At 46.1% G+C, this 144,179-nt stretch overlaps 1 long non-coding RNA gene across 1 annotated transcript; it reads right to left on the reverse strand.

The window, feature by feature from the left end:
• Positions 1-33,692: 33,692 nt before the first annotated feature.
• LOC137525564 (uncharacterized) lies at positions 33,693-110,533 on the reverse strand. Its single transcript, XR_011022938.1, has 2 exons — positions 110,436-110,533; positions 33,693-34,051 (listed from the first exon to the last, which is right to left on the reverse strand). It is a non-coding gene; the product is annotated as an uncharacterized lncRNA (long non-coding RNA).
• Positions 110,534-144,179: the final 33,646 nt, after the last annotated feature.

Consider the following 144,179-nt stretch of genomic DNA (forward strand, 5'->3'; position numbering starts at 1 on the left):
TAAGAAGCTGGCAGGGAAATATAGGGAAGAGGAGGAATAGATTATAGATAAAAAGAACCCACAGCATGCAATTCTTTGGCACCGACTACAAAAGGGCCAGTGTTTCCTTAAAGTGGACCCAAATTAAAAATACAAGATTTCAGAAATAAAATCTATTTTCTAAATTATAATACTAAATAGCAGCCTTTTTTCAGTTGCATGATGACAAACATAAAATATTTTACATTTATTGGATGAACCCCTCCCTTCCTTTCAAATTGCCGGGATTTTTCCGGCAAACTGGTGGAGTAGATGGTGTCCGGCAATGGAGGAATTGCTAATGGCTGCCCCCAGTATAACCCTAGTTATGAAAAGAGAAGGGTGAAAAGCATGCACTGAAATGCTCATAGGTTTGAAGGAATGTTTATTTATCTTTGTATGTGTCAGAGTGGTGCAACTAAATATTTTTAATTAAAAAAATGTTTGGTTTGGTTCCGCGTTAAGTATGTGATAACTCCAAATCATAACAGCAGAAAAAGTTTTGAAAGTTTTGAATGCAGGATTAGCATCTTTATCACTTAATACACTCAGACCAGTTGCTGTTGAAATTTGATTTTTATGGTGACGATACCGCTTTAAGAAAGGGCCCCCCTGGGGCCACGAAACAGTTGTCAGCTAGCATTATAGACTAACTGATGGAAGAAAAGCAACGGTTTGATGCAACTGGTGTGCTAACCCGAATTGGACTTACTATATAGTCACATCTCCAGGTGGCCAATTTATTGTTCAGAATCTATATAGAAATGCAGTGGAATAAAATGCAGGAAAGTGAAAAAATAAATATGTAAGCATATACTGTATCATCATAATACATTTTCAATAAGGCATGAAAAAGCACAACAGGATAAAAATCCATACATCAAAAAAAACTAAGCCGATTGAGTCATCAATATGCTATCAGAGTGCTGTGTCCATTCATTTATATTGTTTTCTTTTTCTTCAGTCTAATAGAAGAGGCACATAAATATTATGCTACATGTTGGTATTTATACCGTAACTAGAAAGAAAAGTGGCATCAAATCTGTATTACTAGATTGTCTACTAAGTGTTCTTTTTATTACTTGTATTAGTCTTGTCTTGCCATGAGATAATAACACTTCTCCCTCTGCTTCTTGGCATTCAGAGCATGTAACATACTAGCAGAAAAGGAACAAGATGAAAAGGGGCCCAAGGCAAGGTACTAGCCTTTGCTTTCTCCTGTAGTCGTGTTGGTAAGTTGAGGTGTGAGAGAGTGGTCAGAGAAAGTGACAGCTGGGCCCCTTGATGCCCTCTAGACCCCAGGCAGTTACCTAGGTTGCCTTGTGGATGATCCTGCTATAGACATTAGGTAGTGTCTGTTCTAGGGCGATAGAGGAGGCCAATATTCTACAGGAGGAGGCTTGTACATTCTGCAAGGAGTAAGAAATCTTGAGATAGGTGCAAGAAACCTCAACAAAATGTACATGTGTGGAAGACAGGTGTAAAACATACATGGATGGAGCTACACTGGGGCACTGGCCTCCACTGGGAATTACTGCCCCCCCCCGAGTGTAAACCCCCCCCCCCCCCCCACACACACACACACACACACACTCTAACAAACAGCTGTTTCCAGGCACCACCACTGTACAGTGGACAAGGTAGGGTCTGTAAAAACTCTCCATGTCAGTGTGAGTCTATGTAGGTGTTAAGTAAAGAAAAGGTCTTATCTGTTTGCCATAAATACCTCACAATGCTTGCAAGATTCCTTGTTGTAATTAGAGATGGTCAGAAATGCCAATTTCCGATTCCGCGGTAAATCTGCATTCCGTCATTGCCAATTACCGATTCCGCTTTCCGCTACCAATTTCCCCATTCCAATGCGGAATTTCCGCCGGAAATCGCGGACATTCCACACGACTTTAACATCGATTTTCTCAAAAACGATAAGGTCTTTTTAAAAACTTTTTTTTGTGTTTGTGGTGTTTCTAGGACTTACGGGGGCTTTGCTATTAACTGCTAAAGTCGGCGGATTTTTACTGTAATGTAAAATGCAGAAAACAGGCAGATGCAGATTTTCTGCATTTTACATTACAGTAAAAATCCACCGACTTTAGCGGTTAATAGCAAAGCCCTCTTAAGTTCTAGAAACACCAAATTTTCAGGGTTTATTACACTGAATCTTGTGAACAAGATGCAAAAAAAGTTTTCCAAAAGACCTCATAGTTTTTGAGAAAATGGATATTAAATTCGGGTGGAATTTCCGTGATTTCCGGCGGTATTTTCCACGATTTCTGGCGGAAATCCGCCTACCGCCGATCGGAATTTCGGAAATTGCATTTTTTTGCGGAATCCGAATGCGCATCCCTTGTTGTAATGAATGTATCTGGATGACACATATATATCAAGCACAAAGGTGTGGTAGTGAAAAAGTACAGTTTACCTCAGCGCAATAGAATCAGTGTGGCTGGGCACTCAAAGCCCATAAATACTGCAGGCTCCAGACTGCAGGACTCCTCTGGTCATGTGATCACCCAACTTCCTACTTCCGCCGGCAGTGCGTTCCAGTGTGGTTCCAATGTTACTATCAAGACAGTGACAACCTGTAGTGCTTCCTGGCTATGGAACAAAAATAACACAATAGTGCACACTATAGGAAAAAACGGGCCACGCACGGAAGGGTCCACTTGCTGAAAATATTCTTGGTTTATTGCATATCATAAAAAGGTAGCATCCACATCCCGACTCGAGTTTCTTGAAAACTCCATAAAGACTCCATAAACAACACAATGGCCTTGATTCACTAAAGGGTGCTAAGTGTTAGCACGCCAGTGAAAAGGCACTTAGGACGCAAAAACGGCCGCTTCATGCACGAATATGCGCCCAAGCGGTTGCGCGCACAAAGGTTAGCGCTGCGCGGTGCGTGCGAAACGTCGCATCAATCACGCGCACCATACAGCACTAATTTTTGTGCGCGCAAACGTTTGGGCGCATATTAGCACGTGAAGCGGCCGTTTTCACGTCCTAAGTGCCTTTTCGTCGCATCAATCACGCGCACCATACAGCGCTAATTTTTGTGCGTGCAAACGTTTGGGCGCATATTAGCACGTGAAGCGGCCGTTTTCACGTCCTAAGTGCCTTTTCACTGGCGTGCTAACACTTAGCACCCTTTAGTGAATCGAGGCCATTGTGTTGTTTATGGAGTCTTATATTTAAAGGAGACCCAATCTCTTGCACAGCACACAATGAAAAATCTTTTTTCTATATACACTTGATGAAGAAATGCACTTTTCTGTGTTCTGTGTTTGTTTAGGCAGATATACCTGTCTAATTAGTTCTTATCAGCAACTGTTAATAGACGTAGGAGAGCTCTGCCTGGGCAGCTTTCCATAAGGAAAACACTGATGCTTAACCCTTTCTTTTCTTCTGCAGATGTGAAACCAGGGCATTGGGAGCAGAAATGCACTGTAAATACTGTAGATCTTGCTGTAATCCCCATGTCCTGCGGGCAGTTTGCCAACAAGAGTATCCACAGCGCTCTGCTCAGCAATGGCACGGCCAGTCTCCAGACTGCAGGACTCTTCCGGTCATGTGATTGCCTGAAAAGCTATTTTACACTGGAACGGTGCGACGTTTCGCGCACACCGGTGCGACGTTTCGGGTGCACCAACTTAGTAACAGCTTTGGACGTGCTATCTACTTAGTACCCTAGTTTGCACGTTCAAAGCTTTTAGGCGTGCTAACTGCGTTAGCACCCTTTTGTGAATCAAGCCCAATAGGTACAATGAATGGCTAAGGAGCTATGAGCCCCAGTGAAAGTTTAACATTGGACCCCCAAGCACTCTATACATAACAATTGGCATGGAGCACCAAAACCTGCCCAGGACAGCCGCAGTGCAGAGAGGTGTAAGCAGGGGAGGGGGGCAGTTTATTACCACTGTTTAAAGCACATAGAGGTGAACATTATGAGAATAGAACAAATTAAGAGCTAATACAGTGGTTTAACCCTTTAACAGCCAATTTATTTAGAGGCTTGCAAGCTCTCCAGGCTAATTTATTTTAACACCTTTTTTATTTGTTACATTTCCTTGCTTCTAATTAGTACTGCTCTAATGTGTATTGATGGCCACTTGTAACCAGGAGACTTTGTGAGATAATAACAGAGTACTTCTGCTTTCAGTTTTTTATATTTTCTGCTAGCAGAGAGACATCACAGGACGGCTGTCAGGGGCTGGAGGAAGAGGTAAGTGGATTTCTTTTTTTTTTTTCCTCGTAGCCTCCCTTTAAGTGAATGTTCAAAGCAGATTATAAGCAAGGAAAAAGTCTATTTGAAAATGCCTTGCAAAAACGCATTTCTATTGGAGGTTGTTTAGTGCCTTGTAAAATTCTTCTATAAGATTACCGGTAGTAGTTAGGAAGGAAGGTAATGGCTCCCTGATTGCAGCTTTGTGCTAATGCATCATAAGAAAATAGAGTTGTTTCTACAAGTCTAAAGGGCACTAAAGCATTTCAGGACCTGCGGCAAAGTTATCGAGGAGTTCTATCGGGGTCATAAGAGCAGCCAACTGTCAGCTCTTCTTTTAAAAATGTTTCTCATGTTAAATTGAAATAAAAATTCAAACAATTTTGTTTACATTTTCCGTTTTAAATATTTAGATTCTGTAAAATTTTTAATTTCCACATTTCCGTAGTTACTGCAGCGGTCTCGGAAATCGGAATTTGGTGGCAATAGCGCAACTCAGAAATTGTAGCCCTGTCTGTCACAGAGCTCGAAGGCATTGGACCAATCACAGGCTGCAGAATGTTACCTTGGCAATCAGAATACTGCAGAAATTTTAAACCAATCACAAGACTCGGTAAAACTCGGTAGTATCCAAGTCTTGTGATTGATCTAAAATGTCTATAGTAATAAGATATCTGCAATAAACTACCGGATTCTCTGATTGGTCTGAATTGCATTTCCGCATCGAAATTCAGAAATCGGTAATGCAAGTGCGGTAGGCAGACTTTCGTGGAAATAGCGGAAATTTTCACCGACTTTAATATCAATTTTCTCAAACTACATGGTCTTTTTGAAAAAAAATATTTCCCTCTTGTTCCTACTTTTCTGCTTAAAGGGACTCCGAGCTCTACTTAAAAAGTAAAATAGTACTCACCGGGGGCTTTCTTTAGTCCAGCGCTGGTCCGGAGGTCCCACGACGGCGTCCTGGCTCCTCTCCTAGGCCCCGCTCCAGAATGGCTGGACGGCGGCAGCCCGGGCGACATTCGGCTGAGTGTCGGGCTCCTTCTTCCGCGTATGATGCGGCTGACGTCACACGCCGGCCGCCTCACGTCATCACGGCGGCCGGCGTGGCAGTACGGCGCATGCGCGCTTTAATCCCGCATGCGCCGTACTGCCACGCCGTGATGACGCGAGGCGGCCGGCGTGTGACGTCAGCCGCGTCATACACGGAAGAAGGAGCCCGACACTCAGCCGAGTGTCGCCCGGGCTGCCGCCATCCAGCCATTCTGGAGCTGGGCCTAGGAGAGGAGCCAGGACGCCGTCGTGGGACCTCTCGACCAGCGCTGGACTAAAGAAAGCCCCCGGTGAGTACTATTTTACTTTTTAAGTAGAGCTCGGAGTCCCTTTAACATTCCCTGAAAATGTAGTATTTCTAGCACCTATAAGGGATTTGCTATTAACCTCTAAATTCGACATCATACCGCATAACGGTTCCGATGCGGATTTTTGAGATAATTTCTGCAGATTTTTAACATTGATTTTCTCAAAAACTACAAAGTCTTTTTGAAATATTTTTTTTCCTCTTGTTTCCACTTTTCTGCTTAACACACCTTGAAAATGTGGTGTTTGCTATTAACCACCAAACCACCAAACCACCAAAGTTGGCTGCTGTTGACTGTAATGTAAAATGCAGAAAATTTGCATTACCGATATGCGGTATTATGCCGACTTTAGAGGTTAATAGCAAAGCCTCCATATAAGCTAGAAACACAACATTTTCAGAGAATGTTAAGGCAGACAAATGAAAACAAGAGGAAAAAATATTTCAAAAAGACTTTGTAGTTTTTGAGAAAATTGATGTTAAATTCGGCAGAAATTACAGCGAAAAATCCACATTGGAACCGCTATGCGGTATGACACCAGCTTTAGAGGTTAATAGCAAAGCCCCCATAGGTGCTAGAAACACCAAATTTTCAGGGACTGTTAAAGAGACTCTGTAACATCAAAAACATCCCCTGGGGGGTACTCACCTCGGGTGGGGGAAGCCTCGGGATCCTAATGAGGCTTCCCACGCTGTCCTCGGTCCCAAGGGGGTGTTGCTGCAGCCCTCCGAACAGCCGGCGACAGACCCGACTGTAAATTCAATACTTACTTTTGCTGGCTCCAGCGGGGGCGCTGTGGCTGCTTTCGGCTCCAAAGTAGATGGAAATACCCGATCTCAGTGGGGTCTGCTCTACTAGTAGAGCAGACCTGACGCCGATCGGGTATTTCCGCCTACTTCGGAACCGACAGCCGTCAGAGCGCCTGCGCAGGAGCCGGGAAGGTAAATATTGACGTCATCTTGCACGGAGGGCTGCAGCGAGACCCCTGAGGGATGGAGGAAGGCGTGGGAAGCCTCATTAGGATCCGGAGGCTTCCCCCACCCGAGGTGAGTACCCCCCAGGGGAAGTTTTGACGTTACAGATTCTCTTTAAGCAGACAAGTGGGAGCAAGATGAACAAAAATATTTGAAAAAGACCATTTGTAGTTTTTGAGAAAATCAATGTTAAAGTCAGCGGAAATTACCGCAAAAATCCACAATCGGAATGCGCAAATCGTTAGCAGAAAGCGTAATCGGTAGCAGTAATTGGCAATGTCGGAATGTGGATTTTTGGTGAAAACGGAAATTGGCATTTCCGATCATCCAAGCACAGGACTCAGAAATACTTGATAGCATTGAACCAATCAGAGAACCAATCAGAGAATGTGGAGGTTTACCTCGGAATATGGAAAAATTCTGCAGCCAGTGATTGGTCCAATGCTGCCGACTCTGAAGTATTTGGCTAATCAGAGAATTAGGTACTGTCAGTGGCATACCTAGGGAATTTGATACTCGGTGCTGATTATTTACAGACGACCCCCCCCCCCCCAAAAAAAAAATAAACAACCAATTTTTGTGATGGGAGGGTCGACGGGTTGGGGCGCCGAGCTTGTTGCTGCAAATTTTGGGGGAAAAAGAATCATCAGGATGTGGACGGAGCTAACCATTATGAAATTCTGTACTGTATACAGTGCTGCAGAAAATGTCAGTGCTATATAAATACACAATAATAATATGGTAGCACATTAGATTATGACTATGGTATGATTAGATTGTGAGCTACTCTGAGGACAGTGAGAAAAGTGGGACATACAAAATAAGGGGATGCATAGGAGGAGGGGGGATAAAGAGGCAGAGGCACTAAATAGAGAGCCTGGTGGCACATGCTGTTAAAAGAAGCCACTAAAATCTGAAAGGAGGAAAGGGTTTTGGGAAAGACAACAGGGTGGGACAGGGAGCTGGGAAAAGAGATATGAATACCTACAATTAAGGTAATCTACTGTAAATTGCCTGGAGCTGTCAGCACCTGTATCACAGGCTTCTGCAACAGCAGACTGCCCTGCATTATTGATTAATTACTCTGATGAGGATAAATAATCAATAGTCTAGGGCGCTCTGGTATTTCAGCAGCCAGTGCACATGGCTACTTATGACATGCAACTTCTGAAGCACTAATCACATTCTGCCACCTCTCTCTGATAATGTCCCAGCTGCAGCACAGCAATCATTCTCTCTACTCACCCTGCTGCTCTGCAGATTCACTCACTGCAGGCTGTGTGAAGAGCAAGGAGACACATTGCCCACGGGACATGAAGGGGGAGGGTTACTACATTTAGTTCAGGAAGAAGTATAGAACCCTGCACTGCCTGCTGCTATTTTCCAGAATGTTGCCTAAACAATGAAAAAAGATCCCTAGGTGGAAGAACACAGTGACTGAGCACCCAGTGTGGCACCCCTAGCCATGGCTACACCCAGTGCTGTGAGAACCTGCAGCCTTATGGTGGGTACGCCACTGGGTAGTGTATCAAGGAATCAAGGATCTCCGCACAATAGCAAACATCCGCAAAATATAACAGATTCTGCGAAACAACTTTATGAACAAAAATGAAAAAAAATGTATTTCCGCGGTAATTGCCATTTTCGGCAATCAGAATTGCCACTCAATTGGCAATCGCAATTTCCATACATCCCGTTTTATAAGTGACAAAAGCCAGTCTACAAGACGATGCCAAGACTTTCTACATTGGATAAATTATACAAGGGTAAGTGTCACAAAACTAAAAACAAAACAATGGTCTGATCCTGGGAACTGTTTATACTGGAGGAAAGTCAGGTGTTTAAGGGAGATTTAATAAAGGGGTGGAATAAGATTAGCCAAAAGGAAGGAGAATGTTATTAAAGAGGGATTGTCAGCCACAAAATCAAATTACATTTAAACACTGCACTGTGTTTATAATGCTGCCAGGAATCTCACCCTGCGTTGCAAGCACTCCAATCTATTCAGAAATATCTCTGCTGTAATAAATCTTATCTGCCTGCCTGGCTCTATTGTGTCACCGTCGTCGCCGAAGTCAGAGAGAGAGAGAAACTTGTGATCACCGCTCCCACATCCCTGCTTCTCACTGATTGGCTGAGAGAGCCGTTCAGTGTTACAGACTGAGGCTGAAATGTGATCCTCTGTTCACCGTGTTTACAAACAAGCCAGAATGACTCAGCAGATTGGAGGAGAAAAGAAAAAATAACTTGAGGGAAGAAATTACATCAGGATTTAGCCTCAAACTGTGGTAAAAAGACATGGCCCCTGCCAGGAACAGAATTCTCTTCATTTACTATATAGAATTCACCGAAATCAAAACGTGGACAGTACAATACATCTGTTTTGTAAGTAGATCAAGTATTTATCTACTTATATATGTGTTTTTTTCCTGGCATAGTATGGCTGACCCTGCTGCTTTAAGGGGCTCATTAAAAGTACCTATTTATCCATCAGGTACGTCGATTATCGCAATGTTGAACGCTGTTACCGCTGCACACTTGATCGAGCATTTGCGATTGAGATTTTCCAGCATGTCTGATTCATCCTTTCATCCACTTTTAGCAAGAAATCGATTGTGTCAATAGGCATGTGTGTATCAAGAAGGAGCTTCTGTCTGTAACTAACTTCCTAGAAAAAGCACTACAACGCGATTAGCAGTGACGCGGGAAATGTAATTAGACAATGTTTGCAAGTGTATTGCTTGCTGCCTCCCATCAGTGAACTTCTCGAGGTATTTGCATGTCTTTGATATTTCCCAACAACTAGGAATTGCGCTCCAGGCAAACACTTCCCTTTCATCTCCGAGTGAGTTTTGCTTTTTGATAATGCACACAAGGCTGTAAACACATCCTGAGATGACGATTCCGCTGCAGATTTCTAAACTTTTTGGGGGGCACAGAGGATATAAGAGGTCGGCACTGCAGCTGGGTCTACACAGAATGTGTGGGGCCAGCAGGGTCTTGGCAGGACTGGTCTGTGGTCTTGATCAGCGTGCTCAGACAGGCTTAGTCATTTACTGGATGTGAGGAAAATGGAATATGAAGTCGGCACTGCTGGAAACTGCATATTTATTCCACAGGTAGAAAAAAATTTTTCATCACGTGCAAATAATAGAAGGTACACATACCATGTATTGAAGGCTGTGAGCTGGTGGTGGGTGCTGGGTGCAGATTTAGCCTAACGGCCGTTTCGCGCTTTCTATGCGCTTCTACGGAGGCTGTATGTGCGGGGCAGGCTTGTCGGGTAGAAATAACCCTTCGTATAGATGGGCGGCGGACATCCGCCTGCCGGAGCGCCCCTCACGTTCCCTCTAAGCCAATTGCGTACTGGAGCGCATCTGCGCTTCAGATCAGGCTTTAGGGAGGGGGTGAAACCATTCACTACGGATGCCGAGGAAAGCCACACTTTATTAGGTAGCTGCCTTTACTAAATGCTCACGGCATCATATATGCGGTTTAGCGCCATCTAGTGGCTAAAGGCCAAACTGTAGTGCAAAATGTAAATAAATGTGAAAAGTGCATTGTGCATGTAGGTCACTACATAAAAATACTGTAGCAAGGTAAGTGTATAGATAAACTACTCAAAAATTGATCAAATTGTGTGCTTATGGGAACAAAGACACACATAACTAGAAGAGTGTCTGTGAACTAAGTGTTAAATTGGGGAAATGGGTGGCCATATCTTTAAAATTTATACATGTTGGAGTGACTGGAATTGTCAAAATTGTGAAGTTAAAAATTAGCTCATTTAGAATGAGTATAAAAAGAGAGGGGAAACTAGGGGAATGGCAAGGAGGGAAGTTGTTATCTGTCATTTTAATAACATATATATTGGAGTAAAGTAGAGGTAGGGAGAAGATATATGTATTAAAAGCTAATGTGTTATAAATAGGGAGGTTTATATAGTACTCTACCTATGCACACTGAAATTGGTGTGGATACTACAATTAAGGGTCTAGAAAGCATGCAAAGTCAGTATATTCATTAAGGCCCAGAGGACCCATGGCATCAGTTCTCAGTATAAGCAATACTTCCTCTCTTTTGAGCTTTTTCTCTCGGTCTCCACCTCTTCTCAGAGGGGGGATTTGAATAATTCCTGCAAAAGTCATTACTGAGGGGTCTCCATTGTGGGCTTCTCTTATATGTTCAATCAATCTTGGAGATCCATGGCCTGATTTTTTTGAGTTAAAATGTTCTCTAAACCGCCTATTGATTGATCTTGTTGTTTCTCCCACGTAAAAGCGACCACACGGGCACCATATGGCGTACACGACGTACTCTGTTTGACACGTAAAAAACGCATTTACTTTGCGTCGCAAGGGTCCTAACTGGAAGTTGTTCCCGACGTTCATTTGGTTGCAAGAAATGCAATGACCACTATTGTGGTTCCCGTGTGGTCTATATTGTTCTAACCAATTGTTCCTTTGTGGGGTTCTGATTCTGAATTCGCTTTTGCTTACTAGTGAGCCTATCGTGGGAGCTCGCCTGAAAGAGAAAAGGGGGCCTTCTATTACCAGAGGCTTCAAAATGGGGTCTCTTAACAAAATATCCCAGTTTTTGATCACGGTTGATTTAATCTGATCCGTCATTGCTGTGAAGTCAAAGGACATTGGTACTTTTTTTGATACATCTGAGGTTCTCTTCTTAGTATTGTTTAGTAGGGGTTTCCTTTCCTGGGAGTTTACTTTCCTAAAGGCCTGTTGTATTAGTTCTGTTTTATAGCCTCTTGCTAAAAGTCTCTTGCCCAGCTCCTCAGACTGTCGACGAAAATCGACGTCTAGCGCGTTGTTACGGCGTAGTCTGAGGAATTGGGCGTAAGGAAGGGTGCGGGTGACATGTTCTGGATGGAAGCTAGTATTATGGAGTAGGGCATTGGATGCCGTAACTTTCCGGAATCCCATCGGTATCAGTTTGTCTTCTTTTATGACCAACTCCAAGTCTAGGAAAGCCAACCTATCCTGTGCTATACTGGCTGTAAATGCCATGTTAACTTCATTGTCATTAATATAATGCATAAAGTCATTAAAGGTAGCATAAGTCCCAGACCAAAAAACCAGCACATCGTCCACATATCTGGACCACGCCCCAAGTTGATCCCTGAAGGGATTGCACGGGGAGTGGATAAAATCCTCCTCCCACCATGCAAGGAACAAATTCGCATATGTACAGGAGACAGCTGTCCCCATGGCGGTCCCTGAGGTCTGCCAGTACCATTTCCCGTCGAAGACAAAAGAGTTATGTGTCAACACAAACTCTAGACTGTCGCAAATGAAGTTTTTGAAACTTTCATCTTTGTCTGTGCGATCCAAAAAAGTTCTGATTGTTACGAGACCAAGATTGTGAGGAATTCTGCTATACAAACTTTCAACATCAATCGTCGCTAAGAGATTACCTTCATGCCACTGATAGTCTTCTATCCCCCTTAGGACATCTACAGTGTCTGCCAAGTGGGATGGGACTTGCTCGAGTAGTGGTCTTAGGACGTGGTCCAGATACCTGGACAACCTCTCCGTAATCGACCCCATCCCGGAAAAGATGGGGCGACCCGGAGGGTTGGTCTGGGACTTATGCACCTTCGGTATGTGATACCAAATGGGCTTAATGGGGTGACTAGGTAGCAGATCGCTAGCCAGTTTAGGTGTAAGAACCCCTAGTTCAGTCCCTCTACGTAATAGAGATCTCAATAAGTTTTGGTAGCGAATAGTGGGGTCTCCAGGCAAACGTTGGTAGATTGTGGTGTCCTGTAGTTGTCTTAGTGCTTCATTCTGATACTGTTCCGAGGATAACACCACGATTGCTCCTCCCTTGTCTGCTCGGCGTACTTGTAGGTCTGTGCGGTTCTGCAGCCGTTTAAGGGCTCGTGCTTCCCTAGCAGAGAGATTGCTGCCTGCTTTAGGGTATATTTGTGCCTTAAGATCCCTCTCTATGACCTTGTGAAAGATGTCTAGACTGGATCCTGGCTGTACATGAAAGGGGGCTGTAGATTTGCAGAGTATGAAACTTGCTCCAGTTTTCTGTTCTCCCTCAGTTGTCTGTAACTCTAGTTCCCTCAGAATGTCAAGGTTTTGCTGGTCCTGGGTGGTCCATTCAATTTTAGGGCTGAAACCCAGAGGGCCTACTTTGGCATTGCCCCAACACATGTTTTTTGGTTGATTGAAAGCGTTGTCCTTTTTCAGAAAATGTAATTTAATGTTAAGGCGTCGGATATTTTTATAAAGATCAACTCTAAATTTAGCGAAGTCAAAGTATGTAGAGAGACTATAATTGAGGCCTTTTTGTAAAAGTTCTTTTACCCCGTCGGGAAGTGTCACATCAGATAGATTCAAGATCTCTAGGGGTTCACTATCAGTGGTTGTGGATAGGTCTAGTTCCTTCTCCTTTTCGGATTCTTGGGGTATTTCCTGTCTTCCCACTGCAAGTGTCGTCCCTTTCTCTTTTGCCTTGGATTTCCCTCTCCCCCTCCTTGTGCTCCGCCTAAAGGGTGGGATCGTTGATCTGAGCCTGATCTTCCAGATGGATTTTCCGGGTTCACGTTATCGTTTTTCTTTTTCTCCTCCTCACTGGAGTCCGTGTCTGTTGTCCAATGTCCTTTCCCCTTTCTTGGGGTTCTTGGTTTACCGGCTCTTTGCCAGGAGAAGTATTTTTTCTGCCGAAAGTCGTCTTTGTCTCTCTGGAATTTGCGCAGTTTGCGCTCCTTAATCGTATCTTGTACCACAGTTAACTTGCAATCAATTCTTTTCAGTGTCTTCAAATATCGAGACCGCTCCACTAGTTCCTGATACCGGAGTTTCGTGGTTTCAATCTCTTTTAGTGTTTTAGTATGTTCCTGGATAGTGCGTTCAAGCACAATATCTTGTAGCTTCACTGCTAGCTCCAGATAGGCTGTCTTCCATTTATTAACAAACACCTCATCATCCCGATATTCCGATGGCTCTACATATCTCCTAAAGCCTCTGGCTGTAATCTTTTCATCTTTATATTGTTGTAAAGTTGTTAATGTCCAAAACAACTTAACCTCCTTATCACTCAGCCTCTCTAAGGTGGTTTCAGCTACCCTAGCACCCACTGTCTTGCTCGACGTACTGGATACTGCTTGATTCTTGAAGAAATCCTTAATGTCACTTCTGCCGTTTGCCACTGCTGCTCCCTCCAATTCGTTTCCACTGTCTGTGGTGTCCTCCCCAGATTCAGTGTAAATATCACCATTGGAAGCTGCAGATGTAGTCATGCTGCGTGCTCTGACTTAAAAGGATACAAAGTGTTTTGGGGGGCACAGAGGATATAAGAAGAGGTCGGCACTGCAGCTGGGTCTACACAGAATGTGTGGGGCCAGCAGGGTCTTGGCAGGACTGGTCTGTGGTCTTGATCAGCGTGCTCAGACAGGCTTAGTCATTTACTGGATGTGAGGAAAAAGGAATATGAAGTCGGCACTGCTGGAAACTGCATATTTATTTCAGGGATCAACTTGGGGCGTGGTCCAGATATGTGGACGATGTGCTGGTTTTTTGGTCTGGGACTTATGCTACCTTTAATGACTTTATGCATTATATTAATGACAATGAAGTTAACATGGCATTTACAGCCAGTATAGCACAGGATAGGTTGGCTTTCCTAGACTTGGAGTTGGTCATAAAAGAAGACAAACTGATACCGATGGGATTCCGGAAAGTTACGGCATCCAATGCCCTACTCCATAATACTAGCTTCCATCCAGAACATGTCACCCGCACCCTTCCTTACGCCCAATTCCTCAGACTACGCCGTAACAACGCGCTAGACGTCGATTTTCGTCGACAGTCTGAGGAGCTGGGCAAGAGACTTTTAGCAAGAGGCTATAAAACAGAATTAATACAACAGGCCTTTAGGAAAGTAAACTCCCAGGAAAGGAAACCCCTACTAAACAATACTAAGAAGAGAACCTCAGATGTATCACAAAAAGTACCAATGTCCTTTGACTTCACAGCAATGACGGATCAGATTAAATCAACCGTGATCAAAAACTGGGATATTTTGTTAAGAGACCCCATTTTGAAGCCTCTGGTAATAGAAGGCCCCCTTTTCTCTTTCAGGCGAGCTCCCACGATAGGCTCACTAGTAAGCAAAAGCGAATTCAGAACCCCACAAAGGAACAATTGGTTAGAACAATATAGACCACACGGGAACCACAAATGTGGTCATTGCATTTCTTGCAACCAAATGAACGTCGGGAACAACTTCCAGTTAGGACCCTTGCGACGCAAAGTAAATGCGTTTTTTACGTGTCAAACAGAGTACGTCGTGTACGCCATATGGTGCCCGTGTGGTCGCTTTTACGTGGGAGAAACAACAAGATCAATCAATAGGCGGTTTAGAGAACATTTTAACTCAATAAAATCAGGCCATGGATCTCCAAGATTGATTGAACATATAAGAGAAGCCCACAATGGAGACCCCTCAGTAATGACTTTTGCAGGAATTATTCAAATCCCCCCTCTGAGAAGAGGTGGAGACCGAGAGAAAAAGCTCAAAAGAGAGGAAGTATTGCTTATACTGAGAACTGATGCCATGGGTCCTCTGGGCCTTAATGAATATACTGACTTTGCATGCTTCCTAGACCCTTAATTGTAGTATCCACACCAATTTCAGTGTGCATAGGTAGAGTACTATATATAAACCTCCCTATTTATAACACATTAGCTTTTAATACATATATCTTCTCCCTACCTCTACTTTACTCCAATATATATGTTATTAAAATGACAGATAACAACTTCCCTCCTTGCCATTCCCCTAGTTTCCCCTCTCTTTTTATACTCATTCTAAATGAGCTAATTTTTAACTTCACAATTTTGACAATTCCAGTCACTCCAACATGTATAAATTTTAAAGATATGGCCACCCATTTCTCCAATTTAACACTTAGTTCACAGACACTCTTCTAGTTATGTGTGTCTTTGTTCCCATAAGCACACAATTTGATCAATTTTTGAGTAGTTTATCTATACACTTACCTCGCTACAGTATTTTTATGTAGTGACCTACATGCACAATGCACTTTTCACATTTATTTACATTTTGCACTACAGTTTGGCCTTTAGCCACTAGATGGCGTTAAACCGCATATATGATGCCGTGAGCATTTAGTAAAGGCAGCTACCTAATAAAGTGTGGCTTTCCTCGGCATCCGTAGTGAATGGTTTCACCCCCTCCCTAAAGCCTGATCTGAAGCGCAGATGCGCTCCAGTACGCAATTGGCTTAGAGGGAACGTGAGGGGCGGCTCCGGCAGGCGGATGTCCGCCGCCCATCTACACGAAGGGTTATTTCTACCCGACAAGCCTGCCCCGCACATACAGCCTCCGTAGAAGCGCATAGAAAGCGCGAAACGGCCGTAAGGCTAAATCTGCACCCAGCACCCACCACCAGCTCACAGCCTTCAATACATGGTATGTGTACCTTCTATTATTTGCACGTGATGAAAATTTTTTCTACCTGTGGAATAAATATGCAGTTTCCAGCAGTGCCGACTTCATATTCCTTTTTCCTCACATCCAGATTTCTAAACTTCTTGTAGAATGTTAATAAAGCGCAATATTTACTCATAAGAAGGCTGCTGAGATTCCTGAGAAATAGTTCTGATCATCTCATCTTTACCAGTAACAAGAAACCACCTTAAAATGCACCTGTACCACCACAGTGACCAAGGAAGTGACCAGGAAGTGACCAAGGAAGTTGCCAGGAAGTGACCAAGGGGAAAGCGGTGCCCAGGGTATGGTAAAAATTAGTTAAAATCAGTTAAAAAGAAAAGGATGAGGTGGCTTACCTCAAATTAAGACAATATAATACTATTAATTACTTAATGTGCACTGGCAACATGTTTCATTGGAGTGTGCCCATTTCCTAAGGCCAAATAAAAGTGCCTAGAAAGTGGTGAGAGCCAAATTTAGAGGCGTCTAAATATGGCTCTTAGCACTTTCTAGGCACTTTTATTTGGCCTGAGGAAGTGGGCGCAGTCCCATGAAATGCATTGTCAGTGCATATTAAAAGTCATTAAAGGGGAACTTCAGCCTAAACAAACACTGTCATTAAGTTACATTAGTTATGTTAATTAAAATAGATAGGTAATATAATCTCTTACCCACTCTGTTTTAAAAGAGCAGGCAAATGTTTGTGATTTCATGGGGCGGCCATCTTTTTCATGGGGCAGCCATCTTTTTGGTTGAAAGGAGGAGACAGGGAGCATGAGACACAGTTCCAACTGTCCTGTGTCCTGATCACCCCTCCCAGCTGTGCGTGTTAGGCTTCAAATATCAAATTCAAAGGAAAAAAAAAAAACTGCAGAAGGAGAACAACATCAGAAATCCCATCATGCTTTGCACAGCATCAGGGGAAAAATGACCGGGCAGTTTTCTTCTGTGCAGCTAAAAATGAGTCTTGGGTAAGAAAAACAAAGTTCTGATGCTGTGAAACTGGTAAAGAAACACCAAGCCTTTTCAGTGCTGCTGAGTAGATTTTTAGTCTGGAGGTTCACTTTAATCATATGATTGTGTGTGTTTACATTTGAGGTAAGCCACCTCATTCTTTTTTTTATAACTGGTTTTAACTCAGTTTTACCATACCCTGGGCACTGCCCTTGTGCCATTTACGCTCCTTTGGAGAGGTATACTGCCTGGACCTTACATGCCTTATCCACCTCTAAGCCCATCTGGTTGTTTTTACACCAAGGGCTTGATTCACAAAGCCGTGCAAACTGTTTAGCACGGGTGTGCTAAACAGTTAGCACGTGAAGAGCCGATTGCGGACTTTTGCGCGCGCAATTTGCCGCGAACGGCACTTCAGGTGCTAACTGTTTAGCACACCCGTGCTAAACAGTTTGTACGGCTTTGTGAATCAAGCCCCAAGAGTGCGACCATACACAGCTTGCCTGGACACTTGAATGGAATTGGCTTTATAGATCTTCACCTGCCTACAGCGGTTGGTTGCCCTTCTGCAACCTTCCTTTGTGATTACACATTTTATTTTTTTTGCCTTCCTTTACATGCTGTGACTTACTGCACCATCGGGGCTCCCGTTATCTCAGTGTTTGTTTTTCCCTTTCAGGGGGTTGTGTGTGCCTCCTTCTGTCCCACTTTGTGCCTCATGAAAGTGGAGCCCTGCCTATGTGTATTTTCTGGTGAAACACTGCCGCATTGAGTATTTTCTGGTGAAATCCTGCCACATTGAGTATTTTCTGGTGAAACACTGCCCGCATGGTGTATTTTCTGGTGAAACGCTGCAGCTTTGTGTATTTTCTGGTGAAACGCTGCTGCATTGTGTATTTTCTGGTGAAACGCTGCCACAATAAGTGTAATTTCTGGTGAAACACTGCCTCATTACGATTATTTTCTGGTGAAAGGCTGCTGCAATACGATTATTTTCTGATGAAACGCTTCCGCAATACGTGTATTTTCTGGTGAAATGCTGCCGCAATACATGTATTTTCTGGTAAAACGCTGCCGCATTACCATTATTTTTGGGTGAAACACTGCCGCATTACAATTATTTTCATGGGGGGGGCACAGGTTTTCTCGCCTGGAGTGATAAAATGACTAGAGGCACCCCTGCTCCAGAGGGATGTACACTTCTGTTCCAGCATTTGATTTCTCTTAGCAGAAATCTGTTCTAAAATTGCAAAAGTTGACCCTACTGCTGCCCAGATAATTCTATACTTAGTTATTTAGAAGACTATTTTACTTGTATTGCTGCATAGGATTATCTAGACTGTTGTGGGTTGTTGGATCTTGTTGTTCTGCCTAGGAGCATGCAGAGAGGACACTACTTATGTAGAGAGTTGGTGAATCCTGTAAATAAACCTAGTTTCAGGTATCCTGCATCCGTGACTGAACACAACAGCCACGAGTCATCATGCCTGCAGTCAAAAATGTACTACTACTCCTAATTATGCTTCCAATCAATAATAATCTTCACACAAGAGGTGCTACACCCATCCTGAAACTCATTCAGCTGCTCCTTGTTGAACTTTGCCTGAGGAATCGGGCAACAGATCTGCAAAATGCGTTGCAGTAAGAAATAAATGTTGAATACGTTTACATCATCCTTACTGTACACAGTAGAGAGGAATGGCAGTGCATCTAAACCAAACTGCACACGACTGATTATCTGCTTAGAGCTGTAGGACCTCTTAACCAGCCTGGCGGTATGGACGAGCTCAGCTCGTCCATCACCGCCGGAGGCTGCCGCTCAGGCCCTGCTGGGCCGATTTTCTTCAAATAAAGAGCAGCACACGCAGCCGGCACTTTGCCAGCCGCGTGTGCTGCCTGATCGCCGCCACTCTGCGGCGATCCGCCGCGAGCAGCGGCGAAAGAGGGTCCCCCCAGCCGCCTGAGCCCAGCGTAGCCGGAACAAAAAGTTCCGGCCAGCGCTAAGGGCTGGATCGGAGGCGGCTGACGTCAGGACGTCGACTGACGTCCATGACGTCACTCCGCTCGTCGCTATGGCGACGATCTAAGCAAAACAAGGAAGGCCGCTCATTGCGGCCTTCCTTGTTTATTCTGGGCGCCGGAGGCGATCGGAAGAACGCCTCCGGAGCGCCCTCTAGTGGGCTTTCATGCAGCCAACTTTCAGTTGGCTGCATGAAATAGTTTTTTTTTTTATTAAAAAAAACCCTCCCGCAGCCTCCCTGGCGATCTTATCAGAACGCCAGGGTGGTTAAAGGATACATGCGCATTTTTAAAAAATTTTTTTTTATAAAAATCAGATTTACTTACCTGGGGCTTCTTCCAGTCCCTGGAAGCCTACGTGTCCCTCGACGCAGCTCTGCTTCCTGCCGGTCTCCAAGGGTCCCCTCCGTAGCAGCCACCGACCTGGCATGCAAGAGGATGCTGACCTGCTCAGGTCGGTGACTGCTATGGAGGGGACTCTGGGAGACTGGCTTGGAGTGGAGCTGCAGCAATGGGCACAAAGGCTTTCAGAGGCTGGAGGAAGCCCCAGGTAAGTAACTTTGATTTTTATTTTTTAATTCACTAATGTATCCTTAAAAATACTTTTGTTACAGCTGAGACAGGGGCTAAACATAATGGAGGATGTTTGCTTCCAAAACAATTTGCATGCAAAGGTATCTTTAAGAGGACTTGCAGCTGTATGCAGATAGTGTCAGTCAGGTGCAGCTTGGTTTCGATACTCTGCCATTCCTCTCCACTTTATACAAAACTGTAAGTTCTGTCTTTCAATTGTGTAAAAAACCTGTGTAACCGCCAAAATAAGGTTCCCAAATATTATTGCAGATTTGCCTTCTGAAAAATGGCCACAAGATGGCAGCACTGAGTATCTAGGCCTATGGAACCCAATAGGCGCATGGGAGGGAGAGTAAGTCGCAAGGCTGTTGCTAAGTGATCCAATATGCAAATTAGGGGAATTTGCTGGAACTTTCCAGAAACCCCACGTGGCCAGTCAGGGAGCTACTGCACAGGCTTAAAGAGAACCAGAGATGAAGCAACCTCATGTATTTTACCTTATAAATCAGTGGGAACATGACAGTAAACACCTAATCTGCTCTTTGTTACATTGTTCTCTGTTTAATTTGCCTGTTATCACCTCTAAGATAAGAATCCCGACTAAGCAGTCGGTCTGGCTTTGCTACAGAATAATTATAGCTGAGACTGTGTTCTTTGCTGTCTTCAAGTCCAAGCCTGCCCCCTGCTGGCTTTGCTCAGGAATCATTATAGCTGAGTCATTATAGCAAAGCCAGAATCAATGCTCAGTCCGTGATTCTTATCTCAGCTAGATAACAGACACTTTTAGCAGTGAGGATGGAACAGAGAGCATGGTAAATGTTTTCTCTAATGTTCCCACTGATTTCTATGGTAAAATACACAAGGGTGCTTCGTCTCTGGTTCACTTTAAGGTGCGGAGAGACCAGGTGTAGCCGGAGGGAACAGGCTGAGACCGGAGAGAGCACGTCAGAGAGGAGAGAAAGAAGGACTTACTTACGCCAGGAGCTGGTGGTGCAGAGCGGGCAGGAGGTGACACAGAGAGGCCGTAGCAGTCGTCCGAACGGACAGTAGGAGGAGACCCGGCGGCCATAGAGAGACCAGCGCATACCAGTAAGGACCGCGGCAGCAGGTTGGACAGACAGGAGGCCAGAGGAGGTGGACCTTGCCCACACCCGAGCCATACCAGAGGCCACAGACAGATGAGTACAGGCCTGCGGGCCAACCCTAAGCCACCTAGTGTGTTTCAAAGTGGTGTTACTAGAGACTGATAGTGTGAGAAAGCTTTCCACACACAGCGACATTGAACTTAGAGAAGATACTGTTGATGATAAGAAGTACATTGCATGTTCAGGCCTAGCTGCTGCTGATAGACAGTCGTAAGCCTCCCTGATAGACAGTCGTAAGCCTCCCTAAAGTACACACATCGCTGATGCAGCCCCCGCCAGCATTAAGGTCTGGTTGATAAAGAGACATTGCCCCTGTCAAGTCTGTTTCGAGTCAGGAGTTAAGTTACAAGTTACAAGTTCTTCGATTGATGTGTTCTGCAGAGTGAACAGGAGTGTGATATTTAAAGTGAACCTGTCAGCATTACAGTGGAAGAGTGGAGGAGGAGTCACATTGCATTTTATGATATTAAAGTGTGCTGCAGGAGCAACTAGGTGATGCCTGAGCAAGATACAGAGTTAAAAGATTTGGATTACAAGATTTGCATCAACTCTAATTCAGAGTTCATTCAGCTTTAACAAAGTGCACTTAAGCAGAGTCCTATTATAGTGGGAAGGTGTTGATGGTATAGAGGGGTGCATCGTCACTTTATATTTTATTTATCTTTATTTTACTTTAACGCTTTTTAGATTATTTGCTTTATCTTTTATTTTGTTTGTTGTTTTGGGAAGCCTAATATAGAGGGGAGGTATTTTGAGGAGAGTGTATTGAGTGCTACAAATACAACTTAAAGAGTATATAATGCTTAAAAACAAGAAGAGAATCGAGAGCCCAATATGGTGCAGTATTGTCAGGTAAAATGAAGAGTTCAATACAATTTTATGTATATATATATATATATATATATATATACTCACAAACACGGGTTACCCATAGGCAACCACTTTAAATGCAGGTGGGGAGCATTAGGACCTGACCCCACTCAGGTTAAGAAGTCGCTCTCTGTAGATAGTAGATGGGGATGCACCCCTCCACCCAGGGTGGACTAGAAGATCAGCAAAAACTCAGTATACAGAGGCGCCAGAGTAGAGTAAAACGTTTTAAAAACCGCTTAAAAGGAGAGGGGGATGTTAAGGTGCACTCACCTCCCTCTTACAAAAAAAGAAAACTCACTTGAGTCTCAATAAAACAGAATTGTCAAATAATTTATTCAACTCCACAAATGCAACGCGTTTCGCGGGCGTGACCCCGCTTCCTCAGGCAAAAATGGGAGCACAACTCAGTGGGTCAAGCAATAGGTTTGAGCAATAGGTTTGAGCGCCTCTGTCCAGAGCGCCTCTGTCCAGCACAGAGGCGCTCAAACCTATTGCTTGACCCACTGAGTTGTGCTCCCATTTTTGCCTGAGGAAGAGTATATAAGATCTTGGAGCAAGGTGAATGTCCTGATTGGACCAACCAATGAACAGTGATCTACTCAGTACCCTATTGCGAACTGTCACGAGTTTCCCCCAAGTTTTGCTGAGCAATAGAACTTTAACTTAGTTGCAAGAGACTGAGAACTGATCCGATACTGGACTGAATTGCTCAGTAGACCAGTCCTATCCCCAGCCCACGCCCAACATCGGCACTGTGAATTGTATATGCTGTAAAAATAAATCTTTGATCATTTCATCTGAGTCAGTGTCTGGTAGATTCCATTTAGCCGAGTGCCTGGTGATCTCGGATCAAATGGTTTACACCTGGATGTGTGTGCACGGTCCACGCTGCGTCTGCACCCCTTCCTCCATTTTGGTGGCTAGCTGCTGGGGTCCCTTACGGCGGGATGGCCTTGTCGTGGTGGAGGGGTCTCGTGCCAAATCCTTTGCATGCAAATTGTTTTGGAAGCCAACATTCTCCGTAAGGTGTTTAGGACTTGTCTCAGCTGTACCAAGCACAGTTGTATCTACGAGGCCTTGCAGCTCTATGCAGATAGTGTCAGTCAGGTGCAGCTTGGTTTACCTGCGCTGCCATTCCCCTGTACTTTGTAAAAAAAATTATGTTCTATCCTTCTATTATTATTATTATTATTATTATTATTATTATTATTGTTTCGTTTATTAGGTTTTAGTACTAAGCAAAAAAAACACTGCTTACAGTTTTGTATTAACCATAAATCTATTAAAACTGCTTTACTCATGCCAGCTTGTAATTTTGCCCACAACTTGTAATTAATGTCCTTTATTTAAAAAAAAATGTATTTTTCCCCAAAAACATCAACTGGTGGAATCTGAAAGAGATTGGAGTGCTGAGGTATTTACAGTTGCTACCGGCAGTGAAAGAATAACAGATATTTCTATAAATGTTAAAGCCAGTTGCTCTGACCAAGAGAGATGATTTTCCTCCTTGTAGCTTGTTCTCCCTTTCATCTCGGTGCTTTTGTTTCAGATCAGTGCTATTCCATTATCACAGTTGTGGAAATGTATCTACATACTTATTAAGTGTTCTAAGGGGTCAAGTCAACTGTCATTGCATGCGTCCGTGTCAGCACGCTCTATAGCAAGATAACCATTTACATCTGGACACGATCTGAACTTCAATTAAACGGGGGCGCGATCTAGGTCTCTCCAGCAGGACGTTGTTGGCAGTTTAATTATTGAGTTTTCCTGCCAAGGCTCCTTGTGGCAGGTGCTGCTAATGGTGACCACATCACATATTAAGTGGTGTGCGGAGTGTGAGCGTAGGTTCGATCAGATTGTCTATGGGGTTTAAATGCATCCTACATTCTGTTTGCAGAAAGGGAAAAGTGGGGGTGAGTAGAAATAAAAGTTTCTGAACTCATAACTTCACACTTCCTACCTTTCTGAGAAGAACAAGGAGACATTTCTGAGCTCAAACATGTTTGTGTCAAAGATGTGACACCCCCCCCCCCCCCCACCACCACATATCCACTTAGTAAGAAATGTTGTGCTAATGCATGTTTATTATCTGTATAATTATATGTATACTTATGCACAATATGTGATGCTGTTTGGCCCAAATTTTCTTAAAGTGTTTGTTTGATCCGCCTAGCTACACCTATTGTATTGCCTGATGAAGTGGGTTGATTCCCAAGAAACGCGTTGCAGATTTTTTGGGAGTTTTATGATTGAAGAACTTTTTTTGAATACAGACTATTTTAGTCTTTTCGGGGAGGTAAGCGCACTCCTACCTTGTGTTTTAAATTGTTCTTTAAATATTTTATTCTTTTCTGGTGTCTCTGTTTGATCTGCTTGGATCTAATCTCCCTAACTCCCAATACAGTGGTTGCCTTAGTGGTAGTAACCCAATTTGTGAGTAAACTTTTCAATTTACAAAAGATCTAATCCAGTATACTAACATACTACTACACTTTATCTGGCTCTCGATTTGTTTCTTTTGTATCCCTCAAGCCACTTTCAGGCAAGCTATGAATAACTTATGACCAAAACTCCAAAAGAAGTAGGACATATTACTCTACCAGCCAGTAAACTACAGTGAAGGATGCTCAGATTTAGGGCAAGGCTGTCTCTTCCTCCGGGGTCACAGAGTTAAGTGATGCAAAGGATGTGTCATCTACTGTATTTAATCTCCCAAGACTTTATTCTCTGCCCAAAGCAACCAGCAACTGGAGATACTTTAAAAAGAGGAAGACTTTGAAGCTACAGGAGAGATCCTATTGATTAATCTTGATTAAGGGCTCTTTGTTGCACGAAACGTGTTACCTTTTATGTGTGCCTGCTGCTTGCTGGTTGTTGAGGGTAGTACATAAAGATTTCACTTGGAGTTATGAGCCAGCACCTTCCTTTGAGTTATGATCAAAAAAATATATATTTTTGTCTCAAATCACACCAGTCCTTTCTTCCATTAGTGATTTGATGTCTTTCTTTTTTATTTGTAACATTTGGAAAGCTGCAAGGCAGTAAGTGTAAGTTACAGAGTGGATGTTACATTTTAAACAACATCACCAAAATTTTAATAGGTAAGTACATTTATTTACACAGATCTATGCGCCACACCCCATGACGATGCTAACCAGAAATTATGACAGAGAAAAGTTTGCTGATTTGTTCAATTCTTATCCCAACCTCTCTGGTTTCTGATAACTGTTGGTGAATGGGATCAGCTCTCATGTCACTCCGCAATAGCACAATGCAATAGAATAGGACTCAATAGTATAATACCCTCATTAACCATTTCAGCCCACGGGTTGTTTTCACTTTATGGATGAGAGGAAATTTCACATTTCAGGGCTCCTCCTTTTCATTCCTCAATAACTTTATCACTACTTAACAAATCGAAATAAACTAAACCTTGTTTTTTCCACCACCAATTAGGCTTTCATTAGGTGGTACATCATGCTAGAAATTATTTGAATCTAATTGCATTTTAATGGGAATAATAAGAAAAAAGGGGGGAAAAACAAATTTCTCAGATTTTGGCAATTATAGTTTTAAAATAAAACTTCTACTGTGGATAAAAGCCACATATTTTATTAGCCCATTTGTCCCAGTTATTGCAACGTTTAAATTATATCCCTAGTACAATGTATGGTGACAATATTTTATTTGGAAATAAAGGTGCATTTATTCAGTTTTACATCCATCACAATTTACAAACCCATAATTTAATAGTAATATACCCTCTTGACATAAATATTTCAAAAAAAATCACCTCTGATATATGATTATATAAGATGTCCTTCCACATTATTTCCTATTGTGTTCAATAATTACGCTAAATAGGAAGTATATGCTCTGAAGCAATCCCAACTAGTTTCGTTCTTCACAGACTTCCCATGGATGAAGAAACCAATCGGGTATTGCTGCAGAGCAGCAGGAGGGTGGTCAGGTCATGCACAGAATTCTGTGATGGGTGGAGATGATGCCCTGGTTTACTGAGCTATACGCCAAGTCTTCATAAACTTACATGCTTTTGTATTAACCTTAATTGAGCCTACCATTTTAAAAGCTGAGTGCTAAGTTTATAAGTTTTTATTGGAATACATATTTTAGTGAGAGTAACACAGAGGGATTCCATTCACCAGCAGCTATTAAGAGACCAGAGAGGCTGAAATAAGAACTGAGTGATTCATGACAGTTTGCTCAGTCATCATTTCTGGTGTGTGTGCACAGGCATGGGGGGTGCTGCTTCCTGGATCAAAAGACACAAAGAAGAAATATTGACTTTGATGAACAGAGGCGCCAGCAGAATAAAAACAATAATTAAATGTTTTAAAATAAGCTGGGGAGGCAGTGGTGGACTTACCTCCGAAAGCAGACTAGACTACTTGTCTGACATAAATAAACACTTTATTAGTACCCCAATAGATGCAACGTGTTTCGCAGGACCAAGCCCGCTTCATCAGGCAGTAAAACAGGGGACAAAACAGTAGCTCTCAGGTAGCACATATAGCGCCTCTAAAGAAGAAATATTGTGTTTTTTATTCAAGTGCCAGACTCTATTACAATACAGTATAATCTCCTTACAGCAAACTCTCATATAGTAAAAGTTTGGGTATAGTAAACTAAATATCCAGGCCAAGCACTATTATAAGTGTATGGGAGTAACTCCTGGTTTAGAAAGTAAACTACTTTGTCCAGTCCCTTGGCATTTACTATAAAGCATTCATGTCAAACTCCAGCCCGTGGGCCAAATCTGGCCCTCAGAGGCATTAAATGTGGCCCTCAAGTGGTTTCCCCACTTTGCATTATGTTTGGCCCACTCTAGACCACCAGAGAAGCTATATTGGGGGTGAAGCCCTAGATCACCAGGGAAGCCATAAGAGGGAGGTAGGGAGGAAGCACTAAACACTAGGGAACTATATAGGGGAGGGTGAGGGCCTCGTCTAGGCACCAGGGAACTGTATAGGGGAGCAGGGCCGTTTCTACCCCCGTGCGGGGCGTGCCGCCGCCCGGGGCGCTGTTAGGAGGGGGGCGCTATAATGGAGGGGGGAGCCGGAGCCGCGGGAGGGCAGCCCGACCTCTCCCTCCCTCTCCTCTCCCGGGCGCCCTCCGTGCTCCCCCCTCAGATGCAGAGCGAGCAGCCGGGAAGCGCTGTTTGCAACTCACCTGCCTGGCTCCAAGCGCTGCTCTCTCGCCGCTGGTCTGTCTCTTCTCTCTGCATACATGCTGATACACGCGGCTTCCGGCTAAACAGGGGGGCAGCTACCTAATCTAACCTACTCTGGGGGGCAGCTACCTAATCTAACCTACTCTGGGAGGCAGCTACCTAATCTAACCTACACTGGGGGGCAACTACCTAATCTAACCTACACTGGGGGGCAGCTACCTATCTGACCTTCACTGGGGGGCAGCTACCTATCTAACCTACACTGGGGGGCAGCTACCTATCTAACCTACACTGGGGGGCAGCTACCTATCTAACCTACACTGGGGGGCAGCTACCTATCTAACCTACACTGGGGGGGCAGCTACCTATCTAACCTACACTGGGGGGGGGCAGCTACCTAATCTAACCAACGCTGGGGGGGCACCTACCTAATCTAACCTACGCTGGGGGGGCACCTACCTAATCTAACCTAGGCTGGGGGGCAGCTACCTATCTAACCTACACTGGGGGGCAGCTGCCTAATCTAACCTACACTGGGGGGCAGCTACATAATATAACCTATACTGGGGGGCAGCTACCTATCTAACCTATACTGGGGGCACTTATTTAACCTGTATTGGGGGCACCTACCTAGCTAGCCTATACAGGTGGCCACTATACTGGCTACCTATATTGCAGGCACCTACCTAAATAACCTATACTGGGGGCACCTACCTATCTAAGCTATGCTGGGGGCAACTATTCTGGCTACCTATATTAGAGGCACCCACCTAGCTAACCTGTACTGGGGCACCTACCTATCTAACTTATACCGGGGGCGCCTGCCTAACTAACCTATACTGGGGGCAACTATACTGGCTACCTATACTGGAGGCACCTACCTGGCTAACCTATAGCGGGGGCAACCTATGCCTGGCTACCTATACTGGGGTACCTATTCTTGGCTACCTATACTGGGGGGACCTATACTAAGTGCAACTAGACCTGGCTAACCTATACTGCGGGCACCCATACCTTACTCGGGGGGGGGGGGCGCAATTTTTACACCCTTGCCCTGGGTGCATTTTAGCCTAGAAACTGCACTGTAGGGGAGGGAGGACCACTAGACACCAGGGAACTGTATAGGGGTTAGAGGGGGGCCATTGGATACCTGGGAACTTTATAAGGGAGGAAGGTGGCCAGTAGACATTGAGGTTGGCCTGCAACTAGGTCCCAGTGTATGATTTTGGCCCACTTTGTGTTTGAGTTTGACAGCCCTGCTATAAAGGAATTCTACTGTAATACTGATTAATTGGACTACTAGTGTTGTTTTCAGGTGCTGCTTGATTGACTGTTTTCTAAGCGCACCTGAAATTTTTGTGAATAAAAGATATTTTGGCTTTATTGAACTTGGTGATTAGGCTGAATACACACTATTATGTTCGGGAGTAGCAAAAAAAGATAAACAAACTGTCCATATGCTTTGTGAGGCTGAAAAACGATTGTAGACACACAACACACAGATAATATGGGGGGACATAAAAAGGTACCATTTACAAAGTACTTGGAAAAGCGCAAACTGCGTTTACCCTGGGCGCATATGCGGTTGAGTGGTTTTCTATTAAAGTGTCAGAATCTCATCAGTCTGTCTTCCCATTGCAGCATTGTTCTGATTAGCTCAGCATATCTCTCCAGAGGCGCACTTACTGTACAATAGGCAGAACAAGACTGATTGACGGCTCTGGCCTTTAAAATAGCTGAAAGTACAAATAATTGCTTAAGAAAAAAAAAACACATCCCTAATAGGTGTGTAGTAATGATGAACAGTTCCCTCCTAGGTAATTAAGAAACAAAGAGGGAAATACACAACTCAGCACTGTGTCATCCCACCACATGACAGGACAAGGGGGCACAGATGAGGACTTAGAGCCCTATCTATAGAGGTGCAGAAATAACCGCAGCTTTCTGCCAATCAGCTGATTGCCATGTCAACAGTCATCGTAAATGAATGCCTCTTTTATAAGGTTTAACCTTAACCCTTACTTCTCCAGATGAACCAACCCAGAAAAACAAGGGTTTAGATCAAGTAATGTTTTAAGTTGGCTCCTATAATGCTAACTAAAATCCCTAAGGCACTTTATTGACCCGAGGAAGCAGACAGAAACCCGAGAAACGCATATTTTTTAATTGTGTCTTTTTAAATTATGCTTGAATAAAACTTACCTGATCTAAACCCTTGTTTTTCTGTGTTGGTTCATCTGGAGAGGTAAGATACCTCATGCTTTTATTTATGTCTTTATAATGTATACTCTGAGAGATATTTATTTTTGGGCATCTCCACCCTTCTTTATTGGCCATTACGCCTTCTTTGGAGGTGTCCTTCCCACTAGTGTGGTGCCATCCACAGCTAGCAAGGACCCCAGAAGAGTGACCACCCAGCTCCGGCAGGACCTGGAGTACTGAGTGGGGACAGTGTTTTCTTCGTAGGCAATATACGGTGGTTGCAGGTTCTGCAACCCATCTTTGTGAGTATAACTATATTATAATATTGAGCGACTTTTATCCTACGATACTGCACCATTTGGCTCCGGATCTTTGTCACACGGGCTACCATGGTTCCCCCACAGTGAACATCCCTACTTCTATGTAATTAAAGGGGCACTATGGCGAAAAATTTAAAAATGTAAAATATGTGCAAACCTATTTAAATAAGAAGAAGTACGTTTTTTTCCATAGTAAAATGAATCATAAATTACTTTTCTCCTATGTTGCTGTCACTTACAGTAGTTTGTAGAAATCTGACAGAAGCGACAGGTTTTAGACTAGTCCATCTCTTCATAGGGGATACTCAGCAAGGCTTTTATTCTTTATAAAGATATTCCCTAAAATGGATTTAAACACTGATGCTGGCCAGCTTCCCTGCTCCCTACACAGTTTTTTGGCAGTTGGACAGAGCAACTGCCATTCAATAAGTGCTTTTGAAAATAAATAAATACCTGAGAATCCCCTATGAAGAGATGAACTAGTCCAAAACCTGTCACTTCTGTCAGATTTATACTACCTACTGTAAGTGACAGCAACATAGGAGAAAAGAAAGTTATGGCTCATTTTACTTTTGAAAAAATTTACTTATTTGTATATGTTTGAACATATTTAAAATTTAAAAATGTTTCGCCATAGTGCCCTTTTAAAAAATAGAACTAGTGGTTAGCTTGCCTTTCTTGAAAAAAAAGTAGCAGGTACGGCTTAATGGAATTTCATAAGATTTATGGCACACAAATAGGTTGTGTCAACACGTTTCATGAGTGTTCCCCGCTTCCTCGGGTCAATAAAACCACAAAATGCTCCCTGTGAGGTGCTCGAGTTAGATCACTGCTAGCATTTTGTGGTTTTATTGACCTGAGGAACTGGGGGAAAGGAATGAAATGTGTTGTGAAATCCTAAAAATAATTTTAAAGCACACACTCCTAAACTGAGAGAGATGTGAAAGCTGCTGACATATTTATTTCATTGTAAACAATGCAGATTGCCTGGCCTCTAATATTTTTTAGCCATAGACCCTAAGCAAGCATGCAGGTAAGGTGCTCTGACTGAAGTCTGACTAGATTTGTAGCATGCTTGTTTCAGGTGTGTTAATTAGACACTACTGCAGCCAAAGAGTTCAGCAGGCCTGCCAGGCAACTAGTATTGTGTAAAAGGAAATATATTGGCAGCCTCCAAGTGTCGGCATTGTTCCATTCCCCACCCCGGATGCCACAATCTGCTCCATGGTGTACACCACCACTGTCCCTCTTCCCTAATCCCCTCCCCGAAGCAATAGTATACAACACTCTGGTACAGGGCTCATCCCCTGTAGTGTCGGTTGCAGGATCCAGCTTGGTCCTGATGGTAACACAAGTAGAACTTGTATACCAATTTCATCTGACTTTATCTAACAAAACTGATAAGAAAAAGCAGGTACAACAGAGTCACTGGTAGTCACTGGTATCCGGCACCAGCGGATGCCGGATACATGTGCTTGAAAAAGTACAAACCTTCCCCATAAATACTTACCGAGCCTCCAGCGAAGGCTTGTAGCCTCCCTGCAGCTCCTGGCAGCTTTCCAGCGTTCTCCCTGCATGTAAGCCGGCGGCGGCGTGTCACCTGACCAGCATAGAGGACGTCAGAAAGCCACTAGGAGCTGCAGGGAGACTACATGACATCGCTGGAGGCTCGTTCAGTATTTTAATGCCTCCAAAACCCCTCAAAAAACAGTCTCCGTTATCCATCAGGCATACCGTTTAGTTGAGGCATGTCTCTTTGATCATGTTCCTGTGGCCATACATGAGTAGGAGTCTTTACGTACTGTGCATGCGCAGAATGCAGAACGCTCCAGGCCTTGGGCGCACGATCAAGGAGGTACGCCACTGGGCCAGCTCATGGGCAGTAGTCAGTGGCGTAGCTAAGGAGCTGTGGGCCCCGGTGCAAGCTTTACAATGCCAAAATCTGCCAAGGACAACCACAATGTCAGAAGCAGGGGTGCTCGCCAGTGATCTCGAATTCGAATTTACCCATGATCACGGGTAGTTTTTTATGAAGTTTTTTCCAGAAGTCGAATTAGAATATGATACCGATCACAAATTCGAATTCGATTGTATCCGAATTTTACGACATGTCACATGCAGGTAGAAGGCATATTGTTGTACTTGCACTCCAATTTTGGGTTCCCTACATCTCTGAAAATCAAAGTTACGGGGGTACAAAAGTGAAAAACCCCCATAGACTTTCATTGGGCTTCCTATTTCACTTTCCAAAATCTCACATTTTTCCATGGGGATGGGGAACAGTTTTTTAATGATTACTAATATTCGAAGAATATATAGAAATGATTATTACCAGCACAGGACCAATAGAGAGCTAATACTTCAGCTGAGGGAGGGCCCCTCTGGCCCAAGTTCCCCGATGCGGTCACAACCTCTGCACCCCCTATTGCCACGCCCCTTTCAGTAGTGCACAGTTTAGCTAGATAGAGCATTTACTGGGCTGCACAGCGGATCAAGCATGGGGACCAGGAGGACAGCGAGGGAACTTCAAGACTACGGGAGCTAAGAGAAGCCCCAGGTAAGTAAAGGACAACTCGGGTATACTTTAAAGGGGAACTGTAGTGAAAATAACATAATGAATAAAAATGCTTATTTTTACAATCTTCATTGATAGGCTATTTAGTCAGTGTTTGGCCATTGTTCAAATCTTTCCCCTCCATAATTTACATTCCGAAATGTATCACCGGTGGTGACATCTTTAGTTCTTTTGTTTTGCTGTACAACCGCTTGAATATGGAAATTCACACATTTTTTTCCTATATGGGTTGAGTCCTGAGGGAGGGCCCCTCTGGCCCAAGTTCCCCGATGCGGTCACAACCTCTGCACCCCCTATTGCCACGCCCCTTTCAGTAGTGCACAGTTTAGCTAGATTGAGCATTTACTGGACTGCACAGCGGATCAAGCATGGGGACCAGGAGGACAGCGAGGGAACTTCAAGACTACGGGAGCTAAGAGAAGCCCCAGGTAAGTAAAGGACAACTCGGGTATACTTTAAAGGGGAACTGTAGTGAAAATAACATAATGAATAAAAATGCTTATTTTTACAATCTTCATTGATAGGCTATTTAGTCAGTGTTTGGCCATTGTTCAAATCTTTCCCCTCCATAATTTACATTCCGAAATTTATCACTGGTGGTGACATCTTTAGTTCTTTTGATTTGCTGTACAACCGCTTGAATATGGAAATTCACACATTTTTTTCCTATATGGGTTGAGTCCAGATCGGTTGTATGTGTATGTGGCTTCCTATCCAGTCCAGAATCAGATTTAAGATACTGTGTCTGACCTACAAATCTGTCCTCAAAACCTACATTTCCGATCTTACCCAGAGGTACACACCTAACCGCTCACTCCGCTCTTCCAATGAACTTCGCCTGACCGCCCCCCGCATCACCCAGTCCCATGCACGCCTCCAGGACTTCTCAAGAGCTGCTCCAACATTATGGAACTCCCTACCTCCACCCATTTGGGCAGCCCCCTTCTTCAACATCTTCAAGAAGGCCCTCAAAACTCACCTTTTCACCCTGGCCTACTACCCCTCACAAGTGCTCTAAACCCGCAGCTGAACTCTGGTCCCCTACATTTCATGTACCTACCTCTCCCTCTAGATTGTAAGCCTTTGGGCAGGGTCCTCCTCCTTTTGTGTCCTACCTGATCATGCACCTCCATTACTGTGAACCCATGCAATGCATTTGAGTGAACCTAACTTGCCTAATCTCCATGCTCCATCCAGTGACTGACTAAGCATTACCTTGTACTATACTGTGCTGCGTGATCTGTTTTTTCTTGTATTCCAGTATTGTCATTTTGCTGTATGTCACCCCTAAATATTGTCTGTAACCTAAACTAATGTCCAGCTCTGCGTAATATGTTGGCACTTTATAAATACAATAAATAAATAAATATATACGTCTTTAGTTCTGCCAGCTAATCTCTATGGAATGTTCGTTACTGTGAGTTCTATGCACAGAGGGAGATGTTGCTTGTTTGGCAGTTGGAAATAGCCATTATTTCCCACAATGCAACAAGGTTTACAAACAGCAAACTGTCTGTACCATGGTCATGACATCACACTGTGGGAGGGGTTTCACCACAATATAAGCTGTGCAGACACCCCTGGTGATCTACTGGAGAAAAGGTCAAGATTTATTATGGGAAAGGGAGTATCAGCTACTGATTGGGATGAACTTTAATCCTTAGTTAGAGTTCCTCTTTAACTATGACAGGTTTCTGTGATCAAAGTTCATTTCTCAACTGCAGAAAACAGTCCATTTATGAAAAATATAGGGTTTGACTTCTACAGATCTTTCTACAACTATTGAAGCATTATACATTTTCTTCAGTTACAGAGATACAATAATGGATTCTTGAAACACAGAGGTCCAACGCCCTCTTTTATCAAATAATTGTCAGTCTCCAACCGTTCTCCGTATTTTAGTAAGCAATGCTGCACCTTCATCTGCCTTGTGGGATTTGATATTGTTCCAGCTTCCTGTGAAGAAACAAAAGACTTCAGTGCTCATTTCAGAGCCTGCAAGGAGCCGATCCCGATATATAGATCCTAATACTCTGTTTCCAGCTGGTTTCCGCGTCCAATCAATCCTTCCCATTCAGCACTTTGATGTATGAGATCTCTGTGTTGTTCTGCTACTCCTGAAGTTCTTCCTTCCAGGCATTCTGGCGTAGAAAAAAAAATATTAATTTTTAATCCAGGCAATAGGAAAAACAATTCAATCCCCAACTCAAAAGAAATTACTTTTTTCTTCTTCTTTTTCTTTTTTTTTCCAGCAAGAGGTGGAGGGAAATAGCTTTAGGTTCATTTGCAACTCTAGTCAAAACTTTGATTAGTTTTAAATGATTGGAAAAGTTTTGAACACAATAGAACAAGTTTACTAAGATTCATATGGGGAAAGCAGGGCCGAATTTATGCATTTTGTGTCCTAGGCCAAATATGTTGTTGCTCCCCTTTTATCTGTAGCAGCACCCCTCCCATTCCATGTGCAGCCCCCTCTTCCATGTGTATCATCCATGTACACCAGTCCCTTTCTTTCATGAACAGCTCCCTTGGGCATCAGCTTCCCTTTTCCATGTGTTACTCCACTTTTTTCAGCCTCTCCCATTTCAAATGTAGCAGCCCCTCTTTCAGGTTCAGGTGCCGCCTTGCACTGCAGCTGCCCAAGGCCCGGCCCTTTGTGGCCTTTCCATAAATCCAGCCCTGGGGGTGAGGGGTGTAACTATAACACAGGTCTCCCCTCCCACCATAGGAGGCCATTCCACCAGGGTCTGTGTAATGAGCACAGCCACCCCCATGGCTCCCTTCCATATCAAGAGTTACCAGCATGAACCCACCATAACAGTGTGGCCACCATGTCCCCCCATGATAAGTACAGGCACCATGCTGCCCTTCCCTCCGATAATAAGTATGACCCTCATGAATCCCTTATAACAGTGCAATCATGACTATATACCCACTTAACAGCACACAAAAAAATTAGTGAGATTTTCAAGATACTCATTTATGGAGAGGGGAGGCTCTGGATCCCATAGAGCCTTCCTGATCTTCGCTCTGTATCCTCGTTCCCCTTGCTGGAAGATCTGCACCTTTGGGACTCCTCCTCAGCAGTCTTCTGAAGTACTCGCACCCCAGAGTACTTCCAAAACTTGTATTGTGCAGCCGCCATCTTCAGAAGTACTCAGAGGCACAAGCAGGGCCGGGCCGAGGAATAGGCTGGAGAGGCTCCAGCCTCAGGGCGTAGTGTAGGAGGGGGCGCACAATTCATTCAGCTGTCATTCCTAATTGTGTTTGAAGCAAAAAGAAATAAGAAAAGGGGATACATGGCAGTGACTGCAAGCCAGATAACTAGATATTAAGGTGTTGGGGAGGATGTGGGCCCTGTGGCACCTCTTAGTCTAATAGCAATCAGTGTGTGATGGCTGGGGTGGCAGGGATGGAGGGGCGCACTTTGGTGTCTCAGCCTTGGGTGCTGGAGGACCTTGTCCCAGCTCTGGGCACAAGTACTTCTGAAAGCTGCCAGAGGAGGACCAAAGATGTATTCAATCAAGCCAGGTTGAAGAACCTCACAGAGGTCTGGGCTGGTACAACGGCACGGAACAAGGATCAGGAAGGTTCCGTGGCAACTCCTCTAACTCATTTTTTTTTTATCTCGCTTCAGTATTGCTTTCCCATTATAAGTACACTTGTCCTTGAAAGATGAACTTTAACCAAGGATTAAACTTCATTCAGATCAGTAGCTGATACCCTCTTTTCCCACAAGAAATCTTTAACTTAAAGATCATCAGGGGGGTTTATATGGCGGATATTGTGGTGAAACCCCTCCCGCAGTGTGATGTCATGACCTTGGTCCTGACAGTTTGCTGTCTGTGAACCTCATTGCATCGTGGGAAATAACAGCTTTTTCCAACTGCCAAGCATGCAGGATCTTTCTCTGTGCATAGAACTCTCAGTAACAAACACATTCCGTACAGAAGTCACCACCAGTGAAACATTTTAGAATGTAAATCAGGGAGAGAAAAGATTTTACAATGGGCAAACACTGAGTAAATAGTCTATAAATGAATATTGTAAAAAATAAGCAATTTTATTAATTATGTTATTTTCGTTACTGTTCCTCTTTAACTGGGGTTGGTGTATAGCCTAATCTTTAAATCTGTGTTCTGCTATAAATCATATGTGCTTGTTCACTGTAGCTTTTGTGTTCCCACTTGGCAGAGCGCACATGTGCCGCCTATCCAAACCTTAATGCATTGCCATTATTTCAAATTATACTGCCTGCATTATTTTCCCTCTTCATTATCAATGAATTACATTTTTGTCTTTCTATTTTCACCCCACGGATGTGTCACCGTCACTCTGGCAACCGCGTGACATTCACATAACGCAGCGTGTTTGCCTTTTTGTTTATTGCCTATAAACATGTTTGAACTTAGGTTTTTGGAATATGCAGATAAGAAAAGGCGGTTGTTGTTTTTTATGGCTTATGCATTCAGCAATAGATAGACTCCTAACAGCAGTGGAGGTTAATGTCCCCTACAGAGACATGTGTCAATGCAATTATGTCATCAGCTTTAAAAATGCTACAATCAGTATACAAATGCCACAAACATATTGTAGATTAACACAGCATAAGTGTTTTAGTATTTTCATGTTATTAAAAATTATCTTTCTGCTTCAGATTGATGCCAGCTGAGAATTCCCATAACTGACAGAAAGCTCAAACTCTGCATCTTTGCAACCATGGCAACAATAATGTGTTTGGAATACAGATTGCCCCGAAGCCAACTGAGAATAAAACAAATCATGATGTTTAGACATTAACCACTTGAGGACCGCGGTGTTAAACCCCCCTAGTGACCAGGCCATTTTTTACTAAATGGGCCACTGCAGCTTTAAGGCCTTGCTGCAGGGTCGCACCACTCAGCACACAAGTGATCCCCCCCCCCTCTTTCTCCCCACCAACAGAGCTCTCTGTTGGTGGGGTCTGAGCGCTCCCCACTGTTTATTTATTTTTAAATAAATATTTGATTAATTTTTATTTAATTTGCCTATCCTTTTCTTAATTTTTTAAATCCCCCTTTCCTTCCCTCCCCCCGTCAGCCAATCAGCATGATCGGCTGCCATAGGCTTCAGCCTGAGACAGCGGGTCACTTCCCGGCCTCTAGAGGGGACAGCCGTGTCACACGGCTGTCCCCAGTACAGGGCTGCCTTAGATCGCAGCACTGTACAGAGTTACTAGCCGGCGGTTTCACAGCAGAGCTCTGTCACCAGACCAAAGATCCTGCAAGCCCCATAGGAAACCATTCACGGCAATCGGCGTGGAGCGGTCCTGGGGCTGCCGCCACGTTCACGCCAATTGGCGTGGATCGGTCGGCAGGTAGTTACATGAGACCCCTGTCAAATGCGTGTACAGTTTCCTAGTTTTCTTTTCTGCCACTTCCCCAAATCAGTAAGAGCTTAGCAAAACTCTTCATAGTCAGAGGCTATCTGAATCAGCCCTTCCCCTCAGCTGTCCAAGATCTCTAGCTCCCCATTTCTATCGAATGCTATATGCAATAGTTCTACGTAAACTTTAAGGCTTTGTTTCCAGTTGGTCATAGGTAATAATTTGACATTCTAATTTAAAACATTCGTACATCCTATACCACCTTCACACAGACTGGGCAGTTAATTGACAGACACGCCGAGTTACCACTTCCTGATCAGGTGATCTGTCAGCTCAGCTACCTCACATAGCAGTTGGAGGGAACATTTGTATTTTCCACATTTTAATGAACTGATATTAGCGGTATCATCTAGGAACTATCCATTTCTGACACTATAGTCCCTTTCAATGCCTAAATCCTAAACAAGCCTCCCCCCCCCCCATTGATATCTAAACACTATCCCCCCTCCACACTCCTAACACTAAGCTCTCCACTATCTACATCTAACACCAAACTGCGCTCCGACACTACCCCAGTTAGCTAAACTCATTACCGGTCAGTGCACTCAGCTATATCTTAGCCGAGTGTCCGCGGCCAAAGCAACCTCTTGGCGGAACATAGCCGCAATTTAACAGTGGAGTCTATGGTGTTGCCTATTTCAACACCCCCCAGAACTCATTACACCAAATAGCACCAAGAAGTTTTAAATCAGGATGATACCATTTATTGGCTAACTTAAAGTTAAATAGAAAGTAAGCTTTCGGCAAATAAGTCTTTGTCGGACCAGTACCTGAATGTTAGCCGAAAACGTACTTTCTATTTACTTCTAAGCTGGCATCATCCTGATTTAAAAGGACTTTTACTGATGGCTAGCACGGTACAACACTCTACTGCTTCTACTAAATAGCAGCAAATTCTATTTTCAGCACCAGAGACAGCTCCGCACTGAATGTTAATACAGGATGTGTTGCCTTATGCAACTTCTAAGAAAAACTGGGGTGTAAAAAAGCCACTAATGATAATTGATGCAAGCTAGACTTACCAACTAACTGTAGTTAGGGTTGGTGCACACCAAGAGCGCTTCTGAGCGCTTTTAAAAACTCTAGCTCTTTGAATAGCACTTGGCTAATGTATTTGAATTGGAGCACACCAGATCAATGTGCTGTTCTCCCAAACGCAAATGCGGCATTTCTGCGCAATTCAGCCTCAGTGTTAACTATTGGAAAGTGGAAAATTTTTCTGAAAAGCACTAGATCAGAGCCATTTTCCAAGCATTTTTGTTACAGAAGCTATTCAGTTCCAGCACTACTGTAACAAAAAATAAAAAACGCTATACCAAAACACTCCAAAAATCGACAGGCATGATTAGAAAATCATTAGGATCGCTCCTAGAATCGCTCTGAAAAATCACTTCTAAAAGCGATGAGCGTTTGCGATTACGCTAGCGCTTTTTGGTGGGCACTGGCCCTTACTGAGATCTGCCAGTTGTGCTGAGCAAGTCATTCAGCTGCAAGAATTAGAAAATATAAGAAAAAAAAGTTGGCCAATACAACTAAACTGATATATCCACTAAATGCAAACACAGATAAGAAATGGAAACACGTTCTGAGTTTTGTGCATTCAGATTGGCAATAAATGGGCTATTTAGCTAACCATTTTTAGCTATAAAGGCATCAAGTGTGACTCAGGCATCATCAAATGTTGAGAAAATAAACAAAATAGTGTCTATTTGTGTCTATGCAAAAAAGAACACAAAAAGAGTGAAAAAGTAAAAAGTAAAGTAAACCCAATTGTAACGATTGTGGAACTTTCTCCGTGATCAGCGCACAACGCGTGCGCTGACACGGCGGAAATCCTCCACAAGCGTATATTTGCAGGCACCCAGCAAAAGGTGCTACGCACCTGTACAGGGAAATTCCTGTCGGCAGATGGCGCTGGGGAGTGCAGAGGAACCAATCCTCTGTACCTCCACAAATTCCAGACAGGAATTGTACGAAGCGCAGAACGCAATCGCAAGAAAGGCGATTGCGAATGAGAACGAGCAAAGGGACAGGTTGTATGTGTGTGCGCCAATCCAGTCGCCACCCCGCAACCGCGCACACACAACAGCAGATATGAAATAGGAACGCGATCGCGAGAGGTGCGATCGCCAGACGTGACACAAGGCAGATCAGAACAGAATACGAGGGTAGCAAAGGCACAGCAAATAATACAATGAGAAGATGCGGAAAATAACAAACGCTAGCTAACCGCGAACACCGCACTCATTCGCAACAGTGCACGCGGTTATGCGCGGTCTCCACGTGATAAGCACAATAGAGACAAGCACGCCTAACTAACCATCGACAGACAAACATGAAACAGAGGACGCGAACGCTTGCTTAACGGTTACCTCACTGAGCCTCCAGCAAGAGGTCGTAGCAGACAAGACAGACACACGAAAACAGGGACAAGCGAGAGATAGGATCCACAGCACTAGCGAAAAGTGGCTAGCGCGATCCAGGTACAGAGTAGCAGAACAGAAGGATCCACAGCACTAGCAAAAAGTGGCTAGCGCGATCCCAGGAGACAGAACAGAAGGATCCACAGCGCTAGCGAAAAGTGGCTAGCGCGATCACAGGAGACAGAACAGAAGGATCCACAGCGCTAGCGAAAAGTGGCTAGCGCGATCCAGAGAGGCAGAACAGAAGAGATAGCTGGTAGCAACCGCTGCACCAGCTATACTCCAAGAACAGAGATCAGAACGACTTCCTATCCACCACCGCTGGGACAGGACAATCGCAAAAGACAAACAAAACAGATAAACAATCCTAACTGCACTAGGGAAATCTGCCTAGCACAGTTTCCAGGAATTACTCTAAGCTGATCTTCAAACCAAGAGCATGGCTGACACCCCACCAGGAGTGTTACATAGGACGAAATCCTTATGACCAGCGAAGCATTGTGGGAAAGACATAGTACTTATAGTACACGCCTTCAATGAATGTGGCCAGGCAATTTGCATGACAACGTATGCAAATTCCTCTGCAAGCACAAGCTGCAAAACTGTCAGAAGCTCTTCTTTCCAGAGTCCTGCAGCATGCAGACCTACACAATGGTCACAAGGCTGCCTGCCTGCACAGGCAGCTGAGCAAATCATCACACCAATAGGGGGACCTGATGCAATTAATACTGTTGCTAGCAGTAACTTTTTGCTAGTTGCTAGTCAATGTTTGCCACTGTAAACTTTTATCTCAGTCTGATTTACTTTCTTTAATTTATCAAAGATGCCATCACCTTTACTACTGACAAGGTGCATCACTTTGGGATGTTTGTTGTTTCTTGTTAAGTGAGCTGGCATATCACATGATCTCCCACAGTTCTCTAGGGGAAAAGGCTGCATGATATATTTGCCTAGCCAGAACATGACATCTTGAGAGATATGGTTCCTGGGTAATGCGCAGATCAGCAGCAAACAGAAAACAAAAAAACACAAAGGGATGACCAGGAGGCGCCTGATTGGTGTATTATATAAAAGTTGCACTGGGAAAAATGAAGGTATATTAGGTACCCACAGAAATGGGGCGCTAACAAAGCAATCACCTTTAAGGCGTGTGGTCCTGACTCCTGACTCCCTGGGTATGGTAGTTGCTCTCCTAAAGATTGTTTTATAGTGACGAAAAACCTAAAACAACCTCCCACCAAGGGTGTGGTGATTAATATATAGTGGGGTAAGATGAGCTCAAAAGATAAGAAGATAATAAAACAACAGGTCTAAAAAAGGTAAATTGGGTGGCTTATCTCTCCTGAAAGATAAAGCCAACATTGTACTGGTCAATAGTGTATTAGCACAAAAGGTTAGACAACACATTTCGCAGGATGACCCCGCTTCCCCAGGTCAACCAATCAGAAAAGTACTAGACAGCTCAGGCAATCAGATAGGGGTGCCTCTATATCACACATTGCCCGGCCTTTTTGTGCTAATAAACTATTGTCCAAGACAGCATGGGGTTTATCTTTCCTAAGAGGTAAGCCAACCACGTTTCTCTCTTTTTAGGGCTGGTTCAGACGGGCGTTTTTGTGGCGTTTAACGCGGCGTTTCAGACGCAGCGTTTTTTGGGATCTACTGCCATCCCATGCAAGTGAATGGGAGCGTTTAGAGCTGGCTTTTGCAGGCTTTCATGAAAGCCTGGCGGTAGATCCCGGCGTTGCGTCTAGTCTCGAAAGCAACATGCTGCTTTCAGAGGCGGTAAACGCCAGGAAACAATAGCAGAGACCAGAACTGCTAGCCTTGAACGCTTCCCAAAAGCCTTCAAAAGCTAGCTTTTAAACGCTGGCATTTAAATGCTGGCGTTTGAACGCAATGCCAAGCAAAAGCTCAGCAGACGCCCGTGTGAACCAGCCCTTAAACTGTTTTTTTTTATTTCTTTATCTTTTGGGTGCTAAACATGGTTAAACACATACCAATATACAGCCATAAAGAGATATAAGATGCATTTCTTATGCTGAAACCAAGGTGATTAAAGATATACCGTATAACTGAATAATGTATTATATTCTACTACATGTCATTACAGTTCCTCTTTAAATACTACAGAAGCCAATAATCAGACTAAGCACTTTCACCAAATGCAATTAGAAAGTGTGGCGCCATCCAGATATATTTCCACAAGGCCAAGTGATAAAAAGCTTGCTTGCTGATTATACCAGAAGTTTTTAAGCCCCAATGATTTTATTTACTGCTTGAGCTATTGCTGTCAGATGTACTGTATAATGAGTTGTTTCACATCCAAAATGATCAAAGGCTTTATCGCCTGCTTTGCTCTGGCAATGAGACATGTTACTCAGTTCAGGATGGTGCCTTTTTGAACCAAATCAAGTTTATCCTTTTCTAACTAATTTTCTTTTAAATACATATTATTACAAATATTTTTGGTAAAAATTGTGTAGCTCCCCCCGCCCTCCTTTTTTTGTAAAGCTTTTGTTTTAACACTTTGTCCCCCATGTACACTGGTTCAGTGGGGTCAGAACAGATGTGGCTACAAGCATGGGTTACCGCCGCCTGAATAAGACCAGCCTGTATAGTGAGTCTGTGAGTATTATGGCATCCCCAAGCTTTTGTAAATCCATGCAGCCCCTGCAGAGTATAACCACAGTGGCGCATCCTCACCTCTCCAGCCGGAAAGTTTAAAGTCCTCTTTCTTGTGTCCTCTCCTGGCTTGTCTCATCACTGGTGCCCCCACATGTGCACCACTGGGTCATGGTGAGAAAGGGTGCCAGCAATGATACGAGGAGAGGACACAAGACGGATTCAGAGCTTGCTAGCTGGAGGGGTGAGGGCGCTCCACTGTAGTTATACTACGCAGGGGCAGCAGGGAATACCATAAGCTTGAGGGCGCCAGAGAGAAAGTGTGAAGGGGGGCAGTGCTGTTAGAACACTAGGGAGGGCGAGGCAGGGAGAGCAAATGTACTGTTGGAGGCTAACAATATTTTAAAGGGAAATTCTTCTTGTTACAATCCAGGTTGCTAAGCTTCAATGAGCTGTGTTTGGGCTGTAGTAGCCTCCTAACCCTGACCTATATTTTCCTACCCTTAATTCTGCAAACCATAATTCTCCTAAAGATAACAAAAATAAGAGATCCCTAGTTATTACACTGGTGGTCGCCACTGTGCTGGAGTCCCAAGGGAGCAGTGTTAGGTTTGGACGAGAGACAGATTGGTGGAAAATGCTCCCCTAGACACCCTCGCACCACAGACACACCAAGTTTAGAATATGTTTTATGAGGTTTTTGTCCTCTAAACCTAGGAGCGTTTTATATTCAGGTGAGTCTTATGAAGTGAAAAATATGGTAGCTTATTTGTATTGTATTAGCAATAATCCACTCCGATCCAATATGTCACAGTCATTGTAATCATCTGGGGTGGTCTTAATTGAAACGTAAAGTAATAGAAAAAGAAGCCAGTTTCACTTACCTGAGGCTTCTACCGGCCCCCTGCAACTGCCCTGTGCCCACGTTGTGACAAACTGATCCCCCAGTCCCCCGCCGCGACTCACTTTCGTTTCCGGCAACTCAGCAAGTCGATGGCCTTTGCGCCTGCGGGGCCCTAGTCATGCATGTCCTCAATCACTCTCCCATCGCCTGGAGCGTCCTGCATATACGCAGTATGAGGTTTTTATCTTTATTCCCACTATTCCACTGATACCATGTATGGGGGCTTTGCTATTAAAGTCAGCATGAAATTATGCGATTATGAGCAAAATCACGGTTCCTGATTATAAACGAAATTAATGAAATTATTTACGATTTTACACAAAATTTTGCATTACAATTTTGGATCTTAATTGCGAATTACGATGCAAAATTTGTGCTCATCACTAATCACAAAGGCAACAAATATCAGAATCATTTATTTCGCCAAGTACAAAGGGGGGGTTGTACCTGGAATTGTTTTTTGACTCATGCAGGTTCTGAAAGGATGGGGGGATAATGTGTGAAAGCCAAGAGCCGAGGTTTCCATACCCCGGCTCCACCAGTCAATCATATGTTATTCCTAGGAGACATCGAAGGGGGGGGGGGGGCAGAGGGAGGCAAAGGTTCAGCAGTGATGACCCAGTTCTTTATGAAAGAAACCTGCGGTGATGGCTGACGCTGCTGAGGATCCTGCTGCTGGCATCTGGCAGTGCTGGCCAAGATGTAATAATCAATAATAAAGAAAAATAGAGAGTAGTTACGGCAAATTACCCTTAAGCTTCTGGCACAGAACCTACCCAAACAGAACCTACCCAATTGGCCCAAGTGTCTTTACATTGAGCATCTAATATGAATGTTAGATGCAGAGACGAGCAACAAAATTGATACGTGAGATGGAAGGTCTCGCTTACCAAGAGAGGTTAGATAAACTGGGTTTATTTAGTCTAGAGAAAATACGCCTTAGAGGGGATCTAATTAACATGTATAAATACATCAGTGGCCAATATAAAAGCTTGGCGGATGAGCTTTTTGTCCCTAGGCCTTCTCAAAGGACGCATGGAGGAAAAACTTTTTAGCCATTTATTTAGGAAAGGGTTCTTTACAGTAAGAGTGATTAAGATGTGGAATGCATTGCCACAGGAAGTAGTTATGGCAAACTCTATACCTGCATTTAAAAGGGGCTTAGATGCTTTCCTTGTGTTGAAAGACATCCATGGCTACAATTATTAGGTAATGCCTAATGATGTTGATCCAGGGATTTTATCTGATTGCCATCTGGAGTCGGGAAGGATTTTTTTTCCCTTTTAGGGCTAATTGGACCATGCCTTGTAAGGGTTTTTTCGCCTTCCTCCGGATCAACAGGGATATGTGAGGGAGTAGGCTGGAGTTGTACTTTGTACTGGTTGAACTCGATGGACGTATGTCTTTTTTCAACCCAAATAACTTTTCAACTATGTAACTAGTAGACAAAGAGAGAAAGCATGCATAAGCTGCAACGGGGATGCCCAGTGCTCACTTACTGCAGTTGCAGACATACCTCCTCCATGCCTTCTGTGGTCACGCTTCCAGCTCTAGAGCAATGTGCACAAGAGGAGTGCACACTGCAGTGACCTGAAAGTACTTCTGGGGTCGTGACCATCTTTGCTAGAAAAATAAATTTTGAAAAAAGGATTTTACCAATGAAAATCACTGCAGGAAGCCACCAAAATGGCGCGGATGGTGTTCAGGAGACGTCAAGGATTCAGGTAGTATGTTTTTTAAATTGGGTAATTAACTCACAGGTTTGTTTTAAACAAAACCAGTTGCCTGGCATCCTGCTGATCTTTCATACATTAGTAGTGTTTGAATCACACACCTGAAACCAGCATGCAGTCAAACTTAAAGAGAACCCGAGGTGGACAGATAGAATGTTACACAACTGTTATCTAGCGCTCTGGTCGATATTATAGCACTTAACCCTCCATGTGGAGGTGAGCCATCTGTGATATCCACAATGGTATGCTATATCAAATTTTTACACAGGTGTCTGTTTATAAAAACAACCTTTATTATTGCACATACTGCATACAAAAACCCTCAACCCCCATTAAAATGGCCTAATTGGGTTGTATACTTTTGAAACCATACACGGCCAGCTGTGTCATTTACTCAGCCTCTTTCACACCACACTCAACCTGAAAGTTCGCACTACTCCCGGGAGCAATTTATTTTCTGCAGCTGCCAGTAGATTGCCCTTAGATATTGCAAAGTCTCAGTTTAAAGTGCAGTTCATTCCCACAGCATCAGCATAGTTACTATATATAAGCCTTAAATTCATTGGCTATGCAGTCACAGTTCCTTCAATAGGCCTCTCTCCATCTAGATATATATCACAGGAGTTTCCCAACTGCGCTGTCTGCCAAGTCCAAGGTTGCTTTGTGTCAGCTGATAAACGTATTGTGTTAGGTTTGCGGCACAGCACTATAGTTATGCCTGAGAGAGCTCTCACCACCTCCACGGGCTGCAACAATATTCCTCCGCCGGCTCTCCACCACGCTCGGCTTCTCCACCACGCTCGGCTTCTCCACCACGCTCGGCTTCTCCACCACGCTCGTCTTCTCCGCTGTATGTGTTTTAGCCGCGTCCCTGCCGCTCTCTCAGCCGCCTGAGCAGCGTATTGAGCTGTAGCTGCTGGTTGCTGGTATGTTCGCTCAGATGACGTCACCCTCTAGGCCACACCATTACTAGTATCGCCTACCCACTGGCCTTCCTCAGATGGTGAGGTAGGTGGCACTATTCCTCCTTGTCTTTAAATGTTTCCATTCTCGTTAACTATGCAAATTCCTCCCCCACTCACGTACCTCTGTCGGCAGAACGACTGCCCCGTGGGAAGGTCTGACGGACCCATTGTTTGTAACAATATGGCGTGTGTACGCACCTTTGAGGATCAAAGCCCTTTTTTCCCCTTCTTGACTGTGATCACCGTGATCACAATGAAATTGAAATTGGCTCCTATCCGGCACATGGAGTAAGCTGAAGCATTGGCAGCGATATTGGCATAGCGGTGATAGCGACCCTGAGAAGCCCACCTTCCTAGTTAAATTGGAATAGTTGTACTGAAGTATCCCTTACCCATTTCCACAAAGACTTGAAAGTATTTTGTATTCCAACGAAATTGCGCACCCACAGCACAGACCAATGGGAATCCTCCCTAGGGAGGACAAACCTGGAAAACTGGAGGCACTCTTAACCTTCCTGGCGGTAAGCCCGAGCTGAGCTCGGGCTATGCCGCGCAGGAGGATTTCTCAGGCCCTGCTGGGCCGATTTGCATAATTTTTTTTTTTTTGCAACACGCAGCTAGCACTTTGCTAGCTGCGTGTGCATTCCGATCGCCGCCGCTACCCGCAGATTAGCCGCCGATTGCCGCGACGCGCCGCCCCCCCCCCAGACCCCGTGCGCTGCCTGGCCAATTAGTGCCAGGCGGCGCTGAGGGGTGGATCGGGACTCCCTTGGACGTCACAACAACGATGACATCAGTGACGTCATGGCGATGGGGGAAGCCCTCCAGGAAATCCCGTTCTTTGAACCGGATTTCCTGATCAAAGATGGCCAGAGGCGATCGAAGCTGGTGGGGGGATGCCGCTGCACAGTGGCTATCATGTAGCGAGCCCTAGGCTCACTACATGATTTAACAAAAAAAAATAAAAAAAACACTGCTGCACTGCCCCCTGGCGGTTTCTAATAGACCGCCAGGAGGGTTAAAGATGCCCATATGAATACTGCATACTTTCCCACTTCTGGTCCACACTCCCCCCCCATTCCCTTAGATTGTAAGCTCCCAAGGGCAGGGCTCTCTGACCCTTTTTGTGTCTTGGAATGTGTTATTCATTTTGTATCTTGCAATGTGTTATACATTTTATTCATCATGTTACATTTCTCACTGTAATTGCAAATTCTGTTTTTTGTACCAGTGTTTGTATTATTATGTACCCCATGATTGTTTTTCTTACTTAGTACAGCGCCACGGAATATGTGGGACAGTTGTCTCGGTGTAGCTTGGTCTGTGCTTTTTGCTACTGCGCAAGTGCGCAGCACGGACCCAGCACAGACCCAGCCTCACACAGACAGGAGGACGGGCATGGGCGGGCGTGTGAGAGGGCGGCCGAGTGTGCACGTGCGGGTGCATGCAGTTGGTGTGCGCACGGTGGGTGCGCGCGTGCGCACCAACAGGCGGCAGTGGCGAATCACAGACCTAGAGCTCGTTTTTTAAACCGGCTTAGGTCTGCTAGTAACAAGCATAAAACTGACTTTTCCTCCTGCAAACCAGTGATCAATAGTCAGGGTGTTGGACAGAATGATATTGGGTGGGGGGTGGGGTTGTACAGTGGGCCTGGGATTCTGGTGAGTACAAATCTGACCCTGGCTGTGGTATCCCATAATGCATCACTCAAATATGAAAAAAACTGGGCATATGCTTCTTTTTATACTAATCTATCAATGCTGCACATGCTGCTTCTGGATTGCTCCAGACTGATCTATTTAAATAACTATCATACAGACTTTCTTGCAAGATTCAATATTGACTTTGAGTGAGGACCTTAGTTTGCCCACATTTAGTATGTGTGGAAGAGATTGCTTTACATCAATGACATCGTCATCTTTATGGTTTATCTTCAAGCACTAGCATGCACACTACAGTGTAGAACCAAACCCTTTTCATGATGTTAATATGGGGTAATGCGCATTTCCCACGTTGGCTTGCATCAGACTGCATACCAATAGTCTCTCAGTCTTTAACGCAATACTGACTTCACCCGCTGCAACAATTAGTTTGTGCAATTAACTTCACTAACCTTCATCTACTTCCTGTGAATATTGTATCCGGGGTTTACAGATGTATGGAATCTGCTCCATCTCAGGCTATTCTCAATTTCTCTCCACTCCTCCTCTCTCTGGGCTAGTGCATGCCAAAATCACAATAGCAATTGCTAGCAATTTGTGAGTGCGATTTGGTGAAGCGATTTTCAGAGCGATTTCTGAATGAATCGCTCAAAAAATGCTACATGCAGTATACTTGCGATTTTGAAAAAAAAATCACAACGTTGCTGTGGGAACACCCTTATAGGGTAACATTAGCCAAGCGCTTTTCAAATCACTGTTGATTTGAAAAACGCTCAGAAGCACTCTTGGTGTGCACCAGCCTCCTTCATTCACCTTTGTTTCCCTCTTCCCCTAGAGCTGGCTGTGTGTTCTTGTCATACAGGAAAGCTAAATAAAAGTGCAATCCTGGTGAGGCAAATTATTATTATTTAGTATTTATATAGCGCCGCCATCTTCCGCAGATGCATATATCCCTGCATCATATGGCTATTGCTTGCGCGATGTGACACTATGTGGCATATTCCACTGAATTGTCCAAACTAAGTCTATCTCCCGTTCCTCTCTCGGGGAATTGCTCCAGCGCTGTCCCCCATTCAAATTTGCTGCTACCAGAAGCCCTCAGAGACACTTGTGTCCTTGAGTACTTCCAAAGATAGGCAGCTCCGTAATACGCCAGCGCACTTTTGTGCATGGGCAGTATGGAGCCACCTGTATTCGGAAGCACTCGGGGACATAAGTACTTCTGGACCTTTCAGGAACCCCCCCCCCCCCCCCCCTTAAAAATCCTGTGTTTGCCCCTGTAACTGGTATCTATGATTCATTTCCCTGTATGCAGAGTAGAACCAGGTAGGAGTGTGTCAGAAATGCACCCTCAGCAGTGATGACTCTGAGTACAAATTTCGCATAGACGTAATTTTGCATTGAAATTCACCCATATGTAATAACTAATTTGTAAATTCAATTGATTGTGCATAATTTTGTGCCGACTTTAGCGGTGAATAGCTAAGCCCCCATACATGCAATTTCCACCAAAATTGCTACATATATTAAGGAGAATAGAGTGTACAAGTCAAAAAGACCTTGCAGTTTTTAGGAAAATCTATTTTAAAAATACGAGGTGTGTGGTTAAAAAAAAAAAACACAGTGTCACGCTCATTGCTGTCACTTACTGATCAGCTGTGTAGAGTGCAGTGGTTGGCAACGGGACATGTTCAGTTCAGGTGAAATATTTGAAATGTTGAAATTTTAGGTTACAACATTTTCAAAATGTAATAGATAAATTGGTAATGACAAGCATTTCTGGTCCCCGCAACAGCGGCTGTAAATACCACTTTTTAGGCAGGTAATCGCGGTGACTATACTACAGACCTTTATTTGAAGAAACCAGTGCTCTTCAATTTATTTATTAATGACCTAGTAGATGCAGTAGTGAGCAATGTTGCTATTTTTGCAGATGATACAAAATTGTGCAGAATCATCAACTCTCAGGAAGATAGTGTCATATTGCAACAGGATCTGGATAGGATGGCTATATGGGCACATACATGGCAGATGAAATTCAATGTTGACAAATGTAAAGTCATGCATTTTGGTCATACCAATGGTCTAGCACCATACAAAATAAATGGGATACAGTTGGGGACATCAAACTTGGAGAAGGACTTAGGAGTACTCATCGACAACAAGTTAAATAATCGTACTCAATGCCAAGCAGCTGCACCTAAAGCTAACAAAATTTTGGGATGCATTAAAAGGGAAATAAAAACTCGAGATGCTAGCATAATATTGCCCCTGTTTAACTCTCTAGTAAGGCCACATCTGGAATATGGAATTCAGTTCTGGGCACCACATTACAAAAAAGATATTGCAGTTTTAGAGCAGGTGCAGAGACGAGCAACAAAATTGATACGTGGGATGGAAGGTCTCACTTACCAAGAAAGGTTAGATAAACTGGGTTTATTTAGTCTAGAGAAAAGACGCCTTAGAGGAGATCTAATTAACATGTATAAATACATCAGAGGGCTATATAATAGCTTGGCGGATGAGCTTTTTGTCCCTAGGCATTCTCAAAGGACTAGAGGACATGATCTGCGCTTGGAGGAAAAACGTTTTAGCCATTTAATTAGGAAAGGGTTCTTTACCGTAAGAGTGATTACGATGTGGAATGCATTGCCACAGGAAGTCGTTATGGCAAATTCTATACCTGCATTTAAAGGGGGCTTAGATGCTTTCCTTGTATTGAAAGACATCCATGGCTACAATTACTAGGTAATGCCGAATGATGTTGATCCAGGGATTTTATCTGATTGCCATCTGGAGTCGGGAAGGAATTTTTCCCTTTTGGGGCTAATTGGACCATGCCTTGTAAGGGTTTTTTCGCCTTTCTCTGGATCAACAGGGATATGTGAGGGAGCAGGCTGGAGTTCTACTTTGTACTGGTTGAACTTGATGGACGTATGTCTCTTTTCAACCAAAATAACTATGTAACTATGTAAATATGAGATTTTTGGCATTTACGCATTAAAAAAAACTTCTGCATAACATTTGTGAATTTTGTGGTATATATTGCCCTTGATCAACCTCCACCATGCCACCATCCGTGTTTTGGTACACTCTGTACACCTTTTTTTAGAGAAATTGTAGCTTCAGAGATGCCATTAAGTTCCCCCTCCAGTAGTCAATGGGGTTTACGTGTGAACGATTGGTTTGAAAATGTTCATGCAATGTTTGAACAAGAAATCATGATGTTCGGCCATCCCTACTAATTGGCTACTTTACTACATCCGATCGACACTGTATGTAGCCGATTGGTTACTACTCCCGCATTATGTGCCCAACTACCTGGGCACCCGATTGTCAACAATTAGAGGCCTGCCAATCCGCTTGACCAAATAACCTTCTTGCTTCGCTCATTTTGGCTAAATCCATCTCTGGTGTACAGGGCCGGTGCTGCCATGAAGGCAAAGAAGGCAATTGCCACAGGGCCCCCTGCACCACCATACACCCCTTGGGTGGTCTCCCCTTGACTGTCCCTGGGCCCCTGCATGACGTGCAGCTGACTGGCTGCACTATAATAATATCGGCATTTGGATGCCCATGGTGCCCGATATATAGCAGGCGCCCAAATTTCCGCTCTAGCACCCAAATATCAATATTTTCTAGTGGAGCCTATGGCGCGCCCAATTAGTCCACTTGCCACATGTGTCATTTTTTACAGCTTTGCCTGTAGAGAGCCACCCTGCTGATTTCAGGAAGTGCTTTGGCTGATCTGGAACACACAGTTGAGGAAGCAACCTCTGACCTGGATGCAGCTCTCTACATACCGGTAGTAGTTACTGGGCATTGGAGTGGGCGAAGCAATGTACACTGAGTAATCCCTCCGGGGAAAGGGGGAGGCAGCCGGCTCGGGGCCCCGGTGGGTTACTTTGCTGGGGGAGGGTAGGGATGCTCCCAGATTATCTATGCCCGAGGACCCCGTGCCACTTAAACCAGCCCTGCTGGTGTAGTTTCACCATCCTTTTTTATATATATATATATATATATATATATATATATATATATATATATATATCCCCAATATATGAACCTTCGTACCTCTCCATGCTAGCCTACAGACAGCTATCATTTTACAGACATGCAGAACGATGCGTCCTTGCCACCATAGTAACAGTCCATTCAGGGGCGTAACTAGGCCCCACTGGGCACCCCTGCAGAATTTCAGAACGGGCGCCCCTCCCTGGGGCCCGCTCGGGGCCGTTTTGTGGGGGCTGGCATTTGTTACTGAGGAGCTGTTACGAGGTGTTGCCTAATACTGGGGGCTATCTTGGGAAGCTGTCTATTACTGAGATCTATTATAGAGGTCTGGTCTTTCCCCAGGAAAGCTGCCTAATTAGGTTATTTAGGAGAAGTCCTTGTTCAACTGTATAACTGACCTATTACACCATCTCACTCTTACCGGCCATGCCCCACTTTAAGTGGCTCGCTTGCTTCCACTTGGCACAGTAGGCACAGCTTCAGTGCTTTCCTTATGTGCTATTTTCCCTAGAACTCCTATTTTTCCTAGTGCACCACCAGTCACTCTCCCTTGTTGGATGATTGGACTGCAAGATGGAGGATGTGAAATTACTTCAAGAAGAGAAGGAGGAGAACGGTGGGTGAGAAGCAGGGCCAGTTCTAGACTTTTTTCCAATGCCTGAGGCAAACTTGTGAGGATGCGCCCCTCCTCCCCCCATTTGGAATGATTACACAGTAAATGGCAATTTGCACCGCCCATCATTTTATTAAAAAAAAAAAAATACCCTCAGTATAGGTAACCAGATATAGGTGCCCCCAGTATAGGTAATTAGGTATAGGTGCCCCCAGTATAGGTAGCCAAGCATAGGTGCACTTAGTATAGGTAGCCAGGTATAGGTGCCCTCAGTATAGATAGGCCAGGAATAGGTGCCCACAGTATAGGTAGCCAGGTATAGGTACCACCAGTATAGGCAGCCAGGTATAAGTGTCTTCAGTATAGGTAGCCTGGTATAGGTGTGGGTGGGCGGGCAGGTGGTCGAGCGACGAGGCAGGCGGTTGAGCAGGAGGGCGGGTGGGCCGGTGAGTGGACATGCGTGCCTGTGTGCAGGTGGAAGAATTGTGCCTGGTGCCGCCCCCAGCCGTAATGCCGCCTGAATGACACGCATCAAGTTGAAGTTAAGGTTAGGCATCAGGAAGGGTGGGGGACTACGCTGGGGGAGAGGGGGAGGACCGCAGTAAGATTAAGTATGAGGAAGGGGGTTTGTGCTGCGGGGGTGGTTAAGGTTAGACCTCAGGAAAGGGATTTGTGCCGGGGGGGAGGGTTAAGGTTAGGCATCAAGTGTGAAAATTTGAAAGCCGACCGTTTGGCTGCATTGGAAAACAAAAATACATGAAAATACACAGCACCCAGCTATCAGAGCAGATCTTACAGACAGGTTAAGCTTAGAAAGGGATCAGGAAGGAGCTCAGCCTCTGGTTAGCCAAAGCCGCGATCCCCGACGGTTTCACTTTAAGCAGCAGAAGAAGGGATAAGCCGTTAATAAGAAGAAATCTTGCCCAGAATTCAGATTTACTTTATCGCAGCTCCGCTCTCCATCACGGTACAGAGTGACAGTAATTCTTCCTGTCCATTCCTCACCTCCGCCCTGCACACCTCTGCCTCTCTGTTAATTAATGTGTTGATATTTATGTCAAAACGGTTCTGATGGGCTGTAATTACTTTCACCTCCCATGATCTGCGCTCTACTTGTGACTCCAAAATAAAGTAGCTGTTTATTAACGCTCGCGAGGGGAAGGAGGTCATCAGAGATAAATTGATTGTTTAATTGAGTATCTTTCCATTCTACATATTTTGCAAACACTGCTTTTGCAGTTAATTGTATGGATGCTTCAAGTGTACCTGTGAAGAAAAAAATGCAAAAGATACTCACCTCAGTAGAGGGAAGCCTCTGGATAATCAAGTGGCTTCCCACTTCCTCCTTGCCCCCACCGATCCAGCGATGGCAGTGGGGTAGCTAGGGTATTTGACACCCAGTGCGGATAATTTACCGACACCCCCTCCCCCCCAAAAAAAATGGGTGTGGCCATGACAACACATGGGTGGAGCTAACTGTAATGTAACTGTGTAACAGTAAGGCAGTGGGCTAATATAGGTAGCCAGAATAGTTGCCCCCAGCATGGGTTAGATAGGTAGGTGCCCCCAGTATAGGTTAGTTAGGTAGGTGCCTCCAATATAGGTAGCCAGTATTTGCCACCAGTATAGGCTAGCTAGGCACAAGCGTCGTGGGGGGGCAGGGAGTGCAACCCGCACCAGGTGGGGTGACCCCGGGCGTCCTGAGCACGGAGGGGGGGGGCGCTTTAATGGAGGGGGGAGTCAGCCGGAGGGCAGCCCAACCTCTCCCTCCCTTCCTCTTCCCGGGCCGCCCTCCGCGCTCCCCCCTTCGACTGCAGAGTTAGCGCAGGAAAGCGATGTAAATAGTCAGTAACTCAGCTCCCTGTCCCTGGTTCCAACCGCCGATCACTTGCCGCTGGTCTTCTCCTCTGCATAGACGCTTATACACACGCTGCTTCCTGTTTAGCAGGAAGCAGCGTGTGTATACCGCCACTATGCAGAGGAGGAGACCAGCGGCAAGTAATCAGCGATTGGAACCAGGGAGGTGAGTTACTGACTATTTACAGCGCTTCTCTGCAGTCGGAGGGGGGAGCGCGGAGGGCGGCCTGGGGAGAGGAAGAGAGGGAGAGCTCGGGCTACACTCCCCGTGGCTGACTCCCCCTCCATTACAGTGGCCCCCCTCCCTCAGTGCTCAGGGCAGCCGGGGTCACCCCACCTGGTGTGGGTCGCACTCCTCGCCCCACCCCACGACGCTTGTGAGTGCTGGGACCCTCTGTTTGTGTAGCCCCAACCTAAAATAACTGCTGCAGAACTCAGTGGCTGGAAAGACACTAAGCACAAATGCTAGCATTGCGGAAAATGCATGTGTTTTGCCACTAATGAAAGTTTATGGGCCATAGATAAGGCCCTAAGGCCCCGTTCACACTGGGGCTTTTTGCTAGCGATTCACACTTTGCTAATCACCAGCGATCAGCAAAGCCTTACTGCATGAGTAATCCTATGATCCACTTGTATTAGTTCAGAATAGCAAAAAAAGAGACACCAACGTTGCTGTGCCTCCTAATGTACAGAACCCAGTAGCACTAAATTCATCCTGCCAGTCCAATCCTTATTGTACATTAACCACTTGAGGACGGCAGTGTTAACCCCCCCTAAAGACCAGGTCCCTTTTCATGATATTGGCCACTGCAGCTTTAAGGCCAAGCTGCAGGGCCGTACAGCTCAGCACACAAGTGATTCCCCCCCCCCCTTTTCTCCCCTCTGTTGGTGGGGTCTGATCACTTCCGCACTGGCAGAGGGGACAGCTGTGTCACACGGCTGTCCCCAGTACAGTGCTGCTGCAGATCGCAGCGCTGTACAAAGTAATTAGATGGCGAAACCGCCGTCTAACCATCTCCCAAGCGGCCATTGCCGCTCGGAGACTGAAGGCGGAGCAGAGCTCCACCTTCCAAGCAGGAGATGCACGCGCAGCCTGCGCGCGATCTCCTGCTAGCCCCATAAACGGCCAGTCACACCAATTGGGTGGAGCGGTCCTGGGGCTGCCACACTGCTCACGCCAATTGGCGTGGAGCAGTCGGCAAGTAGTTAAGGTGGCACTGAAGCGAGTTTTAAAATAAAAAACAGATACTCACATCAGGAGAGGGAAGGCTCTGGGTCCTATAGAGCCTTTCTATTCTCCTCCCGGTCTCCACGTTCCCCTGAAGGCTCCCCCGTTAGCAGTCCACATCCAATTGGTCGTGGACTGCTCTTTTCCGGGTTGGGGAGCACTCAGACTTCAGAAAAACAGGCTGCTCTGTACTGCGCACGCGTGAGCGCCCTTTCGGTCTTCGTGAGCCCGAGTGCTTATGAAGATTGCTGAAGTCTTCCGCAGTGGGAGATTTGAACAGGGGGGGTGGGGGGAACGAGGAGACTGGCAGGAGAACGGGGAGGCTCTATAGGACCCAGAGCCTTCCCTCTCGTTAGGTGAGTATTTTTATTTTAATACTCACTTCAGACTCCCTTTCACCATTTCAGCCCGCAGGGATTTTTCACCTTATGCAACAGAGCAATTTCACCTCCCATTCATTCGCTAATAACGTTATCACTAATTATCACAGTAAATTGATCTATATCTTGTTTTTTCCACCACTAATTAGGCTTTCTTTAAGTGGTACATTTTGCTAAGAATTATTTTTTCCTAAATGCATTTTAACAGGAATATTAAGGAAAAAAATCATTATTTCTCAGTGTTCGACCATTACAGCTTTAAAATAATACATGCTACCATAATTAAACCCTATATATTTTATTTGCCCATTTTTCTCGGTTATGACACCATTTAAATTATGTCCCTATCACAATGTATGGCGCCAATATTTTATTTCGAAATAAAGGTGCATTTTTTTCAGTTTTACGTCCATCACTATTTACAGGCTTATAATTTAAAAAATGTTCGTAATATACGCTCTTCACATGCATATTTAAAAAGTTCAGACCCTTAAGTAACTATTTATCTTTTGTTAGTTTTTTTCTTTCAATTGTAATTTTTTTTTCCATTAAAAATGTTATTTGGGTAATTTTTGGTGTGGGAAATTAACAGTTAATTTTAAATGTAATAATGTGTGTTTATTATATTGAAAAATGTATGTAGATGTAGTTTTATAATTTGGCCAAAAGATGGCCACATTTAGATTTTTTGTTCGGTTCTTCTCGCTTCCAGGAAGAGCACTTTTTTTTCAGAAAGACCGCAGTCTCTGATAAGAGACCGTTGTTTTTTCTGCTGGGGACTTGGGAACCATGTTCCGTTCATTGATCTCCAGGCTACCGGGGGGCGGCACAGGGGCGCGCGAGTTCAGATTTCAGAACACATACTTACTTAAGGAGGGGGAAACCCTTGGATCCCAATGAGCTGTCCCTCAGGGGTTTAGCTAGACTTAATAAGGCCCCCTGCAAAAATGAGAGCATGTGGCCCCCTTGGTCCCGAACCCATCAGGAGCCCGCGAATGGCAGCAGAGAAATGTTTTGCTGTTAAGCAGCATCTGGAAGCAGGAAAAAATTACACATGCTCCTTCACACGGTTTTTGTAAGGGAATAGGGAGAATTTTTTTTGCTAATTGGCAGCACTTGTGGTTGGAGAGAAAAAGGAGGAAGAGCCCCCAAAGCCTCTGGGCCCCCCCCCCGAGATGGCAGGGGTTGCAGGGGTTATTGCTACACCAATGCGTCCCTTGGTGTCCTCTGCCACTGCCCAGAACCCTCCAGCTGATTGTTGTCGCAATCCTTTTTTGGCATAAGCGGGTGCCGTGCTACAACTGCACAAGCACAGCCACGCCCACGCAGTAGCATGGAGTCGCTCGTGTAAAAGTGGCTCTGGCTCACTGTGCAAACACAGCCATATTTGCACAAGCTCTGTACAGTCGTGTTCCTGCTTGTAGAGGAGCGCGACCCAGATCAAATCTTTTGAGCAAGAGTCTGCAAGAGTGGCAGCTGGGAAGCCTCATTAGGATCCCGAGCTCCAGCGTGGGTACACTTTAATTACAATACTTAATACAGAAGCAAGTTTTTAATTTCCCCTCGGTTCCACATGTTCTTAGGGAGTAAAATCACATTATCTTTTTCAAAAGAATTGGCTTGCCTTATTTTTAACCTAAGCTACAAAAAAAATGTTTAAAGTGTACCAGAGAGTAAACTAAAACGTTTTTATACATACCTGGGGCTTCCTCCAGTCCCATCCGCACGGATCGCTCCCACGCCGCTGTCCTCAGCCTCCTCCAGCTCCGGTATTGGGTAGCCACTGGAGAGATATGTAGAGAGCACACTTCTCTTGCGTCAGACTGGCCGCAACTGGCTGATGTTACGGGAACCAGTACCGGAGTTGCAGACAGCGGAGGACAGCGGCGTGGGAGCCATCCGTGCGGATGGGGCTGGAGGAAGCTCCAGATATGTAAAATTTTTATTTTATTTTATTGTCTTTGGTTTCCTTTAAGCACCCTGCAAGCAAAAAGTCACTGGAAATAATGCAAGAAAAGTTATATCAAAGTTAAGTTCACCGGGAAGAACTTGAGTGTTTTTTTAAGGCTTGGAAAGTGCAGAAAATATGTATTATGGATAAGGTGAGAAATAAGTTAGAAGAGTTTGCTCATAAGAGGGGGCTTTCTGAATCAACCCTTAGGTGAGATATTGTACACAACGTACTTCTGCCTTTCACTGATTTTCCATTTCTAGAATCTCTATTTGCTGAAATAGTATTCTGAAATGACAATATGATAGGAAAAAGAGATGCACAATCTTAGCCCTTAAACACCCGTATGCTTTCCATCTCATGAAAAAAAATCGTAATATATGTAAATGTTGATCCTTGGAAGCCAGAAACAGCGGCGTGTGAGAGCGACCACAGCTAGTCCTCCCGAAATGATAATCCACTTCCGTATCGGAGAGGGATTTAATTACTACATATATGGAATGCTCCAGATTTGAATTCTTAATCTGCTAATACAAAAAGGATTTGCCCTTTTCAGTAAGGTAAACATTGGAAGACAGGAAACTAGTATTGCTGTTGAATTTTCGGTTGGACTTAAAGGTGCACTATGGCGAAAATTATACAGCATCATTTTCTCCATAGCACTTGGGTTAAAAAAAAAAATAGCTCCTAACACCAAATCTGCTTTTGTACACAGCTGATCTGCGTCATTACATCAGCTCTTTCTGACGGTGTAGCGATGGGGGGAGGAGCTGGCTTTTATCTGCTCTCTTCTTACTGCTATCAGCCTTTCATGTCTCTGGCTTCTCATACACCGTCACCAGTGGCATAGGGGTGTCACTGTGGTGCTCAGCCACCGTGTTCTTCCATTTAGGCAACATTTGGGAAAATAGCAGCAGGCAGTGCAGGGGACTGTACTACTTCCTGCACTAGATGTATCACCACTCCCCCTTCCAATCCCATATGCAATGTGTCTCCTTGCTTGCTACACACAGCCTGCAGTGAGATAATGTGTAGAGCACCAGGGTGAGTAGAGAGAATGATTGCTGTGCTGCAGCTGGGACATTAGCGGGGAGAGGTGGCAGGATGTGTTTAGTGCTTTAGAAGTTGCCTGTCATTAGTAGCCATGTGCACTGGCTGCTGTAATACCGTAGTGCCCTGAAATATTGATTATTTATCCTGATCAGAGTAATTAATCAATAATGCTGTTGCCGAAGCCAGTGATAAAGGTGCTGACAACCAACTTCTGTAGTGAGCAGAGAAGCAAGAGCCAGGCAATTTAGATTAGCTTAATTGCAGGTAATCCTATCTCTTTTCTTTCCAGTTCCCCCTCCCACCCTGTTGTCTTCCCCATCACCCTTTCCTCTTTTCAGATTTTAGTGACTTCTTTTAACAGCATCGCCTGCCAAACAGCACTGGTAAGAGGTCTTCCTGACATTTCTCCTCTCCCACCAGGCTCTCTGTCTTGTGCCTCTACCTCTTTACCCCCCCCCCCCCCATGCATCCCACTGCTGCCGCGCACCTGATCGCGCAAGTAGGCCCAACATCTTGCAGCATGTGCGATCGACTTGTGCGACTAATTCCAGCCTGAAATTGGTCGCATTGTCAGTTGGGCACGCACTTGGCAGCACCGATTTTCATCTGATTCAATTATAATAATCAAATTGTATGATCGATCGGCCATCAAGTCGCCTGATTTATGCCTACAGTCAAGCTTTTCAGTTAATGTAGCTGCTAATTGATAAGTCTTCCTTTTCAGGCCAGCATTATCAGAGGAGTGTACTACACTGTGTAAACAAGGTAGAAAGGTTTTTCATATACTTTCCATTCCATGTTTACTCACTAATTACTTAATTACAAGTCTAGTCTATCTGTTAATTTGTCCTGAAGCCTGCAATGATATCAGTGAGGCCTCTTTCCATGGGCAGTTGAACTGTCTTCTCAGCAAGCAGTTACCAGGCAGCAGGGAGCAGTTACTAGGCAGCAATAAGCAGTTACCAGGCAGCAGTGAGCAGTTACTAGGAAGCAGTAAGCAGTTACTAGGCAGCAGTGAGCAGTTGCCAGGCAGCAGCAAGCAGTTGGAAGAGCTTGAGAGGCTTTTCCCTGCCTATCAACTGCTCATGAAAAATATGCCTTAAGGCCGCTTTTCCACGAACTGTTGAGCTGTGTGCTCAGCAAGCAGTTGCCAGGCAGCAGTGAGCAGTTACCAGGCAGCAGCAAGCAGTTGTGAGAGTTTGAGAGGCATTTCACTGCTTGTAAACAGTTCGTGGAAAAGAGGCCCTTACTTCAGTGTGGTGTGACTACCCATTCAAATCATATCAGACCGGTCGTAAGGTGGCCATAAATATAGTGATTTTGGCTAAGGATGTACCAAGAGACAGATCTCTTTCTGATCGAGTCTGATTGGAGAGATATCTGTTGGCCGCCATAAACTGCAGCCGACTTCTGATCAATTTCAGCACAAAATCTTATATGAAACGGCATTGTGATGTTGCCTCGCTGCCCCTGCCCAATGTCACCCTAATGTTTTATGTCCCTGTGCCTATGCAGTCTACCTGTCCACCATCCACACTGAATGGTGTCCTCATTGTACTTCTGCATTTGCGCCCCCACGCGGTTACTGGCATTATAGCACGTGGCACATTAAAGCACGTGGGGGGGCCTATGTGACGTGCTATTTTCTGGTAGTCATGTGAGCTCCAAATGCAGAAATAGGACACGGACACTCAGGGCGGATGGCGGACAGGAAAGATTAATTGCTCGTGCACTGGCGGGGGGGGGGGGGGGGGGCTTGGCACATAAAACATTAGGACAGCAGTCGGGGGTTTCCGTCGATCAGGGCTTGCTGTTGGCGGCACTGATTTTCGAAAAAAAAATGATCAAGTCGCCTGATATAGTGTTTCACTTTCATTTATTGATGTGTTTCATTTTTAAAAGGAAAAAAAATGTGATTTTGATTATCAAACACAGAACATTTATATCACGCTTTTCTCCTGGCAGACTCAAAGCGCCAGAGTTGCAGCCACTAGGACGCACTCTATAGGCAGTAGCAGTGTTAGGGAGTCTTGCCCAAGGTCTCCTACTGAATAGGTGCTGGCTTACTGAACAGGCAGAGCCGAGATTCGAACCCAGGTCTCCTGTGTCAAAGGCAGAGGCCTTAACCATTACACTATCTAGCCAAAAGTCTGGAGTTCCCTTTTAAAGTTAACAGATTAAACTTTGTTAAAGTAGTAAATCTGTAGCAGTTCTGTTGGTTTCCAGGCTGCTAGAGAAACAAGGGACTTGTAGGTCAACATTTCCGCATTGTTTTCTCCCAGCAGCGTGTTTATTATTCAATTTCCATTAGCTCTGGAACTGGAGTTATTGGCTCTTTGATTTGTCATGTGGTCTCCGCCCCCATGTTTGGCCGAAGTACCTCCAAGTATTTGTTGGCGGACTGTCCACATCCCCTGCCATCCCAGCTTCCCTCCATACGGAACATCACTCATGATAATCAGCAGCTGTCACTACGCCCCTCCTAAGCTCATCATCCTAAGTGTATTCCCTCAATAGTCCAACAGCATCTGTTGCTCAAATTAAAGGAGACCCGTTTTGCATATTTATTAATGCTAACGTAGGGGTCATCCTGTCAACATTTGCATTTGAAATACTGTGCTGGCTTCGGAAGGAAATGAGTGTAATGTGCTGTAGTGCAGTCATGAATATCACAGTAAAATAATGGGTATTATCAAACTGTCAAAAAGAACGCTCTGTTTGGCCCCACAGCCAAGGCTGGATTGGTGCCAGAGGCCATGTAACTACAGGCACTGAGCAGTCATGGCTGACCCCATATGTCACTTGTACTGTCACTTTGGGCCTAAGTCAAGGACAGCATAGGCACTAAGAAGATGACCTCTCTTTGCAGCAATAGATTGAAAACCGGACACAGAGGCATAGCAAGAGGGGGTGCAGAGGTTGCGACCACACAGAGGCCCCTTGGTCAGTGAGGCCCCCTAGGTGTCCTTCTTAATGCATCTTTTTAGCTTTTTATTGGTGCTATGCTGGTAATGAACACCTCTATGGGCTAGATTCACAAAAGGGTGCTAACTCAGTTAGCACGCCTAAAAGCTTTGGGCATGCTAACTAGGGTGCTAAGCACCACACCGCACTAAACTTTGCGTGCGCTAAAGTAGTGCGCGAAACTTTGCGCGTCCTAAAGGTCTTTAGGCGTGCTAAGGAGCTTTTAGGCGTGCTAAGTAAGTTAGCACCATTTTGTGAATCAAGCCCTATATGTGCATTGCATAGTAGTGATCTTTAACTAACTGTTTCCTAACTCTGATTACACCTCTTTGAATGTCCTTGGTAGATTTTGGGGCTTCATATCAATGTATTTATTTGTTGTATTTATAAAGAGCCAACATATTACGCAACGCTGGACATTAGTTAAGATTACAGACAATATTTAGGGGCGACATACAGCAATATGACAATACAGGAATACATGTAAACCAGATCACCAGGGCTGGATTTACCATAAGGCACTGTAGGCATGTGCCAATAGGCGCCTGATGATGAAAATGTGGCTCACTCCCCTCCTCTAGTGCCTTCCTCCCTCCTCCCTATGCAGATTCCTGATGAGAGTGTAAATGAGATGTTAGTCACCCAGCTCTTGGCATTTCACTGACTAGATCTCCCGTCAGTCAGGGGCACCTCCAGCTACTTAATACTGAGGTTCCTTTAGCTACCTAATACTTGTGGGCACCTCTAGCTACTTAATATTGAGGGTTCCTCTTGCTACCTAATATTAAGGGGCACCAGTAGCTACCTATGACAGGCAAGGGAAGTAAGGGAGAAGTGACAGATGGGACAGCCAGCACGCTTGCGGTGCAGTTCGGTGGGTGTTTGTAGGTTCATGGAGGGTGAAGTCTAAGGTGCCAGGAGATCTGTGCCTATAAATCTGGGACTGCAGATCACGCAGCACAGTATGAGAGATGGCCCAAACCTCCGATTTTAGGTTCGCGAACCTTCGCCAAACGTTCGATTTGCGCAAACTTTTGCGAACCACAATAGACTTCAATGGGGAGGCGAACTTTGAAAACTAGAAACACTTAGGCTGGCCACAAAAGTGATGGAAAAGATGTTTCAAGGGGTCTGACACCTGGAGGGGGGCATGGATAAGTGGGATAGACGCCAAAAGTCCCGGGGAAAAATCTGGATTTGACGCAAAGCAGCGTTTTAAGGGCAGAAATCACATTGAATGCTAAATTGCAGGCCTAAAGTGCTTTAAAACATCTTGCATGTGTATACATCAATCAGGGAGTGTAATTAGAGTACTGCTTCACACTGACACACCAAACTCACTGTGTAACACACCGCAAACAGTTGTTTGTGTTGTGACGGCCTTGCTGGACTGGTGCGCACCATGGCGAGATTGTTCTTCCTCAGTGATATCAGGTAATGTCTGACTGCCTGTCTCTTTCTCTACCTTTGTTAAAGCTTACATCTATTTTTTTTAAAATTACATTTTCTGCTGGCTGTTCAGTACCTGCAACGAGAATTTTATGGAGGGCAAGTCTGCCATTGTGAGTGACCACGGGTAATGGCCGTGGAATCAGGGTTCGATTCTGGTCCGGAGTGGGAGCCTGAGAACCGGTTACCACCACCGCACATCCAAGTAAGGACCCATTTGCTGTATAAGTAATGTACCTGCCCTGACCGTGCTTTGCAGACCAGGCATCTGTGGTCAGATGGACCCTTGACCCAACGCTGTGTGCCAGAGAGGACACCACTTGCCTTTAACGAGAATGTGTTATGGAGGGCAAGTCTGCCATTCATTCAACTGTGTGAAACTTTAGATAGTACTTTCTCAGTAGCATGGTGACCATGGGTAATGGCCGGGGAATCCTGGTTCGATTCTGGTCCAGAGTGGGAGCCTAAGAAATGGCTACCACCACCACACATCCAAGGAAGGCAGCAAGCAGGCATGCTGTGGGCAAAAGACAAGGAACGGCCAGCTTAAGAGGGACCTAGCTGACAACAGAGGGGTCGTGGAGGGTCACGAGGCTTTATTACAGGTTTGCTCTAATTGCCCTGCTCACTGTAAATGAAGGTGTTAAATAAAAATAAAGAGTTGTTTTCTTTCAAAAAGTTTGTTTACTTTTTAAATCAAAGTACTGTTGGCTGCAGCATTAAAAGGAAGAATTAAAGAGGAACTGTAGTGAAAATAATGTAATGAATAAAATTGCTTATTGTTTACAATATTCATTTACAGAGCATAAAGGCCTAGTGCACACCAAAACCCGCTAGCAGATCCGCAAAATGCTAGCAGATTTTGAAACGCTTTGAAACGTTTCAGCTAGCGTTTTGCGTTTTGTGTAGCGGTTTTGGTATAGTAGATTTCATGTATTGTTACAGTAAAGCTGTTACTGAACAGCTACTGTAACAAAAAACGCCTGGCAAACCGCTCTGAAGTGCCGTTTTTCAGAGCGGTTTGCGTTTTTCCTATACTTAACATTGAGGCAGAAACGCATCCGCAATCCAAAATCTGCAGCAGCCCGGGAGTATGCGTTTCTGCAAAACGCCTCCCGCTCTGGTGTGCACCAGCCCATTGACATACATTACCCTAGCGGATCCGCACCCGCAAGCAGATCGCAAACCGCAGCGGAAGCGCTCCGGTGTGCACTAGGCCTTAGTCAGTGTTTGCCCATTGTAAATTCTTTCCTCTCTCTGATTGACATTCTGATATTTATCATTGATGGTGACATCTTTAGTTCTGCCAGGTTATCTGTACTGTTTTGTTATCTGCTCGTTACTGAGAGTTCTATGCACAGAGGGAGATATTGCTTGCTTGACAGTTGGAAAAAAAGCCGTTTCCCACAATGCAATGAGGTTCACAGACAGCAAACTGTCAGGACCATGGTCATGACATCACACTGGGGAGGGGTTTCACCACAAAATCAGCCATGCAGATACCCCCTGATGACTCATTAAAAAAAAAAAGGTAAAGATTTTTTTGTGGGAAAGGGGTATCAGCTGCTGATTGGGATGAAGTTCGAACCTTGCGTCTTCTTTAACACACTGATATGCACTCCAGTATTGCAATCTACCTTCTTACTAAAAATTGAGTTGATTCTTAACTAATGTTTAAAGTGTAGCTGAGATGATTATACATACCTGGGGCTTCCTCCAGCCCCCTTCAGGCTGATTGGTCCCTTGCCGTCCTCCCAGGCCGCCTGGATCCTCTACTAGGCAGCCCAGTAAATCCACCAGTCAGGACCAGTCAACGCAGCCACTCACGTTTCCCCATCCCACTCCCGTGGCCGGGAATTTGCCAGGAGTGTTCTGCAACTGCACAGTAGTACTGCGCAGACACAGAATGCTCCCAGCGACGGAAGCACAGTCGGCAGCGCATGCGCGTTCCCCTCGACTGAAGGAATTACTGTGCTGCCTGGAATCCAGGAGGCCTGGGAGGATGGTGAGGGTCCGATCAGCCTAAAGGTTTCTCAGGTTTCCTTTAAAGAAAACCTGCAATGGAAAAAATGCCTTTAGGGGATACTTACCTCGGGAGGAGGGGAAACATCTGGATCCTAACGAGGCTTCCCCCGCCCTCCTCCGTTCCACCGTTGCCCTGCCAGGACCCCCGAACCACGGCGAGGTAAATATTTACCTACCGCGATCCTGTGCAGGCGCACTAGCCGCTCTTCCTTCATGTTAAGGCAGAAATTGCCAAATCCGATCAATCCACTCTACTGTGCAGGTGCTAGTCCTGTACAGTAGAGCGGATACCACAGGGCTCAGCTATTTCTACCTAGCCCGAATGAAGAGCTACTAGTGCGCCTGCGCAAAGCATCGCAAAGAGGTAAATAAATTAAATAAATCTCCTGCTTGTTGGGGGAGGTGTCGTGGGAGTCAGCACTGGATACCCCAAAGCTACAGGGGATGGGGAAGCCTCATTGGAACCCTGATGCTTCCCCCTCCCAAGGTTAGTACCCACTAAAGGAGTTTTTTTCACAGTACAGAGTCTCTTTAAAGGACTTCCGAGGCCAAATGTTCCCCAAAAAAATAAAAAAAGTTAGATACCTGCATAACTTTGGAGGACACGGAGGACGCTGTCCACGCCCTCCGTGCCGTTCCGCCGGGTCCTCGCCGCTCATAGCCCCCCCGAACGGCTTGCGACCCCACGGCCAGGGTCGGGCTCTCTTACCTGCATAAAGATGGCCGCGGCTGCGCACTCCGCATAGCCGGTTAGTGCGGCTGCACAGCTCTAGGGCCAACCTCCCGATCCACGCAACAGGCTGTTTCCTGTAGAGCCCGACCCTGGTCGTGGGGTCGCGAGCCGTTCGGGGGGGCTATGAGCGGCGCGAACCCGGCGGAATGGCACGGAGGGTGCGACGCGGACGGCGTCCTCCGTGTCCTCCAAAGTTATGCAGGTATCTAACTTTTTTATTTTTTGGGGGAACATTTGGCCTCTGAAGTCCTTTATGCATTTCCCCACTGGTCCTAAATTATTCTGGAAACATTACATGGTGAGCCCCTTGTAGTGGTAGTTAGGTACATCATTGGCTCAATGTGCTATAAAAGTAAAAAGTGTCAGTGACATAAATGTGTTAAAACAAGTAAATAAAACTATACATATACAAAGCAGATGCATAAATAAGCAATGTACTATTCAGCATATAAAGTATCCAGTGTAATTCCACTACCCATAAATCAAAGTCCTCTACAACTGACCTCTGGCGCTAGTGGCAGCAATTCTCATGACAACAGTTTACCAGCGGAGTTTGCCAAAAGCACTGAATGTATAATGCATCTTTATTAACCCCACACCTGTTTCTTCATCGCTCAGCAGACCCAAAGGATGCCTTTAATCACACAGACATGTTGACCAGAGGGACAGTGCCAGGCACAGCAGCAGCGCTTGGCAGTGCCCATCTCCCTGTGTGCATGCCATTTGGATGCTGAATCAGGCATTGGCCACACTACTCCTCTTCATAAATATTCACTGGCGCTTTGCAACCTGATTTATCCCCAGCGCCAAAAAGGCTGGACAGGCCGATCCGTTGTCTCCAGGTGACACCTGCTTCAATCATCCGGCTGGGTAATAAAACCTCTCTGGAGTGGGTGCCCTCGTTATTGCAATCAATCTATTGGCTTGTAAAACAAATTGGATGCTTTTCTTGCTGGCTTTTTTCTCCTGTGTTGTCGTCACTCCCAACAAGATGGATGAGTTTTAGATTGGAGTAAGTGATAGAGAGCGGTACAGAGGCCGGCCACCAGCAGGGACGAAGATATTCCGGTGACAGTTCATTATGTCCCTGTTATCTTACTCTCCCAGGAAGCTTAAAGGGTTACTTCAGTTTGGTGCAAAATCTTAATAAGGTTCCAAGTAATTTTTTAACTGAATGCAATTAAATGTTATCTTTCAACCGTAGTCTGCGGCTAACGTTTTTTAGGAAACTTTGGAAACAGTATGTGGCTTAGTGTTAAAGCGGAACTGAATTCAGAAGTCCTCTCTGCTCTAAAAGATACGCAACAGCATAATAACCTTTAAACAAAAACACTCCTTTGTCACAGCTGATACAAATCCTAAAATAAATCTGCACTGTTCCTACTTCCTGATTCATGGAGGCAGACATGGGCTTGATTCAGTAAACGGTGCTAACCCAGTTAGCACGCCTAAAGACTTTGGGCGTGATAACTAGGGTGCTAATTGGGTTAGCACCGATTACTAAATTCACAACGCGCGCAAAATCACGCATGCAAAACTTTGCGTGCGCACAGCACGGTGCACGCGAAACGTCGCATCGCAGTGCGATGAAAACGGTGCACCCGATGCGCCTATAAGGTCGTATTGGGTGCGACTTTAACATCGCATGGTGGCCGTTTTTGTCACACCGCGATGCGACTTTACGTGCGCACCTCGCTGTGCACGCGCAAAGTTTTGAACGCGGGACTTTGCGCGCGATGTGAATTGATCACGCCTAAACTAACTTTAGGCGTGATATAGGGCTTTTCACAGTCGTGCTAACACTTAGCACGGTTTACTGAATCGAGCCCATAGTGTTAACACTTGTATGGGCCCGTTTCCACTATCGCGAATCTGCATGCGATTCCTGCATGCAGATTCGCACAGCCAATACAAGTGGATGGGCCTGTTTCCACTTGTCAGTTTTCCTGAGCGTTTTTCTGTGCAGGATTTTTCTACACGGCAGAGCCCTCAGAATTCGCCTGCGTATGGAATGCATGCAAATCGCTGCTAATGTATTTAATAGGGAAATCGCCTGCGGCTTTGGTATGCGAATTTTCATGCAAATTCGCATGCGAATTCGCATGGAAATCGATGGAACTGCACACCGGCACTGCCATGGTTAAATTCGCATACAGCGTCATTCATGCGAATTTTCATGCGAATTCGAACAAAAATGTGCATACACCTGCATGCGAAATTCGCATCCGCATGCGAATTTTTACAGCGGCGATTCGCACCGCACAAGTGGAAACGGGCCCTATTACTAGCGAAAAAAGAGCGTGCGCCTTCTGTCTCAACTATTCGTTTATTGCAAGTTAATATTAGACATAGTGGTGGTGAGAGTTGACAATCATAAATTGCATACCTTGATTGTAGCTGTGCAGGCTGCTATCGGTGAAGGTGGGAGTGAGAGACAATAGCATTACCTCATGCGGTAATGCTGAAAACAGCAGACTTTACCGACCATTTAGCAAAATGTCAATTCATAAAGGCTGTTACCGCATGAAAAGCTGACATTACCGACCAGGGAGATAAATTACCGACTTGGCTGCAGTTACCGACAATACATTGTCAGCAAATGGCAATTCATAAAGCCTTCAACAAGCGGTAAGCCTGGCGGTAGTTACCGACACCTCTAGTGAGGCGATAACAAGTTACCGACAGCTCTGACAGCTCTGATGATTTGAATGCAAAAGTACAGAGAGCCGAAGTCTGTTTGATTCATCAGTGGAGAGAGCCAGAGAGCACTCTGTGTGAATCATTTGAGCAGGCAGGGAAAGACTGTGTGACTCATCTGTCTGAGTCATCAGTGGAAAGAGCCGTCTGTGTGAGTCATTTCTGCAGGCAGGGAAAGACTGTGACTCATCTGTCTGAGTCATCAGTGGGAGAGCCAGAGAGAGCCGTCTGTGTGATTCATTTCTGCAGGGCAAAGAGAGAATCGAGACACTGCTCTGCTCTACCGCTCAATGGGCTGCGGTAATTTACCGACCTCCAAGAGCAGCTGGGGAAATCTTTATGAATTAGCACACAGACCGAGTGCTGTATTTTCCCGACAAGATTTTTTTTATCGCACTGCTGTTTATGAATTGAGGCCAATGGAGGTGGGAGCACAGATCAGGGCCCAAGGAAAGGGGGGGGGGGGAGGAGTCAGCCCTCCTTACCTATGGCTGAGTCCCTATGTGCATGCTGCTCCCCCCTCCTTCACTGTAATCCTACAGCCTTCCAAATCACCTATACCTGGCTACCAATATTGGGGGTACCTATACCTGGCTACCTATACTGGGGCACCTATACCTGACTACCTATACTGGGGACAACTATACCTGGCTACCTATACTGGGGACAATTTTTCCTGGCTACCTATACTGGGAGCACCTATGCCTGGCTACCTATACTGGGGGCACCTATACCTGGCTACTTATACTGGGGGCACCTATGCCTGGCTACCTATACTGAGGGCACCTGTACCTGGCTACCTATACTGGGGGCACCTATACCTGGCTACTTATACTGGGGGCACCTATGCCTGGCTACCTATACTGAGGGCACCTGTACCTGGCTACCTATACTGGGGGGCTAAATACAACATCGCAAATAACATTCTGGAGCCCACTGGGATGGGGGGGTGCAGTTTTTACACCCTCCCCCTGGGAGCAATTTAGCCTAGAACAATGCACATTGCCTGGCTGTCCTGCGGATCCTATGCCTCTATCTGACTGAAGTCTGAGGGCTGGTTTACAATGTGAGTGATTGTGCTTAGTTTGCCAATCGCCAGATATGTCACCCTATGAGGGTGCTCTCACTGCAGCGATTACATTTTTAGAAAATTGAAGATGTTTTGCCTGTACAATTTTTAGAGCAATTTGTCTTAAAGGAATGTGCAAAAACACACATTACTTTACAAATTGTTTTGAAAATCGCTTTGCAAAATCACAGTCACTAATCGCTTAGCGAGTGCATTTTATAGTTGTTTTAGGTGTGTTTCAGACATTACTGCAGCCAAAGAGATCAGCAGGACACCCAGAGAACTGGTGTTGAATAAAAGGAAATAAATATGGCAGCCTCTATGTCCCTCTCAGTTCAGGGGTACTTTAAACACCTTAAAGAGAATCTGTAAGGAAAAAAAGTGCCCATCCTCTTCAGACTTGTGGACCCAGTGCTGGCAGTCCCTGAACAGCGTGCAGCACAAGCTTCCCTTTGGGCTCTTGCAGAAATAGCCGTGCCTGATCGGGTCCGCTATACTGTGCAGGCGACTCATGCCTGCGCTGTATAGCAGACCCGATCAGGCTTCTACCTATCACTACCTGCCTGCTCTACCACCTACCTATCACTACCTGCAGGACTGATTCAAGGGGCCCTGTAGCCCTGGGGCAAACTTCAGCATTGGGCCTCCCCTCCATTACCCCTCTGCTCCCCAGGGCCCTGCTGCAAGTAGAAGGAGGGAGACAGCCCGCTCACCCGCCGGGACTAAGGTAATTATGGCTGCTAATATACTTGCAGTAGGGCTCCGGGGAGCAGTGTGAGCGGGGGGGGGGGGGGGGGGAGAAAATATAGCAGGGTCGGCACTGCTGGGGCCCGGGGCAAATGCCCCCTTTTCCTCTATGGTAGCACCGTCCCTGACTACCTGCTGGCCACTACAATCTACCTATCACTACCTGCCAGCCACTGCAATCTACTCATCACTAACTGCTGGCCACTACAATCTACGTACCACTACCTGCTGGCCACTACAACCTACCTATCACTGCCTGCCGGCCACTACAACCTGCCTATCAACAAAAAATGCTCAAATCCGCAACCGGATGAATTCGGATAGTAGCTATTCAGATTTCATCCGGTTAAACTCAATTCACTTGTGCGGGGTGGGCAGCTGTGTTAATCTTACCTATCATGATGTCTTCTTCGTCCGTCCTTCAGCACCTCCCACGATGCGTTCCACGCCCGTCACCAGACTGAAAACAAGTGTTTTTAGTCACGTGACCGCCGCTTGGACCGCATCGTGGGAAGCGCCGAGGGACAGACGAAGAAGGCGTCATGAAAGGTAAGATTAACAGGATTAACACCGTCATGAAAGGTAAGATTAACACCCCGCACAGTTGAATTGAGTTTAACCGGATGAAATCCGAATAGCTACTATCCGGATTCATCCAGTTCCGGATTTGAGCATCTCTGCCTATCACTACCTGCCAGCTACTGCAATCTACCTATAACTACCTGCCGCCCATTACAATCTACCTATCACTTCCTGCCGGCCACTACAATCTACCTATCACTACCTGCTAACCACTGCAATCTGCCTATCACTAACTGATGACCACTTCAATCTACATATCACTACATGCTGGCCACTGCAATCTACCCATCACTACCTGCCGCCCACTGCAATCTACCTATCACTACCTGCTGGCCACAACAATCTACCCATCACTACCTGCCGCCAGTGTTGATCGGATACCTCATTATCCTATTCGAGTTTGGTCGAATTCGGATAGTAAACTATCCGAATTCACTCGAAGTTCGATATTCGAGTTAATCGAATATCCGATTCGAACTCGGCTATCCGACGTCACTATCCGAGTCAGTATTCGAGTAACATATTCGAGCTGGCCTTAAATAGCTTTTAAAACTTGTATTGGAGGTCAATGATGCATGAAACCACCTTTTTATGAAGAAAAACATCAAGTGATTATGTGGTGATGTAGTAGTTATAAAAAAAGGTATCAAAAATAGTAAATTAACTTCATGAAAAGTGTTTGCATGAGGTGTGGCATTACACCTGCTGCTGCTGCTGCTGTATTTCTTCCTGCTGTCTGTGTCTCCACTGCCAGGGAACACATTACAAGGTGCTGCTGCCCATACGCCACCAACTATTTACGCTCAAAAATAGCTGCATTATTTTGAAAAAAAAAAATTATTTTAGAGGTGTCCGGGTTGAAAACTGTGCTGTCCCAATTGTGTATTGGACACAATGTGGGCTTCACGACCGCTGTCTGAAACCTCATGGTGTGATGAGGATGACAGTGCTGTCCTCCTCATCCTCTGCCTCCTCCACCTCATCCTCTCTTCACCCCCGCACCACTCCAGCTGCGCTCTGCTGCTCCCCCTCATCAGCAGCAAGGTCAGGGACCTCCACCAACTTCAAGCCCTCCTCCTCAGAGGTGGCCTGTGAAGCTGCCTGCAGCTCCTGCTGGTCCAAGGCTGCTGCTCCCTCTTCCAGCAGTGCATACAGGGCCCTGTCCAGCACAGACACCATGGGGACCCACTCGCACACCATTGCATGGTCCCTGCTTACCATGTTGGTGGCCTGCAGAAAGGGTGCCAGCACTGAGCACACCTGCTGCATGTGCCCCCAGTCCTCCGTGGAGATGATGGACGGGAGGTTGGTGACGGCACGCCCAGTTGCAGTGATGGCGGCAACTGTTGCTCGTGCAACGTACTGGCTGACAGCCTGCCTCTGTTCAACCAGACGCTCCAACATCGCTAGGGTGGAGTTCCAGCGAGTTGGAACATCGATCATGAGCCGGTGCTGTGGCAGGTGCAGCTCCTTCTGCACCTCTTCCAGGCTCGCTACGGCTGCAGCCGAGTGCCGGAAATGACGCACAACCTTCCTTGCCGCCTCAAGGAGTCGGTCCATCCCCTGGTAGGTCCACAGGAACTTTTGGACTACCAGGTTAAGGACGTGCGCCAGGCAGGGGATGTGGGTCAGGTCTCCCCTGCTGATTGCAGCAACCAGGTTTGCCCCATTGTCGGACACCACCTCTCCGACTCTGAGGCCTCTGGGGGTCAGCCAATTCCTCTCCAGCTCTCGGAGTATGGCCAGGACATGGTCCGCCGTCATTTTTGTCTTCCCCAAGCTGACCAATTCCAGCAGCGCTTGGCAGTGGCGGGGCTTCATGCTGCTGCTGAGGCGGGGGGTTTGGGCTGGTGTGCCGGAGGATGGAAACGGATCAAAGGAACCTGCTGCAATTCCGCTGACCCTGCATGGTGGCACCACCCACTGCGTTGTTGCTGCTGCTGCTGCTCTGACAGTGCCCGATACTGCTCCCCCCTCCTCACCCCCTTCCACCAAGCTGACCCAATGCGTGGTGAAGGACAGATAGCGGCCTGTCCCAAACCGGCTGCTCCACGAGTCCATGGTGACGTGGACTCGTTGACCCACCGCGTGATCCAGCCCTCTCCCGACATTGGCCATCACAGAGCGGTGAAGTGCAGGGATGGCCGTGCGTGCAAAAAAATGTCGGCTGGGGATTGGCCAATCGGGGGCTGCACACATCAGGAGCGCACGCATGTCGCTCCCCTCCTGCACAAGGGAATAAGGCAGGAGTTGGGAGCACATGGCCCGTGCCAGCAAGCCATTCAGCTGACGCACGCGACGGCTGCTGGGAGGCAGAACCCTGACCACCCCCTGGAAGGTGTCGCTGAGCAGGGTCTGACGACGCCTTTTGCTGGCACGGGAATCACTGGAGGGAGCAGAGGAGGCCACTGAGGACTGGCTGCCAGAACAGGCCTCAGTGTCGGCGGCAGGAGTTGCAGAGGGAGGAGGAGCAGTGCGTTTCTGATGCACTCCTGCTGGTGCTGCTGGAGGAGGTGGAGGAGGGCGGGTGGCTGCTGCCGACGGCTTCGCAGTGGTGGCGGGTCTGCCACTGCCAGCTTCCTTCAACTTCATGAACTCCTCATGCTCATGAAAGTGTTTCCCTGCCAGATGGTTCACCAGAGAGGTGGTGCCGTACGCAGAGGGCTCCTTCCCTCTGCTGAGCTGCTGGCAGCACTGGTTGCAGGTGGCATACTTGCAATCCACATATGGCAGGGTGAAAAAATTCCAAATTGGGGAGGTGAAGTTACCCCTTCGGCTCGAAGGTGCTGCTGCCGCTGGTCTCCCTGTGGTGGTTGGGGGGGGGGGGTTCTTGGTGCGGCTGGTGGCACTGGCAGAACTCTCCGGATCAGCACGCTGTGTGGCCTGCATACCACGCACACTTCTGACCCTGCCTATGTCTGTGATGCTGATCCTTCTAGCAAGGCCCGCAGACGCATCCTCCTCCTCCTCCTCAGAGCTGATGACATCCCCAGGATCTGCCACCCAGTCTCTGTCCTTCACCCTGTCATCATCATCCTCCCCCTCCGCAAACATGTCCTGCTGGGATGACCCCACAAACTCCCCTTCTGCATGCATGGGCTGATGGACACTCACCACTGTCTGACTGTCCAAAGCATCATCCCCCAAAGTGCCCATCAGCATTTCTTCCTCCTCCAATTCTGCCGCAACAGCACTCCATACCCTCGCTGAGCTTGGGGATAAAAAGGTGCTGAGTGACAGAGTGCTGGTGTTGCCCACTGGGGCTGGAGAACTGCACTCCTCCTCCTCCTCCCCAGGCAGTGCTGGGCGGCTGCTGCTGCTTTTGCGAATAGGAGTGGTGGCGGGGGTGGAGGACTCGGTTCCAGAGCTAATGGTGGCCTGCTCATCCACCATCAGTTCCACCACAGAGTCTGCGTCCTTCTCCTCAATAGGACGGCTACGACCTGGCGGTGGGAGGAACATCTGCGCCACACGCTGCTGCTGTGTCTCTGCAGCGTGACTCCCAGCTGTTGGGCAGCCAAGGCGTCCACAGCCAGTGGCTAATGGCGGAATAGCCACTGGTGCAGAAGCAGAACTGCGCATGGTGGTGGTGGTGGCGCGGCTGCCACGACCTCCTCTCTTGCCGATGCCCTTGCTGCCCTTGCTGCCCCTGCCCAAACCGCGGCTGCCAGTGCCAGACATCGTATATTTTTAAGATTATACAAATGAAAAAAAAAAATTATGTATGTAAAGGCGGGTGGGACAAGTGGGGTACTTTAATGGGGTGGGACTGGTGGTGGTGGGTGTGTGAGGTGACGGACAGGTGTACTCTACAGCAGAGATCGGTGTAGCGCTAACGAGAGAGTGCGCAGTGCGCACACAAAGACCCTAGCTGACGCTGACTGACGGTGTCCCTATACACAGACTACAGTACAGTACAATTCAGCGAATACACAATACAAATAATATAAACAATAGGACGGGTGTAGCCCTAACGAGAGGGTGTGGACAGCGCAGACGTGCACTGCGCACACAAAGACCCTAGGTAACAATAAATGCACTACTTGCACAGACAAAAAGCACTGGAGCAGTCTCTCAGTACAGTCAGTCAGTAAGTCACAAGCAGGACGAGTGAGGCAACATGGCGCCCGCTATTTATAGAGGGGGGCTTGGCCAGGCTCCCCCTCTGTGATTGGCTGCAGTCAGAGGCCTGGAAGCCCTCTGATTCGCTTGTGAGGACTCGAGGTGACGTCACCCGCTGATGACGCTATCCGAGCTCCGTATTCGAGCTCGGATAGCTCAGATATCTCCGGATAGCTGATTGCTATCCAAATGCGCTCGGATAGCACAGCCCGAATAGCTAATACTATTCGAGCTCGGTATTCGAGCTCGAATAGTAAAAAAAGAGCTCCTAGCTCGGATGAGCATCACTGCCTGCCGCCCACTGCAATCTACCTATCACTACCTGCTGGCCACAACAATCTACCCATCACTACCTGCCGGCCCCAACAATCTACCCATCACTTCCTGCCAGTCATTACAACTTACCTATCACTACCTGCTGGCCACAACAATCTACCCATCATTACCTGCCGGCCACAACAATCTACCTATCACTACCTGTCAGCCACTACAATGTACCTATAACTACCTGCTGGCCACTACAATCTGCCTATCACTAACTGCTGGCCATTACAATCTACCTATCACTGCCTGCCAGCCACTACAATCTACACATCACTACCTCCCAGTCACTACAACTTACCCATCACTACCTTCCGGCCACTACAATCTACCTATCACTAACTACTGGCCACTACAATCTGCCTATCACTACCTGCTGGCCACTACAATCTGCCTATCACTGCCTGCCAGCCACTACAATCTACACATCACTACCTCCCAGTCACTACAACTTACCCATCACTACCTTCCGGCCACTACAATCTACCTATCGCTAACTCAGGGCAGGATTTACCATAAGGCTCTGTAGGCACGTGCCTACAGGCGCCTGATGATGGAAAGGCGGCTCAATTCCCTCCCCGAGCCCCTCCTTCCCTATGCAGAGTGCTGATGAGAGTGTAAATGAGAGGTTACTCACCCTGCTTTTGGCATTACACCGTCAAGATCTCCCTTTAGTCAGGGGCACCACTAGCTACTTAATACTGAGGTTCCTCTAGCTACCTAATACTTAGAGGTACCTCTAGCAACTTAATATTGAGGGTACTTCTGGCTACCTTATACTGATGGGCACCTGTAGCTACCTATGACGGGTAAGGGAGGTAAGGAAGAAGTGACTGCTGGGCCTGCCAGCACACTTGCGGTGCAGTTCGGTGGGGGTTTGCAGGTTCATGGAGGGCGAACTTCAAGGTGACAGGACATCTGTGCCTACAGGCTCCTGTGAGGTAAATCCGGGCCTGCGCTAACTACTGGCCACTACAATCTACCTATCACTACCTGCTGGCCACTACAATCTGCCTATCACTACCTGCTGGCCACTACAATCTGCCTATCACTGCCTGCCAGCCACTACAATCTACACATCACTACCTACCAGATACTACAATTTACCCATCACTACCTTCCGGCCACTACAATCTACCTATCGCTAACTACTGGCCACTACAATCTACCTATCACTGCCTGCCTGCCACTACAATCTACCCATCACTACCTGCCAGCCACAACAATCTGCCCATCACAACCAGCCAACCTCTACAATCTACCTATCACTACCTGCCAACCTCTACAATCTACCTATCACTAGAGATTGGCCCGAACGGTTCGCCTGCGAACTTATTTGCGCAAATGCGTATTTGTGTTCACGTGAAATTGCGAACACTTAACGAGTTCGACACGCCCCCATACTACATCATTGGGCTAAACTTGGACCCTCTACATCAGAGTCAACAGACACATGGCAGCCAATCAAGCTGCACTCCCTTCTGGAGCCCCCCCACCCTTTTTTTTTTGTAAAAGGCAGCAGCGTCGGCCATTTTCTCACTCTGTCTGCTGCTGCCATTAGTGAGACAAGGGAGAGGGGTTGCGGGAGAGATAGGGGAAGCTTAGTTAGGTCTTGTTAACTTGCTCCTTGCTGATATTTGTTGCTGAAAAGCACCACAAAACAGCTCTTTTGAGAGTTAATGTTCTTGTGATGTGTTTTTTTTTTGTGTTGCCCAGCCCACTGACACTGCATATAGAGCCCTGTCTGTCTCAGCTGGCCCTTGCTAATTGCTATACTGTGCCAGGCCCAGCACATTCAGTGCCTACATTTTCACTGTACCTGGGTGACTGCACATTGTATTATACCATCACCAGTCACTGCGTCCCTTTCACTGCCCCTGTGTGACTGCACATTGTATTATAGCGTAGCAAAAATTAGTTCGCACCCTTGTGGAGGCAATTTAAGTGTGCTAGGGTCAAAGAAAATGGTACTATATGTAAAGCAAAGAAACCCTGGAACAAGCACCACTCAATTAAGTGCAGTGCTATTGCACTCCACTTAATTACTGAACCCGGGTTCATATAAGATACGGGTCCTATTAAGAACCCGTATTCTTGCATATCATATATTGTGTGTCTTATATTAATTATTGAGCAACATGCATATAATTACTCAGTATGGAGATTTTTTTATGGGATGTTTTATTATGTGGTTTTATTAGCTGCTGGTAGTGTATCCCTGCCAATGTGTTGTACCGTAAGGTAGATCATTTGTAATAAAGATCTTTTATTTTTCACTATATATTATTGAGTGGTGCTTGTTCCAGGGTTTCTTTGCTTTGCACATTGTATTATACCACCACCAGTTACTGCATACCTTTTCACTGCACCTGTGTGACTGCACATTGTATTATACCACCAGCAGTTACTGCATACCTTTTCACTGCACCTGTGTGACTGGACATTGTATTGTACTACCAGCAGTCACTGCATACCTTTCACTGCACCTGTGTGACTACACATTGTATTATACCACCAGCAGTCACTGCATACCTTTCATTGCATCTGTGCAGGGCTGTATTTAGGGTTTGGGCTCCCCTAGGCACACCAAACCTACGGCGCCCCCTAGGAGAACATTAGCGGCGCGCGAAGCGCGCCGCGGCGAAAAATGGGCGTGGCCACAGAATGCAGTGGGCGTGTCCATAACACAGTGGGTGTGGCCAATTAAAATATCCTAGTAAGAGTGCAGCCCAAAGTCAGTGGGGCCATGGTTTCTCCCCGGGTATGAGTAAAGTGACCTTAAAAAAGCAAGTAGGAAATGTCCCCCCCCCCCCCCCCCCCCAAAAAAAACCCCACACATTAGCCAGTGTTCTCTCGCACAAAATAGTGGTAGGTATTAGAGTGTGAGCTCCCCTGAGAAAAGTCAGTAACATGACTGTTCTCTGCAAAGTGCTGCAGAAGATGCCAGTGCTATATAAATACATAATAATATGGTAGGACATTAGACTATGGGAGAATTAGATTGTAAGCTCCTCAGAGGATAGTCAGTGACATGACTACGTACTCCGTGAAGTACTGCTGAAGATGTAAGTACAATATAGTACAGTAGTATGGCAGCATGGTGGCGTAGTGGTTAGCACTCTCGCCTTGCAGCGCTGGGTTCCTGGTTTGATTCCTAGCAAGGTCAACATCTGCAAGGAGTTTGTATGTTCTCCCTTTGTCTGTGGGGGTTTCCTTAAGACACTCTGGTTTCCTCCCACATCCTAACAACATACGATACAGATAAGTATAATGTTAATTGGCTTCCCCTAAAAATTGGCCCTAGACTACGATACATACATAGACATATGACTATGGTAGGGATTAGATTGTGAGCCCCTCTGTGGGACAGTTATGTGACAAAACAATACATACTCTGTACAGCGCTGCGTAATATGTTGGCGCTATATAAATAATTAGTATAAGTACAGTAGCCAGGTCTATAGGTGTCCAAATGTAGACATAATATAGGTGTCCCCAGTATAGATATCCAGGTCTATAGGTATCCCCAGTTTAGGTAGTAGTCAGGGGCGTAACTAGAAATCACTGGGCCCCCTTGTGAGAATTTGGATGGGCCCCCCCCCATAGGTGCCAAATAATCATAATGTGGCAGTGTTTCACCATAAAATAATCGCAATGTGTGCAGCATTTTAGCAGAGAATAATTGCAATGTGGACAACATTTCACCAGAAAATAATCACAATGTGGGCAACATTTCACCAGAAAATAATCGCAATGAGTGCAACATTTAAGCAAAGAATAATCGCAATGTGGGCAACATTTCACCAGAAAATAATCGCAATGTGGGCAACATTTCACCAGAAAATAATCGCAATGTGGGCAACATTTCACCAGAAAATAATCGCAATGTGGGCAACATTTCACCAGAAAATAATCGCAATGTGGGCAACATTTCACCAGAAAATAATCGCAATGTGGGCAACATTTCACCAGAAAATAATCACAATGTGGGCAACAATTCAGCAAAGAATAATCGCAATGTGGGCAACATTTCAGCAGATAATAATTGCAATGTGGGCAACATTTCAGCAAAGAATAATTGCAATGTGGGCAACATTTCAGCAGAGAATAATTGCAATGTGGGCAACATTTCACCAGAAAATAATCACAACGTGGGCAGCATTTCAGCAGTAAATCACACAGTGGGCAGCATAACACCAGTGGCCTGGCTGAGCGGGTAGTGGGCTGGCTGGGTAGCTGGGTGAGCAAGCAGTGGGCAGGCTGAGTAATTAATTCAAGTATTTGTATAGCGCCTTTCTCCTGTCGGACTCAAAGCACTTGCGAGGCAGCCACTAGTGTGCACTCAGTAGGCAGTAGCAATGTTAAGGAGACTTGCCCAAGAAACTCCTTACTGAATAGGTGCTGGCTTACTGAACAGGCAGAGCCGAGATTTGAACCCAGGTCTCCTGTGTCAGAGGCAGAGCCCTTAACCATTACACTATCCAGCCACTGCCTGGCTAAGCGAGCGGGCAGTGGGCTGGGTACCAGGCTGGGCGAGTGGGCAGGCTGGGTGGCTGGGCGAGCGGGCAGTGGGTTGGCTGGGTACCTGGCTGGGAAAGCGGGCAGTGGACTGGCTTGGTACCTGGCTGGGCGAGCGGGCAGTGGGCTGGCTGGGAAAGCGGGCAGTGGGCTGGCTGGGAAAGCGGGCAGTGGGCTGGCTGGGAAAGCGGGCAGTGGGCTGGCTGGGAAAGCGGGCAGTGGGCTGGCTGGGAAAGCGGGCAGTGGGCTGGCTGGGAAAGCGGGCAGTGGGCTGGCTGGGAAAGCGGGCAGTGGGCTGGCTGGGAAAGCGGGCTGGCTGGGAAAGCGGGCAGTGGGCTGGCTGGGTACCTGGCTGGGCATGCGGGCTGGCTGGGTACCTGGCTGGGTATGCGGGCTGGCTGGGTACCTGGCTGGGTACCTGGCTGGGCAGCGGGCTGGCTGGGTACCTGGCTGGGCATGCGGGCTGGCTGGGTACCTGGCTGGGCATGCGGGCTGGCTGGGTACCTGGCTGGGCATGCAGGCTGGCTGGGTACCTGGCTGGGCATGCGGGCTGGCTGGGTACCTGGCTGGGCATGCGGGCTGGCTGGGTACCTGGCTGGGCATGCGGGCTGGCTGGGTACCTGGCTGGGCATGCGGGCTGGCTGGGTACCTGGCTGGGCATGCGGGCTGGCTGGGTACCTGGCTGGGCATGCGGGCTGGCTGGGTACCTGGCTGGGCAGTGGGCTGGCTGGGTACCTGGCTGGGCAGCGGGCTGGCTGGGTACCTGGCTGGGCATGCGAGCTGGCTGGGTACCTGGCTGGGCAGCGGGCTGGCTGGGTACCTGGCTGGGCAGCGGGCTGGCTGGGTACCTGGCTGGGCAGCGGGCTGGCTGGGTACCTGGCTGGGCATGCGGGCTGGCTGGGTACCTGGCTGGGCATGCGGGCTGGCTGGGTACCTGGCTGGGCATGCGGGCTGGCTGGGTACCTGGCTGGGCATGCGGGCTGGCTGGGTACCTGGCTGGGCATGCGGGCTGGCTGGGTACCTACCTGGCTGGGTGAGCTGGCTCCTGGCTGGGAAGCTGGGCTGCAGTTGCCAGCGCGTCCTTCACGCTTCTCCCGACTCGCTCCCGCCCTCCAGCAGAGTGGCAGACATGATCCTGAACTCTGCATGCTGCCTACTGGTCTAGTGACGTCACTAGACCAGGAGGCGGCATGCAGAGACCAGGATCATGTCCTGACTCCCGGCCGGCCGCTGCCACTGTGCTGGAGGGTGGGGGTGAGAGCTCCCCTCGTCATCTGTAGGTGCGCTCTCCGCCGCTCCCCCCGCACCCCCCCCCCCCCCCCCCCCCGCCCAACAAAAAAAAAAATAAAAAAAAAATTTAAGTTTCTGAATAAAAAAATTAAAATAAAAAATAAAAAAAAATATTGCACTATAGGTGGCCGCCCCCCCCGAGGACCCGCCCATGGCACCGGCCCACGGGTGCCTCTTAATAGATACGGCCCTGCATCTGTGTGGCTACACATTGTATTATACCAGCAGTCAGTGCATACCTTTTTCACTGCACCTGTGTGACTGCACATTGTATTATACCACCAGCAGTCACTGCATACCTTTCACTGCATTTGTGTGACTGCACATTGTATTATACCAGCAGTCAGTGCATACCTTTCACTGCATCTGTGTGACTGCACATTGTATTATAGCAGCAGTCAGTGCATACCTTTTCACTGCACCTGTGTGACTGCACATTCTCGTTAAAGGATTTCAAGTGTATTTGTCTCATCATTATTGAAAGAGTCTCGAAAGAGTCCTCCTGTATTGTTATTTTTTGTCACTACCTCCCTGAGTCAGGGCTTGCGTGCCGTGCCTGCTGTCTTCCTTGGATGTGTGGTGATAGCCATTTCTCAGGCTCCCACTCCGGACCGAAATTGAACCATGATTCCCAGCCCGTTACCTGTGGTCACCATGGTACTGAGAAAGTACCATGAACAGTTTATCACACAGTTGAATGAATGGCAGACTTGCCCTCCATAACAGATTCTCGTTGAAAGAACTGCACAGACAGCAGAAAAAGTAATTTAAAAAAATAGATGTAAGCTTTAACAATGGTAGAGAATAAACCATCGACAGTCTGTGCAGTGATGAACCCTTGGACTACTGGGCATGCAGACTTGACCTGTGGCCAGAGCTGTCACAATTTGCAATCCAACTTCTGGCTTGCCCTGCCTCAAGCGTCCTAGAATGGAACTTCAGCACAGCTGAAGGCATTGTCAGTGAGAAGAGAAGTTGCCTAGGTCAAAAAAGTGTTTAGTACCTCACCTTTATCAAAATGAATGAGGCATGGATCCCGGAGGGCTACTGCCTGCCCGAAGACTACGTCAGTCCCCACACACAGCATCTCTGCCTGCATACCGTGTGACTAGAGTTGAGCTGAAATTTTCGTAATTTCGCATTACTATAATTACGCATGCGAAATTTGCGATTACGATGCGAAATTAGCGTTGCGAAATTGCCATTAAAATCGTAATTGAAAATACCGTAAGCGTAATTTTCAACGCGAAATTTCGCGTTTCGTTCATGCCGTAATTTCGCATTAAACGCTACCGTAATTTCGCGTTAAACCGTAACGCTCCGTATAATATAAAAAAGCTGCCGACTTTAAGGGTTAATAGCAAAGCCCCCTTAAATGCTAAGAGCCTCAAATTTGGAGAATATATTAAGGGGATCCGTGGGAATAAGAGGAAAAATTTTTTTTTCAAAAAGACCTTATAGTTTTTGAGAAAATCGATTTTTAAGTTTCAAGGGCAAAAATGTCTTTTAAATGCGGAAAATGTCAGTTTTTTTTGCACAGGTAACAATAGTGTATTATTTTCATAGATTCCCCCAAGTGGGAAGAGTTTTACTTACTTCGTTCTGAGTGTGGGAAATATATAAAAAAAACGACGTGGGGTCCCCCCTCCCAGACCTCTTTAACCCCTTGTCCCCCATGCAGGCTGGGATAGCCAGAATGCGGAGCACCGGCCGCGTGGGGCTCCGCACCCTGACTATACCAGCCCGCATGGTCCATGGATTGGGGGGTCTCGGAAGGGGAGGGGCAGCCAAGCTTTCCCCTCCCCCTCCGAGCCCTTGTCCAATCCAAGGACAAGGGGCTCTTCTCCACCTCCGATGGGCGGTGGAGGTGGAGGCCGCGATTTCCTGGGTGGGGGGTTCATGGTGGAATCTGGGAGTCCCCTTTAAAAAGGGGTCCCCCAGATGCCCACCCCCCCTCCCAGGAGAAATGAGTATAGAGGTACTTGTACCCCTTACCCATTTCCTTTAAGAGTTAAAAGTAAATAAACACACAAACACATAGAAAAAGTATTTTAATTGAACAAAAAACATAACCACGAAAAAAGTCCTTTAATATTCTTAATTAACCATTAATACTTACCTGTCCCTTTAAATAAATGATCCCACGCAATATCCTCGGAAATGTTCTATCAGTTACAATGTAACAAAGTTGTTACAATGTAACAACTTTGTTACATTGTAACTACGCCGCACCCGACGTCACTCACCGCCGCCGCCGCCACCGCGTCTGTGCTGCAGGACCCGACAGAGCTCTGAGCTATAGCTCAGAGCTCTCGAAAGCATCTTTGTATTTGGGCTCCAAGGAGCCCCATTGGTCCTTAGCAGACCAATGGGGTTCCTTCTGATTTGAAGGAACCCCATTGGTCTGCTAAGGACCAATGGGGCTCCTTGGAGCCCAAATACAAAGATGCTTCTCAGAGCTCTGAGCTATATAGCTCAGAGCTCTGTCGGGTCCGTGCAGGACGCTAAGTCCCCGCTGGCTCCCGCTGTCCACCCCGCCTCTCCCACATGTCACCCACATGTCACCCACATGTGGGTGACATGTGGGTGACAGATGTGTGCAGGGTGGACAGCGGGAGCCGGCGGGGACTTAGCGTCCTACAAGGACGCGTAAGTGTATGCGGCGGGTGAGCGGCGAGTGACGTCGGGTGCGGCGTAGTTACAATGTAACAAAGTTGTTACATTGTAATAACTTTGTTACATTGTAACTGATAGAACATTTCCGAGGATATTGCGTGGGATCATTTATTTAAAGGGACAGGTAAGTATTAATGGTTAATTAAGAATATTAAAGGACTTTTTTCGTGGTTATGTTTTTTGTTCAATTAAAATACTTTTTCTATGTGTTTGTGTGTTTATTTACTTTTAACTCTTAAAGGAAATGGGTAAGGGGTACAAGTACCTCTATACTCATTTCTCCTGGGAGGGGGGGTGGGCATCTGGGGGACCCCTTTTTAAAGGGGACTCCCAGATTCCACCATGAACCCCCCACCCAGGAAATCGCGGCCTCCACCTCCACCGCCCATCGGAGGTGGAGAAGAGCCCCTTGTCCTTGGATTGGACAAGGGCTCGGAGGGGGAGGGGAAAGCTTGGCTGCCCCTCCCCTTCCGAGACCCCCCAATCCATGGACCATGCGGGCTGGTATAGTCAGGGTGCGGAGCCCCACGCGGCCGGTGCTCCGCATTCTGGCTATCCCAGCCTGCATGGGGGACAAGGGGTTAAAGAGATCTGGGAGGGGGGACCCCACGTCGTTTTTTTTTTATATTTCCCACACTCAGAACGAAGTAAGTAAAACTCTTCCCACTTGGGAGAATCTATGAAAATAATACACTATTGTTACCTGTGCAAAAAAAACTGACATTTTCCGCATTTAAAAGACATTTTTGCCCTTGAAACTTAAAAATCGATTTTCTCAAAAACTATAAGGTCTTTTTGAAAAAAAAAAATTTCCTCTTATTCCCACTGATCCCCTTAATATACCCTAGGAATTTGGTGTTCCTAAACTTTAAGCAGGCTTTGCTATTAACCGTTAAAGTCGGCGGGTTTTTAAATGTATACATTTTTACTTTGAAACTTTAACATCGATTTTCTCAAAAACTATAAGGTCTTTTTGAAAAAAAAAAAATTCCTCTTATTCCTCCTGATCTCCTTAATATATTCTCCAAATTTGAGGCTTTTAGCATTTAAGGGGGCTTTGCTATTAACCCTTAAAGTCGGCGGCTTTTTTATATTATACGGAGCGTTACGGTTTAACGCGAAATTACGGTAGCATTTAATGCGAAATTACGGCATGAACAAATAACCATTGTAATGCGAAAATTACGCGAAAATTACGCTTACGCGAAATTTCGTGAAATCCTTCTTCATTACGATTATGTACTTACGGCCATAATCGTAATTACACTAGTTACGCGAAATTTCGCGAAATCGTAATTAGGTCATTACGCTCATCTCTACGTGTGACTGCCTGCCCAAAGACTAAGTCAGTCCCCACACATCTCAATTCCCCTCTGTGATTGTTACCTTGCCGCGTTGAAGGGGCTTGCGTATCACCATGAAGCAATGACCTATATGGCGCACCCAAGAAAATAAGGTTGTTGCTTCATTGTGGGCAGACCAAATTCGATCAGCTGGACAGTCACTGTTGTTCTGTCATTGAGCTTCCTCAGCCTGACCATATGGGCTGGAAAGCCGCCATGGCCTGCACTCTCATCAATGTGCGCACCAGCACGGCCATCTGTTTGCGATGCGTTACACAGTGAGTTTGGTCTGTCAGTGTGAAGCAGTACACTACTTACACTACCTGATCCATGTATACACACGCAAGATGTTTTCAAGCACTTTAGGCCTCCAATTTAGGAATGCAATGTGATTTCTGCCTTTTAGGGATTATAACCCTGCTCTGCATCAAATCTGTAATTCTCCCAGGGACTTTTGGCATGTATTCCACTCCGCCATGCCCCCCTCCAGGTGTTAGACCCCTTGAAACATCTTTTCCATCACTTTTGTGGCCAGAAACAGTGTTTGTAGTTTTTCAAGTTCATCTGTACATTGAAGTCTATTGTGGTTCGCAAAGTTCGCCGGTTCGTGAACTTTTTCGCAAGTTCGCGTTCGCATCGGAGGTTTGGGCCATCTCTACCTATCACTACCTGCTGGCCCCTACAATCTGCCTTTCACTAATTGCTGGCTACTAAAACTTAAAGTTTTTATCTGAAAAAACAAAGACCGGCTATTAAAGTAAGGGTATACATTTTAAAGTTTTCAAAGCACAATTGAGCAGCAATAGCTGTACTTTGGTTCTAAAGGTAAAACAGGCTCATCATTTGAAGGCACTCTATTGCATATGGTGCTACATACTTATCAACAGAAGGTATTGCTGGTTCTGTCTGCAAACCTGAATAGCTGTCCAGAGATTCTCGTGATAGATTATATAAGATGAAAGATAAAAAGGAGTAGTTGCCAAGCCTAAAGCATGATACAACAACCTTCTATTACCCACTAAGGCTTTCCTGAGAGTATGTCAAGTGTTATCTAAGCACTGAGAAAGCCCACAGTCTATCATTTCCACAGCATTCTCTCAGACGATCAGTGGTGCTCAGCAGAGCTCGAATATTCGAGTAGCTCGAATATTCGAGCTCTTTTTCAGCTATTCGAGCTCGGTATTCGAGCTCCGAATAGCTGGAGCTATTCGAATGGGCTATCCGAGTACACTCGAATAGCCCATTCACTATTCGAGCTATTCGAGCAACCCGGCGCTATTCGAGCTCGGTACCGAGCTCGAATTGCGTCATAGCCCAGATTGATGTCCTTAGAGCCAATCAGAGGGCTCCCAGGCCCTCTGACGGCAGCCAATCACAGAGGGGGACCCTGGCCAGCCCCTACCCTATAAATAGCGGCCGCCATGTTAGGTTTTTCCATGCTTGCCTGAGACTTGTACAGAGAGAGAGTTGCTCCTTTGTGCTTTGGCTTAGCAAGTGCTCTATTGTGGTCATTTACCTAGCGTTTTTGCTCACCTACACCTGCCATATACACCTATATTGTTGTTAGTTAGATAGACATTGTATTTTAGTTAGTAGCTTGTGTGTTACATTAGAGACAGGCAGCTGCTGCAAGCTTACAGGTTTAGGCCTCAGGGGGGCCTTGCCTCTGTGGGCAGCTGTCCTCTGTTTATTTCTCTCATCTATACCAGTATTTCTGCTGTCCTTTACTAATAGTATTGTAGTTATACTGTACTAGGAGTAGGACACTCACTGACTGTCACTGTTTATAGGCTACTAGCTAGCTCCTGCGTGTGTGCACTCACTCACTGTCTGTGTGTACACACACTCTATTTCCTTCTGATTACTGATAGATTATTGTTAGTTAGTTGTACTTACTTACTACTTACTCTTACTGTACCCGTAGGGACACTCACTGTCACTGTTCATATAGGCTACTAGTAGTGTTGGGCGAATAGTGTTCGCCACTGTTCGGGTTCTGCAGAACATCACCCTGTTCGGGTGATGTTCGGGTTCGGCCGAACACCTGCTGGTGTTCGGCCAAACTGTTCGGCCATATGGCCGAACTAAGAGCGCATGGCCGAACGTTACCCGAACGTTCGGCTAGCGCTGTGATTGGCCGAACGGGTCACGTGTAGTGTTGGGCGAACATCTAGATGTTCGGCTTCGGGCCGAACATGGCCGAACTCCGAACATAATGGAAGTCAATGGGGACCCGAACTTTCGTGCTTTGTAAAGCCTCCTTACATGCTACATACCCCAAATTTACAGGGTATGTGCACCTTGGGAGTGGGTACAAGAGGGAAAAAAAATTAGCAAAAAGAGCTTATAGTTTTTGAGAAAATCGATTTTAAAGTTTCAAAGGGAAAACTGTCTTTTAAATGCGGGAAATGTCTGTTTTCTTTGCACAGGTAACATGCTTTTTGTCGGCATGCAGTCATAAATGTAATACATATAAGAGGTTCCAGGAAAAGGGACCGGTAACGCTAACCCAGCAGCAGCACACGTGATGGAACAAGAGGAGGGTGGCGCAGGAGGAGAAGGCCACGCTTTGAGACACAACAACCCAGGCCTTGCATGAGGACAAGAAGCGTGCGGATAGCAATTTGCATTTTGTCGCCATGCAGTCATAAATGTAATACAGATGAGAGGTTCAATAAACAGGGACCGGAAACGCTAACCCATCACAGATGTTCATTGTTCATGTTACTTGGTTGGGGTCCGGGAGTGTTGCGTAGTCGTTTCCAATCCAGGATTGATTCATTTTAATTTGAGTCAGACGGTCTGCATTTTCTGTGGAGAGGCGGATACGCCGCCGATCTGTGACGATGCCTCCGGCAGCACTGAAACAGCGTTCCGACATAACGCTGGCTGCCGGGCAAGCCAGCACCTCTATTGCGTACATTGCCAGTTTGTGCCAGGTGTCTAGCTTCGATACCCAATAGTTGAAGGGTGCAGATGGATTGTTCAACACAGCTACGCCATCTGACATGTAGTCCTTGACCATCTTCTCCAGGCGATCGGTGTTGGAGGTGGATCTGCACGCTTGCTGTTCTGTGTGCTGCTGCATGGGTGTCAGAAAATTTTCCCACTCCAAGGACACTGCCGATACCATTCCCTTTTGGGCACTAGCTGCGGCTTGTGTTGTTTGCTGCCCTCCTGGTCGTCCTGGGTTTTCGGAAGTCAGTCTGTCGGCGTACAACTGGCTAGAGGAGGGGGAGGATGTCAATCTCCTCTCTAAAGTCTCCACAAGGGCCTGCTGGTATTCTTCCATTTTGACCTGTCTGGCTCTTTCTTCAAGCAGTTTTGGAACATTGTGTTTGTACCGTGGATCCAGAAGGGTATAAACCCAGTAATTGGTGTTGTCCAGAATGCGCACAATGCGTGGGTCGCGTTCAATGCAGTCCTAGGCCGAAGAGGTCATAGCCTAGGGTCACAAAACCTGTTTATTGGGCAATTTCAATGGTGGCGAGTCTGACGTACATAAATCGCAGCAATGGCTGTTAGCAACGTCTGAATCTCACGAAATGTCTCATGCAGGTAGAAGACATATTGTTAGACTTGGGCTCCAAAGATGGGTTCCCTACATCTCTGCAAACCAGAGTTACAGGGCTCCAAATTTGGTAAAATCCCCCATAGGCTTTCATTGGGCCTCCTATTTACAGTTCCAAAATCTCACATCTTTTCAAAGGGCAATTACTCAGCAGTGGCAAATTTTCTAGCATTGTAGGGACCCTTAGGGGGAACATGACTGGTGAGTTTCGGGCCCCTAGGCCGAAGAGGTCATAGCCTAGGGTCACAAAAACCTGTTTATTGGGGCTATTTCAATGGTAGTGATGGTGACGTACATAAATCGCAGCAATGGCCGTTAGCAAAGTCTGAATCTCACGAAATGTCTCATGCAGGTAGAAGACATATTGTTAGACTTGGATTCCAAAGATGGGGTCCCTACATCTCTGCAAACCAGAGTTACAGGGGTCCAAAATTGGTAAAATCCCCCATAGGATTTCATTGCCTCCCTATTTCACTTTCCAAAATCTCACATCTTTTCAAAGGGCAATGGCTCAGCAGTACCAAATTTTCCAGCATTGTAGGGACCCTTAGGGGGAACATGACTGGTGAGTTTCGGGCCCCTAGGCCGAAGAGGTCATAGCCTAGGGTCACAAAAACCTGTTTATTTGGGCTATTTCAATGGTAGTGATGGTGGCGTACATAAATCTCAGCCATGGTCGTTAGCAACGTCTGAATCTCACGAAATGTCTCATGCAGGTAGAAGACATATTGTTAGACTTAGATTCCAAAGATGGGGTCCCTACATCTCTGCAAACCAGAATTACAGGGGTCCAAAATTGGTAAAATCCCCCATAGGCTTTCATTGGGCCTCCTATTTACCGTTCCAAAATCTCACACCATTTCAAAGGGCAATGGCTCAGCAGTGGCAAAACTCACCAGTCATGTTCCCCCTAAGGGTCCCTACAATGCTAGAAAATTTGGTACTGCTGAGCCATTGCCCTTTGAAAAGATGTGAGATTTTGGAAAGTGAAATAGGGAGCCAATGAAATCCTATGGGGGATTTTACCAATTTTGGACCCCTGTAACTCTGGTTTGCAGAGATGTAGGGACCCCATCTTTGGAATCCAAGTCTAACAATATGTCTTCTACCTGCATGAGACATTTCGTGAGATTCAGACTTTGCTAACGGCCATTGCTGCGATTTATGTACGTCACCATCACTACCATTGAAATAGCCCCAATAAACAGGTTTCTGTGACCCTAGGCTATGACCTCTTCGGCCTAGGGGCCCGAAACTCACCAGTCATGTTCCCCCTAAGGGTCCCTACAATGCTAGAAAATTTGGTACTGCTGAGCCATTGCCCTTTGAAAAGATGTGAGATTTTGTAAAGTGAAATAGGGAGCCAATGAAATCCTATGGGGGATTTTACCAATTTTGGACCCCTGTAACTCTGGTTTGCAGAGATGTAGGGACCCCATCTTTGGAATCCAAGTCTAACAATATGTCTTCTACCTGCATGAGACATTTCGTGAGATTCAGACTTTGCTAACGGCCATTGCTGCGATTTATGTACGTCACCATCACTACCATTGAAATAGCCCCAATAAACAGGTTTTTGTGACCCTAGGCTATGACCTCTTTGGCCTAGGGGCCCGAAACTCACCAGTCATGTTCCCCCTAAGGGTCCCTACAATGCTAGAAAATTTGGTACTGCTGAGCCATTGCCCTTTGAAAAGATGTGAGATTTTGGAAAGTGAAATAGGGAGCCAATGAAATCCTATGGGGGATTTTACCAATTTTGGACCCCTGTAACTCTGGTTTGCAGAGATGTAGGGACCCCATCTTTGGAATCCAAGTCTAACAATATGTCTTCTACCTGCATGAGACATTTCGTGAGATTCAGACTTTGCTAACGGCCATTGCTGCAATTTATGTACGTCACCATCACTACCATTGAAATAGCCCCAATAAACAGGTTTTTGTGACCCTAGGCTATGACCTCTTTGGCCTAGGGGCCCGAAACTCACCAGTCATGTTCCCCCTAAGGGTCCCTACAATGCTAGAAAATTTGCCACTGCTGAGTAATTGCCCTTTGAAAAGATGTGAGATTTTGGAACTGTAAATAGGAGGCCCAATGAAAGCCTATGGGGGATTTTACCAAATTTGGAGCCCTGTAACTCTGGTTTGCAGAGATGTAGGGAACCCATCTTTGGAGCCCAAGTCTAACAATATGTCTTCTACCTGCATGAGACATTTCGTGAGATTCAGACGTTGCTAACGGCCATTGCTGCGATTTATGTACGTCAGACTCGCCACCATTGAAATTGCCCAATAAACAGGTTTTGTGACCCTAGGCTATGACCTCTTCGGCCTAGGACTGCATTGAACGCGACCCACGCATTGTGCGCATTCTGGACAACACCAATTACTGGGTTTATACCCTTCTGGATCCACGGTACAAACACAATGTTCCAAAACTGCTTGAAGAAAGAGCCAGACAGGTCAAAATGGAAGAATACCAGCAGGCCCTTGTGGAGACTTTAGAGAGGAGATTGACATCCTCCCCCTTCTCTAGCCAGTTGTACGCCGACAGACTGACTTCCGAAAACCCAGGACGACCAGGAGGGCAGCAAACAACACAAGCCGCAGCTAGTGCCCAAAAGGGAATGGTATCGGCAGTGTCCTTGGAGTGGGAAAATTTTCTGACACCCATGCAGCAGCACACAGAACAGCAAGCGTGCAGATCCACCTCCAACACCGATCGCCTGGAGAAGATGGTCAAGGACTACATGTCAGATGGCGTAGCTGTGTTGAACAATCCATCTGCACCCTTCAACTATTGGGTATCGAAGCTAGACACCTGGCACAAACTGGCAATGTACGCAATAGAGGTGCTGGCTTGCCCGGCAGCCAGCGTTATGTCGGAACGCTGTTTCAGTGCTGCCGGAGGCATCGTCACAGATCGGCGGCGTATCCGCCTCTCCACAGAAAATGCAGACCGTCTGACTCAAATTAAAATGAATCAATCCTGGATTGGAAACGACTACGCAACACTCCCGGACCCCAACCAAGTAACATGAACAATAAACATCTGTGATGGGTTAGCGTTTCCGGTCCCTGTTTATTGAACCTCTCATCTGTATTACATTTATGACTGCATGGCGACAAAATGCAAATTGCTATCCGCACGCTTCTTGTCCTCATGCAAGGCCTGGGTTGTTGTGTCTCAAAGCGTGGCCTTCTCCTCCTGCGCCACCCTCCTCTTGTTCCATCACGTGTGCTGCTGCTGGGTTAGCGTTACCGGTCCCTTTTCCTGGAACCTCTTATATGTATTACATTTATGACTGCATGCCGACAAAAAGCATGTTACCTGTGCAAAGAAAACAGACATTTCCCGCATTTAAAAGACAGTTTTCCCTTTGAAACTTTAAAATCGATTTTCTCAAAAACTATAAGCTCTTTTTGCTAAATTTTTTTTTCCTCTTGTACCCACTCCCAAGGTGCACATACCCTGTAAATTTGGGGTATGTAGCATGTAAGGAGGCTTTACAAAGCACAAAAGTTCGGGTCCCCATTGACTTCCATTATGTTCGGAGTTCGGGTCGAACACCCGAACATCGCGGCCATGTTCGGCCTGTTCGGCCCGAACCCGAACATCTAGATGTTCGCCCAACACTAGCTACTAGCTCCTGCGTGTGCGCACTGCACTCACTGTCTGAGTGTACACACACAACACACACTCTATTTCCTTCTGATCGCTGATTGATTATCGTAATTAGTTAGTTGTACTTACTGTTACTACTTACTCTTACTGTACTAGGAGTCTAGGACACTCAGTCACTGTCCATAGGCTACTAGCTCCTGCGTGCGTGCACTCACTGTCTGAGTGTACACACACAACACACACTCTATTTCCTTCTGATCGCTGATTGATTATCGTAATTAGTTAGTTCTACTTACTTACTGTTACTACTTACTCTTACTGTACTAGGAGTCTAGGACACTCAGTTACTGTGTTCATAGGCTACTAGCTCCTGCGTGCGTGCACTCACTGTCTGAGTGTACACACACAACACACACTCTATTTCCTTCTGATCGCTGATTGATTATTGTAATTAGTTAGTTCTACTTACTGTTACTAATTACTCTTGCTGTACTAGGAGTCTAGGACACTCAGTCACTGTTCATAGGCTACTAGCTCCTGCGTGCGTGCACTCACTGTCTGAGTGTACACACACAACACACACTCTATTTCCTTCTGATCGCTGATTGATTATCGTAATTAGTTAGTTGTACTTACTGTTACTACTTACTCTTACTGTACTAGGAGTCTAGGACACTCAGTCACTGTCCATAGGCTACTAGCTCCTGCGTGCGTGCACTCACTGTCTGAGTGTACACACACCACCCACACTCTATTTCCTTCTGATCGCTGATTGATTATTGTAATTAGTTAGTTCTACTTACTGTTACTACTTACTCTTACTGTACTAGGAGTCTAGGACACTCAGTCACTGTGTTCATAGGCTACTAGCTCCTGCGTGCGTGCACTCACTGTCTGAGTGTACACACACCCACACTCCATTTCCTTCTGATCGCTGATTGATTATTGTAATTAGTTAGTTCTACTTACTGTTACTACTTACTCTTACTGTACTAGGAGTCTAGGACACTCAGTCACTGTGTTCATAGGCTACTAGCTCCTGCGTGCGTGCACTCACTGTCTGAGTGTACACACACCCACACTCCATTTCCTTCTGCTCGCTGATTGATTATCGTAATTAGTTAGTTCTACTTACTGTTACTACTTACTCTTACTGTACTAGGAGTCTAGGACACTCAGTCACTGTCCATAGGCTACTAGCTCCTGCGTGCGTGCACTCACTGTCTGAGTGTACACACACCACCCACACTCTATTTCCTTCTGATCGCTGATTGATTATTGTAATTAGTTAGTTCTACTTACTGTTACTACTTACTCTTACTGTACTAGGAGTCTAGGACACTCAGTCACTGTGTTCATAGGCTACTAGCTCCTGCGTGCGTGCACTCACTGTCTGAGTGTACACACACCCACACTCCATTTCCTTCTGATCGCTGATTGATTATTGTAATTAGTTAGTTCTACTTACTGTTACTACTTACTCTTACTGTACTAGGAGTCTAGGACACTCAGTCACTGTGTTCATAGGCTACTAGCTCCTGCGTGCGTGCACTCACTGTCTGAGTGTACACACACCCACACTCCATTTCCTTCTGATCGCTGATTGATTATTGTAATTAGTTAGTTCTACTTACTGTTACTACTTACTCTTACTGTACTAGGAGTCTAGGACACTCAGTCACTGTGTTCATAGGCTACTAGCTCCTGCGTGCGTGCACTCACTGTCTGAGTGTACACACACAACACACACTCTATTTCCTTCTGATCGCTGATTGATTATCGTAATTAGTTAGTTGTACTTACTGTTACTACTTACTCTTACTGTACTAGGAGTCTAGGACACTCAGTCACTGTCCATAGGCTACTAGCTCCTGCGTGCGTGCACTCACTGTCTGAGTGTACACACACCACCCACACTCTATTTCCTTCTGATCGCTGATTGATTATTGTAATTAGTTAGTTCTACTTACTGTTACTACTTACTCTTACTGTACTAGGAGTCTAGGACACTCAGTCACTGTGTTCATAGGCTACTAGCTCCTGCGTGCGTGCACTCACTGTCTGAGTGTACACACACCCACACTCCATTTCCTTCTGATCGCTGATTGATTATTGTAATTAGTTAGTTCTACTTACTGTTACTACTTACTCTTACTGTACTAGGAGTCTAGGACACTCAGTCACTGTGTTCATAGGCTACTAGCTCCTGCGTGCGTGCACTCACTGTCTGAGTGTACACACACCCACACTCCATTTCCTTCTGATCGCTGATTGATTATTGTAATTAGTTAGTTCTACTTACTGTTACTACTTACTCTTACTGTACTAGGAGTCTAGGACACTCAGTCACTGTGTTCATAGGCTACTAGCTCCTGCGTGCGTGCACTCACTGTCTGAGTGTACACACACCCACACTCCATTTCCTTCTGATCGCTGATTGATTATTGTAATTAGTTAGTTCTACTTACTGTTACTACTTACTCTTACTGTACTAGGAGTCTAGGACACTCAGTCACTGTGTTCATAGGCTACTAGCTCCTGCGTGCGTGCACTCACTGTCTGAGTGTACACACACCCACACTCCATTTCCTTCTGATCGCTGATTGATTATTGTAATTAGTTAGTTCTACTTACTGTTACTACTTACTCTTACTGTACTAGGAGTCTAGGACACTCAGTCACTGTCCATAGGCTACTAGCTCCTGCGTGCGTGCACTCACTGTCTGAGTGTACACACACCACCCACACTCTATTTCCTTCTGATCGCTGATTGATTATTGTAATTAGTTAGTTCTACTTACTGTTACTACTTACTCTTACTGTACTAGGAGTCTAGGACACTCAGTCACTGTGTTCATAGGCTACTAGCTCCTGCGTGCGTGCACTCACTGTCTGAGTGTACACACACCCACACTCCATTTCCTTCTGATCGCTGATTGATTATTGTAATTAGTTAGTTCTACTTACTGTTACTACTTACTCTTACTGTACTAGGAGTCTAGGACACTCAGTCACTGTGTTCATAGGCTACTAGCTCCTGCGTGCGTGCACTCACTGTCTGAGTGTACACACACTAAATTTACTTGTGATTACTACTGATTATTGTAACTGCTAGTTGTACTTCCTGACTGTTACTACTTACTTACTGTACTAGGGGACACTCACTCAGTCACCTCACCAACCAACCCACTCCATTAAAGTACCCCACTTTTCACCCGCCCTTTTAAAAAACTTTTGTCTATACGCCCAAAACATTGAAGATGTCTGGAAGTGGCAGCCAGCGCGGTTTGGGCAAGGGGAAGGGCAGCAAGGGAATCAGGAGGAGAGGGAGCAGCATTGTGGCAAGCCGCGGCCGCGGGCGCGCCACCATGCACAGTTCCGCAGCAGCAGCAGCAGCGTCAGTGGCTAACATTCCTCCCATAGCCACTGGCCGTGGACGCCTTGGGCGCCGCCCAGCAGGAGCATCTGCAACTCACGCTGCAGAGACACAGCAGCAGCAGCGTGTAGCACCTGCTCCCATTTTCCTCCAGCCGGGTCGGAAACGTCCCATTGAGGAAAAGGATGCAGACACTGTGGTGCAACTCATGACGGAGGATGAGCAGCCCGCCATCAGCTCTGCATCCGAGGCCTCCACCCTCACCACCACCACCACCACCCCTGTTCGCAGCAGCCGCCCAGCAGGGCCTGGGGAGGAGGCCAGTTCACCATCAGTCGCCGACCTGTCACTCAGCAGTCTTTTTACCCCAGGCACCATCAGGGTATTGTCTGCTGTTGTTGGCGATTTTGAGGAGGAGATGCTGATGGGCACTTTGGGGGAGGAGGGATTGGACAGCAAGACTGTGGCGACAGTCAAGCGTCCCATCCATGCATCAGGAGAGGAGTTTGGGGGGTCATCATCCCAGCAGGACATGTTTCAGGAGGGGCATGATGATGATGACCCGGTGACAGACAGAGACTGGGTGCCACCACCTCCAGGGGATGTCGTCCTCAGCAGCTCTGAGGAGGAGGAGGAGGATGCGCTTGTGGGCCTTGCAAGGAGGCGCATCATTGCAAGCATTGGCAGCGTCCCACAGCCTGCTGGTGTCTCAGGCTCAGCAGCAGCAGCAGCAGCATCAGCCAGTACCACCACCAGCCGCACCCAAGCCCCCCCCCCCAACCACCACAGGGAGACAGGCAGCAGCGCTTCCATGCCGTAGGGGGATGTTTCTGTCACCAATCTGGCGGTTTTTCACCATGCCCACTGTGTACAGCAAGTACGCCACTTGCAACCACTGTCAGCGGAAGTTGAGCAGAGGTGCCGACCCCTTAAAGTTCAGCACCAGCTCGCTCATCAACCACCTTGCGGCTAAACATTTCCACCAGCATGAGGAGTTCCAGAGGCTGAAGGCATCTGGTGCTGGCAGTGGCACCACACCCATCACTGCACAGCCTTCAGCAGCAGCAGCAGCAACAGCAGCCACCCGCCCTCCTGCTCCTCCAGCAGCACCAGCAGGAGTGCGGAAACGCACTGCTCCTCCCCCCTCTGCAACTCCTGCCGCCGACACTGAGGCCTGTTCTGGCAGCCAGTCCTCAGTGGCCTCCTCTGCTGTGTCTGCTGATTCCCGTGTCAGCAAAAGGCCACGCCAGAGCCTTTTGAGCGAGTCCTTCCAGGGGGTGGTTAGGGCTCTGCCTCCCAGCAGCCGTCGCGTGCGACAGCTGAACGGCTTGCTGGCACGGGCCATGTGCTCCCAACTCCTGCCGTACACGCTCGTGCAGGAGGGGAGCGACATTCGTGCGCTGCTTGCTTGCGCAGCCCCAGACTGGCAGCTCCCCAGCAGACACTTCTTTGCCCGCAAGGCCATTCCTGCACTGCACCGCTTTGTGATGGCCAATGTGGAGCGAGGGCTGGAGCACGCGGTTGGTGAAAGGGTCCACGTCACCATGGACTCCTGGAGCAGCCGCTTCGGGACAGGCCGCTACCTGTCCTTCACTGTCCACTGGGTCAGCTTGGTGGAAGGGGGTGAGGATGGGAGAGCAGCAGCGGGCACAGCAGCAGCAGCAACACAGTGGGTGGTGCCACCCCGCAGGGTCAGGGGAACTGCAGCAGGTTCCTCCGATCCTCTGCCATCCTCCGGCACACCTGGCCAAACCCCCCGCCTCAGCAGCAGCGTGAAGGCCCGCCACTGCCAAGCGCTGCTGCACTTGGTCAGCCTTGGGAAGACCAAGCTGACGGCAACCCATGTGTTGGCCAAACTCCAGGAGCAGGAGAGGATTTGGCTGACCCCCAGAGGCCTCAGAGTCGGAGAGGTGGTGGCCGACAATGGGGCCAATCTGGTTGCCGCAATAGACAGGGGAAACCTGACCCACATCCCCTGTCTTGCCCACGTGCTGAACCTGGTGGTGCAGAAGTTCCTGCGCACCTACCAGGGGATGGGCGAACTGCTGGAAACGGCAAGGAATGTTGTACGTCACTTCCGGCGCTCGGCTGCAGCCTGTGCGAGCCTGGAAGACGTGCAAAAGGAGCTGGATCTGCCACGCCATCGGCTGATCCTTGACGTTCCGACTCGCTGGAACTCCACCCTGGCGATGTTGGAGCGTCTGGTTGAACAGAGGCACGCTGTCAACCAGTACCTTGCCCTGGCCACTGTTTCCGCAGCTCAGAGAAGGGACAAGACCAGCAACATCCCGTCCATCGTCCCCGATGATGACTGGAGGCACATGCAGCAGGTGTGCTTTGTGCTGGCTCCCTTCCTGCAGGCCACAAACATGGTGAGCAGGGACCATGCTATGGTCTGCGAGTGGGTGCCCCTGGTTTCTCTGCTGAACAGGGCCCTCGATGCTTTGCTGGAACAGGGAGCGGCAGCCTTGGACCAGCAGGAGCGGCAACCAGCTGCGCAGTCCACCTCTGAGGGGGAGGAGGAGGAGGACTTGGTGGAGGTCCCTGACCTGGCTGCTGATGAGGGGGATCAGCACAGCGCAGCTGAGTTGGTGCGGGGGTGGAGAGAGGATGAGGCGGCAGAGGAGGAGGATGAGGACAGCACTGACGTCGATGTGCCAGCAGACGTGGCCCGCCTCTTCCCAATGGCAGCGCACATGCTGACGTGCCTGCGCAGGGACCCCAGGGTGATCCAGATGAAGCAGAGGGAGGACATCTGGATCAGCATGATGTTGGACCCACGCCTCAAGGGGAAGTTGAGCCAGTTCCTGCCGCCTGCAGGAGGAGACCCAGCGCAACAAATAAGGAGCTTGCAGCAGGCCCTTGTTGAGCGCTTGGAGGAAGCCTTCCCCCAGCCTTCCACCCCCACTGTCCAGCAGCCAGCACAGAGGCAGCAGCAGGTGCCTGCATCCAGCAGCAGCAAGCGCCCCACAGACCTGCTGTCTCTCAGCCACGAGCTCTACAGGACTGTAGAGGCTCCGGCAGCAGTGACTAGAGAGGAGATGCATGCAGCAGCATCCTCCTCCGGTCACAGCCAGCGCCTGACCCGCATGGTGGCTGACTACATGGGGTCGTACAGCGGGCTTGACAGCGATGCCCCTGTTGATCCCATGGAGTATTGGGTCAAGCGCATGGAGATCTGGAGCGAGCTGGCGCAGTACGCCCTGGAAGTGCTGTCCTGCCCCCCTTCCAGCGTGCTGTCCGAGCGCTGCTTCAGTGCAGCTGGTGGCGTGGTCACCGAGAAACGCTCACGTCTGTCTCACAAGTCTGTGGACAGACTGACGTTTCTCAAGATGAACCAGGCGTGGGTGGAAGGCGAGTTCCTGGCCCCTGTTGTCGGCGAGAGGGGGACATGAACTGGCTGCCGGAACCATCGTTAATGTGCCTTACCACCCTTTACCACCTCCTGGCTCCTGCTCACTAAGCCAGCCTGGTTCACTTTGACTATTACGTCGCCTGCAGCCACACATTTTACATCTACAGTGGGCTGCTGTGTACTGCCCTTCTGCTGTCTGTCTGTGTTTCCCACTGCCAGGGTACACAGAATTACCTTCTTCTGCTGCCACTCTGCCACCAGCTATTACGTCAAACAATAGCTATATTGGTTGTAAAACCAAAAACCAAAAAACCATAAAAAAAAAAAAAGGTTTAATTTTTCTGAGGTGCCCGGGTTGCAAACTGTGTTGTCCCAGTTGTGTATTGGACACAATGTGGGCTGCACGACCGCTGTCTGGGACCTCCTGTTGTGTTTATTTACAGCCCTGGTATCACCGCTAGGTACCAGGGCTATTATGTCACGCTGCCTACCTGCTGCCACACTCACACTGCTCCTCCATACCTCCTCCTGCTGCTGCTGCTGCTGTCTGTCTGTGTTTCCCACTGCCAGGGTACACAGATGATTTACCTTCTGCTGCCACTCTGCCACCAGCTATTACGTCAAACAATAGCTGCTCGCCTACTCCTCCATTCCTCCTCCTGCTGCTGCTGTCTGTCTGTGTTTCCCACTGCCAGGGTACACAGAATTACCTTCTTCTGCTGCCACTCTGCCACCAGCTATTACGTCAAACAATAGCTATATTGGTTGCAAAACCAAAACCAAACAAACCATTAAAAAAAAAAAAAAAAAAAAGGTTTAATTTTTCTGAGGTGCCCGGGTTGAAAACTGTGTTGTCCCAGTTGTGTATTGGACACAATGTGGGCTGCACGACCGCTGTCTGGGACCTCCTGTTGTGTTTATTTACAGCCCTGGTATCACCGCTAGGTACCAGGGCTATTATGTCACGCTGCCTACCTGCTGCCACACTCACACTACTCCTCCATACCTCCTCCTGCTGCTGCTGCTGCTGCTGTCTGTCTGTGTTTCCCACTGCCAGGGTACACTACACAGATGATTTACCTTCTGCTGCCACTCTGCCACCAGCTATTACGTCAAACAATAGCTGCTCACATTACTCCTCCATTCCTCCTGCTGCTGTTGCTGTCTGTCTGTGTTTCCCACTGCCAGGGTACACAGAATTACCTTCTGCTGCCACTCTGCCACCAGCTATTACGTCAAACAATAGCTATATTGGTTGCAAAACCAAAACCAAACAAACCATTAAAAAAAAAAAAAAAGGTTTAATTTTTCTGAGGTGCCCGGGTTGAAAACTGTGTTGTCCCAGTTGTGTATTGGACACAATGTGGGCTGCACGACCGCTGTCTGGGACCTCCTGTTGTGTTTATTTACAGCCCTGGTATCACCGCTAGGTACCAGGGCTATTATGTCACGGCGAGCTGCCTGCCTCATTGACTGCCTGCTGCCACACACTCATCCTCCTCCTCCTGCTGCTGAATTTACCTCCTGCTGTCTTTGTGTTTCCACTGCCAGGGAGCACATACAATGGCGCTTCCAACATGCGTGCGCCCACCAGCTATTTGTTACGCTCAAAAATAGCTGCATTTCTTTAAAAAAAAAATTGAAAAGAGAAATACGTGAAGAAGAAGAAGACGATATTGAAAAAGAAGGAGAAGGAGAAGATGATGATGAAGAAGAAGATGAAGAAGAAGATGAAGAAGATGATGAAGAAGAAGATGAAAAAGAAGAAGAAGATGAAGAAGATGAAGAAGAAGAAGATGAAGAAGAAGAAGATGAAGAAGAAGAAGAAGAAGATGAAGAAGATGATGAAGAAGATGAAGAAGAAGAAGAAGAAGATGAAGAAGAAGAAGAAGAAGATGAAGAAGAAGAAGATGAAGAAGAAGAAGAAGATGAAGAAGAAGAAGATGAAGAAGATGAAGATGAAGAAGAAGAAGAAGATGAAGAAGATGAAGATGAAGAAGAAGATGATGAAGAAGAAGAAGAAGATGATGAAGAAGAAGAAGAAGAAGATGAAGAAGAAGAAGAAGAAGATGATGAAGAAGAAGAAGAAGAAGAAGAAGAAGAAGAAGACAATATAGAAGAAGAAGAAGAAGATATAGAAGAAGAAGATCTAGAAGAAGAAGAAGAAAGATAAAGAAGAAGAAGAACAAGTATATACAGTAACACTACTGAACAAAATTAAGGACACAACTTCTCTTTCCACATTTTTTTTTTAAGGAACATCCCCACATAATCACTTGCTGTTGTTACTTGGAAAAAAAGATGTTTCTTGCATCATTCACCCTCAAAACAAGTGTTGGAAGCTATTTAAGGCCAATTCGAATAGTCAGCTCGAATAGTGAGCTCGAATACCGACTCGAATAGTGAGCTCGAAGTCCGAGGTCGAATCGAATAGTAAAAATTATTCGACTTGAATATTCGACTGACCTCGAATAATTTACTATTCGAATTCGACCAAACTCGAATTTTAAAAAGGGGTATTTGAGCACCACTACAGACGATAATCACTGACAGCAGTCTGCACTAATCATAGTAATCATTCACAATCTAAATGGCACTGTTTACATCAGGCTGTGTCAGATTCCAGTGGTGGATTGCCCATTCACCCTCCTCCCCTAATCAGGCTCAAAAGAGCACATCTTACTGAAAAAAAGCTCCAAAATTAAATCAGAATATCTAGGGTAATATTTTACCTTATGCTTTTAATGTCGATATACAGTATCATATGTATTAAAATATATACTGCATACTTCCCAACTATGGGAGCCAAGAAAAAAGGGCACTATGCCCCGCCCCCGCCACACCCTTACCCATACCACAATTTTACATGTGTTTACATGTGGTGTGCACGCCCTATAAAACTTCCCTGGTGTCTAGTCGTGCCCCCCCATAGAGCTTCCCTGATGTCTGGTGGGTTTCCCCCTCCCTTCAAATTAAAACTTCCCTGGTGTCTGATGATTTTACTCCCTCCCCCAATCCCCCCCCCCCCTTCAATAAAACATCCCTTGAGTAGTGGTTTTCCCCTCCCCAATAAAACTTTCTGGGTAGTCTAGTTGTTTTTCCCCTCCCTCCTTCCATAACGTTTCTCTGTAGGTCTAGTGCCCCCCTCCCCACCACTAATAAAGCTTTCCTGGTGGTCTAGTGGTTCCCTCTCCTAGTTGTGTTAATGTTCCTCTGCTCCCCCAGCATTTATTGCAAAGTATGCACATGCAGAAGCCAGGCTGTTAAAGCTCTTCTGTCCCTCAGAGGAGCACCCAATCTACTTCTGACCATAATTATATGTCTTTCATAGTCTAGGGCCAATTTAGGGGGGAAGCCAGTTTTCTTATCTCTGTGTTTTTGGGATGTGGGAGGATACTAGAGTACCTGGATGAAACATATGAAAAGGCAGGGAGAACATGCAAACTCTGTTCCCTATCTAAGATTTAAACCATGGACCCATCACTGCAATGCAGAACTGCTATCAACTACACCACCATGTATTGCGATCTATGACATATTCTGTGCCGTGTCTGGAAAAGTTGTGCAGGCCAGGACCTTGTGCTTCATTACCGCAACAGACATGTGTGAATGGTTTGTAAAGTTAACACAGGATCTGGACTCTTCCCCACCCATTTCACAGACAGTCACCAATGACCTCATCCTGCCTAAATCATACAATCACTATTCCATCCTTCTCCTCCTGGACCCCTCCTCTGCCTTCGATACCATCAACCACCCCTCCTGCTCCAAACCCTCCACTCAGGTGGTGTCTGCAACCCAGTCCTGACCTCTTTCTCTTCCTACCTCTCTGACCACTTGTCTAACCCTCCTTTACCAGATTATTCTCCCTCTACACATCCCCCCCCCCCCCCCTCAGTGTTGGAGTCCCTTAAGGCTCCCTTTAAAGCTGTTCTTCTACATCTTCTTCCTCCTCAAATTCATATCAACAATTGGTCTCATCTACCAACTCTATGTCGATGACACCCAAATCTGCCTCCACACCCCTGATCTCACCACACTTTGGATAAAGCCCCACTTGTCTCTCCACCATCTCCACCTGGATGTCTTTGTAACTCAACCTGGAACAGACTGACCTCATGATCTTTCCACCTTGTTCATCAAGCTCTCTCCCTCCTGGACATCTTTATTGTTATCAACAACATGTGTCAAAGTACTCTCCTTCACCCTCCATATCCAGAACGTTTTCAGGTCCTGCCACTTCCATCTTTTCAAAATCACCAAAATGTGCTTCTATCTAACCACCAACACAGCCAAACTCTTGGTCCATGCTCTGATCATCTCCTGTCTGGACTACTGAAAAGCCCTCCTTTCTGAGCTTCCCAAGACCAGACTCTTACTCCTCCCACTGCTCCTCTTCAACTGCCCCTCTTTTCAAGTCCCTTCACTGGCTACCTGTACCCTCATAATTACATTTAAATTGCCCTGTCTGGCTTTGGGGATGGTCAGACATGCTGATTTCTGATTCTGCAGAAATTACAAATTCCACCAATGACGATTGTTAATTCTGTGGATTTCCGTTTTCCGAGGAGTCTTTTTTTCAGTCATTTTTTTTTTGCATTCTCTGATTGGCCAAACACTTCCGAGTTGGCTCTGCATTCTTTGATTGGTCCAATGCTTCCGAGTTCTGTGATTGGGCTAAAATTACCAAGTTGCAGAAATGCTCATTTCAGATCGGAACTGCAGAAATTTCAATTCAGCAAAATTCGAATGACCATCCCTAACTGGTGTACAAATCCATCCACCACACCTCCCCTTTGTACATCTCTGATGTCATCCAGAGAGGCTCACCAACCCGCTCTAAAGGATTTGTCAACGTGTCCATTCATCCGGAACGCTGTGACCTGTTGCAGAAAACTCTCATTTGGCCTGTAGTGTAAGCCTAGCCTTAAATTCAGTGCAACCACTCTGTAATGTATACCTGGTCCAAGCTGCATCAGGTCACATGGTATGCATCAGGAGCTGGAGGACGGCAGAACAGAGCCAGCTTGGACCAGGTAAAACATTACAAGGAGGAGGAGCGGACATGCTGCTTATTTTTGTTGGTTGGGGTGGCAAGCTGCCTAATGATATTGATGGGATATGCCACCTAACTATTTGGGGAATGCTACTTATTTATGTTATGAAAATGTTGGCCAATTTTGTACAATCGGTGGTCAGTGGATGTGAAGAAAATCAGTGGGTGCTAGGCAGTAAAACATTTCATTTTGGTAAAGTTTTTTTAAATCCTTATTTTTTTTTCTAAAATGATTAAGTAGCCAATGCAGTTATATAGAAAAAATACCCCTGTAACTAACACCTTACAAAAGACAAATAACCCTGATAAGTGGCATGCCATGCTGTAGGCTGCTTTTTCCAGCAGCCACCTTATTTTTAAACTTAGATGGATATGGATTTTTCCTTTAAAATAATACCAGTTGCCTGTCTCTCCTGCTGATCCTGTGTCTCTAATACTTTTAGACACAGCTCACTGGCGTAGGGCCTGTGGACGCAGAGGTCACAATTGTGACTGGGCCCACCCTCTTCAGGGCTCTTCAGGAGCCAGTGCGTGCCCAAGATGTGCATGTCCAAGACACTGTTCTTCCTCCTCCTGATATTTCCTGCTAAAGATGATCTTCTTAAACAAACCGGGAGTGTGAATTCACAAGGAAATTGCCACGGGATTGGGGGGGCAGGTCCAAGTTCTGCATCGAGGCCCTGAGGTCTGTAGCTATGCCACTGCCACAGCTCCTCAACAAGCATGCAGATCAGGTGCTCTGACTGAAGTCAGACTTGATTAGCTGCGTGCTTGTTTTAGGGGTGTGATTTGGCCACTACTGCCATAGCCGGCCTTTGACCTGTGCGACCAGAGCGGTCGCACAGGGCGCCGGCTTCCAAGGAGGCACCTAATAGCTGGTTACCTATACTGGGAGCACCTACTCCTGATTTCCTATACTGCGGGCACCCATAGCTGGCTACCTTTACTGAGGGCACCAGCACATGGCTACCTATACTGGAGGCACCTATGCCTGGCTACCTATGGGGGTGATGGAGACCTTCAACTGATTATACTGGGGCACCTATGCTTGGCAACCTATATTGAGGGCACCTACACATGAGAACGGGGGGTGTTTTTTTTGGGGGGGGGGGTGCACTGCGGCTATATCAAGTGGTGCAAATTGTTGGTGCTGTGCTATCATTGTAAATGGGGGCGGATAACTGTACCACTGATTGTTTTTATTAATATTCCTAAAAGGTTCTAGCCTTCATTGCTAAGTATATTCAGGATAATTCACTCTTTCCATCCATTTGTGGTTATTAATAGTATTTTTCCTATTATACATATAGGAAGTGTCACAGAGATCTGAGCATTTGGCATGATGTGTCACAACGCCAAAAAGGTTGCTAACCACTGTCCTAGGAGATATCTCAGGAGAAAAGGTGAATTGCATATGGGCCTGTGTGTGTGAGTGCGTGTGTGTGTGCGCACGCGCGCGCATGCGTGAAAAGGATGAGGGGGGGGCACAAAAATCAGGTTTCGCTCAGGGCGCTGTGAAACCTAAGGCCGGCCCTGACTACTGCAGCCAAATGGATCAGCATGACTGCCAGGCAACTGGTTTAAAAGGAAACATCCATATCCCTTTCAGTTAAGGTTCCCTTTAATTCAAACTTGCTTTAAGATCCATTATTTCCCACTTAAATGCAATCAAACTGTGTAACGTAAGAGTCAAAACCTTTGAGTATTGTACTGAATCTACAGGAAGTTAATAATTTTACACAAGTGCATTTGATTCTTTTACAGTGATTCAGAAACTGATTGCATATACTGATTGCAACAGAATCTATCGGTATCTTGCTAGCATGATTGTAGCAGGAGGATACATACTGCCTCATCCGGAGTACCCCTTCCGATGAATGTACGTGTCACTGCGCAGTCACGACAGTCCAAGGCACATCGTATTAGCCCTGGTAATGAGCCTATTTGGCAGAGTTTAAGATCACCAGTCACTCTAACCCCTGTCCTTGTCCATTTGTGCGTCTCCCACTTTACTTAGCAACAAGATTCATTGTTTCCATGACAATAGCAAGCAGGAGTGAGAAATAATGACGGTCCTCATTTCTCTCTAACGGGAAAATGCGAGATAAAAACATCTTTCATGATAGGAGTATGTTTTTTCGCTAGACGAAGGTCAGGTCCTGTAGCAATAACTGAAACACTCCTGCTTCAGCAATAAAATAATGTACAAAATAAAAACTTATACAACAAGTAAACACATACATAATAAACAAACAAGTAATAACTTATCCCCAACCCACTGAGATCCTGCAATTATAAAGCACAAAAATGAGTGTGCTTATAGTTAAATGTCTAAGCAAGATAGGCCATAAAATCTAATTTTATTTACCCACTGCTCTGTGTTGATTATGTAGTCTACATGCAGTCTGCATTGCAAGCATTCCAATATAATCATAAATGTGTCTGCTCTGCTGTAATGAATCTTATCTCAGTCAGCCTGGCTCTATTCTGGTACATTGCCGGGGAGAGGGAAGCTTGTTATCTCCCCTCCCACATTCCTGCTCCTCGCTGATTGGCTGAGAGCAGTTCAGTGTAACACAAGGCTGAGAGGGGAAATACACCTCACCCCTCTGCAGAAGCTGCTGAAATACGATCTGTGCTGTGCTCACATGTTTACAAAGCAAGCTAGATATGAGAGTGCAGTTTTTAGTACACAGCTCAGTGGGGAGGAGGCCTGGCAATGCATACACCATTTCAGGCAGGAAAATAAAGAGTAAGGGCCTGTTCAGACTATCTGCGTATGAAGAATGCGTTTAAAATCAAAGAAACGCAAGTTGAAAAACGCATGCGTTTTTCTTGCGTTCTAATGCGTATTCTATTGCATTTTGCACACACACGTGACCCAGGGGAAAAAAAAGAATTATGGGAACCACAGAGGAAAACGGACACTAAAAACGCAATAGTACGCGTTTTTGATACGCGTCCATAGACTTTCATTGCGTCCGTTTCTATGCGTATCGCACAGAACTGCGTGCAGCAATGCGGATGAGAAACATATGCGTCTCATACGCATACATGTGAACTAGCCCATTCAAAAGCATTAGGAACCGTTTCTATGCGTTTTTGGTACCCAGACACGTTCCCTGAAAACGTCTAGGAACGCGCATAGTCTGAACAGGCCCTAAGGGAGGAAACTACATCAGGATTGCCTTCAGTCAGAGGCAGTAAAGATGGACAATGCCTGGAACAGTTCTGCCTTATTTACTATATAAAAGTCACTGAAATCAAAACAAGTACAGTACAATACTTATGTAAGTAGAAACATATATGTATATATAGGGAGAGAGAGTACGAGAGAAAAAGATAGATATCATTCTGTATATGAGTCGTGAATGAGGTACAAATAAAGATGAAAGAGGGATTTGGTTCCTAAATAGCCACTGTCCTTCCCAAAACGAAACAGGGCACGTAACAGCATCATTTAGTCACATTACATGAGCCCTAATGAACAATCGAATAGAATTTTTTTATAACTGTGGAAACGTGAGCCACATTACTACTCTCACGTGTTTTCCGTTGATAGCGCCACAACAATTTGGGAATTAGCAGCAGATCCAAAATGGCTCCTTGATATGCTGCCACTTTTAATGGTCTGGTACAGGTTATCCCATATGGCATGAGTGGCATCTCGCACTATATAGCCAGTAGTCGGCCTTCGTATTTGATATGCAAAGTGTAGTGACGCATAAGGCTGACCTGTTGCCAAGAATCTGAAGTAAAGTCAAAACATGTTATTATTTTATCTGGTACAGCGTTACGGATGAAGAAAAAATGGCGGTCAGTGAGGGACAGTTATAAAGAAATGGTGAAGATTAACAAAGCTGAGAGAAGAGGATGCACACCGTGCATCAGTCACCACAGGCACTTTGACATCAGGGGTTGATTCATTAAGCTGTGCTGCTAAAGCAGCACAACTTTAAATTGAGCAGCGTGACTTAACAGGAGTCTGAAGCTCCCCCGTTAGCAGTCTCTGACTGTTGGGTTCCGCTTCTGGGGTTCTTCAGGATACTTCAGAAGCCGCCGGTCTTCGGGAGTCCAAGTGCTTCCGAAGACTTTCGAAGCCTCCTGCAGTGGGAGATTCAAACAGAGGAGACTGTGGAGGAGAAGAGTCTTTCCACTCCTTAAATAACTATCTGTTTTTTTTCCCCTTCAGAGTAACTTCAACCATTTATGCCGCGCGGACGTGAGCTTCACATCCGCAGCGGCAGCAGCTTGAGCCGCAGGGACGCGCTAGTCACGTCCCTGCAGTTTGGGTGGTCTGCAGGCGATTGTGCAGGCAGATGCCCGTGATCGCCTGCTGCTGCTAGCAGGGGGTATTGACTGCAGGGGACAAAAGTCCCCTGTGCCAATCCGAGCATGTCCGGCGAGAACAAATACTGTTTTTGTTCAAAAACAGTGTTTATTCTTTACATACAGCCGCCGCGCTATCTCCCGCCTCTGATTTCCTCCGCCCGATCATTAAATTTATGAATGGAAACGATGTTTCCATTCACAATCTCCCTGCCGCCACCAGGGCCAGTTTAAGCAACAATGGGGCCCCAGGGCAAAATAAACCTGGGGGTCCCCCCTAACATATACCACGGACGGAACAAAAATCGGTATTAGGGGACCTTTTTTGCAGCTGGTATAGTCAGGGTGTGAAGTCCCAATCGGTCGGAGCTCCACATTCTGGCTACCCCAGCCTGCATGGGGAACAAGGGGTTAAAAAGTTTCAGGAGAGGGGACCCCACATAATTTTTTTTTTAAATTCCCACACTCTAAACATACAAAAAAAAAATGGGAAAATAGGAAAAAATGCCAGGGATCTTCATACAGCCATATTGCGGCTGTATAGCGATCCCTGGCCAAAGCGCTGCGGCTGCGTATAGACCCCCTGGAAATTTATTGTGCTTTAGTTTGATGCATGTAAAATTACACTACCGTTAGGTTAGCTACTAAAAGTGACATTTACCGCATTTAAAAGTATACTTTTCCTTCAAAACTTTAAAATCGATTTTCTCAAAAACTATAAGGTCTTTTTGAAAAAATGTTTTTTCGTCTTATTCCTAATGATCTCATATCCTGCAAATTTAGGGTTTCTAGCATTTAAGGTGGATTTGCTATTAACCATTAAAGTCGTCAGGTTTTTAAATGTGTATTTTTTTTCCTTTGAAACTCTAAAATCGATTTTCTCAAAAACTATTAGACCGATATGAAAAATGGTTTTCCTCTTGTAGCCATTGGGGGCCCCTACAAGCTCTGGGGCCCTGGGGCAGCTGCCTCCTTTGCCTCTATGGTAGCGCCGGCCCTGGCCGCCACTGTGATTGGAGGCTTCCGATGGAAGCCTAGGTCACTTCCCCTACTTACAATATAATGATACATTGTATCCTATTAGCGTACAAAGTACACTAATAGGATTTTTGCTCAGCGGGGACATCTTGTGGCCAAATAGTAAAATACACCTACTGACTTTAGGGAAAAAACAATTAATAATATCTATGATAAGAGGGCATATAATTATTAAATATTGGGCTAAAAATTAGTGATGGATGTAAAACAGAAAAAAATGCACCTTTATTTCCAAATAAAATATTGTCACCATACATTGTACTAGGGATATAATTTTAACGTTGCAATAACCGGGACAAATAGCCAAATAAAATGTGTGGATTTTAATTATGGTAGCATGAATTATTTTAAAACTATAATGGCTGAAAACTGAAAAATAATGAATTTTTTCCATTTTTTGTCTTATTATTCCCATCATAATGCAGGGGCATAACAATAGACCCTGCAAGTCATGCCGCCGCATGGGGGCCCAGAAGCCACAGGGGGCCCATGGGGGGAAAAGTTTGAGAGACTGACAGCTAAGGGCATGGAGAGAAAAAATGTATTCTGCTCTCGCACCATTGTTATATTGACTGCATGTGTCCACAACACAGATAAGGACTCATACACACTTTGGAATTTGTACACTGTCCCTGCTCCCTAGGGTTCATAAAAAAACATCTGTCTCTCACTGCTGCAAAGTTCTGATGACTTCAAGTACAACCTTACAAACAAAGGAGTCACATTTTGAAAAAAGTTGTAGACTTTCCCTTTTCAGCAATCACTCCGACAGGATTCCTAGATTCTTATCACACACAGGCTAATTACCTTATGGCATCTGATTACTTTTACAACACAGTGGAGTGGAGATTGAAGTCTGACTGTTGCTGCCTCATTGAGAGCTTGTTGTCTAACATGGAGTCCAAGATCCTGTAATAACAGTATCAATCAGTGACATTCTGAATGTTTTGCCAAAGTTACAGTAAATACTATATCTTATGTTCAATATGTCATTGTTGTTCCTCCATATAGCATGTGCTCTCATGTAGTAAAATAATACGGCTGTGTGTGTGTGTATGTATGTACTGGGAGCAGAGCTGCGACAAGGGACTTGTCGGTTGCAAGGGGCTGGAGGAAGCCCTGGATAAGTAGATCTAGGGGTAGCATAGATTGCCTGACGTTTCCTTTAAGTCTAAGTGTTTTTATATGCATGGAGAAACCACATTGGTCCTCAGTTTTCCTGTGCAGAAAGTGAGGGGGTGGGTCGGGGGCCCCCTCCAAAGATTCGCGGGGGGGGCCCCATCCAAAGTTTAGCAGGGGGACCCAGTGATGTCTAGTTACGCCCCTGTCATAATGCATTTAGAATAAAATAATTCTTAGCATAATGTACCACCCAAAGAAATCCTAATTGGTGGCAGAAAAAACGAGGCATAAATTATTTTGTTGTGATAAGTAGTGATAAAGTTATTGGGGAATGAAAGGGAGAAGCGCTGACAGGTGGAAATACCTCTCATCCATAAGGGGAAAAATACCCGCGGGCTGAAATGGTTAAAAATGCCCTAGTGCACACTGCATAGCGTGCTCTCCTAAGTTACGCACACTCCCTTTACAGTACCGGCAGCTCCTTCTAGCGCAAGATGTGAAGTAGATTTGATACATTTTTATTGACCCAAATTCTACCTGTCACGCAGTGCATACGTGGCGCCTCACTGTGAGCCCGCCTGAACCACTTTCAGCGCCAATAGCAGCGGCGCACTAGCATACTGGCAGTTCTGGATTGGTCAATATATATACACTAAGGTCTCCTTGCATATAGTGGATATGCAAGGCAGCCTTAAGTATATATCACTAGTGTGCACACTTAACCCTGGACCCTGGGTAATATATACACATTAACTATTTTACAATATATACACACGGCAACTATAACCATATATCGACAGGCAACAAGTAGTCATACAAGCAGGGGCGTAACTAGACTCAATAGGGCCCCCTGCAAAAAATGATAGCATGGGCCCCCTTTGTCCCCGAACCCCATGGGATTGGGAGCTGGCGAGTTTTCTACTGTAAAGCAGCCTCTGAAAGCAGGATAAAATTACACACGCTACTGCACATGTTTTTTGGGAGTGAAAGGGGAGGTTTCTTTGCTAATTGGCTGCACTCACGGTTGCCTCTGGGCCCCCCTGCGATGGCAGGGGTTGAAGGGGTGATTGTTACGCCCATGCATACAAGCAAGGTCAAAACCAGAGAAACATACAGTAATATAATTGTTTAGGCAAAGGATTTTCCAAGGAATAGCATGTCATACATGTCAGGTAACAAGGATGCAGGGTACAGGAACAAGGCAAGGAGGGCTAGATCACAGTTATCAGGAGCATGTAACAGGCTCGATGAACTAGCAGTGAACTGGTCTGCCAGAGTTGATTATATAGTGTGCTGGGAGGTCAGATGACAATGTCCAGGTGATCTCAGACCTGCCCTCATTAGCAAGTCTGCAATAGAATAGTTCCTGAAGGAGAGACCTCTACTGGTGGGCAGAGAGCAGTTCAGGCTGCATAATCACTGAAGAGAGTGAGGACATCTGCTGGGGAGACAGAGGAAGCTCGTCCAAATAGTTCATGATGTCACCAGCAGATGCGGATTGTGACAGTATCTTACACTCTAATCACTTTCTCATGTCATCCTCAAGCTGCACACTCACTGCCTGACAGGTCCTGTGACATCCCCTTGATGACGGTCTTCAGCGACGCCTCTTCCTGTCGGCGGGTGCGCACAAAGTCGTGCGATGCTACACACCGGGAGCAAAGAGACTTCAAGCAATCGCGGTACTTTGCTTGGGAGTCGTCAGGGACAAGAATGAGCTCCGGATCGAATTCAGATGAAAATTAGTGCAGCTGAGCGGGTGTGTGTGTGTGTGTGTGGGGGGGGGGTTACACTTACCCAGCAGCCTTCTTCATTAATCCATCCCACGGCGCGTCCCACGCTGCGTTCCAAACCACGTACGCTCCCTCCTTCAACCCGGAAGGATGATTTTTAAGCAGGGAGAGAGGGAGAGAGAGCTGGGTGAATGAAGTGCCCCTAGCACTAGTGGTAATGTGTATTAACCCTCCTGGCGGTCTAATTATTACCGCCAGGAGGCAGCGCAGCAGTTTTTTTTTGTTTTTGTTTTTTTTAAATCATGTAGCGAGCCCAGGGCCCGCTTCGATCGCCTTCGGTGATCTTCGATCAGGAAATCCCATTCAAAGAACGGGATTTCATGGAGGACTTCCCTCGTTGCCATGGCGACAGGGCGGGATGACGTCAGCGACGTCGTGACGTCATTGGGAGTCCTGATCCACCCCTCAGCGCTGCCTGGCACTGATTGGCCAGGCAGCGCACGGGGTCTGCTGGGGGAGGGGGGCGGATGCGGCGCAACGGATAGCGGCGATCGAGCGCGGGGCGGCGGCGATCGGTATGCTGACGCAGCTAGCAAAGTGCTAGCTGCGTGCAGCAAAAAAAATTGAGCAAATCGGCCCAGCAGGGCCTGAGAAAACCTCCTGCGCGGCTTACCCCGAGCTACGTTCGGGGTTACCGCCAGGAAGGTTAAAAAAAAAGTTGTTTTAATTGATAATATTCCTTTAAGCTGTATTCTTGAATTATTGAACATGTTTTTAAAGTACATATCTTTTCGTTTTGATTTGCCGTCTGTTTTAAAACGGTATTTATCGTTAACATGTTTTCGTTTTCACTTTGGGACCACTTGAAAGCAAACTTTTTTGTTATTTAATTTTATTTATATATATATTATTTATTTATTGTATTTATAAAGCGCCAACATATTACGCAGCGTTGGACATTAGTTTAGGTTACAGACAATATTTAGGGGTGACATACAGCAATGTGGCAATACAGGAATACAAGAAAGACCAGATCACGCAGCACAGTATGAGTACAAGGTAATGCTTAGTTAGTCACTGGAGGGGAGCATGAAGATTAGGCAAGTTGAGTTCACTCAAATGCATAGCATGGCTGCACGGTAATGCAGGTCCATGATCAGGTAGGAAACAAAAGGAGGAGGACCCTGCCCAAAGGCTTACAATCTAGAGGGAGAGGTAGGGACATGAAAGGTAGGGGTCCAGAGTTCAGCTCCGGGTTTAGAGCACTTGTGAGGGGTGGTAGGCCAGAGTGAAAAGGGGAGTTTTGATGGCCTTCTTGAAGCTGTTGAAGGAGGGGGCTGCCCTAATGGGTGGAGGTAGGAAGTTCCATAGTGTTGGAGGCATGGTTTGGACTGGGTGATGCGGGGGGCAGTCAGGCGCAGTTCATTGGAGGAACGGAGTGAGCAGCTAGGTGTTCTGAGTAAGATTGGAAATGTAGGTTGGACAGGTTTTGTGGAGAGATTTGTAAGTCAGACACAGTATCTTGATTGAATCTGACTCTGGATTGAATAGGAAGCCAGTGGAGGGATAATTCTGGCTGTCGCATTAATGATGGACTGCAGCTGGGCTATTTGGGTCATAGGGAGACCAGACAGAAGGGCATTGCAGTAGTCAAGGCGGGAAATTATGAGGGCATGGATGAGGAGTTTGGTTGTGGCAGGAGTCAGGAAAGGGCGGATCTTGCAGATGTTACGGAGGTGGAAGTTGCAGGACTTTGTGAGATTTTGGATGTGGGGAGTGAAGGAGAGAGCGGAGTCCAGGGTGACACCCAGACAGTGGGCTTGAGAGGTAGGGCGAATGGTAGTGTGGTTAACAGTGACATGCACATCTGGGAGGTTCATGGATGGCTGGGGTGGGAAGATCATAAATTCCGTTTTCTCTAGATTTAGTTTGAGGAACCTAGCGGACATCCAGGAGGAGATGGCTGATAGGCAGGAGGAAACCTTGTCTATGGTAGTGGTGGTGAATATGTCAGGGGTGTGGAGGTAGATCTGGGTGTAATCTGCATACAGATGATAGTTAAAACCCATGGAGGAATAACCTTGCCAATGGAGGATGTGTATAGGGAGAACAGTAGGGGGCCAAGGACCAAGCATTGGGGGACTCCCACCGAGAGGTGGTTGGGGGTGGATGAGGACTCACTGAAGGGGGTTGTGAAGGACCCGTTGGAGTGGTAGGATGAAAGCCAGGTCAGGGCGAGGTCGTGAATGCCCATGGACTGGAGGAGTAGGGGATGGTCTACTGTGTAAAAGCTGCTGAAAGGTCAAGGAGGAGGAGAATGGAGCTTTAGCTAAGGCAAGATCATTGACCACTTTGGTGAGAGCAGTTTCAGTTGAGTGGGCAGGTCAAAATCCAGATTGCAGTGGGTTGGCATTGAGGTATTGGTCAGGCGTTTGTGCACCAGACACTCAAGGAGTTTTGAGGCAAAGGGGGAGGAGGGAGATCGGGCGGTAGTTGGAGGGTAGTGAGGGGTCAAGGGAGGGTTTCCTGAGCAGGGGTAGTACAGTGGTCTGCTTGAAGTCTGCGGGGAAGGTGCCTGTGTATAGGGAGAGGTTAAACAGGGTAGTGAGGACTGGGGCCAAATTCATGAAGTGAGGCTAGAGTAAATCAGAACGGATGGGGGTCAAGGGGGGAGGTAGTGGTATGGGAAGTCTGCAGTAGGTGGTTGACTTCCTCAATGGTAGTAGGAGTGAAGGAGGTGAGGGTAGGATAGGGTGGAGGAGCAGCTGGATGGGAGGGGGTGGGAGGTGAAGAATGAGATTTCGTTATCCACCTGCGCCAATTTGTTATTCAGCCATGCCCCATTTTCTGCACGCCCTTTTTTCATGCACGCAATTTGTGTATGTACTGGAACCTTTTAAGAGGGACTCCCCTTTGGGACCTAAACTTTGGTACTGATTAAATCAATGGTTGTTCCTGTTTCTGACTGCACACTCAATAAAGGGCAGGAGCCTGAAACTTTGTGCCAGCCATCTCTGTAATATATCTTGCTGCAAATTGGCAATAAATAATTATTATGGTCGAATTTGAGTATGTTTTTGTGGACTCTCTGTGCTTACCTTATGTAGTTTTGCCTCAGGTAAAGTAGTCCGTTATAGATCTGTCAGATTAATAATACACTCAGCAAGTGCACATTGAAAATCTGAACACCTGCAGGGAAAAGCAGCCCTTGAAACTGATTTATTGGACTTCTGCTGCTCAGAAACATTTACATGTAGGTAAGCTCCTACATGTTGTCTCCATATACAAAATATACAATATTGGTTTTTATCACATATTTTTTTGTTGTTACGTGTTTCAGTACAGTACTGTATAAACTGTTATAAGTAGTTTAAAACAGATTAACAGCACATTGACAACAGTCAAAAAACTTTGTTTATACTATATTTCCAAATCCCTAGTTGTCCAAAAATAAATAATTTATTCACGTTTCACAACGATTGACACAGGCGTCGCAGGAAGAGCAGATGGGACACAACGGCACCTGAGGAAGGGCTCCGCCCCAAAACATGTTGTGTGCCTCCGTATGCTGCTAATACAGTTGTTTGCTGAAGCCAATTGTGTGCTGTCTCCATTTGTGTTATTAGTACTGTGGTTTTGCAGGAGTGGTGTACCTGGAGGAGAAGGGCACCAACACGAAGGTCTACGGTTAGGTCTACAGGGTGGGTGAAATGTGAATGTTGGAATACACAATGGCATGTTCCCTGCTCTATGCCATGCCTCTGTGTCCCCTCCGCGCCACTCTCAGCCCCCACCTCCTGCGCCGCTGTGTGAGCCCCAAAATATGCGGCAAGCAGCTTGTTGGCAATCTTGGCGGAACCTGCATAAGCAGGACTAGTAAAACAGTTGTGTTAGAATATCAGCTTTAATTATAATCTATGTCACCTCTAGTGTTGACCACCTTTGAAAAATGTTTTATAGCTATCCCTGACAATAATACTTTCTGAACCTGTCACACATGAACAAACATACAGATCAATTGTTCTGACTTTCCTCTGATTTCCCTGATCTGCAAAATTCTTCCAGGAGAGAAATTAAAGCACACATGATCTGTATTGAAATCTGTAGTCAGGGCAGTTTCTAGGCTACATTGCACCCAGGCCAGGACGAGTGTGTAAAAGTTGTTCCCCCCACCATGGGCTCGCAAACCTTTATTCTTTAGGGACAGTCACACAGCCACAGTCACACAAGTAGATCTGCCTACTTACTAGTGACCAGCCGCCAGGGCCATTGCAAGCCCCAAAGATCAGTGGCACTTGCCCCGGATCTATTCTGGGGTGCCCCAGATCTCCCCCAGGCATGCAGGGAGCTTTGGTTCTTCTATGGAGGTATGCTGGGAGTTGTGGTGCCTCAATGAGAGACCCGTGGGAGCATGGGAGAGGGTCTATTAGAAAGTCAGGGAATGCTATGGGGCAGATAACCTGGCAGCAGGCCAGCCCGCCCAGCTGAAAGCCAGACCAGCCAGCACAGAAGCCAGGCAACTCTGCCTAGCTATGTTCAAGGGACACTTCCTATTTATGTGATATACTGCATTTTTGTTGTTGTTGTTGTTTAATGGAGAGGGGCTTCATTCATTATTTTGCTGGGCAGGCCTACTTTGACCGCTGTTAAATTCATGTAAATTTGGCTCCACCCATGACCACACCCACATTCTGGTGTGTGTGTGGCCACACCCATTTTCCAGCTGGAGTGCCCAAAAGTGCCCCCGATCTCCTCAGATCCTAGCAACGCCCCTGCCAGCCACTCATTCAGGAGGAAGCAGGAACCAGGAAACCACACAGGCGAAGAGAGCCCAGAAAGCCGACGCCTCCATGGGCACCGCAGACTGACAGCCTGCAGTACCGCTACAGGACATCAGTTGTCATCACACGGTGGTGACATGGTGATGACTTGTCGTCTGATGCAGGCAGCCACAGGACGCCCAGGAGGAGTCAAGGAAGGTGATCGTGTTCATGTTCTTCTTTCTTCTTCCATTCAGCTGCACCATGCATCACTAGCGGTTATCAGAGTTGCTCGGATACCCCTGATCACGAATACGAGTGATCACAGAGGTGCCTGGCTCTTTTACGGACCACATATGCTATTGCTCCGTTGTTATTGCCTGATGAATCGGGATCGAACCTGCGATACGCATTGCATATTTGGAGTTCATAAATAAAATATATTGACTGTCTTTACTACAGTCGTTGTGTGTCTACTTGGAGGAGGTAAGTCCACCACTACCTCCTCTATTTACCAAGAATTTGGTTTTTAAGCTCATTTAGCTTCCTTTTATCCTTTTTGGCGGCTCTGTTCTCCTGCATAACGCATAATGCATCTCCTGCATAACGAGTGATCACAAGCATGACTCTGCCCACTTCCGAATTGATTCATGATCAGTATCACAAATAGAAAGGGATATTCGACTCGAGTGTGGTTTAGAGTCGAATAACCGCATGTAATCTCGAATCATGAGTGATGAAAAACCCACTGAATTTTGCGGTTAATAGCAAAGGCCCCTTACATGCTAGAAACACCAAATTTGCAGGATATGTTAACAACAAACAGTGGGAAAAAGGGGAAAACATTTTTTCAAAAATACCTCGTAGTTTTTGAGAAAATGGATTTTAAAGTTTCAAAGGAAAAAAGTATACATTAAAATGCGGTAAATGACAGTTAATGTAGCAAACCTAACGGTAATGATCCTAACGGATTTGACTTTAAAGAGACTCTGTAACAAAAATGTCATTTTTTTTTTACCATCCTACAAGTTCCTAAACCTATTCTAATGTGCTCTGGCTTACTGCAGCACTTTCTACTATCACAGTCCCTGTAATAATCAATGTATCTTTCCCCTGTCAGACTTGTCGTCCTGTGTCTAGAAGGCTGCCAACTCTTCCGTGCTGACCTGTTATGCACACCCCTCTCCAGGCCCCTCTATGCACACTCCAGTGCGTGTGTGTTATTTACATAAGCCAGCAGCGTCTCTGCTAATCAGTGAAAGAGAGCTGGATAAAAATCCTCCTCTGTTAGGCTGTGAAAGGAGCTGGCTGACACATACTAGGGAAATACAGACAGGGCCGAGCTGTCTGCAGGAAGAAGCGATCAGTCTCACAGCCTGTCACTAGTATTCAGTGGACGAAAGCTGCAGGGGACAGAAGGTAAACACACAAATGATCTTTTGAGATTCAAAAGGAAGGCTGTATACAGCCTGCTTGTGTATGGATGTATTTTCTATGTGTGGACATACTGTACATCAACCTACTTCCTGTTTTGATGGCCATTTTGTTTGTTTATAAACAAACTTTTTAAAACTGTTTTTGACTACCTTTAACCTTTTCGGGACAGGCCGCCTACCCCCCCCCCCCCCCCCTTAAGGACCAGGCATTTTGCGCGGGAGAGGGGTGCGCACGTTTGGGGGAGTCAGGCGGCCGGATCCCGTGTGTCGCTGGATAGATTGGTGTCCCCCCATGGTGGCCTGTGCCTCCCCCTTCTGCCAGCAGCCTTCACTCACCTTCCAGGCTCCAGCGATGAGGCGCACGGGACCCTCTTCTCCGGCCGGCATCTCCGTTCTGTCTGACGATCAGTTCCGGGTCGCGGCTTGATGACGTCATCAAGCTGGGACCCGGCGCTGACGTCAGACAGAGCGGAGATGCCGGCCGGAGCGGAGGGGGGGTGCCGATCGTCACGGGAACGGCAGGGAGGTAAGTGGATCCTCTTCTTTTCCCCCCTGCCGCCGCAGCTGTCAAACTGATCACTATGATCTGACGGCGATCGTAGTGATCACGTGATCAGCAGCCATACGCGATGGCTGCTGATCACTCGGGGGAGATGTCGGCTGTCATATGACAGCTTAATCTCCCCCTCCGGGTGCGCACGATCGCATCGGGAGCAGAAATTGCGGGCCGGCGTAGATTCTACGCCGCATCAGGCTAGAACAGCCACAAGTGTGGCGTAGAATCTAATGCACGTGGTCCCGAAAAGGTTAATGCGGCGGGGAGCCGCGAAATTGTGACAGGCGAATAGATGTCCCCTAACGCACTGGTATGCTTACTTTTGTGCGATTTTAACAATACAGATTCTCTTTAACATTAATAGCAAAGCCCCCATACATGCTACAATCACCAAAATTGCATGGATTATAAAATTTAGAACTGGCTACAAAGTAAAAAAAAAATCCAAAAGAACTTTTAGTTTTGAAAAGAAAATCGATTTTAAAGTTTCAAACAAAAAAAGTATTTGTGATTAAAAACCTGCCAGTGGGTTAAGCAGTTAATAGCAAAGCCCGCTTACATGCTAGAAACACCAAATGCCAGATTTGCCAGATATGTTAAGAAGAACAGAAAGACCTTATAGTTTTTGAGAATATCGATTTTAAAGTTTCAGAGAAAAAAGTATACATTTAAATGCGGTAAATGCCAGTTAATGTAGCAAACCTAATGGTAGTGTAATTTTACATGTATCAAAAGAAAGAGCAATGAATTTCATGACGGGGTTTCCAGGGGGTCCGTAAGTAATGCACCTGGACCCCCTGAAAACCCCTCCGGAGCCGCAAAGCTTTGGCCAGGGATCGCTATATAGCCGCAATGTGGCTGTGAAAAGATCCCTGGCATATTTTCCTTCTTTTTTTTTTTTTTTTTTTTTTATGATGTTCAGAGAGTGAGATTTTTTTTTTAAAAAAATTACATGGGGTCCCCCCTCTCAAGCATCTTCAACCCCTTGTCTCCCATGCAGGCAGGGATAGCCAGAGTGCGGAGCCCCAGCTGAGTGGGGCTTCACACCCTGAGCTAAACCAGCACGCATGGTCCATGGTATGAAGGACTAAGGTGTCCTTTAAGGTTAGGCATCTGTGGGGAGAGTCTTAAAGCATACCTGAGATGAAATTCATCTCAGGTTTTATACTTGGGGCTTCCTCCAGCCCCGTTGAGGCTGCTCGGTCCCTCTTTTTCCCCCTAGGTCATTCCTGTCCCCCGCCGGATGGCCCAGTACTGTCACAGAGTCGTGCTTCATCGTGCATGCATGGCCTGGCCGGCAGGGAGCGCGTGGCCAGGCCAAGAATGCTCGATGAAGCCCGACTCGGCGACAGCCCCGGGCCGTCCTGCATGGGACAGGATCAGCCCGAAAACAAAGAGGGACTGAGCGGCCTCAAGGGGGCTGGAGGAAGCCCCAGGTAAGTATAAAACCTGAGATGTATTTCATCTCAGGATTCCTTTAAGGTTGGGCATGGGGGGTCAGTTAAAGCAGTAGGATCAGCCATACTATGCCAGGGAACAAAAAAAACCCCACATATATAAGTAGATAAATACTTGACCTACTTACATAACACATGTATTATACTGTCCACGTTTTGATTTCAGTGAATGTTATATAGTAAATTACGAGAATTCTGTTCCTGGTGGGGGCCATGTCTTTTGCCCACAGTTAAGGCTAACTCATGATGTCATTTCTGCCCTTTACTTTTTTCTTGTCTCCTCCAATAGCTGAGTCGCCTCAACCTTGCTTGTAAACACAAGTGAGTAGGGTATTCAGATAAGAAGCTGGCAGGGAAATAAAGGGAAGAGGAGGAATAGATTATAGATAAAAAGAACCCCCAGCATGCAATTCTTTGGCACGACTACTAAAGGGCCAGTGTTCCTTAAGTATGTGATAACTCCAAATCATAACAGCAGAAAAAGTTTTGAAAGTTTTGAATGCAGGATTAGCATCTTTATCACTTAATACACTCAGACCAGTTGCTGTTGAAATTTGATTTTTATGGTGACGATACCGCTTTAAGGTTAGGCATCAAGGGGTACATTTTGGGCTAGGCGTTGGCAGGTGGGGTTTAGGGTTAGGCATCGGTAGAGGCAGGGGAGGACTGGCCAGGGGGGAAGGGGGGAGATTTCCCCCCAGGCTGCCTCTCCTTTAATGATTTAGGGCTGGTGCAGGGCCTGCTGCATTCATGTCTTTGTATAAGGCAATGTGAAACACTAGGCTGGCTGAGAGAAATAAAAGGCCAATTAGCAATAAGAGGGCAGGAAAGCTAGTAAATATACACAGCATGATGCAGAGCAGAGGCTTGCCTGGAGGGTCCATGGGAAAAAATTGTCTGCTCTCTCACCATCATATCTCCCAATTGTCCCTCTTTTGAAGGGACAATCCAGTCCCTCTTTGGATATAAGTGTGTGTGTGTGTGTGTGGGGGGGGGGGGATGGGTGAGTCTTGGGGAATTAAAATCAACAACTACAACAACAACAAATAATATTTGTAGAGCGCTTTTCTCTCATAGGACTCAAAGCGCATAAGCATGGCTCAGACCATCGTGGTACAGAGGAAGAATTGTATAAGTCCGGAAATGCCAGGCTAAACAGGTTGCTTTTCAGTCTGGATTTGAATAGCTCCAGGGATGGTGCTGTCTTTACTGGGTGTGGCAGGGAGTTCCAAAGAGTAGGGGCAGCATGACAGGAGGCTCTATCTCCAGATTTTTTTAGGTGCACTCTAGGAGTGACCAAGTTTATAGAACTTGCTGATCTGAGGTTGTGAGAGGTGGCCATACATCTGTTGACTCAACTGTTTTGATAATTACTATCCGATTGGATGAAAATTGGTACTGCCACAAACATGCCTAATCAACGATTTGACTGTTTTCAGGCAGAAATTGGTTGAATTTGAGATGCTGGGGAATCTCAGGCTGATGTGGTTGATCCGGTGCTCAGTGGTAACCGCGTGCGATACTCACAGACAACGGACAAAACGGAAACCCCTGGCTGTCATCCCTCCAAATTTATTATGTGACCCCCGATGCCTGAGAATTCATACTTTACCTGTCATGCTGTCCTGCAAGTGTCCTTGCTGTATTTCCGTATGGGCGCTCCATGTGACGTGCATGTGTGACGCCATTTGGGCTCAGGCTGCCATGAACATGGGCCTCTAGTTTGTGTTTTCCCCCCAGGCCTAAAGGTCCCAGTCCTCCCCTGGGTAGAGGGAGGGTTCAGTGTGAGAATAGGGTTAGGTTAAGTTGCAGTGAAATATCTGTTTTATTTGCCAATATTTTACTATCGTAATTGACAATTTACCAATGTTGAATATCTATAAATCCTATATAATAGACATCAAACAAATAAAAGCGCTCATAGGCTGCAACTGAATTGTAGACCAACAGAGGCATGCAGAGCCCCACAGGGCTAAATACATGACTTGAATGCAAATCAGATGCAAATCATGTACTAGTCCTAATCTATAATTTGAATGCAAATTGATGCACATGGATGAAGCTAGCCATAAGTATACTTACATGAGTTTTGTACAGCAGGAGACATTGGCCACACTTCCAAACAGAGGCTGCACCCGAATTGACTACCTGCAATAGATGTGCAGAGCTCCACAATTGTGGACTAAAATACACAACATGAATTAAAAACAGGTACAGAAAAGGAGGACGTTAGCTTCAGTATAAATAATATGTGCACAAATTATTCCCTACTAGACTTCCCCACGGCGGTGACGGGTCCTCCTATTTCTCTCAAACAGACATCAAACAAATGTCTCCTGCTGTACAAATCCTATATAATAATAGGCAACTGTCCCTGCATACACCAGGGACAGTTGTCTCTGTGTAGCTGGGTCCGTGCTGTTTGCTACTGCGCATGTGCCTGACAGGCAGGATGACAGGGACGGAGCCAGGCAGGCGTGTGAGCAGGCTGCCAGGTGTGTGGCGGCACCCACAAAAATGTTAGTAAACTAGTGACCTTAGCCCGTTTAAAAATGGGCTAGGTCTGTCTCCGTGCGCCTTCTGCACGCACCCGTTCTTGGCGCACGTCCGCCGTGCATGCACCATGCACGGCGGACGTGCGCCAAGAACGGGTGCGTGCAGAAGGCGCACGGAGACAGACCTAGCCCATTTTTAAACGGGCTAAGGTCACTAGTTTACTAACATTTTACTTGCCAAGATTGGGTGCCTACATTTTCATGCACGCCTTTTAATTGACCAAGAAAGAATTTCAGACTTCAGTGAACTTGGCCAGATTCATTAACCATCCAGAGAATGGTTTGATTTGTCAGTGCTGCGCTAATTGCGCCCCATTAGCTTGACTGGCTGGTGCTGTGGCCATGTCACATTCCCAGAAGACCTTGCAGAATCTCAGTGACACAGCTAAATCACGTTCATCCTCTTTGTTCGAATGATTAACAGCAAGCCGTCTCTCCATTAGCATGTCACTGATATTGAGCATTAGGCTGCTAATGTCACCTCCGCTTGAACTTGCTACCACACTCCATATCAGAGATTGTTTCGCTCCATTAGCGCTTAGCCGCTCAACGGTTTTGTTAAACAGCCATTAAGTATCTAAAGTGTCAACCATGCTTTATGGGACAGGGAAGCTCCTGTGAAACCCACACAGTAAATGCCTGGAGAACTCGTGTGCTGGGTCCACTGGACCTGTAGCTGGCCGGTGCCTTGTCTCAGCCGGATTGCTCCTACGGCTTCAGGAAATCACCAATAGAACATAAGAGACGGCACACCACTGGCTGCAATGAAATTTGCTGTATTCGGAACAAGCGTACACTACATGTTACGGATATTACATCCTTCTTCAGGTGTATAACAACAATTGAAGGTACATACAGCATTATAAAGATTCAGGGCAGGCCACCACACCCAATGTGATTAGCTCCACCCTTTCCCATTAACCCATTGTTCAATGTCCATAAATAAAAAACATCTTCACGGTCATATGGCACTCCAAATCGGCTACCAATAAACAACAATACAAAACTGACCGTAATCCAGGCACTTCCTGCAATGGACTGCCACCTACAAAAAGACATGCAATCAACAACATGTATAAATGCCTGCAGCATTAAAAGCAACACATTAAATATTAGAACCAGAAAGTTTAGCCATAAATACAGCTTAAGAATAGCATTATAAAAAACATTTGAGAGGCAACCTCTCGTTCATGCCTCATAATCTTTATAATGCGGTATGTCAGTGCTGGGCCGAAATTACGCATGAGCGTAATTACGCATCGTAATTCAATATAAATTTACGCGTAAGAGCTATGCGTAAATTACGGTCTTACGCGTAATTATTTACGCGTAAGCAGTAAAGTGGTATCGTAATTTTACTGTCTACCGTAATTGCTAGGTATGCGTAATTTTACGAACACTTACGCGTAATTTTACGCGTAATTACTAACGTACTAACATCCTAAGCAACCAATAGTATCTTCTCCTGCCCTTCAGTATAAGCGTACGTTTTGACGCATACGAATGATATGTACGCAATAACTGTCACATTCACTGCTATTGCGTACATATCGTCCGTATGCGTAAAAAAATACGCATTAATGGGTATTACGGCACTACGCGTAACATCATAGTGTAAGCGCCTACATTACGGTATCCTTACCGTAAATGCGTAATGCGTAATAGCGTAAAATTACGCGTAATGATCCGTAAGCGTAGATTTTTCCATTACGACCAGCACTGCGGTATGTACCTTCAATTGTTGTTATACACCTGAAAAAGAATGTAATATCCGTAACATGTAGTGTACGCTTGTTCCGAATACAGCACATTTCATTGCAGCCAGGGATGTGCCGTCTCTTATGTTCTATTGGTAAGCTCCTGTGAAAGTCTGCCAAGCATTGTCCCTGCATCCTGTTCACAGACTGGTCACTGTATATGACACAGACCAGGTGGTAACCAGGTGTGTGTGTGTGTGTGTGGGGGGGGGGGGGGCACTGAGGAAGTCATGTGACTGTCTGCAGAGTCCAGCTTATGCAAAGTCACATTAAATAGTTATGCTCTCCAGAAAATGCATAATATATCTTACGCCACTAACTGTCAAGGGCAAAGTGCCAAAAACAAAACCATAAATATACAGATAAATGCTTCAACTCCACCGACTGCCACAATAATATAACATACAGGCATGTTTACATAAAGTAAACCAATGTTAGTAATAAATAAAAAGTAAATTGGGGTCGGTGCTGGGTCCAGTACTCTTCAGTTTGCAGGAAATCCCTGGCTAATGTACGGGATGGAGACTGTAGAGTCATTCTTAAAGCATGCCTGAAGTCAAAACATACTCATGAGATAATTAATTGAATGTGTAGTACAGCTAGGAAATAGAACATAAATAGCAAAGAAAATAATCTCATTGTTTTCCAACTTGGGTGGAATACAGTCCTGTTTTCTGAAGCACTTAAACAGCCAAGAAACACTAGCGGTGATGTGGCTGTCCAACACAGCAGCATCCACCTCCCTCGTTCCTTAGCTCTCTTTTGTAGTGGGAGAGTGTGTAGGCACTGAGGAGAGCATACGGCTGCTGCCACTTCAGAAATCGCCACCCGTCCTGGATATACCACCTGGGAAGCCTCCCTCAACACTCTACCCCTGCTAGTGAACCTGATCCACGGCCATTAAGAGGGACACAAGCGTCTGCTGGCTGGTCTCTAAGCACAGCCACATTACCTGAGGTGAGGTCTTTCCTGGATAGGGACTTTTTTCTCTACTTTTACATACCGTGAGAGCGCCCTTTTTTGTGTTTATTGCGTTTGTAGCATCACACTACTCACCTATGGGTTGGAAGAACTGGGGATGGGAGCTTCATGTTAATGCTGCTGTGCAAACAGTTACCTGCATTCTGCAGTCATGTGACAAGCGGTGTAGCAAGAGCAGAGGTTAACCTGACGGATGCAAATGACAAAACACCAAAAGAATACTGTGCATAGAAGCATAGCAGATAAAACCAAAATGGACACTACTTTCTGGACAACATTCTTATAATGCAATAAGTGTGAAGGAAAATCCCTTTAGCTAGTGTTTATGTGTAAAAGTAACCCCGCTACACTTGTCACATGCCGCGTTCACTTCACAGCCCCACAGCACACGTCCCCCACATGCTGCTCTTTCTTCTTATATTGTTGTAAATAATTGAAATAAACCATGAACAGTGTAGTAGTATACAAGTCTCAATGTCTAAGTTGTAGAAGCTGCGTAGGCGTCCGCCCTACACTGAATAAGCACATTACGTTCACAGATCCATAATGCGTGTTAATAACAACATCACTACACAGAAGGAAGGCTGTGTGTCAATACAAAATACATAAAGTTACAGTATAATCATAATACAGAAATACACTACAATGAAAGCCTGACAGGTGTTTGGAATGGCAGAACTTGCGTCATCATTCAGAGGCAACCCTGTGCAGCAATGACCATACTGATAAAGAGGAACTTTACCGAAAGATAGTAATATGGGGGGGAAAATCAAGACCTTTCAAAATGAGAAGTTAAAAATAAAACAGATCTTGCTTGATTCTCTCCTTGTAATTTGCTCATGTTGATTGACCCTCCATGAGCCTGCAGGTGAGAATCTTTACTTTTGGCAGGCATGAAAAAATAGACAGCACCAACTGCTCTGTGTGAACACACCCACTAAGAATGGGATAGGCTAAAAGGTTTCTTCTATTACATACACACACACACGCATATACACAGTTGTCCTCAACCGTTATTGCCCACAATGCAGTGGGGTTCACAAACAGGAAATTGTCATGGCCATGGCAATGACATCACACTGTAGGAGGGGTTTCACCTCAATATCAGCCACACATTAATACCTGATGATCTAAATCGAGAAAAAGAAAAGATTTCTTGAGGAAAAGGGGATATCAGCTACTGACTAGGATGAAGTACAATTTTGTATTGACATTCCTCTTATGGGATTGGTGATGACAGCTTACAGTGACAGGGGTACCTGCAGACCATGTAAGTTTTTTGTCAAATGTCAGGTTTGCATCATAAGTAAGATGTTATCTGCCTTGGATGTTGTTTTTAGAGCATATTAGAATGGTGTAAGGTTTGCAGGTTTCTATCTCCGTGGTCAGCACACAAGATGCGCGCTGACACAGCGGAAATCCTCCACAAACTGTAATTTGGAGAACCCAGGTTAGGTGCAATGCACCGGTAGAGGGCAATTCCCACCAGCAGATGGAGCTGTGGAGTGCAGACGAGCACAGCCTCTGCACGGCCACAGATGCCAGATGGGAATTGTACAGATAAAGGCAAAGTAGCGCACGATAGCCCTCCAAAAGAGAGAGCACAGAGACTGACTAAATGTGTGTTCCCCAATCTAGTCGCCACCCAGCGACGGCGAACACACATTCGCAGAAACAAAGCGGGAACGCAATCGCAAGAGAGAGGCGATTGCCAGAAGTGACACAAGGCTGAACAGAACAGAGCACGAGAGTAGCAAAGGCACAGCAAACAACAATCAGAAGGTAAAGAAAATAACAAACGTTAGCTAAACGCGAACACCGCACTCATTCGCAACAGCGAACGCGTTTCTGCACGATCACCGCGCGTTAGGCGCCCAGTGATAAGCGTGCCACCCTAACTGACCAATGACACACAAACACGACATAGAGAACGCGAACGCTTGCTAACGGTTACCTCACCGAGCCTACAGCAAGCGTCCGTACAAGACAAGACAGACAGAGAGGAGGAGTGGTCAGCAGCAACCGCAGCTCTGGCCTACACTCTCAAACAGAGTTCAGAAGGAACCACCGCTGCTACCGCTAGAGCGAGTGCAATCCAGACAGACAAACAGATGGGGCTACCAGTAGCAATCGCTGCTCTAGTTAGCACCCCTGAGGCAGAATACAGAAGGAGGCACTGCCACTACCACTAGGACAAGTGCAATCCAGACAGATGAACAGAAGGGGCTACCAGTAGCAACCGCTGCTCTGGTTAGCACCCCCAGACAGAACACAGAAGGAGGCACTGCCACTACCACTAGGGCAAGTGCGATCCAGACAGATGAACAGAAGGGGTTACCAGTAGCAACCGCTGCTCTGGTTAGCACCCCCAGACAGACAGAACGATTTCCTGTCATCCACCGCTGGCGACAGGACAATCGCAGCAGAGAGGCAACACAGACAAAACAGATAAAGCAACCTGACTGCACTAGAAGAGCTGCCTAGTGCAGTCCCAAGAATTACTCTATGATAATCTTTAACAAACCGGCAAGGCTGACACTCTAGGAGTGTTTAGCAGTAACAAACCATTAAGATGACCAGCAAAGGATTCTGGGAGAACATGGTATTTATACTGCTAGCCTTCAAAGGAGGCAGGTAGGCAATCTGCATAACAAATATATGCAAATTCCTCAGCAGCAGAGCAGATCTGAAACTTGCAAAGCCAAGACAGGTCTCTTTTCCAGAGACCTGCAGCCCTCAGACTTAAGGAATGGTCAAACAGCTGTCTGTCTGTGCAGACAGCTGAGCAGATCATTACAAATGGGTATTACAATTCATACATATTGTATTATTGTAAAATCTACATACAATGGAGTAAGATGTGTGCTCTTCTTCACCACCATATGGACTCTATCTATAGTTATCCCTGCCTTGCAATCTTCACAGCAAGGTTTATTGTTATATAGGTATTTTGTGTACCATTGTTTAACACTGTAATGTCCCTGTGTAATGCTGGGCATACACAGCGAGCTTCTTTCTTATCATTAGAGCCGTTGATGGCTCGATTGATCATTTCCGACGTGTCCGATCGATCACGAGGCGGATCAATTTCCGGCAGACGGGTTAGACGCATCTACATGCTGCAGTGGCGGAGGAACTTTTTTACGCATATGGAAGCAATTGTGGAGGATCATATACAAGCGCTATTGCTGGTCATTTGAGGTCAGCCAATCCATGTGGTGAGCGCAATCTGTTTTCTATGTGCATGCGTGGGAGCACTGGTGGGCAGTTTTTTCACTGAGGTGAAGGTGTGCAGCCTCATAGTGTGTTAAAGTGGTTCACGCTATGTTTGTCTCGCTGATTTGAGTTTATAGCAACTTGGATGCAGTGCAGTGGAATCAGGACAGCGGTCACATTTCCAGAAGGGAGAACTAACACCCACAAGTGCAATAGCTGGTCAGCCCAAACTTCTGGTGAGCGTGCACTTTGCTTATGAGCGTGAGGTGGAAGCACACACAGTGTGTAATTGCATGGTGATTGCCATACCGTCTGTGACCGTATTACGCTACGCTATGTTTTCTTGTTTATATGCATCCTTTTTGAGGAAATCCATACCCTAAAGAACGAAGAGTGAGGAGGAGATCGATACTTCAATTCATGCTTTTATTGTTGATCTGTAATATAGTCAGCAACAACATCTGGTGAGAGGATTATATGTATTTAAGTGGATTTGAGAACTAATTACAACGTTTGGACTATATAGACTGTTTAGAGAGCGCTGTCAGAACTTTTAGTAACTATACATCACCTGTTCCCGGCGATCGCTTCTCCTCCACTTCCTGGGTAGTTTGCAAGTGTCCTGCAGCCACCCAATCACCATGCGGCTTCAGTCCTCGCATGGTGATTGGCTGGCTGCAGGACACTTGCAAACTTACCAGGAAGTGGAAGAGAAATTAGGTGCAATTATCTTCAAAACTAAAGCAGCACAAATCTAAATGTGTGCACCACAAAATGGCACTAACCAAACATGATAGAATTGTTATCTGTGCTGATTGTAGGGTGGACCAGCTTCACGAACCCCAGGGAGCCCTGTATTCTTTGGTTCAAATAGTTTTTTTTTTGTTTGTTTTTTAATGTGTTGCAGCATCTAGTGTTTTCTACACAATCATTATTAAGACTTTATAAAATGAACTTCTGCCGTGTTTCTCCTAAAATAAGACATCCCCCGAAAATAAGCCCTAGCTGTGGGACGCTATGTGTATGGGGAGGTGTGCAGTCTCTTACCTCAACTCTTCCTTTGTGGCTGCGCCCCCCTCCATTCGCGCATAACGGCTCCGGTAGCATAGCTGTCGGAGGAACATGACCGCGCTTCCCTCTGTCATAATCAATGTGCACCGTGAGCACATCAGCACGCGCACATTGATTATGACGGGGGGCACAGCCAGTTTCCTGTGCAGAGATGGGCCACAGCGCCAGCCAGCTATGATACCGGAAACTGGCTGTGCAAACGGAAGGAGATGAAGCCACAAGGGAGGTGACTGCACACCTCCCCATACACTTACAGCATCTAACTCTCATGAAAATATAAGCCCAGATAAAGGTAGGAAATTGCTTGAACTGGTAGTGAGCAATTGTGTGTGTTGCAGGTAGCATTCAGTTTAGAGGTAATGGGTGTGAAGTCCCTGGAAGTGAGAGGTCCAGGGCTCGCCCGCACTTCCCTCTAGGTATCGCATGGTGGTTTAGGGGCCCCCAGCCAGTGAGAGAGACGGGGGCCCCTGGCTGTCGTGCGAACCAGTGTTTGTGATTTTAAATTTCTTTATTGCAGCTTCCAGGATGCGGTTGACAGGTGAGTGGTTAGGGAGGGGACTGTGTGGGAGATGCCTACATGCGTCGGTCCCTGTAAAAGCCTCCCACCTGAATGCTAATTTATGCAACTCCTGCTAGATGTGGTATGGCAGGCAAAGGGTGTATGACCGTACACCTTATTGGCTGACTGGCGCCTGCTGACCAGATAAAGGTAGGAAATTGCCTGAACTGGTAGTGAGCAATTTTGTGTGTTGCAGAAAATATAAGCCCCTCAGAAAATAAGCCCTAGAAAACATTTTTCTCCCCAAAAGACTTTAGGACAGTGTTATATTCGGGGAAACACGGTATATTGCATACAGTGCAGCAATGGGGCCTTTCTTAGTGATGAGCAGAAATTACGCACATGCGTTATTACGCATTGTAATACGCAATGACGCATCGTAATCGTAATGCAACATTTCAGGGACCTAGTGTAAGCGATTTCGTAGTTATTTGTTCCCATTCATAACTACGCATGAATTTACATGTAATTTACGCATAATTTAGTGCGGACTGTGGCGGTGAGTAGCAAAGCCCCCGTACATGCCATTGCTGTCAGAAATGCTACATATGTGAAGAAGAATAGTGGGTACAAGATACAAAAAGAATTGTTCAAAAAGACCTTGTAGTTTTTGAGAAAATGGCAATTTTGGTAGCAATAGCATGTATGGGGGCTTTGCTATACACCACCAAACTTGGCATGAAATTACGAGTAAATTATGCGTAAATTATGCGTAATTACAAATGGTTACACAAAGTCAATATAACTACAAATTTGTAATTATGTGTATGCGTAATTGCAAAAATGTACGCGTAATTTTGCGTAATTGTAATTAGGGGGCATTGATAGGGCTTGTTCCTTCCTTTTTGTGTTGTTCTTTAATGGTGTTCATGACAGCCAGGCCTTCACTCTCCAATGATCATAAGTGCCCCACTTCTGTGTAACAAGCCATTAGGCATAACGGTGGCTGCTGGCAATACCGAAGTATATGACCACTTAGCCAGACACGCGTGGTAAATGGGAACTACACAGTCAGGCTGTAACTTCACCTCACTCTCAAGTCATTTTAATTTGTGAAAATTACTCCCAGCAAAGGGAACACCCTTTATTACTCTTCCTCTAAAAGCTGTGATCTTTTCAGATAGTTCTGTCTATACCAGCGCTGGGCAAACTACGGCTGGGTGGCTGTCTATTTTCCTCTACTACTTTACCTCTCTGCAGAGTTGTGAGGGGAAGGAAACCAAGGGTTAACACTCACCTACTCGGCTCTCCATGACCACAAAGTGTCACGTGAGCACGTGAGACGTTGCCAGGACATACCAGCATATTACCTGCTGGCACATGCTGATTGCGTGTCACGTGACACCCTGTGGCCATGGAGACCCGACGCAGGAAGCGGGGAGTAGGTTAGTGTTCACCCTTGGTTTCCTTCCACTCACAACTCTGCAGGGAGGGAGGAGAAGGGCATAGCTCCCAACTGTCCCTCTTTGTGAAGGATAGTCCCTGTTTGGGGACATTGTCCCTCTGTCCCTCTTTCTCGATCATTTGTCCCTCTTTTGGAACTCTTGTACAGATCTATGGAAATGTGTGTTTTTCTACTGAAAAAAATTCTTTAACCAGTTTGCATTCAGTCGTTTTTCACTTTATGCATCCGAGCTATGTTCACCTCCCATTCATTAGCCTATTGCTACTTATCACAATTAACTGATCTATATCTTGTTTTTTCCGCCACCAATTAGGCTTTCTTTGGGGGGTACATTTTACTAAAAGCCACTTTACTGTAAATGCATTTTAAAAGGAAGAATAAGAAAAAAATGGAAAAAAATCATTATTTCTCACTTTCCGGCAATTATAGTTTTAAAATAATACATGCCTCCATAATTAAAACCCACGTATTGTATATGCCCATTTCTCCCGGTTATTACACCATTTAAATTATGTCCCTATCATAATGTATGGCGACAATATTTTATTTGGAAATAAAAGTGCATTTTTTCCGTTTTGCATTCATCACTATTTACAAGCTTATAATAAAAAAAAAATAGAAATATTTCATCTTTACATAGATATTTAAAAAGTTTAGACCCTTAGGTAAATATTTGTGTTGTTTTTTTTATTGTAATGTTTTTTTTTTTTTAAATTAAACATTTTATGTGGGTATTTTTGGGAGGGTGGGATTGAAATTGTATTTTTTTTTTGTAAATACCGGTATGTGTATTTTTATTTTTATTTAACATTTAGATGTAGTTTACTTTTTGGCCACAAGATGGCAGCCATGAGTTTGTTTACAGTGACGTCACTCTAAGCGTAAAACGTACGCTTAGAGCGACGTAGGGGAACATAGGAAGCAGAAAAAGCGTAGCTTCCGAGAGAAGCTGTCGCTTTTTCTGCGGGGGAGAGGAATCAGTGATCGAGCACCTTTGTCCGATTCACTGATTCGCTGGCTAACAAACCGCGGGCCGAGAGCGCGTGTGCACGCGCACGATCGGCCGCGGGAACACGCAGGAGCACACATGGCTTCCTGGACGTGAGTGTCACGTCCAGGAATGTCAAATAGTTAATATACTCTAAATGTTATTTATATCCTTTAAATTGATACATTTCTTATTTTAAAATGTTAATATGAAGGAAAATAAACCAGTATAGAAAGAAGCAGTTTGGTTTGAATTATAAAACATATTTTTCTTATGAAATCTTTATGGTAAGCTTGATTAGGGGTGTGTCGGGCGGCGGGATTACGGGTGTGGCAGGGGTATGGCCTAAGTGTCCCTCTTTCTCATCTCAAAATGTTGGGAGGTATGGGAGGGGTGGAATTTTAAGAATGCACGCTCTTAAAGCAAACCTGAAGCGAAAGTAAACTTATAAGATAATACATTGTATGTGTAGTACAGCTAAGAAATAGAACTTTAGTGGCAAAGAAACGTGTCTCACATTGTTTTCCAGTACAGGAAGAGTTAAGAAAAAAGTCAGTTATCTATCCAAAAGCGCTTCTCTGAGCTATTCCACCCAACTTGGTTGAATACAGTCCTGTTTTCTGAAGAACTGAAACAGCCAAGAAATAGTGAGAGGTAGTCTGAGGTAAGGTTTTACTGCAGGAAAGTTCAAATGGTAATTATTTCTGCTTTTGTTTTACAGCTTAAAAGACAGAGTGTGGTTTATAAACAGCAACTGTGAACGAATGATGCAATATTATGAAAAATAGCTATATAACTGAAAATAAAAAAATATGAGACTCTTTTCTTTGTTACTAATTTTCTATTCGTTATCCGTACTACACATACAATTCATTATATCATACTTTTTTCACTTTATGTTTGCTTTAAATGGAGGGGTGCAAGGCTGTGAAGATATGGCGGTATAGGTTTGCTTTAAAGGGAGGGGTTGCGGAGGATCAGTAAAGCCACAGGATCATCCAGAGGCTTCCCCTACTGATGTAAGTATATAACTTAAAAAGAAAATAAAGGTTTACTTTAAATGTACTGTATGTGTCTTGGAACTGGACCAATCAAATGCAGTTTCTGATTATTGTGATTGGTCCAAATGCATTTCCGAGCTGCACAAATTTGCATTGGCTGGTAATAGCAAAGCCCCCCTACATGCTATTATTACCAAATTATTACCAAAATTGCTACATATGTTAAGGGGAATAGTACGAATAAGTCATAGTTTAGTAGGAATTAAGTATAGTAGAAATTTGACAAAAAGACCTCATAGTTTTTAAGAAAATAGTTTTTAAAAATGCAAAGGAAAAATGTTTTTTAAACTTAGAAAAATGACCATTTTTCCTTTGCATTTTTAAAATTGAGTTTCCCTAAAAAATTTCAGAAAAATAATTTTTTTGACTGTTCCTACTATTCCCCTTACCATCCATGGTGACAAAAGCATGTATGAAAGCTTTGCTATTAACTGCTAATGTTGGCACAAATTTATGGGACAATTGCACGAAATGACAATTTCTGATTACGTGTACATGCAAAATTGTTTACGATTTTTCTAAAACTTGGCATTACGATTTTGCATTGTGATTGCAAATTACAATGCAAAGTTACAATTATGCAAAATGTGTTACTAATTTTTCTAATTTTTCTTGTGTGATTTTGTGGCGTAATGGTCGGTGCTCTCGCCTTGCAGTGCGGGGTCCCTGGTTCAAATCCCAGCCAGGTCAACATCTGCAAGGAGTTTGTATGTTCTCCCCATGTATGCGTGGGTTTCCTCTGGGTACTCTGGTTTCCTCCCACATCCCAAAAAACATACAGACACGTTAATTGGATTCCCCCTAAATTGGCCCTAGACTGATACATACACTACACAATATATACATAGACATATGACTATGGTAGGGATTAGATTGTGGGCCCTCCTGAGGGACAGTTAGTGGCAAGACAATATACTCTGTACAGCGCTGCAGAAGATGTCGTCTCCATATAAATACTTAAATAAATAAAGAGTATGTGAGTATATGTGGGCGAGGGGTGGTACAGGTCTTACCATGGGCATCAGATATGGCCCTGATATAATGTAATTAATGTAAAGAAAAATCCCTTTAATTAATGTATGTGAGTAAAAGTAACCCCACTACATTTGTTACATGCCGCTAGATTGCACAACCCCACTGTACATCTCCACTGCATGCTGCTCCTTCTTCTTACAGTAAAGCCTCCAGTATCTGGCACAGGCAGGGATTGCCTGATGCCGGATACGTGTGCTTGTCAGTTGCTTGTGAAGTCAAGCAACTGGCACTAAAACAACACTAATTCTCCCTTGTCCAGAGTGGTGGGCAGCAAAAGCAAAATCAAACCAAACAGTGGCATAGCTAAGGAGCTGTGGGCCCCAATGCAAGTTTTACATTGGGGCCCCCAAGCACTCTATACATAACAATTGATATGGCGCAACCAAAACCTGCCAATGGCAACTACAGTGTCAGAGGTGCAAGAAGGGGATGGGGAACAGTTAATGATTACCACTATTCAAAGTATCTATAGAAGTGATTATTATGAGCACAGGACCAATAGAGAGCTAATACTGTAGTTGAAGGAGGGCCCTTCGGGGCCCCTCTGGCCAAAGGGCCCCGATGTGGTCACTACCTCTGCACCCCCTATTGCTACGCCCCTGGAACCGAACCTCCAGGCTACATCGTCTACAGATCCTGCTGCTCTCAGAGGCTTTCCAGCGTCCTCCTTGTTCTGTACCAGCAGCGTGCATGTGACCCAATGCAGGTCAGGTGACACGCCGGGTACCGTGTATGCACACAGGAAAGCTGCTGGGAGCCACAGGAAGTGTAGAAGACGGATTGGTAAGTTGCTTCCGCTACACAAATCTATATACATAAAGGCTTGGCGGTTGGTTGAGACTTCCAGGCAGAGCAGGATCATCCTCCAGGCAACCTAGGCAGGTGCCTGGGGCCTAGCTGATGTCAAGGGGCCCACCAGCCACCTACTCTGACCTCTCTCCACTTCAGCTTACCAAAAGGCCGACATGGGGGTTCCAAATCTACTACCGTGTCTAGGGCCCCATTACATCTTAATCCAACTCTGCTTCCAGTCCCAGGTGCCTGAGTTCTGGTGGATAGCTGGGGTTTTACTGTATATTATTGTAAACAATTGAAATAAATCATAAGCAGTGTAATATACAAGTCTCAAGGTCACATTTGTAGAAGTTGAGTAGGCGGACACAATACTTTCATTGAGCACATTACATTCATGGATACATAGAAAATGGTTATGAAAACATCATCACACAGTAAGAAAACACAATGGAAATAAAAGCATGCAAAATACATAAAGAGTATCAGTATGGTTATAATATACGAGGGTCATCTGAAAAGCCATAGCCTTTTCATTTAATCAATTAAAGAGCACTTAAAGTAAATAGAGAGAGTTTGTCGTGACTGGATCTATTTTAAAGGGAAGGTCCGAGGGAGGAAAAAAAAGAAATTCACTTACCTGGGGCCTCCTCCAGCCCATGGCAACCGACCTGTGCCCTCGCCGCAGCTCCATTGGCTCCCAGTCCCCTCTGGTGCAGAGGCCTGTTTTTCCTCCACCTTCTTGTGTTCCACCGTGCGGCTCATTGAGTTGCACTGGCTTCATCCGGGCTGTTCTGCGCCTGCACAGAACTACTGCGTCTGCCTAGTACAGTCCAGATGACGTCACGTCAGCGTGACTCTTAGAGCCACTCACGCAGGAGCAGCCAGCATCTTGCACCAGAGGGGACCCCCGACCCCCAGTGTAGAGCAGAGCTGCATCGTGGGCACAGGGTGGCTGGCAGGGGCTGGAGGAAGCCTGAGGTAAGTGGATTTTTTTTTTTAGGTCCTCGAATGGATCCTTTAATGATACAGGACTGGGAAATCTCAGGATTACATGTTATAAACTGTTCTAATCATCTTTTTCCGGCACCAGCAACTCATCAGCAAGAGTTGCACACACGACTCATCACAGCAAGCAGGAGATAGACTTTCTCAGGCTTCTTCAATATTCACGTTATATATTCAGGAAACAGAAATACAGATAGATACAGTTCATCATATCCTAGCCACGCCAATCTTCATGTTGCGTTACAAGCTTCTTGCTTAAACTTCCTGCTGAAGTCAATCAGGTACCTTCTTTCTAAACTACGTTACACTAGACTACCTATGTACAGCATACATTATATCAGATTACATATAGAATGAAAATACTTAGAGGTCCTAGTCAGCATTTAGAGCTAGTGTGAAAGTAAGAAGCAGAGCGAGCTCTGATCGCCCACCTGGGTTTTAATACCGACTAGGAAAGAGTTAAATGTGACATCATCTTCGCCATCCCCTAGACCAGAATATTGGTTGAGCCCCCTCGTGGTGTCATAATACCCACCTGCTCGATTAATATTCAATGTCACCTTTCCTTTACTTACTGGAATTTGGTATTTTGGTAAACACGGCCTATGTTGATGGTTCCTGTGGTGTACATGTTGAGGTCAGAGTAGGCCGATGGCCTTCTTTTAGGAACATGTTCTCAGTATCTGCGTGTATCCTCTGCTACACGCAGACCCTGAGATGCCTCTGCCTGCATCACAAGAACTCTATTTATTTTAAAGGCATATACTGCGGACAAGCCTTTTACATAAAACTCAGACCAAGTAACTGAGGCCTACTTAAATTCTAACAATCCCCCCTAAAATGGCTTGATCTGCAGATCCCAGCTTCTGAACCCCACAGTACCTGGTTTCGTTTCTTCGTTTCACTTTTCGATGTTCGTGCTCCCACATCTTCTCTGCTCTAGGCGGTTTTCCCTGGGAGAGAGGGCAAGACCTCTTGGTCTTCCTGTAACCAGGCTCTCTGGGGATGCCCTACTTCTAAGTCCCTCTATACCACAAGCTCAGCATTTGTGTCACTTGCGTATCACTCACAAACTTGCATGACCACAGAAAAGTAAAAATCGTTTGGTTGTTACACAACGGAGCAGTGCCAGGTGCCTTCTAAAAGAGCGCCTTTATACAATCAGCTCCATCACCGGTACTACTAAACCTATACCCATAACCCTGTATATCCCTTAATTTGGAAATATTGGTTCATGAGATTGTTTATGAGGCACCAATCTCTTGACCAGGTTAATTTGTTTTACGTAATTTTAACACACAACCTCACCTGGATAATGATGCCTAAAGTTGTCATTCCCATCCAGACGACCAGTGGGTGTAGGAAGAACTTTTGAACTGCAGAGGCCCAGTCCGAGTGTCCCTGGAACATCACCGGAAACCTTTTCCACCAGGTCAGACTGGAACTCACCTGCTTATTTTGGTGTTCTACCTCGTTAAGCTCACCTGGATCATGGTGAAATCTTACCTCTAACTTAGTGTACTGTTTGTTTAACCGTTGTAACAAAGTGTGGTCTTGTATCAAACCCTCTTCCCCTTTGTCCCATGTCGTGTTCTCTTTCAGGAGGGGAACTTCCCGCGAAACTTTGAACTTTAGAGTTCTCTTAACAATTTGAGAAATAACGTCCTCAAACCTGGATGACTGGATCCATATGGGATCTCCGCTCACCCAATATGTTCCCCTTGACAGATCCCCCTTATCGGAACAATTATGAAAATGTACCTTGAATGTGTCCTTAGACATGATGCTAAAAAAACAAACCTTTCCTTCAGCCACCGGAACTATCGGTTTGGCTTCAGGGTGGATCTTTTGAATGGTAGCCTCGCATTCTGTGTTATTGAGCCAGCAGGCTTCTTCACTAAATTTGACTCGCCCCGGCAAACACAGGTACCTCTGGGAAAATTGCCCGCATGAGGACAACTCTACTCGTTTCACCTCCCCGTCTAGCACCAAAAAAGGTTGACCTCTCAGGTCATGGTGTAAGATATGTGTTGAGGTGGGAACTAAGGAAGTGGCGGTGCCTAAAGGAATGTTGCACAGTTTCCATTTGTTCACCCAAACATCTTGAAGCTTCCATGCAAAAGATCCTTCTCCAGAAAAATCGATATACCTCCCCTTGTCCAATCTCAGTTGTACAGGATCTTTAAGCATCTCCCTGACAAACTATGTCCCCAACTGTCCTGATTGGATCTCTTCCCCCCTTATGTCCTGAGGCACAATATGTACCTGAGGTCGGGAAGACTGTACTCTCTGCAATATTTCAATTAAGAGTACCTCTTCACTTACCCAACTAGCATGAGGATAAGCGACTGCATATGGACTGTGTAATATCGTCCCCTGTGGTAACCCGTGTAGTGTGAATGGGGTTCCCTGTGTTGGCTTTCCCTCCCCCGGGACCGCTCTCCCCACCCTTTGTCACCTGGAAATGTGGCTTGATCTTGATTTTTACTTCTTGTTTCGAGAACCACCACCCCTCGGTTTTCCAGCCTTTACGTGTGTATAGTTGTTTCAGAGACACCCCCTGTTGGTAACCCCAGAGTGTGATGTTGTCCCCTGCGTCTCTCCTGTAAGAGAATTGACGCCTCCTGCTCGTTCCTCTCCAATCTGGAACCATCTCACTCTGGATAACCAAGACAAGGTACCCCCGAATCACACACTCCACCTTTTGCATGTACCCATTGTACTGCAATGTACCTTTTAACCAACCTTTGGATCGGTGCATCGATTCTGGGAGTGTGACATTCAATAGCAGATTTACCCTGCCATTCAATTCATACTGCCCGCACCTCTGACCCTTCAGACCTGTCACCCACCTTGTGCCATGAAATTTGTTTTCACCTGGCACAAGTGCTCTTTTCCTCCATCCCTGCTTGGTCCATCTGTGCCAAGCGCAGGGAGGTGTGAAAGGATTAGTACCTTTGTCACCAAACATTAACATGCTTGGGCCTTGCATTCTCATTAACCCCTTATTATACATGAGAATGTCCTCTCTTCGTTCTCCTAGGACGAAATGGCAACCTAGGATCACCATCAGCACGGTACTCTTCATTATAAAAGCACCTCCTTGGGAAAGAAAAACATTAGCAATTTGCACTATGCTTTGCTCAGTCAGTTTTTTTTTGTCGTTTTCCGATCTCAGGAATCTCGTGTTTTAGTCTCTTTCCAATTTCAGGAATCTCGTTTTTTAGTCTCTTTTTAATTTCAGGAATCTCGCTGTTCTCCAAACTCAGATTGGCATCTGGAACCTTACGCTTATCCGACTGACATCTCCATCATTGCTGCTAGCACTGCAGCTGTCTCGATCCATATTGCCAAACTCCTGAAATCGAAATAGAAACAAATCAATTCTTATTAATGATTTGGGATTCGCCCTGCGGCTTGTACTCTGTACACTTTAAATTGATCAATATATACCGTCATTGATCTCGTTGCTTTATGGTTCTCATCTCATAAACTCTGTTTACTCTTTTTGGTAGATTGGAGTTAAACTTCTCTCCCCTACCTAAGTACTAAAGTACTATCCTCAGTACTTACCCATGTAAAATATGCTCCCGCGGACTTCACCTTTCGAAGCTCTCACCTCATTGCAAGCTCCCTCCACATCCCCCCCTATCTGTACATGCGCGGCCGTCGCATGCACAGATCACGGATGCCACACACCTGTTGTTGCTTTGCAGGTGAGCCTGCAATGCTCTTACTAATTATCGCATTTACTAACCTAGAACTTCATCGCGATACCAGCTCTGCTAGAAGTTCTGTGTGTTGTACCCTCTGCCCAATGTTTGCCGTGCTACTACCCCCATGCTACAAAAAAACCGGCTGCCTCCCTGTAGGAAGGAGCACTTTGCACTTAAACTACACAGGGTGCAGGGCTAAGCATTCCAGCATCAAATGCCTGCATGCAGATCCCTGAATGCCCACTTGGTAGGTAGTCATCTGGCAAACCTGTACTGATACTCTGTCACTCTGTAAATGGCAATTCTTTCATTTGTATAATTGCCCCATGAACTGCGATCAGTTCTTGTTCTTTGTGCTACACTTGGTAGGAGCTGGAAAAAACATATTTGACCAATTAGTGCACGAGAAAAACGCACAAAAAACAGCCCCAGCCCAGCATAGACCTCTTAGTCAAACTCTGGACCTGTCCACGACAAAAAACGGAAAAAAACATCACCGCTCTGCGGCCGCGGCGACGGATACCTGGATTGGTCAACTCCCTTTTTTTCCAACTCCGGCACCCCCTGATGCACTGTCCCCTCTTTACTCTATTGGGAACTCATGCTGCACCACCCGTTAAAGTGCCTCACTTAAAGGAATAATCCCATAAGCCACTCACTACAGATACTTTCCTGATCTGCACTGCTACGTGTTTTCCTGCACCTAGCTGGGAAACACTTCCTATCCGTGACCATGCTAGTCTTACAGTAATAGCTTGGTGCACGTATTCTGGCATTCCTTTCCCTGGACCCAGGGAAAGGCTCTGGGGAAATACTTCGGGATCCGAGATACTCAGTATAATGTCTCTGTATTTCTACCCCCCTTTCTTTCAGCTGCTCAGCCCGGAGCCGCGAGCACAGCCTGCCGTGGCATGGATCCCCCCAGCCCCTCCTCCCCCCTTGCCATGACGTGTGGGGGCCATGACTCTTGGGGCATGACTCTTGAGGGCGGGCCCTCCCCACTGCCACCATTTTGAGTCCTGGACTGCCAGCTAAGATGGCTGCTCCCATAGCAACCTCTCAATCCTATAAACATTAGGAGAAAAAACAAACTCAAACAGAACAAAGGTTTTATGCATAATCGCACATAGCATCGATACACATTGCAGAGAATCAGCATTCCGCTACATACATTCTTGGATGTCTGCAAAAACCTAAGGAAAAAACCCTGTCTCAGCTGCAATTCTAAATGCTATATACCTTAGTATCACCCAGTGACGTGGAAATCTCTCTCTCTACACAACCATCTGCTTATCTCAGCCATAACTCAGAACTACTAGAGCGCGCTGTATAACTCTAAACTACTTTAACTGTTACCATCCCAGCTAGAAACTTCTTCTGAGACGAACATTTATCAGCCGGAGCTGACCAAACAACATTAAACGTATGCAGACATTTAGAAGCATTTTAGCAGCACTGAAAGGAATGAGAGAAGCTTGCTTTTCTCTCTACGCTTTCCACTACGCTTGTGGAGTCTCTTAGAAAAACTCACAGAGGAAAAAAACATTCCGACCGAAAAAACCAGCAGAGTACAGTAGCCCATCACCCACCATCTCAGCTGTGGCTATAAGCTTTTTCATAACTTCAAAGCGACCCAGAGACGTGGGCTGTGCATTCCTGTCTACCCAGCTCACCGAAAAAAGAAACAAAAAACCCATACTGCCAACAGTTAACACATGCTTTAAACCCTACACACTTCTAAACCTCACAGCTTACAACTGTCTCTCACTCGCTTTCCTCTCTCCTCTCTTCTCCCCCCCTCTACTACTCGAAAGCCTTAGCCCCCCCTTATCTCTCCTGCGGGGGACACCCATCACAGCTGGCACGCTTCCCAGACTCTGTAGAGAAGGAAAAAAAACTCAATCGACATCTGACCAGCAAAAAAAACATGCCTGTGACAAATGTGGATATAACCACTATGTAAACTGTAACATACATTAAAGCCAGTACTATGTACGCTTTACACCGAAGCTGCACAGAACACCGAACACATGAAAAACAATAAAGATAATGCAATATAACAACGTAAACTATACTTTCCTGATCCCAGACTGTGCAATTCATCAGCTTTTCGCAACTGTTCTCCGCGAAACTTCAGATTGGACCCCGGAACTCCTTGGGGGGCCACCACTCCCCCTCAGCGGATCGATTTCTCGCAGCAAGTTGCCAGCTGGCCTCAGAGGGTTCCTTCCAATCCTGTTTTAGGCTTTTAACTGCTGTGCACATGCAGCTAAAGTGTAACGTCCAAGAGTTTCGCCGCTGATTTCCTCGAATTGCAGCCCGTGTGCCGGCTCACGCACACACCCCACACCACTTATCAGCTTGATAAGCTTTCCAGTCCGCGTCTATTCCGCTTGTGTTGCTGTGGAATATCTTGAAAACTTCGGCCCCTGGCCCCTGTCTGCCTGTTTTGCTAAACAGCTGTGATGATTTGCTCAGCTGCCCGTGCAGGCAGGCAGCTTTTTGACCATTGTGTAGGGTTGCATGCTGCAGGACTCTGGAAAGAAGAGCTTCTGTCAGTTTTGCAGCTTGTGCTTGCAGAGGAATTTGCATACGTTGTCATGCAAATTGCCTGGCCACATTCATTGGAGGCGTGTACTATAAGTACTATGTCTTTCTCACAATGCTTCGCTGGTCATAAGGAGTCTTCCTGTGAAACACTGTGGAGAGTGTCAGCCATGCTCTTTGTTTGAGGATCAGCTTAGAGTAATGTCTTGTCTGCTACGGACGCTTGCTGGAGGCTCGGTGAGGTAACCGTTAAGCAAGCGTTCGCGTCCTCTGTTTCATGTTTGTCTGTCGATGGTTAGTTAGGCGGGCTTGTCTCTATTGTGCTTATCACGTGGAGACCGCGCATAACCGCGTGCACTGTTGCGAATGAGTGCGGTGTTCGTGGTTAGCTAGCGTTTGTTATTTTCCGTATCTCCTCATTGTATGATTTGCTGTGCCTTTGCTACTCTCGTGCTCCGCCTTGCTGTAGCCTTGTGTCACGTCTGGCGATCGCACCTCTCGCGATCGCGTTCCTACTTCATACCTGCTGTGGTGTGTGCACAGTCGCAGGTTGGCGACTGGTTTTATGCACACACACACAATCTGTCTCTGTGCTCACTTTCACTCGCTTCTCTTGCGATTACGGTTCTTCCCTTCATACAATTCCTGTCTGGCGTGTGTGGTAGGGCAGTGGGGCTTTTCCTCTGTACTCCACAGCTCCATCTGCCGACGGGAATTTCCCTCTGCAGGTGCATTGCACCCACTGCTGGGTTATGCAAATGTATACGCTTGTGGAGGAAATCCGCCGTGTCAGCGC

This window comes from Hyperolius riggenbachi, chromosome 7 (genome assembly GCF_040937935.1).
Source record: "Hyperolius riggenbachi isolate aHypRig1 chromosome 7, aHypRig1.pri, whole genome shotgun sequence".
In the NCBI taxonomy this organism is placed as follows: Eukaryota; Metazoa; Chordata; class Amphibia; order Anura; family Hyperoliidae; genus Hyperolius; species Hyperolius riggenbachi.